The 144,179-nt window shown below is 41.3% G+C and overlaps 3 protein-coding genes across 3 annotated transcripts in view; all 3 read left to right on the top strand.

Moving 5' to 3' along the window:
* LOC129089992 (short transient receptor potential channel 7-like) overlaps nt 1-32,264 on the top strand; it is a 48,460-nt gene extending 16,196 nt beyond the window's left edge. Inside the window, exons 4-12 of the mRNA XM_054597447.1 lie at nt 609-773; nt 8,465-8,681; nt 11,264-11,497; nt 13,190-13,454; nt 25,707-25,902; nt 27,055-27,276; nt 29,911-29,991; nt 30,931-31,006; nt 31,250-32,264. Coding sequence (XP_054453422.1) covers nt 609-773; nt 8,465-8,681; nt 11,264-11,497; nt 13,190-13,454; nt 25,707-25,902; nt 27,055-27,276; nt 29,911-29,991; nt 30,931-31,006; nt 31,250-31,389 — 1,596 coding nt within the window. The 3' untranslated portion in view covers nt 31,390-32,264. The remainder of the gene's footprint in view (nt 1-608; nt 774-8,464; nt 8,682-11,263; nt 11,498-13,189; nt 13,455-25,706; nt 25,903-27,054; nt 27,277-29,910; nt 29,992-30,930; nt 31,007-31,249) is intronic.
* Nucleotides 32,265-45,426: 13,162 nt separating this feature from the next.
* On the top strand, nt 45,427-46,718 carry LOC129090510 (small integral membrane protein 32-like). Its single transcript, XM_054598159.1, has 2 exons — nt 45,427-45,471; nt 45,605-46,718. Exon 2 carries the CDS (start codon nt 45,721-45,723, stop codon nt 46,060-46,062), a length of 342 nt encoding a protein of 113 aa, XP_054454134.1. The 5' UTR covers nt 45,427-45,471; nt 45,605-45,720; the 3' UTR covers nt 46,063-46,718.
* A 2,969-nt stretch (nt 46,719-49,687) lies between these two features.
* LOC129090571 (protein diaphanous homolog 1-like) lies at nt 49,688-141,154 on the top strand. The gene is made up of 28 exons (XM_054598214.1): nt 49,688-50,534; nt 69,768-69,794; nt 70,498-70,659; nt 71,390-71,491; nt 72,216-72,346; nt 73,310-73,393; nt 73,487-73,547; nt 73,928-74,067; nt 74,429-74,534; nt 74,754-74,864; nt 75,100-75,218; nt 76,564-76,680; nt 78,832-78,947; nt 81,785-81,849; nt 83,486-83,665; nt 85,676-86,176; nt 87,711-87,825; nt 88,009-88,047; nt 122,359-122,457; nt 122,629-122,723; nt 122,932-123,033; nt 123,401-123,640; nt 124,209-124,338; nt 124,489-124,614; nt 124,725-124,888; nt 125,409-125,541; nt 129,957-130,046; nt 138,922-141,154. Exons 1-28 carry the CDS (start codon nt 50,427-50,429, stop codon nt 139,107-139,109), a joined length of 3,651 nt encoding a protein of 1,216 aa, XP_054454189.1. The 5' UTR covers nt 49,688-50,426; the 3' UTR covers nt 139,110-141,154.
* Nucleotides 141,155-144,179: the final 3,025 nt, after the last annotated feature.

Genomic DNA, 144,179 nt, shown 5'->3' with positions numbered 1-144,179 from the left:
AGTAGAAACACTCAGTGCCTCTTATTCGCTGCCTGCTTTTTTTTAGCATACAATATTGTAAATTGATTTCACAACCTGCTTGTTGACATTTTCATTCCAAATGAAGCAAAGTGGCATCCATGAAATCAAACATGTGGTGAGTAATATATTTGATTGTAATGAATACACAAAAGGTGTGCCCCTAATTGAAAAGCAGCACGCTCAGCTACTTTGGAATAACTTGACCACCAGAACACCTCTTCATGAGTAAAGCATATTTTACACCTTATTCATTTTATAAAGCTTGTTAAATTAGATAAATTCATCCTTTTTGTGACTACTGGGCCATATCAGTGTAGTGTTGGCCTGCCATGGTGTTTTCTCAATGTGCTGCTGCTTTATAGACTTTACAGGCCGCTGAAGCAATCTGTTAAAAAAATTCAAAATGTTTTATGAAGATGAGAAAAGCAAATTAGTATTGCTTCTCTGAAAAGGGTTGTTTGCTAATTACTCTCCTTTTCCTCTCTCTTTCTTTCTTCTCTCTCACTTTCCTCGCCCTGAGTACTCATCTCCTCTCCCTTTATTCTCCGTTGATTTTAAATTCCTTGTCTCTGTCTCTCTCTCTTTAGTTCGTTGCCCATCCCAACTGTCAGCAGCAGCTGCTGACTATCTGGTACGAGAACCTGCCCGGTCTGAGGCAGCAGTCTGTGTGGGTGAAGTTCTGGACAGTGCTGGGGGTCGCCGCAGGTCTGCCCTTCCTGGCTGTTGCCTACTGGATAATGCCGTGTAGCAAGGTATGAACGCAAATGATGTTGAGCGATGTAGACACACAAAAAGTATATTTTTGCCGTTTATACATTTTTTACAAGCTCCTATTTTTCCTAACACTCTGTATTATAGTGCATGGCTGTGGCAACAACACTGAAAGTATATAGCCCACAAGCAGACATAGACAGTTTGAAGGCTCATGAAACACAAGAAAACAAAATAGTTTGATGGATGATTTTTTTTTAAGTAAAGTTTGGCCTGTGGGTGACACAAGGCCTGGTTGTTAACCTAATTAGGATTATACTCTGTATCTCACTTAGGCTGAGTTGTGCTTTGAGTTCAATGCAAAATGCATATGCACAGTCCTGTTAAAATGCATACACGCTAACATTAGCATTGCTATAATGACAACAACGATGTGCTAAAAGGATACTCCATCTAAAATTGACTGTATCTTTGAGTCAAAGACGTTTTACTGCAGATGTAAAAGGTGGCTTCTAGATTGTAGACCGCTCTTTCATGGGACCGTTTGAGTGAGCTTGGATTCACCTCAATTACTAAAGTTATATTTCTAAAGGTTTATGATGAAATGATGCAAGACTCCAAAGATAATTCTCCAAACACTGCTGCTCCGTACTGTATTCCACTGGTTCACTGTGAACTTGTTTGCTTTGACGTTTAGAACACTTTAAAGTCATTAGGAATATTTATCTGTGAACCACAAGCATGTGGCCAAATTAATTCCAATCCATCCAATAATTATCTCCAGACCAAAATGTTGGACGGACCGACAAAGTGACTAGCGTGGCTAAAAACATACTGATTTAGGATTTAAAAAGCACTGTATCACCATTTGATTTAATGGCCCTGAGGCACTTTATCACATTTTGTTAATACTCCATCAAGTAAATTATAATCTGTAAAGTGACAGACACACACAGACATGCACACAGGAGCTGCATGAGTGGTTATGCAAATCTGCTCATTAACCTGGATAAACCTTTACCTCATCAAGTGTGTGTGTGTGTGTGTGTGTGTGTGTGTGTGTGTGTGTGTGTGTGTGTGTGTGTGTGTGTGTGTGTGTGTGTGTGTGTGTGTGTGTGTGTGTGTGTGTGTGTGTGTGTGCTAAGGTAGATTCAGAAACAGTATTGAGGACCTTTGAATGGTTCTTGCCAAGTAAGATTTATGAATAAGTCATGTTGTAGACTAATAGATGGAGAGAGCAGCTGATATCGGGTGTGAGTGAGGATGATAGCAGTTGCTCCGAGAGCGTATCCACCAGCGAGACATGGATTCAATCATGAGACACTAGCTGCTCCTGATCACTGTGTCATGAAATCTCCTGTCTCTGTTATTGTGTGTGCATGTAAGTACATTTGATTATAAATCAACCAAACAACCGAGCATACGGTCACAGTCTGCTATTTTGTGACGCAGCAGAGAGAGCAGTAAGAAGATAGATACGTGGATGAATAACAAATTCATATATGGTACATTCACCTTGTAACTTTATATTCATGTTTTTATTTTTAGTAGTATATTTCTAATAGCAGTAGTAGTAGTAGTAGTATTAAATACCTGATTTAAAAGTGCAGCTTAATATTTAAAAAGAATATCTGAGTTGTGGAGAAAGCAGAATTTACAGACGGTGGGGTAATAAAAAAAACAATTGAATGAAATGAACAACTGATAGAAAAAAATGAATGTTTATGCGAGCTTATTAACAATGTGACAGCAGCTAAACAGAGACATAAAGCTATAATAAACGACTGTGATAATGACATAGATAAAAAGAGTTGCAGGTTGCAAAGAGAGAGCTTTGATATGTTTTGGTTGATTATGTGTAGTGTGCCCTCCACTAATCATGTAATTTTGCTCTGCTCGTCTTACAGCTCATAATGTTCTCTATTATTACGGCACCACAACACCATTACCCCAAACCATATTACATTTCATATCAACGGGGGAGATGAAGAAGATATTAATATTTTAGTTGTTTAAAAAATAAGCAGTAAATCACTGAAGGTAGACAGGGAAGACATATGTAATTGCTTTCGAAATCTCTTTTTAAGTGAAACATATGAGATATTCTTTGAAGGAAATGGAAAGCAGATACGTATTTTGATATAGAATGTTTCTTGTTGATTGAAAAGTGTGAAAAATGGGGAATGGGACAGCTATTGAAAGATGCGCATGACAACTCTTCAGCCCTCACTGAGTGACAGAAAAGAGATTAAACATAAAATAAGCGTGAGAACAAGCGCCTGATAAAAAATTGCCTGGAAACGACTTTCAGGCTCCCCTCCTCCTAGAACAAGCGTCATGCGTTTGTCACGTTACACATCTATACTTCTTCCCTTGAAGAGTAAACTAGGAGCATTGTATTATTGGTTAGGTAAGTGGTGGTACGTTACTATATATTAACCCAAGCACAGTACTTAAGTGCAAGTTTGAGATACTTGGACTAGTACTTTGCAGATTAAATGCCCTGCACACCCACACAGGTGTTTTTCATTTCCTCTGGCTGGGTAAACCTGAGTACTCTGGTTGAGAATGGGTGAAGCTGTGCTGGGAAATACAGTATGTGATTTAAACAAACTCTATGCGCCAAGAATGATGATTGGAAAGTTGCCCCGCCCCAACAGGTCAACATATCCTCTTACAAAAGGTTCATATGATAACTTCAGCTCGTTCATTTTTGTAGGTAGAGCTACAAACGCTATATTAGAACAGCCTGAACAGCTACAACAAAATCCACAGAGGACTGAGGGAGATGTCAATCAAGCACGGCACTAATTAAGCAACATATATTTAAAAAAACTTTTGTGGTTGTGTGGGTTTACTTACAAGTCATGATACCTATGGTATTACATATAAAATGTAACACATTACCGTTGATTAAGCATCTGCTCCATCTTCTCCAGCTGCAACACTATAACGCTGCTTATACTTAAATGTATGAGTGTAACAAACCAATAACCTATCATAATATAACACTTACAGGGTAGACTCTGCATGGTGAGTAATTTTACTTTTGATTGCACATTTTTCCAATAATACTTAGAAACCTTAACATTTTGAATGAAGGACATCATAGGTGCCATATAAGTGATGTTAATCATCTGAGGGCTGGGGAAGATTAATTTGAGGTGCAGTTTAGCAGTACAATAAGTTGTTTACATGAATCTGAAAGAAAATATGATGAATTAAGTAATTGATTTAAATAAATTGTGAAAGTGTAAAAGGGCTTAGAACATTAGTATGGACATATATGATGGCAACCCCAATGCTCACCTATGTCTCATTAGATGTCAATTTTCGGGTTGATAGCATTTGTTATACAGATTAAGTGCTCAACTAACATTATTTAGCCATTCGAGAATTGACAAATTGATCAAAAATCTCTCTAAAACACCACTTGAAGACACCAAGACCTTGAGGAACTCTGCTGAAAAAGCAAGTTGTGATTCAGCATCAAAAACTTTTGACGTTTGGAGATTTCTGCAAGAATTGCTTTTTTCAGCGATTAGATCCCAAGCACCTCTGTTCTAGATACTGCTCTGAAATGCCCTTATTTTTAATATACAAAGGAAATCCATGTATCCTCTGACTACAGACCACAAACTACGTCTGTAGTTTGTGGTTGTAAAGTGTAATGAGGCTGTAACAGGTAATTTTATATAGTGACTTTAAGTTTAAAAAAAATGGTCTGACTATATACCTTAGCTATGTCGACTAACATTATCACACATGAGTACAATTGGGCTCATTGGATCCACTCAGCTTTCCAGCCATCCATCCATCCAACCATTGTCCTTAACCGTCTATCCTGTTCAGGGTCCCAGGGAGCTGGAGCAGATCCCTGCTGACATAGGACGAAGACTTTTTAGGGCCCACAGTATGCAGAAATATTCAAAGCCACCATTAGAAGTAGTAGTTCTTGCCCAAATTTGCATGGGATTATCATAAAGTAGGAATGTCTGTAAAGGGGACACTCGTTAGTACCATAGAACCCATTTTTATGCACATATCTTGAGATTAGAGGCCAAGGGATCCCTCTCAAAAATTGCAATGCAAGTTTCCCCTCGCCAAAATTTGGCCTAACTTTGGAGCATTATTCAGCCCCCTTTGACAAGGTTAGTACCAATTAATTCATTGGGTTGTCTAGTGTATATATATATATTAGTATCTTCACTCTAGCTTTAAGACTAAGCCAGCTATAACCTCTTAAAAACAGAAATGTCTCTGAGGGTTAACATACAGAGACATTTGTACTTTACTAAATATTCTAGTTGTCACACCAGCCCTACTAATGTACTTCAATTATTTTAGTGTTGTCACTGACAATAAGGAAATATTTGAGGTTAAGGTCATCAACATACATGTGTGACAAATATAATACTAGCTGTTTATTCTTCAATACAAATACAGAGTGAGATATTGCAGACAATGTGTGAGGCAACTCTACCAAATACTAATAAATATTGAACTCGTAATACAGAAATGATAGGGAATGTCCCAATTTTGAGACACATCAGCTCTAGTTATGATAATTACACCAGCTATTGCAATCAATTTGACAATGATAAGCTGACGTTTGTAATAGGCCACATGTGTCTCTGAAACTCCCATATTAGCCAATCGGTTGTGTTAATAATCGTCTTGCAGTCTGTTATCCATTTAATTTGCTCTCAAGAGGAAATACGAAAAGATAGAAAGGAATGAAGTAAGCAAATAAGAGGGAAGGAAATGAGAAAAGAAAAAAAAACAGGACAAAAGACTAAGAAGGAAACAAGAAAGAAAAGAGGGAGCAAAGAAAGGAAAAAAATAAAGAATGTTTGATGGAAAGGAAATTAACAACAAAACAAGGAAATAAAAGAAGGAAAGGAAATTAAGAAATAAGGGAAAGAAAGAACAAAACAAGGACAGAAAAAAGAAGGAAGGTAACAAGGAAACAAGAAAGAAAAGAAGGACACAGGGAAAGGAAACAAACAAAGCAATGACAGAAGCAAGAAAAGACAACAAATTAAAATAAAATTGTAATTGTTTAGATTATTTATCATTTAATTGCCCATACCCTGCCCTGGATATTTGGCCCTTTCTTGCTCTTCTTTGTTCTTCCCTCTGTAGCCCAATCGATACACACAGGACAGGTTCACAAGCCATTTATCATTGATGCAATGACTGGATATCATTGAATTGTCCAGCAGTATCTTGACCCTTGTCAATAAGGATGCAAAAATGTTTCTTCATACAAAATATAAGACTAAGTATAAAAGCAAAGATTTTTCAGTGGGAAAGTTGTTGCCCTAATTATATACAGTTAAAAGGTGTTGGCTGACCAATGAAATAACCTCTATTCGTCAATGGGTATATTTGTGAGGTACAGAGAGAAAGACAGTAGGGGTCTTCTGACGAGAGGTACTTTTTCATAGTTCTAATAACATAGTTCTAAGAACCCCTATTTTTATTGTATCCACACTGCAAGAACTAGGAACGATGGAAGTTCTTTGAACGCTGTTTTAAGGGTATTTTTTTTACCTCCTATTACAGAGTAGTTACTCTCCCAGCACAAAGGAACCATGAGTGATGTAAGTGTACTGTGATTGGTGGAACACATGAGTTAATGCAGCACATTTATTAATACATTACAAATATAGCCAAGAGAGCTTGTAGCAAACTTGCGGCATTCGTCTACAGTACAAACAGAAAAACAAATCTTGAAGGTATGTAGTTCTCTTGGGAGCTCCCCAGTGGCCAGTTATCAGGGAGTCCCCAGAACTAATGGTGGTTGGCTTGTCATAAAACGCCAAATGAGAACACTTACTCTGTCATGTATGAGAATGCCCCCCATAATCACAGAGTGCACATACAGTATATGTACAGCATAGCAGACGGTCCTTGCTCATCGTTAGGTAATATTTATTCAGAGTAGATGCCTGTCTACACACGTCAGGCTTGCTTCTCCCAGTGGAAAAGATGTTAGGGAATAATAAAGGACACAGAAGCTCCATTCTGGTCCTGAGAGATTTCCATTTCTCACCAAACGTCATTCTTTTAGTCTGCGTGTCTGCTGCTAGTGGCCACCATTTCTTTGGAGGAGAGAAGACCAGCTCTTGTCATAATCACACTGATCAAAAAAAAACAAAAAAACATTGGGTTTGTAGTCCTACCACAGCACTAGGTCTGATCGAGGATGCCCATCTCATTTAAGCTGAGGGGCGAAATGCTACAGCCTTATCAGCACAGAGGCAGAGCCATCCCAGTGGCAGGAGGAGGCTTAGAGTAGATTTGGCAGGGTTAAGATTCCCCAGACAACCTCTCCCCACTCGATTTAGTAGAGTGTGTGCCATGGGGACAGCTATTGAATTTGATATGTCACTGTGCATGCAGAGAGTAGAGAGTAGCCTGTGGGTAGTTAATATTAAACACAGCAGGTTAAGTGAGTGGCAAATGTTACCATCTCAAATGTGTGTCTGTGTGTGTGTTTGTGTTTTGTGCATTTGTGTGCCTTGGCATATTTTCGTGGTGGCATGTTTAATGCTCCTTGTGCAGGCCCACCTTGCATTACGTTCTCCCCATATGGTGCACTTTCACAGTCTCTGCTGATTGTTTGGCATCGAGTTACTCTGGCATGATGTTCCACAGTCATGAATTATAACAGCTGTCGTTTGCCTGCTACGATGGTTGTTTAGTGATGCTGTTCAGATTTTGATCTCTGAGGGCCAAAATCCGAGGAACTCTGCATAAAACGTGAACACTTATTATCTCAGTAAATAGAAACAGATGTTTCATTTGGCTGCAATTTTCAACTGTTCAAAGAAAATTAAAACTCAAACATGTATCATTAGTTTCATTTCCTGACAAAAAACTAATTTTGCCAGTTGTTTTGGCAAACGCAAATTAACAAAATGATCTTACTAATATGACAAGCAAAAACTTTAATGTTTGTTGTCATTGTACTCTTGTGACTTTGCAGTGACACGCTTGGCTTTGACATCACCTTACAGATACCATGTGTAGTTCTTGACCCCTTGTAGTGCTATGCATAGTTTATTCTTGTTTTCGATTTTTTTATAATTGGCTCCCCACACATGCTGCCAACGGTTTCACATTATTGCACTGTTCTACAGGTGGTTGTAATACCCAGGACACACAGCAATGAGCTAACAATGGCAGGAAAGAAGAAGACTCCTAGCCAGGGAAACAGGATTCAAAATGTTTTTTTTAAATCAGCTTTAAAAATGATTTATGAGAAAGGAAATGCATTCAACCGTTTGTTAAAGATCAATTATTCATCAAATGTGATTGAAAAACAATGTGTGTTTCCAAAAGACAGACAGACAAAGTGAGTAATTTTCTGGTTGCCATGGTTGAAGCTCTTTATTGGGAGTTGGTTGAGACCAAAACAGAGTCAAAAGCAGAATGAAAATTGTACATAGTTCAGATTGTACACTTTGGAATGCAAATGTGGCTCCACGTCCTTGAATCTTTTACATAGGAAAGTGTTCACCAAATAAACTGGGTGATAATATGTCAGTACTGTGTTTACAGCTTGTTGCTCTAGCCCCAAATGTGCACAATCTTTAAATGGCCAACAAACATTACTAATCTCTCTTTAACCTTCATTCATCATTTTGTCCTTAGTAGTATTTGGAAACCACAGATACACAATGGAACATATATCTTATTGTATCCTCAATCTTCTCACTTCCAGCTTGGTCAGATCCTGCGAAGCCCCTTCATGAAGTTCGTGGCTCACGCTGTCTCCTTCACCATCTTCTTGGGTCTGCTTGTTGTCAACGCCTCTGACCGCTTTGAGGGAGTCAAGAACCTTCCCAATGAGACCATCACAGACCACCCCCGACAGGTGTTTAGGGTCAAGACCACCCAGTTCTCCTGGACAGAGATGCTGATCATGAAGTGGGTGTTGGGTGAGTCTTCTTCTCACACACATGGTGCACACACACTGTGCTAGCGTTTGAAATTCTGCACAGTTGTAGCCAATTAAAATGCAAAAAGATTGTCACTGTCGAGGCAGATTCTTCATCATGATAAGAAATAACCTCGATACAGCACATAAAAGAGTCAGGCAAAATGTGTTCTGATGGATTTCTTAAAATATTTAGCTTTTACTGATATGGATGTAATTTATCAACATGCAAGCAAGAAGAAATTGTGGTGATGTTTCTACCAAGATTTTAAAAGTTTTTGATGCTAATCCAAAGTAATCCAATGTAGTGAAGCTACAACACAGTGACGTCTAAAACACAACTCCTTCCCCATACATCAGTGGAAAGACTCTTTCAACCTTCATGCCCAACTTTGATATGAGGCAGAATTCAAGATTAATGCAAGACCATACCAACCAAGTGGATGAAAGCCAATGACTATACAACAATTCATTCTATTTTATCTTCCAAAGATCAAATAGAAGTTTCCTGGTTGGATGCAGCACAGGCCAGACTTGTTGAAGCATTGGCCATGCTGAGTCCTAACGATAAGCTGGAGGGAAATTTAAAGGTTGACCTGAGAGGTGGTGCTGAGAAAATATTAGAGCGGGGGATATAGGGAAAGAAAGACTGTTGGGGGAGATGGATGAACGTTAAGGGAGGGATGGAGTGTACGGTGTATGACAAGACAGGCATGAGGAAACAGATAGACGGCTGTGAATACAAAGACATACTCCACAGATAAATAGCCCATGGCAATATCCGTCAGACCTCAGTTGCTTCCCATCTGTTGATGTGCTTCCTTTCATCTACAAACACACAAACATATAATAACATTATGTGAGTGGTCTGTATATATGTCGGAGCACACACAGGAGCGTTTCTGTTTGTTTACGTGTGTGTGTGTGTGTGTGTGTGTGTGTGTGTGTGTGTGTGTGTGTGTGTGTGTGTGTGTGTGTGTGTGTGTGTGTGTGTGTGGTGTGGTGTGGTGTGGTGTGGTGTGGTGTGGTGTGTGTGTGGTGGCGGCTCAGCTAGAGCTGGGTAATTCTAATTCCAGCAGCATGCTTTGAAGGCCCGGTAATTGTTACAGAGATTATACCGATCGGGGCACTTTTTCAGTAAGCAATTTTCCCCTTGTTTTGGCTCCAAATAGAGAATGGCAGTGTGGTGGAATGAATGTGTGGGTGTGTGTGTGTGTGTGTGTGTGTGTGTGTGTTTGTTTGTCTGCACCTGAGCTATAAGTGGGGATGTCGGAATGGTTGAGTATAAATTATTAGCTTTGTTGTCAATATCTTTATATGTGCATTTTTCTTTTTGAGTGTTAAATTGGTATATGAGTGCCTGTGAGAGCCTCCTTGTATATTTGTATCTTTCCACGATGTATCCATGCACAGCGTAAACTTAAATCTAAGTAAAATGAAATGTCTTAAATCAGGGCAAATTATACTTATTTATTAAGATATTTGGTAGAAATTATGTTAGAGCATTTCACTTGTTTCTAGCTTTTTTGCCCTTAATTATCTTAATACAATATTATAACTCATTACTGAGATTGAATTACTAGTTCTGAATTACTTAATGCATAAACCTAGGATTACCAGAATTATGAAGCTGTAAGATCAAGTATAAAAGTGCTTTGTGGAAGTCTGATTTTTTTTTATCAGAAACATCTTGTCCTTTTCATTGCTTCACACTGATTATGACTAAATTGAATTTACTGTTTTATTGTTATCGTACACCACAGAACAGCAATCATGTATTCCTGTAGACAAAATACAGTACAGAACAAAGACAGTACACTTTTCATTTCTGGGGAACCCACTATGAGCCCTTTGAACTATTGTACAATTCTTTTACTTCATACATGACATTGACTGATACCCGCCATAGCAGGGCTTCCGCGTGTTTGGGCACTCCGTGTTTGGGCACTTACTTTCTCCTGCACACACCATGTCTCAAAACCCACAGATATCTTAAAACCAGTGAAAGAACAAATGTCAAGATTTAATAATTTTTTGCTCAATATGTAGAAAAATGTTCTAAGATATATGTTTAGCCACGATAAGTCCTAACATCAAACATGACTAATTTGTGGCTCTGCAATTGGAATAAATACACTGTAAACCATTCAATGGGGATCAATTGGAGGGCCAGTCTGGTGCTAGTAGCCTTGTCAATTCTATTTCTAATAGCATATCTCAATTTGTTAGTTGCTGCAGTTAAAAGCTATTGTTAGAAACGCTTGCGTCTCAGTGAATGGGACAATCACAGGTAATGGTTCCCTTTGTCCCTTGAAATTCAGAATATGGAGTTATCGCTTCAGTGTGCAGACCTTTCAGCCCGTCTTCCTCACAATTTCGAACAGAGAATCTGTAGCAGAGTGGATAGCCTTTCTTGTGGGAGACAGAAGATTATGAGTGAGACCTCAATGACTGGTGACAATAGCAGTTCTCCCCCAATTTTCCTTTTCTATTGGCAGATCATTTTGCTTATTTCAAGAAATATTTCCCTCATTTTACTTACTTTTTGCAGGATGCATTTATTTGTATTTTCTCCTTCCTCAGGTATGATTTGGTCAGAATGTAAGGAGATCTGGAGCGACGGGCCCCGAGAGTACATCATGCACCTGTGGAATGTTCTGGACTTTGGCATGTTGTCCATATTTGTGGCTTCCTTTACGGCACGCTTCATGGCGTTCCTCAAGGCCACCAAAGCCCAGCAGTATGTGGACTTGCATGTACCAGACGAAGACATTAGCAGCGCCTCCCTGCCTGAAGAAGTCGCGTACTTCACTTACGGTAAGCAGTTACTCCAAAAAATATGATGAAAGGCTTCGAAGATGTTTCCTGATTTCTCTGGTGTTTACCAGAGTTTGCTTGTTCGGAGTCTGCGTTCCTGTATGTAGCGCTTGTTTCCTTGTTTTCTCTGCCATTGTGACAACCATTATTAATGATAGCTTAACATCTCTATTTATGTTTAATCTGAAAAAAAGATATCTCTTGTTCGGCTCCACAAAATGTCAAACTGCCTCCCTTCTTATTTACCAAAAACATTTTTGGGGAAAGGCCAGTTGTTCACAATAAGATAAAATGTAAAAGCTCTTCATGAGGGTCTTAAATCATTGTTCTGCACAATCAGTCACTGATAAGCAAATCAGATAAGTATTTGTGTAAAAATGTCATGAATAACTAAAAACCTGAGCTGGGATACTAGAAGATGAGGGTGTATTTATCATTTAGATAAAAATGTCATTGTTGCATACTTACCTCAACAAATATTTGTGCACATATTCTCATACATACATATTGATTGACAAACTCTGCAGACAAGCGAACACAGTGAACAGTGGGGCCTTGGTTTCAAAAACCTTCCCAGATAAATATTAATAACTACATCTTTATTCTGTCTTTATTTCTTTGAAATATACACCTGCCTGCGCTTCGGTCTAAATATCGACTTGATAGAGTTCAGAGAATAAAACAGATCAGGATAACTTTTAGATCACTTCCACAACCAAAACTCCTCTACAACATAATAAAACCTGCTTCAGGCTGCAGGCTGTTGGACTGTACTCTTCTTAGAGGCTTCTAAGGGAACCTTCATCAGTGCTGTCATCTGGTGGTCTGACTCTGTCATGACATAACAGCAAATAGATGAAAATGCAAATGACTGGAGTGTCATGTTTTATCATGAGCCGTTCTCCATACGTTTCCATATCGGCACTGAAAAGTGAACACACTGTGTTGGATATATTCACTCCTTGTCCAAGATAGTCACAGTTTAACGGCAAAATAGTCTTTTGGTCTTCCCTTAACTCATCTCTTTTAAATCTCATTTTTCCATCCAGCTCAATTATCCTCTACATGCCTGACTGAGCCTCTTCTGCTGCCCCTCCTTCTTGTCCTCTCTCTCTGTCCTTACTTCGCCTTGGACACACTGTCCCTTCTCTTTTTGCTTTCCACCTGTCTCATACTCTTTGCCTTCCCCCCTCCCCCTTCCCTCATCCCCATCCATCATCACTGAATCCATCTTCTTACTGTACCTTTGCCAAGATTATACTCCTTAAGAACATCTCTTCCAAACCAATTATGTGCAGGTGACAAGAGGAGGAAAGCAGGGTTTTCACAATAGGATTTAATGCACTGTTAAAAAAAATACTGTGATAGTATAGATATTAGAAAATGTTTTAAATTCTAAATCCACAAATGCAGCTGTGGACGATTATTAGAAATGTCATTTCAACATTAGTTTGGAACTATACTTTTTTTTACATATATATACCTAATACATCAGGTTTTACTCAGTGTGAAAATTATAAAAATTGGTCAATTCTGAGATGGGGACCTATTTTTTTGTTCAAATTGGGAGACCAGTTCCCCTCGAAATCAGACAATTAAAGAAAGATCTCCGGTTTGACTCTGAAGTAGCTCAATCAGATGAAACATGAACAGCTTACTCAGCCGCTCATCTTTTTCTTTTTTCTTCTCCAGCCAGGAACAAGTGGCGCCCCTCAGACCCCCAGATCATCTCAGAAGGACTGTACGCCATCGCCGTGGTGCTGAGCTTCTCACGCATCGCCTACATCCTGCCAGCAAACGAGAGCTTCGGCCCGTTGCAGATCTCACTGGGGCGCACGGTCAAAGATATCTTCAAGTTCATGGTCATCTTCATCATGGTGTTCGTGGCCTTCATGATCGGCATGTTCAACCTGTACTCGTACTACCTGGGAGCCAAGTACAATCCTGCCTTCACCACGTGAGTAATGCATGAGAGAGAGTGACTGTGAGGATTTGGTGGTTATGTTTAGACATAAGCATTTACATTTTCCTGTCTGCATCTTTTTTAACTTATACAAACATCAGCAAATGCTTTCAAGCACAGTGTAGTTACATGAAAGCCTTACTATGATTGTATTCTATCAGAATCGATTCCAAAAAAGAAAAAGGTCTCTCAAAAGTGTCTGATTTGGTTCCAATGTAAATGTGAGACAAAGCCACAGAACAATAAAATCCCCAGGATAATTTAAATGCACACGTGTCCTCCTTGATAAGACTGTTTGCTGGGTTCATCAAATCCACAGTCCTTTATCAGTGGACAGATCGAACTTTAATCTTCCCTCAGGCTTAATTCAGACAATCAGGCTATTTGGTTAAATAAGGAACATGATGAATGGGAAGACGCACTCACTAAAATCTTTAAACACTGGTGAATTGTGGTTTTATCTCACAGCTTTAACAAAGTTATGGGAGGGAAATTAGTATTTTCCCAACACTGTTTCGTATTTACCGTACAGTAGAAAAAAAAATCTACTCACACAAATCAGTATGACATTCAGTTAATGATGGGGCAAAACATCTTGCCCTATTGGTTTTTAGGTCAATATGGATGTGGGAGTTAAAAAGAGAGCAAGAGGAGCTTGTTGACAGTGTCTCAAAAGTTTTTGATTCGAGTCCAAACTATTTAGGCACAAGAACTTTCCCATCGTCCAATAACAAGCCAGGCTACAGGCAGTGATTTCTATCGACCAACTCTGATCTGTGAAGCAGGATTTAACACACCACCAAAGTGGTTGACAGTAATATGATGGAGCTCATTGTACCACATGACAAAAATAAACGTTGACAATTTCCAAGGCGACCATTAAGCCCTGTAAAAACAGTGTGTCTCAGGCTTGGGCTCACAGCGTTTAAAGCAGTCCTGTGTGGGGGAAAAGCTAAAACACATCCTATAAAGCTCAGCATCATCCAGCATATTTTCACATGCAGACTTCATCCAGGATTGAATTGAACCCTTCAAGAATATTTATGCATTTGGTTCAAGTCTATCTTTATACAATAGCCACTTTCCATGTGTACATTATCTTCCTCTCCTTACTGGTTAGGAAGCAATCTCTTCCAAGCACAGCTACTCTATTAAGGGGGCGACGGAATCCAAAGTACTTGTTTTGGCTTCAGCAGTCTTAGAGTTAGACAAACCAAGTGGTACAGACTATTGTTGTGTTTGATAACTGAAACTCATCCAACCGAAAAGTGGATGGTAACAACCCCAACTACTCTAAGTGCACTTAACCTGCTAAAGTGCTTCATTTAACTTCATAATCAGGGACCATCCATTTCAAATGGCCAATTGCACAATTTGACCGAGGAGTCAATTTGCACTTAAAGGCTGCAGTGCATAGAACCAGCCATACATTGCCTTGAATCTGTTCTTTCACTTTAACATCAGCAACAAGAAATTCAAAGATTATTCTATCAATTTAACTGTCGAATTTTTACACACAAGTTATTTATCAACCTGCTTATAAAGCAATCAACCCCTCCAACAAGTCTCCCAACACATCAATCTGAATATAAATGCATCTGCCACCTTCCTTCATTTTAGCATATCAGCGTGTCTGCATGCTCATTCTTTCACATCAGCTGCAGACAGAGTGATGGTGGATCTTTCACTGTCATTACCTAATATGTGTTGAAAGCTATCCAGCAAGTCTGTTTATCATCATTCATCTCAAAATGAAAACTCTCTCTGAGGTCTCTCGCTGTAACTTATCATTATTCATTTTCTCAGAGGAAGACATCTGCAGATTTAAACAGGTGACATTACACCCCCTTCTGCTCAATCCAATAGAGCATTGCATTACAAGTTGCTCTGTTATTACATTATCATTTACTGTTCTCTTTTTTTATTATTCAGAGAGGAAAAGTCTATGTAATTGCAGTTTATCATCTGGTATTTTAAGGTTCACTCTTCCATTTGGCAAGAAAGCTTGGACTCAAGAAGTAATACATAGCTTTGCCTTTGTGTAAGTTGGGTGCTAAGTCATCCTACCCGGTTGGAGCAATAGACAGGTTCAGAATCAATCTGTACATTTAGTGGAGCGTGGTGTTTATGCTCTTCTGTATAATTTACCTAACAGGTTTTTCATATCAGTGAAGAACACACAGTGTGACTTGAATACTTGCCCTCAGTTAATGTTTCATTAACAGGATTTTGCACCATGACAAACTGCTTCCAGCTGTCAACATCTGTCTGCTTATTTAGCATAAACCTTGTGCTGTTTGCTTGTTTGCTGCTGCTGGTTTGGAGTACTCCCAGTACACTACACGGTAGTTTGATGCACCACAGTTTGATTGCATGAGGACGAAGACCTTCCTTTTCAGATTTGTTGGTCCAGTTATTTGTCTTGGATCTAAGTTGCCTCTCCACAATAAAACCAGACTCTGTAAGATAGTCAGATTGACCTTGGAGCATTGCCACCGCTTTGTTGTTGAGTTGATTGTGATTCAGTTTTCCTTTCAGACTTCGCTCTCAGACTGCTTGCCTATCCATCTTTCTGTTCCTCTTATCTGGTTATACACCTGTCTGTCCATCTGCACCTGCTTGTGTTTGTATGTGCACTTGATACAGATGCATTTCTCTTTAGTATGTGTGTAACTAGGCTTAGTATAAACACTGTACATTTACACACATTTGGATTGCATCATCGGGTCAGAGAGTTCAGAAATTGCAACCAGACAGTGTAGTACATCATACACCTACAGCTCATATACGCAACATAAAAGTAGATGGAGTCAAATATCAGGTGCAATAACACCAAATACCCTTCAATGTTATATTTGTGCAGCCTCAGCTGTTAATCTAAATGCACCAGATGTTTGACTGCCATCATCCTCACGTATCATAATCATCTGTGAGGTATGTGAAGCACGGGAGCAAATTCCAAGTTTATGACTTGCTGATCATTCAACTTAGATCGAATCACTGATCATGAAAGGTGTGTGATCGTATTTATAATGTGAGTGTTCTACTTCCCCATGCCGACTTGCCCTGCAACTCTGTGCTGTGCATATACAGTACAACTCCTCTGCTGAGCCGCAGCACAGAGGTCTTAGAGGCTATGAGTTCTGCTTGGCTGCCCACATGGAGCCAAAGATCCAGGCAACGTGATGAGCCGACAGACAGAGCGGCGGCGTGAGACAGAGTTCCTTGACAGGAAGGTAGATAGACAGATAGAAGCGGAGACTAATGGAGTTCAAATGGACAGTCGGAAAGATTTTGGTCACAACGCGGGAGTCAGACATAAAGAAGACTTCTCAAAAAGCAAAGGACAAGTACAGAAAAGACCCCGCGCCCTGCAAAAACGGGGAAAGGCCAACACATTCACACATTGAACTTCACTCTCACTGTTTGTTTTTGCATATGCTATAACAGACGCTTAGGTGGGCATACAAACATTTATGTACAGATCAATTCACACACACGCTTATCAGGACTCTGGTTTGGACAGCAGTGGTGGAGCAGTGGACCTGTCTCTATGTTCTAGTCAATCATGCATGACAACACTGCAAAGAAAGACCGACAGAGAGGGAGAGGACAGGGGAGGTAAAGGGGGAAAAGGAGAGACGAATGAAATGGCAAAGTGTTTTGAAATAGATGGAAGCTGTTTAGAGTAAAAGAAAAAGACACAACGCGGTATCAAGGACCGTGAAAAGAATCTAAATAATGATTATTCTGATGAAAAAGCAGAAATAGTACTGAATGAACGCAGCACAATCATAGGGACAGCTAACAGCACTGTAACAAAAATAAAGATTAAGTCCATTGGGGTGAAAAGGGGATATGGAGTGAATGAGGGATGAAAAGAGAACCGCAGGGAGAGATGTACATGTAGAGGATGGTGTTTTTGGCTCGGCTGTTTGTTCAGCAACTCTGTGCTGTGCATATACAGTACAACTCCTTCTCAAAAAGCAAAAGACAAGTACAGAAAAGACCCCGCGCCCTGCAGATAAAAAGGCATTATCATCTCCAATACACGGTCATTTCCATCATGATTGTACATTCCATCTCTGAACATTGTCCGCTTATCACTTCCCTCTCGGCTTTAGAGATCAACATAAAGGCTGATTTTAAAAAAACACAGCCATGATGAAAAATTTTAACTATTTATTCTCATCCTAAAACTTCTGCCTGCATTTCTCGTCAGAGTAGGATTTTTTGGCAAGAAAATGTCCTTGCTTTTTCAGTTGCCTACTCTGGCAACATGAGCTGTATAGAGATGGTGTTAGCATTACAGAAACCCCATTAAATCTGTTGTTATTGTTGTTGTTGTTGTTGTTGTTGTTGTTGTTGTTGTTGTTGTTGGCAGTCTTGCCACCAGGGGTCAGTCTGGCTCTAAATCTCAACCTGCCTAGATGAAAATTTGCAAAGAGACAGTGCTGAATTCATATTTTGAATGTCGAATTTTTTTGTTGGTTAAATCTAATCATCCCTTTTCACCAATATTTTGTCTATAAGTGTCCTAAAGAATGTGCAGTCGCTGCATTGTGATGCATTTTTGTGTCTCTTGTGTCTGATCATGTTTATTTTCCCGTATTACTCATTTTAATTACAAAGTATGACTGCAACCTGTTTGCTATGACTGTTAATAATAGTCTTGTGTGCAAATTGAGAATTCACAAAAGAAACAGCGTCTCGTCCGTCTCTTTTCTCTCCGTCAAAGCAGAGAACGTATTCCTGTGTGGATGTAGGTGTGTGCGCTTCTGCTCAGCTCTGTGTGTGTTGTGTGACTTTAGCTATCAGACAGGGCTTGTTTGTTGGAGGGCAAAAGAAAGGGCTGGTCTGATAGCTCTGATGCAGGAAGATGAGGAGGGAGCCAGGTGTAGGTAGTAATGATACCCCAGGAGGGGCCACTCGGTCTGTGCTACGGAGGGAGGGATGAGTGAGGCAGAGGATTTCATTCTCTCTCTCTCTCACACATAGACTCACCCACACAAGCTGAAACTCACACACATAAATACATGCACAGCTGGATAGGGCTTGATGACGACTGAGCGGTAATAGCCACACGTACCCAATCCCCATGGGTGCGAAGACTCAGACAGCTATCTGACTCTCGCTCTTGAAAATAGGAAAACACACATGCCTTTTGTTGGCCACACATTAATGTGCAAATACACTTAGTAGTGACGGGGAAAGGCAAACACATTCACACATTGAACTTCACTCTCACTGTTTGTTTTTGCATATGCTATAACAGACGCTTAGGTGGGCATACAAACATTTATGTACAGATCAATTCACACACACGCTTATCAGGACTCTGGTTTGGACAGCAGTGGTGGAGCAGTGGACCTGTCTCTATGTTCTAGTCAACCATGCATGACAACACTGCAAAGAAAGACCGACAGAGAGGGAGAGGACAGGGGAGGTAAAGGGGGAAAAGGAGAGACGAATGAAATGGCAAAGTGTTTTGAAATAGATGGAAGCTGTTTAGAGTAAAAGAAAAAGACACAACGCGGTATCAAGGACCGTGGAAAAGAATCTAAATAATGATTATTCTGATGAAAAAGCAGAAATAGTACTGAATGAAAGCAGCACAATCATAGGGACAGCTAACAGCACTGTAACAAAAATAAAGATTAAGTCCATTGGGGTGAAAAGGGGATATGGAGTGAATGAGGGATGAAAAGAGAACCGCAGGGAGAGATGTACATGTAGAGGATGGTGTTTTTGGCTCGGCTGTTTGTTCAGGCAAAATGTGGGAGAGCAGCCAGGACGCATAGACAAAAGAGGAAAAACAAGGGAGAGAGGATGAGAGAAGGTCAAGCAGACTGAGCAACAGACAGAAGCTCAGCCACACAGGCTCAGCAGAGATTCAGATGGGACACATTTGTATCAGTAACCATTTGAAAAGCTGGATATGAAATAATAAAAAAATCATATTGTATCTTCAGTGTGCATATTTTGTCAGCTGTTGTTTTTTATCCCCAGCAGTTAGTTAGTCATCAGTATTGTTCACATAACTGCTATTTATATATAGGCTTTTGAGTTTTATGGCAACATGAACCTTCTTTTTCTTTTCTTCTTTGTCTTTTTTCAGTTCTGGTAAGACAGGAGGCATGTCTTAAAGCCAAGGACACAAACATGTAATGCGCTGTAAATAGAGAAAGACAGAGAGAGAGGGTAGGGGGGGGGGCAGATAGTTGAGACAGAGTCGGGGTGAGCAAAAGAGAGAATTTATTAGCTCTGAAGGCGAGGCAGGTACCGTGTTCAATCTTTCCCAGTCAAGCACATCGAATGTCAGAATGAGGAGAGGAGACACAATTACAATTAGGGCGAGACGGACAGAGAAGAGACAGAAAAATAATGCATCCATGTAGTGTGACCAAAATGGGCTCCTAAATGTCAATGCTCGAACCAGTAGCTTTAAAGTTTGTGTCAAAATTCTAAAATTTTCAACAAATTCCTTCCATTACTATGCCAAATGATGTCAAATATTCAATTTCCCTCTTGGTGATACGTAATCCCTCTGACATAGCACTGAGACCATCATTTGACACTAAATCTTTGATTGAAATGCATTCCTTTAGTTGAGATCAGGGAGATCACCCCATATATGGTCATGGAAACTCTTCAATAATTATCATAAGGCCATCACATGAAGAATTAATGAACTATAAAGACACTGATTATTCATAATAGCTTTTGAAACAAAGGGTCCCTCAAACAGGCTTCTCATTGTCTTATAACCAATGTTAGCTCCATGAGTTGGTTGAAGACCCCTGTCCCTGGCTAAAGGTTTCCAGCTAACTGAATCTTAAATATACAAACGTTGGCTACATACTGTACGTGATAATTTGCTAAATGACTGATGTCCAAGACAAAAAGTCAGCCTTCTCACCAGCCGAGAAACCATCTAAAATACATGAAAATAAAATATTAGTATTTTAAACTCCAAGTGTCATAAGTATGAGAACAAAAAATGTAAGATCAGAATATTTCTTTCTAAATTTACCATAGACAAATTTCAAAAGTATGCTTAATTACCAGCTGCGACAGCAACGCTGGTATTGTTTTCACCATTTGAGTGCGTTGCAACTGTGCAAGATGCTGTCACAAGTGAAGTTTGAGATTAAAATGAAGTTTGAAGATGGGTGTGGTCCAAGCAGGGACGCTGTCTTGCACCTCGGTGCACTTTGCACACTGCTTCGGTATGTGGAGAAACATGCCTAGTTATAATTTCGACATTGGCTGTTCTAGAGAGGAGCTTGACTGGCTGATATCACTTATAATAGTAGCCATAATCTATTTTAACACAATGGTTTGTGCTGCTTTTAAAAAAAAAAGATCAAATCAATTTCAGAATAATATTATTATAAAAATGATTGACTTGACAAGAGGAAGACACCACAGACTAACAGAGAGACAGAAAACAGACAGCGAGGGAGCAGGCAAATTAAAAAAAAGTTGATGCTGTGTTTGATTCGGTATCAAAACACTTTCTAATTGCTCTTCTTGTGGTGTTGTACTCCCCGCATAATAAAAACTCTCTTACAAGTTGCCTGAAGACACACACAAAAACAGCATCCTCTTGCGATGCTCTCTATCTGCCTAATTTTGTATCCCACTGCTTGTCACACAAATATGCACACACTCATGAGACACACACATCAGTTTTGTTCTCATCAGTCAGTTATTTTTCCCACTCTCTCTTTTTGTCTTTCTATCAACAAAACACGCAGGGAGGCAAATATCTCTCGGGAGCAGCATTCATTCATTAAAACCTGAGGTGGGCAAGGCCCAGCCCCTGCTGTCGCCATGGTGACAGCTCCTTTTGGTGCGACAGATAGAAAGTTAAACTAAAATAAATATTTAAAGCTGTTTCGTCTATAGTTGCCTGTCTGTCTGTCTGACGGACTACTTGTCCGTCTGCCGGAGAGGAGAGGGAGTGGAGGAAAAAAAGAAGCAAGTTGAGAAGGAGAAATGTAATATCTTGCTAATGACTGTGGGGCAGAAGGACAGAGTGCTGGATGCAGCGGTTCACAAAGTCTACATGTTCATTCGTCCAATGAGAGAATGTTGCTGCAGATTAAACAAAGATGAGAAAAATATGATATGATGAAAAAACAAAAGTATAAATCATACGAATAGATTGAGTGGCAGAAATGACTAAAAGCTGTTGGGATGAAAGACGGAAAGAGAGTCAGAGGGAGGGTGATGCTTAGAAAGATATAAAAGCAATGGCAATAGGAATATAATGAGAAAATGGGTGAGAGAGATAAAGAAAACTAACGTGAGGCAGAGATGATAGGGAGAGAGAGAGAGAGAGAGAGAGGAACTAAGACAAACTTGAAGCGTAGAGCAAGAGAGACAGAGAGGCTGTCTCTGGAGGGAAGAGGTTGATTTGGGTCTGTCTGTGATTTGGTTTGGACGGTTCCTGCAGAGCCGAGGTGACTCACTAGGCCCACGCACACGCAGACGCACACCATGCTGGTAACGTGAGTGTATATATGTGTGTGGTAGAGAGAGAGAGAGAGGTAGTAACAGTAAGTTCTTCACTGTCAGGTGTGTGTGTGTGTGTGTGTGTGTGTGTGTGTGTGTGTGTGTGTGTGTGTGTGTGTGTGTGTGTGTGTGTGTGTGTGTGTGTGTGTGTGTGTGTGTGTGTGTGTGTGTGTGTGTGTGTTTTTAGTGCGTATGAAGCCGTCATGCTGCGTGCAGCCTATTGTGAGCTGTCACTCTTAATTACAGATAATAACACACTGTCCATCTCTGTCTCCAGACGCCCATTGTCCCTGCTGATTCACTGTCTGCTGTACAATGATGTAATAAGACCAACACACAGGAGTTTCAAATCAAATAATCTCATTCTCTTATGTTGAAAAAAACCTCCCATTATCCAGAGCATGGAGCGGCTCATATATCTCAGTCACAGGTCATTGCATAATACACGCAGGACCAGTGTCTGAGCTGACATTAGCAACAGACAAATTCAATTTGATCAATGTTGTTGATCTCCAAAGTTACACTTTAGACTTTTTCATAATTGCACTTCCTCCCAGAGAGGCATCTTACGCAGATTTCAGTGAATCAAATAAGCAGAAATCAAGCAAAGAAATGACTCGCCGGCTGTTTGTGCAACAGTTTTACCCAGCAGGGAAGAAGACCCTCTAACCTCATATTTACTTGAATGATTCATTTGCAAACACGGATATCTTCGTTTGTATTTATTTTTATGTAGTCATGTACACATCGTTATACACACGGTGACTTGTGTGCTGCCGTTAGGAGGGGTTCACTTTTAGTAACACATAAAATGTCATACACAGTTTTAGAACTTCATATTAAACCACCAGTCTGCCCAGGCGAAACAGATGAACAGTGTGTTTTAATAGCCACTATGTGGTGGGTGTGTGTACTTTTAATTGTGTGTGTGCGTTTGTGCCAGTGTCTGGTTTAATGGCACATTAATGTTGCCTGGAACAAAAAGCCCTTCATCATTATCTACCCTCACATTTTTCGGGGGGAAACATAAAATTATAAATCGAGTGAGTATTTCACCTGCAGGAAGGAGAGCTGGGAGACAGAATTATTTGATTAAAAAGATAATTGGGATATAACGTTAGAGAGACCAGATAATTGTCGCCGTTTTAGTTCTGTTTCATTTTTCAAAGCCACAGGAAGGCATTTTTTATCTTGTAAGAGAGGCTCCAGATAGGCATTTTTTATCTTGTAAGAGAGGCTCCAGATAAGTGACGAGGCATTATTTAAAGAGGGAAGTCTCAAAATAACAGGTTTTCAAGGCAAGGCGACCAAAATTACCTTCCTCAGCTCTCCTGATTGCACGATAGGCTGGTGGATGTATGTGATGTGAATAGTGAGTGAGAGGATGGTTTTGTTGATATCATCCTTCGGTCGCTGATCGTCTTGCAGGAATGGTCTGTCTGATGCCACCCGTTACAGAAACACAAAGAACAATTACTATTAATGCTTGTGAATATGTTTCTGTTTACTAATGCCTGCTGTGCCCGATGTCACTGTAATGCATATGCCTCTGCATCTGGGTTTTTTTCAGATTCATGTTACTATTTTTCTTGTTAGTAGTATAAAACACCTATGTTGGAGCAGTTTAGTAAATTGGCGCCTTGTTGCACTTATTGATACAAGAATTGATTTACCTATTATTTATGTGAGCAATTCATGTCTTAGGAAGTTGCCTCGTGTCCTAACCCTCAGAAAAGACAGGTTCTGTTCTGTTGCCTCAGTATATGCGTACATAAATGTAGAACCTCATCCACCGAAAAAGGTGTTGCCTATGAAAATAATACAGGCAGCGATTAAGTTTATCTACACAACATAAATGGCAAAAATGTTATTTAAGTGAAGGAATTTCAGGGAGACAGGGTTGGTGGGTGTAGTTTTATCAGATATAACAGTGGCCACCAACTGATAACTCAAAGTAAGACACTGGCAAAGCCTTTAAATCTATGAGGATTCAGTCTTTTGTGGTTTTGAAATAGTGAGTCATAGATTTATGGTAGCAAGTGCGGTGTCATACAGACATGCAGGTTAGCGGCGATCAGAATGCCAATTTAAGTAAACATGGAGAAATCAATGAAAATGAAATGACATTCATAGGAAAAATCATGTTTTTAGAGGTTAAAGGCTATAAATATATGTACCGACCATTAATCATGCCATTCTGCCAAAGTTCAGAGATGTACAGAGAATAGTGACAGTATGCAGGCACTCCAAGGCGAGGCTGATACAGGGAGTCATTTGACGGGAAGTGTTTTTAATGAGCAACAACAATGAACACGGCTGTTCTATGCTAAACTTGATGCAAGATGGGGCTTTTGATATCGAGATAATTACAGAGTTTCAATTGTCTGTTTCTAACTGGTTGAAGCACCGAAGTGTCTTATAATGTTTTTCCTAGAAAACCAAGGTGTTTTTCTAGTAAATGTACAAGATAAAGGCACATTATATTCTTAGATGATTTGCAGCTGAGTTAGAGAGATAGAACACACAGATCAGGTTTTGGAGGTTGAAGTGAGGTTTACTTTCTGCCTGAAAGGTCAAAGCTGAAGTACCCAGAGGAGTCTCTGTTTTCATGTGTGAGTGAACACAGAGGGGAGAGTCTCTGACTGTGTGTGTGTGTGTGTGTGTGTGTGTGTGTGTGTGTGTGTGTGTGTGTGTGTGTGTGTGTGTGTGTGTGTGTGTGTGTGTGTGTGTGTGTGTGTGTGTGTGTTTGTGTCTCTCTGTGTCTTTATGCATGCGAGGTTGTGTTTTTTTTCTCTGTGCCTTCACCTAGCTCTCTGCTCACCAATACAACTGTGTCTTTCTGAGAGAGTTTTGAAGACGCCCACAGCCTCAGACCAGGAGCCTCTAGATCTCTCACTACCCGCAGCCTCCTTCCACCTCCAGCCCCTCCAGCAATCCCACCAGGCAGCCCCCCACCCCCCTCTGTCATCTCAATCCCATGCTTGCCACTCATGGAATATTTAACAACAAGACATGTACCTGAATGTCAATGCTGACAGGTCTTGCAGCTTTATGCTGTTTTACCTTCGGTGACTGTCGGAGAATGATCCCTCAGGCTAAACGGAGATTTGGCAGTGGACCTCAGGAAAAAGCACACTATATATTTAAAAAAAAATGTATTTTGAATGAGTTTAATTAATACTGTGATCAAATGTTATCTTCATTTATCTTTTCAGATACAGCCTTGAAAAAAAGACCACATTCATTTGAAGTTATGGCATGAAAAAAATACTTTTATTGTTTCCCCATTACCGGCAGTGATGTTTCAGTATCTCTTTTATGTAAAGGTCAACATAAGACAAAGCTACAGGCTGGGCTGAATTTTATAAACCAAATGATCTCTCAAATGCTGAAGTCCATTTTTCCCATTCCCTGCTTTTTGGGTTTTGCCAAAGTCAGACATGTTTTCATGTACGTGCAGTGCATGTGCGTGTGTGTGTGTGTGTTTGTATGTGTGTGAGTGAGATAATGGGATAATGTGTTCAAATTGGACATGACTCATCAGTTATTTCATCAGTGCCACCTCATAAACCCCACGGCATTAAAATGCATTTTGTGTTTGTACGTGCGTGTGTGCATGCGTTTGCGTGAGACAGCAATTAGGTGCTAACACGATGTGCTTTAGGTGTGTGTTCACTGTCAGGTACTGTTTTCTTACTGCCACATCTTCTCTCTCCTTCCTTGCAGGGTGGAGGAGAGTTTTAAGACTCTGTTCTGGTCGATCTTTGGGCTGTCTGAAGTGATCTCAGTGGTGCTGAAGTACGACCATAAGTTCATAGAGAACATCGGCTACGTGCTGTACGGAGTCTACAATGTCACCATGGTGGTCGTCCTTCTCAACATGCTCATTGCAATGATCAACAGCTCGTACCAGGAGATAGAGGTAGATTAATAAAATGTCAATATTGAAGGTCATAATACTGTCAACAAGTCAATAGGAATCATTGTCTGATCACATCTGAGCCTGCAGGAGAATTAGAGAGTAAGTTCAAAATGCCATGCGGCTTAAAATATCAATGCTATGGTAGAAAGGTGGACTTAGCAGAGTTCGGATCTGTTGCAAGTTTTGTCTGCAATGACCACTGCTGTATTGTTTAATTGAATGAACACAAACCAAAATTGTCTAACCCCCGTTCTAGACCTAAAGCGTATCTCGCACCCGAGGTCTACTCACACATCTCATGCAGCAGATACGCTCTCATTTTAATCTATGCAGCTGTCTGCACTGGCTCTGTGCAGCTAAACTGCAGTTTGCTGTGGAAACCCTCATGTTGATTCATGAGAGTCGACACTGAAGATGAAAGTAACTGAGCCAGCTGCACTGGTTAATTCCAGTGGTGGAAGAAGTACTAAGATATTCTGCTGAAGTAAAAGTACGATTACCACAATTAAAAAAAACAAGTTAAGTCCTGCATTCAAAATCTTGCTTAGTTAAACGTATGCAAGTATATAATCAAAGAGGGGGAAATTAGATATTTGAAATTAGATGCGTTTTAATGTTGTAGATGCCTGCAATAGAGCGTGTTTTATTTATTGTTATTCTGTTCGGTGGTTTCATTTTCTTCAAAACATTGCATTGTATTTCATTTACTCATTTTAAATAAATGTAGTGGAAATAAAGTACAATATTTCCCTCTGAAATGTAGTGGAGTAGAAAGTATCATCAAAATTATAATAAGTACAGTACTTTGGTAAATGTACTTGACAACACTAATTAATACCAAGCTGTACGAAAGAAAATTGGTAAACCTTGAGCATACAATCATAAATGAGCACAACAAATGGTCGGCTGATGGGTCCAGAAGTATGCAAGATTAGCCATGGACAGACAGACACATATGCACATACGCACACACTCAAGCACACGACCGAATGCATAATCTCCTAGTGGAGTTTAACAAACAAAAACACAGAGAAGTACGTAAAGAAGTAGTTAGTTTTCTTTCAAAGGTTTCCACAATCTAAAGGGTTTGGTAAGACTTCACAAGCCCTGCTTATTTCAATGCACACTGTCTCTGTCTGTCCGTCTCTGCAGGAGGATGCCGACGTTGAGTGGAAGTTTGCCCGAGCCAAGTTGTGGCTCTCCTACTTTGACGAGGGCCGCACCCTGCCGGCCCCCTACAACCTGGTTCCCAGCCCAAAGTCCTTCTACTACCTGGTTCTCCGAATCAAGTCCTGTCTGATACACCTCTGCAAGGCCAACAGCCGTCGCCGTAACAACGAGCTGGAGCTGGGCATGCTCAACTCACGGGCCAAGGTCAGGGTCAGGAACCCCGTTGATTATCTATCTGATGGATGCAGACAAAAACTAAAACTAAATACATTTGACTAATTTAACATACATTGTTCTCTGTGACAGGGAACAACAAAAGGGCTTAGATAATTTCTTTCATTGTGAAGAATCGATTATTATGATTTTCGAAACCATGTTGCAGTAGCCACTAAATAATAGAATGTTTCTCTTCATGTCAGTATTATTATCCATTCTCAATGCTTTGATTAAACTCTTCCCACATTTTACAGAAACTCTGGTGGGAGCCAATAATTACAAGTTAATTACTGACACAAGGTAACTTCTCTTTCTTGTATAAAGGGACAGTTTGAACAAAAAAAGTAATCAGCTATTTCTAATAGAGTTTGGTTCGGTTCAACTCAACTTTAGTCTCTTTGCTTTTTTGAAATTTTGTCTTTTATTTAAAGAGCATTTTGCCATACTGATTAGAATGAGTACCTCCCATCCAGACCTTTGAGGGCTCCTTCCCAGCTAAATCATGCTACGATTTGTTTCCTGTGTCATTAGTTCAAGAACCGCTGAAATTGGAAAAGTGACAAAGTACAAGCTCCCTACTTGCACCCAAAACATTCTGCAGTGTATATATATATATATATATATATATATATATATATATATATGGATATATATATTTAGCCATATATATATATATGGCTAAAGTTGCCTGCAATTCAACTTTAGTATCTTTCATTTTTACACGTTTTTCCTCTCAAGGATGGTCCGTCTAAATAAAATCACTGTAATGAAAAGAAACTATTGCATGAAGAAAATAGCATAGGCCATTTAACACAGAATCAATCCGCAGGCATTTCCCTTGTCTGATTCTTCGGCTCAAAGGGCTCACACCAGCCCCTAAGCTAAGCTATTAGTCAAGCCTGCCTCTACTCAAATGCCTGGGCAGGTTTCAGATTGGGACACATGGGTTACACCCCACTGCCTCTGTGAGCTCCCAAAGTTCTCTGAAGCTATGACAGTTTAACTGCAGAGCCAAGCAGGTTCAGTAAGGGATCGATACATAATCTCACATTTAACCACAGTACAGCGTCGAGAATGTCAAGTGAGATTTGGAGAAGACAGTGTGATCTTTCTGAATCATCAATTTTTTCCTCAGTCTTTTGGTCCATGTTTCTCATGTTGGATATCCATTTGAGAAAGGTGATATACTAGATTGTTGAAGAAAAAGAGAGATGCTGACTGAGCCGCTGGTACTATATTTATTTTTACTGAATATTTGTATGTGAGTACAATTTTAGTACTAAGTTCACATGTTTGTACGTATTTGCAGTCAGTGTGCGTGTGCGTGTGTGTGTGTGTGTGTGTGTGTGTGTGTGTGTGTGTGTGTGTGTGTGTGTGTGTGTGTCGTGTGTGTGTGTGTGTGTGTCGGAGGGGTCCTTAAGTAAATATGTCTTTCATATATTCACAATAGTTGGGATGATTATTAGCTTGCCAAAAGCAAAAAAAATGGAATTTAAGTTAGCTTGAGGCAGCAGAGGCCTTCACAGCATGTTATGGACAGGGACTACACAACAAAGAGATTTCAGCTTTGTCAGTTGGGCTTTGGTTAACCTCTGCATTAAATATGTATTCCTCACATTCACACGAAGCTGAAGCAGCACTTCCCATCTGGTTGTGAGGTTCGATAAAGAAGATCAAAAATATTTCATTTGCATCTCTATTGCAAATAATTAGTGTTTTCAGCAGGTGTTCTGTGTTCTACAATGTCATAAAAAATGGCTGTACATTATGTTCTTTCATTGATCACAAGATGAGTTTCCCTTCAAAATGAAAAAAAAATAAAACTATATAAAGTCAGTGAGAGCCAAAATGAATGTATCCCTGAATGGTCCCTAGTTTAGGTGATAATTGATTCTCTGTTAGTAGGCCACGTACTGTGTGGTGGTTGAGGTGTTGTATCATGAACTTCACTAATATTTTTTCTGATGTGATTTTACTTTAGTTTGAACTTTTGAGCTTTAGAAGTTATTCTTCAGAAAAAGCAAAAATGTACATCCATCTATCCATTATCTTCCCGAGACGTTCCAAGGCCAGAAGAAGAAGCGGCTCTTCTACGAGCTCTTTCAGGGTGTTTGAGCTCTTCACCCAATCTCTAAGGCTGCAGCCCATACACCCTATAAAGGAAGGGTACATGTAGAATGTACATGTTTATTTATTATTATTCATTAAACTTTTATATCATCCGGCTATTATGTTGAGAAAGTGCAAGGCCTCTTTAGCCTTAGTTCATATAGAGCAGCAGCTAGCTGCGTGTGTCCACACTTAAGTTAGATCTCATTTTGTCACTGCAGCGCTAAAATGACACACAAGCTATACAGCAACGTCTTGGACGTGGAGGGAATTTGGAATTGAGTTGATAGATAGTTACTCTGGTCAAGTGAAGATGCTGATTCTCTTTCCCTTCTCTTTGAAGACATCTGTGAGCACCAGATACAAACACTAATCCCTTCCTTTCATTGTTGTTTTGTTTTGCCCCTCTTGCCTCTTCTAACACCCTCAAATGCTTTCATTATAGAAGATCAGTCAACCCTAAATTTGTGACGTTAACACTGGGCTGTTGTCTGTATCTCGCTGTTCCAACAGGATGAACGCCTCAGGACTTATCCACACCCGGGAGAAGAGTTTATCCCCAAAAAATCTAGAAAACACCCGACCAGATACGAGGTAAGACAGGAAGCAAAAAAGGATATGTGGAGCGAAGTTAAGATCAAGCAGAACCGGATAATCACAGAACAGATTGAGTTGAAGGGAAAAGAAAGAATTAAGTGAAAAGGAGAAATATTAAGGCTGAGGAATACAGAACAAAACAAAAGTGGGGGGCAGCTGCAGGGTGATAAAGGATGACAGGAAGAGAGATGGAGAGAGAAAATGAGAGGGTTCCAAGAGGTAAAGAGAGAATGCTATGAAAGACAGAGGTAAGGAGGAGCGAGGTAGGGAGATGAGCTGGAGACAACAGAGGAGGAAAGACTTCTCCAAGAGATTGCATGAAAGGGCATCGCCCGAAAAAAAAAAAGGCAGGATTGGACAAGTGATTGCGAGTGAAAGAGGGAGAAGAGGAACGGCAGAGGCTGAAAATGCCTCTAATGAGCTGTTTGAGGGAGATGGGAGACAGGCTCTCAGTAAATGAGCTCAAAGTATCACGCTGAGAAAGGGAAGAGATGCTCTCCTCCTCAGTCTGCCCTTCACCTTTTTCCCCCTGAGGGAAATCTAGCTTCCTTCACTGGTCGATCGCGCTTTTGTCTCCACCCGCGCCGATTGTGAGGGTTTTCACGCACACGCCAGGCATGGAGATGTCACTTAATAAGACATTTGTATCTGTGGTGACAGGTATAGACTCATTCAGAGTGCCTACATGCAGAGATTGACTGCGTGAGGCTTGGCGAGAGCTGCAGGACTTCCCTGTTGGCTACGGATCAATACTCAATATTTCACACACAGTCTCCGAGACACAGCGCTGCTATACCGCTGTCTGCATAATATTGTGTTTGTTTGTGTGTCTACATAGGCACGTACACAAGAGTGGGGTTGAATGCACTTTGCTTCCATGTCACAACACCTCGTCACCTTCTCTCTATTTAATCTCTTTTCTTCTCTTCTGCTTAGAATATCATGAAGCGCCTGATTAAGCGGTACGTGCTAAAGGCTCAAGTGGACAGAGAGAGCGATGAAGTCAACGAAGGTAAAAATTCCCTTTTCATTAAGGCCCACTCTCATTGTGTCATTATTTGCTCAGTGCATGTGAGATAAAGTCCATGAAATGAGGTCATTCTGTCTATCATAGTACTGAATGGGTGCATGTACTCACACGTGTCAACTATATCACAGTTTTGTGGCTTTGCAGACAAGTGCTTACTCTAATACGTCTGTGTTTGCTCAGGTTCACGTGTCCTGATCGTTGTGTTTGTGTGTGACTGCGTTGTAGGTGAGCTGAAGGAGATCAAGCAAGACATTTCCAGCCTCCGTTATGAGCTCCTGGAGGAGAAGTCCGATGCCGCCGGAGAGCTGGGTCTGCTCATCCAACAACTTGGCGACAAGTTTGGCAAGAACACCATGAGACACTGACAGGACTCGCAGGAAGGAGAGAGAAGGAAGGAGGGAGGAAGATGTGAAAGGCGGTGAAATCAGGAGGAGCCGGAGGCAGAGAGCAGGGCCAGGGAAGGTATTTTTAAGACCTTTACAGTGGAAGAGTGAGAAAAAAAAGGGAGATAGGAAGCAGGATGTTTATGAGAAAGAAAGAGAAGAAAATGGAGGAAGAGTGTGAGAGAAACAGACTGGGCAGAGAGTGACAATTTGATAACTTAATGCAAATGGCAAGGGTTTTGTATTATGCAATGACCAATTAGGGAGGAATGTGAAAAGAAAATAGCTGCGACTGCACGAAAGCAAGAGGTCGAAGGGTTAGAGGTGAAGTAAACTCAGTTGAAGGGGCTTTGTGTTGACAGTTGAATTCTAATAAAAGGCGACGTCTTCAGGGAGTCAGATGAATATTTAAAAATAAAAAAATGTCCACTGTTTTTCACACCAGAAAGGCTGGCTTTGCTTCTATGTCTTCACTTTGTCAAGACAAGCATAGTGGAGACCTGTGGAGATACTGTACTCTCCTTTATACACCAGGCTATCTAATTAATGCATTCCCATCCACAATGCACAACTTGATCAGGAGTCAGATGAATCAGGTAAAAGCGAGGAAACAGTGTAGGATTTATGCATTCATTTGAAGTCATTAAATCGCTTTCCAAAAATGCAGACAGTGACCTTTGTATGTCCACATAACACACAGTGTGCTGATAAGGCATTTAGTATTGAAGCTTCTTTCTCCAAGAGATCTTATGTATGTAGAAATTTACTTTGTAGAGTTCCAAATGGGCAAATGTACCGTTAATGTTACATTATGTATTTTACCTCACTCAGAATTAATTAAATACAATGTAGTAAATAAGCACATGCTGCCAGAAAGCAAGCACGTAAGGGTAATACATGAGTAGCAAAAATAGGATAAAAAAAAAAAAAAAGAGGAACATTTTCACAGGATACCTCTCCCACTTTGTTTAAAGTCGAGGTCACATGCATATTTGACCACATTAAAATCATAAAAGAAAAATGGTAAATAGGACTTAGAAAACTGTTGTGGGTGTTCTCCTTTTCATTATGCCTTTACAGTACAAAGTGTTTTCTAAAATAGCAGCCAAAAAGCAACATGACCTGGAGAAGTTGTGTTTACAGCTGTAAAATGCAGGAGGTCAGAGCTTATCATGAGCACAAGAAGGCAGAGACACTCCGTCTGATCGCTTTAGGGCATCCAGACGTTTGTGAGATGAGAAAATGTGGGAGATAAAGAGAAATTGAGTTCTGGAACAACAGTGCAAACATTTGGTTATAAAACACTGGGATTGTGCTGCAGAGGCAGTGTGGAGTCATTTTATGGTCTTGTTTTTAAACGACATAGCACTGCACTAGCTCACCGTTAGACTTCACCAGTGATTTAACTGACATGTAGGAAAAGGTTGAACTGTTGTTTTACCTAATATAAGTTAATTCTGCCCACTGAAATTGATATGAAATTGATATAACCCATTTTGTAAAGTGTAGAATTGTATCTACAACAACCAATACACAGATGTAGAGGGTGCTAAAGATTATGTTGACCTTTGGGATCAGCCATAGTATCTGTCCTTCATGTAACAGCCGCCTACTTTGGATTTTGACAGAAAATAACCACTGGCCCATTATTTAGACTGTGTCCAGTCCCTAAACCTGAACACAGTCAGGATCCAGCAACTTGGAGAGGTCTCACATTATTATGTTTCTAGTGACAATGGCCTGCCATTTCTTTTTTCCACTGCATCTGGCAAGCAGCAACATCCAACGTTTACACAGCACAGTTCTGCATATTTTGTTTTGATTTAAAAACTTCATAAATGAGACAGTTTTGGCATTTTACATGTAATCAAGAGATTGAATGGGTTCCTCTGATGATTTGGCTGAGGATTCACATAATTACAATAAATCAATCCTTTTCATCCCTTTTAAAACCCATTGGATGATATAAAAAAGAAAATATTATTGAGCTAAAACACAGCTTTCTTTTGTTTTTCTCATATTTACACATTAGAGGGCTGTCATTACATATGATTTGTGTTGGTGGGAAAAACAAATCAGACCTTTTTTCATCTTAAAATCATTAACCAGTACAGCAAAACTGTGAGATATCTATATTTTAATGCTTACATGTTGCTTTTAACATTAAAAGCCTAAGCTCACTAGTAGGTACAGTAACCCCCAGAACAACAAATTGAGTGATCATTTTTAATCAAAGGACTTTTAAAACACAATTGAAACAGTTGACTTTTTAGAGATATGAGGTTTTCAACCTATAGTGACAGTGATTTGATTCAGGTACACAAATGTTGTTCAGAGTCAAATTTTAATTTAAGTAAGTAGTGTGACTTGGGTCTTTATTTATTTTTAACTGTTTATGTCAGAGAGTGAAAGAGCAGCTAACTATTTTCAGTGTGCAGAACCAGGCTAGAAACGAACAGACTCAGAACATTTTATGATTCCCACCACTTTAAACACAAAAATACCTGAAATACTGTATTTTTCACTTGTACGCAAGAAATATTGATTAAAGCAAAATCTTGTACTGTATATTGTCATATTTTTGATCCTTGAATTAAAGAAAGAATGCTCTAAACTGGTTGTTTAATTATTGGATCATTCTGTATGTTTGTGCTCATGGGTGGAGTTTAATGACATTCAAAGAGTCTAAATATTCAGTGTTTGTCCCCATCAGTAGCCCTCAGCTGATGACAGGTTCCAAACGAGTGGTTGCAGCATTACTCTGCGACGGTATGCACACACACACACACACACACACACACAAACACGTATGCACATACACGTTCAGAACTAATGCTCTTGAAACAAATATTTGAGCAGTTGGGAGGACCCAAACTGCACCCAATGTACACTTAACACACATTCATCGTACACAGCACGGCACTCATACACTAACATACAAAGAGGACATCAAATTATATATATATAGTATCGCTGTTTTTAGAGTTGTCTTTTAAAAGCTGTTACAGGCATTTCTCAGTCCTCAATGTTTTCAGCCATTCATACCCAACACACACATCTCAACCTTAACAGTAACAGTTACATACCCAAAATGTACTTAAATGGATAAAACACCTAATATTGTTCATGCCAAAAAGTCTCATGCAAAGGTTTCCTACAAGGACACTGTCCCGGATAATGCAATGATCTAGAAACTTTAACAACAGGAAGCCTTACAAGATTTGTGTTAAAGTGTCACAATTTTTTTTTTTTACACAAACCAGCCTGTCTTAGTCAAGCATATTTGTATCAACCAATTTTACATATATTGTGGGATCTACGGGTCCAAAACAGCAACTGTACTTGTTGCAACGCTCTGCAACAAAATCCAAAGTTACAAAACAACTATGCAAAAAAATATAGAATGTTTAATCAAGGATGTGGAAAAGTGCAAACTCCACTTACTGGTGCCAAGAAATAACCGATTAGAAGCTATGGATCAGTAACCAAAACTAAAACTAGGTTAATGGGTTTTTACAAAAACTTAAAATAGGGCACTTAAATATAAACTTTATTTTGCACTCAACGCAACACATTTCTGGATCAGTCAGTGCTTGGCAGATAGACTAGGCTTTCAGGAACTCTGGTAAAACATAACAAAGACTGAAGTGCAGCCCCGTTCATCTGATGAGGAACTACTTCAGTTGTAATTCCTTAAACACAGTACATTCACTCAAGCAATACATGAGGTTGCTGCGTCCAGACTCAACAGTGGCATTAACTAAAGAGCCCTAAAAGCCAAAGAACCCCTCTGTGAATGGGAAATTGGTTTGCCTGTAAGTGTGTGTATGTGTGCAGCTGAGACGTTCACCCGTGTGTGTGTGTGTGTGTGTGTGTGTGTGTGTGTGTGTGTGTGTGTGTGTGTGTGTGTGTGTGTGTGTGTGTTAACCTGGACAACACACTTGTTGACCTGGCCAACACACTTGGCATGTCAGAGACATCCTGAGAGCTGCCCTCTGAAGCAGCACTGTAAACACTGCCTTCCAACATATGTCCAGATGTTTATCAGACCTCACTTACTCCACTCCCTCTGCATTGTTTCAGGCTGTCACTGAAAGACGTCCTTTTATTGTCTTTTCTGACATTCGGCATAAGACCAATGAACTCTGTAAAGTTCTCCATTTAAATTTACCTTACATGGTCATCTTTTAAGGTCTAGTTTTGGGGCATTTAGCGGTGAGGTTACAGGTTCCAACCAACTGAACCTTCTCCCGGGTGTCAGTGTGTAGGAGAACTACGGTGGCTGACGCGAAAGCATGAAAACCTGAAAATGCAAATGGTTCTGTCTAGAGTGAGTGTTACTGTTGTTCTTGATGGGCTCCTGTAGAAACATGGCGGCCAGCTCTGTGAAGAGGACCCGTTTTATATGAAGATATAAACAGTTTTTTTTCTTATTTTCAGGAGATTATACACGAAAGATAACAAACTTAGTAATATTACATTCCATTTTTTCCAATAGACCCCCATTAATGCTACGCACTGGCCTTTAAGACTATATATCACAAGGTTAGACTGGAATTTGAATTTCTTGACAAAGATATTTTTATTAAAACTGTTTTTTTTATTTGTGTCGCCTTTTTTAGTGTTAAACCCACAATTAACATATTCATACATTGATGGCCCCTCAGACAGTTGCAGGTAGGTATTAGGTTTGTAGATCTAATATGAATCTTTAAAGCTTGGACTTTTCTTCTCCTTTGTGAGTTTTGATGATGTAGTGATGGAAATCTTTTTTACCATCAGGTTAAGCGAGTCCTGCTTTCTCTTGATGCAGTGCTCGCTAATGAATGGCTGCTGTTCAAAACAAAGTTTTGGGTTTTGCGCTTAAGTTCCAATACTTTTTCAACAGCGACCAAGCACTTCATCAGAATTTCATGAGTCTCTAAACTTTTCCTTTGTATTCTCACGTACTGATTCAGGTTGTAAGGTTTGCTGTAAGGTATATTTTTTGTTTAAAAAGTTTCCAGGCACAGCTTTAAGGGAACACTCTATAATAACCACAATTACAAGCTTGGGTACACCTAGAAGAGCATCCCTTCTTTCCTCATCACATTATTGAGTCTGGTTTATAATCTTTGTCACATCCTCGCCTTCCGGTTCCTCCACTCTTCTCATAATTCCCGGCTGCACCATGTATGCAGGCCAGTAAAGCAGAAATGCCAAAACAGCATCGCAAAAGAAAGAAGGCTTAATTCAACCCGTGAAATGCTGTACGGCACATGTAAACAGCAGCCAAGACCCTCCATCTCCATAGCAACAAAGTCGGTCCGAGCGATGTGTTCACAGGAAATTTTATTATCTGATTTCCTTCAGTGCTCTCCTGCAGACTTCTGATATGAGTTTTGGCCTTAAGGGCATTACTCAATAAGAAGTGTGTGTGTGTGTGTGTGTGTGTGTGTGTGTGTGTGTGTGTGTGTGTGTGTGTGTGTGTGTGTGTGTGTGTGTGTGTGTGTGTGTGTGTGTGTGTGTGTGTGTGTGTGTGTGTGTGTGTGCGCGCGCGCGTGCACGTGTGTTGTACATGTGTTCGTGTTTTAAAATTTTATGGAAGTGTATCCGTTCCTTCTCGTTTGTGTATAACATGTGAGCAGCCTGTGTGTTTGTATAGAAAACACTGAAGTGTGTGTGTGTGTGTGTGTGTGTGTGTGTGTGTGTGTGTGTGTGTGTGTGTGTCTCTTAGACAAACACAGTATAACTGACATCAGTACTACGCAGTAATTTGTCCCAGAGGCCCAAGGCAAGGAGGTGTTAGCAGGCCTCCCTCCCTCTCTCCTCCTCTTCATCCTCCTCTTCATCCTCCCTCTCTCTCTCTCTCTCCTTCCCTCTCGTCTGCCCCATCTGTCTTTTTCTGTTTCTCCTGGGGGAGTAGTGAGCGATGTGACCTCCTGCCTCTGAGAGACAGGGATTCCAGGGATTTGGAGGAGAGATTAAACTCCAACTCTCCAACGCGCCTCCCGCCTACAGCCTGGGGGCCCCCCCTCAGGAGACAAATTTAACAGCAGGCACACATATAAAAAAATGTGCTTTGTTACTTGTATAAACATAAATAGCTGCTTACCCTTCCTTATATATTATTAGAAGCTTGAACACGTAGGCTCAAACACCCTCTGTGCCAGAAATCTGAACACATTACGCACTCACCGAGGCGATAATCCTCACATATGCAGCCACGCTCACACACCAGACTATCAATCATAAACACACACATTTAAACAGTGAATGCTAACTTGTTTGTACAGAAACAAATAAAAACTCTCAATCACATATTAATGGATGCATTAACACAAAAGCAGGATTAAACTCAAAAAGTATTTCTGTGGCACTTAACTCTCACAGAAGAGTATGTGTCACTTGTCTCTTTTGCACACACACACACACCCACACACACACACACACCCACACAGATATAGCTCCTATCCAAGGCATCAATCACGCCCTTGAGCCATCTCAGTCTCTCAACACAGTATATCATTAGAAGGAAGCTCTCTGGAGAGGACCTAATCAGGACAAACCTCTTAAACAAACTAAAGGACAATTGTAGAGCATACAGTTGCCACCATCTTAAAATCATAGCCATTCATCCATGAGAATACACCCTTTATCAAAGTCATACGAATATCATCCAACCTGCTCCAAACCATCTTTTACCTCGCTGACATAACAGCCTGTAAAGAAATCACAAATCCACAGTGCTGAGACATTGTTGAGCCCCTAACAATATCTAATTTCTGTAGCAGTCAGAGGGCTGATGGAGTAGAGAAGGAAGGGGCTATCGGGTGGGCTTTCAGAAGAAAAGACTCCTTGAGTGCTTGCTAATTTATCAAAGCCACAGCACACTGGTTCAAGATGGATGGAGGGATTGATATGACAACTCCCCGACAAGCCTTCCAGGTGGCTCAACTGGGCCTCGAGGCAGCGCTGAGGAATGAGAGAGGACGCAGCCATGAGTGAACTCATAATTGCAAGTGGAGCACATGAAACCACACGTACGCACAAGTTAAATGTATCGGGCGTGCATCTATCTCCAACCTAGGATGGTTTGATCGAAACCATCGCCGTCATCATCACTTTAATCACGATGAAAAAAAACCTCACCGTTTTCTGATTTGTAACTGTTTTGTACACGCCGTGTTTGAGGCTCAGAGCTTGAGAACTAAATGTTATGCATTTATGGGTTGTGGTGCTTTGCAGATTATTTCATAGAGCCTGATTATTAGGAAGCTGGATGGTTATTGTTGTACAAGGTAGTTTGATTCAGCATACAGTCTTTGACCTTCTGTTTAACCTTATCTAAGCACCAATTCTAATTATTTGAATTCCTTTGTGAATACGCTTCTCTGGTTTGGGCTAAATCTGTGGGTGAGGATGTATTTCCTTACTGGCATTCAGTTTTATTCTGCTTCTCAATTCTTCTACAAAGTATGAACCTTTTCAGAGGCAATCCAGTTCTTTTCCAATTTGCCACAACTGAGTTAGAGTCAAAAGGAAGCATGCGTCTGACACAAGGTAAATCTTCAGAGAACAATCTATTTTTAAACTTAAGCAAAAAATAAAAAAAGACAGGTCAGCAGGAGCCACAGTTTCTGTCTCAATCAGTCCGAAAAGTCAGCAGACTAAATAACTCAAACTAAGATAAATTGATATGGACATCATTAGTAGTGACGGTGCAGCATATCAAAACCTCACACAATGACCTTCACATAAGAGTACAACATTTCAAAATGTCTTACATCACAGCTTCATCATGTAAAAACGAAGAGGATTTCACAACGGAAGACAGTTGGATAAAGTGGGCATAAAAAATATCCATCTAAACTGTACATAATTCAAAGAATCTGACAGCATATACTTTTTCAGGGTATTTCTCACTATAACATCATCAGATTCTGCACCATAACAACCTTGTGTCACAGCATTCATCATCTTCATCATCCTTAGCATCATCTTCCATTAAGCAGCGTTTGGCTAAATGCAATCCTACGAACATCATTGTCATCCTCAGTGTTCCTATCACATCCGCCTTGGAATTTGTATAATGGTATCACTGACAGCAGTGAATAACGGATATGATATGCTGTACAGGAACTGCTCCAACATTTACTGGATCGCAAACACTCTCCCATTCACTCTCTGTAAGAGCCTCGTGTGAGCATGAAAGGAGAATGAGTGAGACATAGAGAGGAAGTTATGTTTATAACAACCCCTGCACTGCTGCTCGTCATATACAGCAACATTTCCCCTCAGTGTATTTATGTACCTACAACATAGTTTCCCTTTTATGGGCTAACCATAGCTGTTGCACCACCATTCATCTTCTGACTCACTTTGTCGTTCTATTCTTTGTTCTGCTCTGTGTTCTGTTGGCTTCATCTTCACCCCCTCTCACTCACCCACCCTCCCTCCCGCTCTCTGTTTGTTTCTCCGTCTTTTTTTAATCTGCTATTTGTTTCTGTCCTTCTCAGCAACTATTTTCTGCTCTGCCACTTTCTATTTGTCTCTGTCCTGTTGCTGTTTCCATCCATTTCCATTTCACATTTTATGTGTTTGTTTGGCTGTTCTTTGTTCTCACCCTAGTTTTGCCTGAATGACAGGTGGCCATGACCTTGTTGACCCTGGAGATCAGATGCTACAGAGTAATAAATTTCTTACTGTCTGATTTTTTTCCCCCTCCTCTTCTCATCCATGCTCAGGCGACAGACAGCAGAACTACGAGCAGGGAACACTGGTTTTGTAATTTCCCACTTGATCTTTTTAATGTTTCTCCTTACTCCCCCTCTCCTCCACTACACACCTCCTCCTGTCCTCCTGGGGCTTCTGGGGTGAGTCTCTGCTCTAATAAATGACTACTAGACCAGAAACCCTCCCCATACTCAAACAAGCTCCAATTTACCTGGGGCCCCCCTTCCCTTTCCTGCAAAGACCTCCTTCACTGATCCTGAACACAACATCCCTGAAATGATTAACATTTGAAATGCAGAGGGGAAAAAAAGGAAACAGAGAAGCTAGCTGAGGCACGGCTGCTCTCCTCCTCTCTTGTTGTTTGTTTACTGTCCTGAAGATCACACTCCGGTGGCCCGTACTGGCTGAGTCTGCTTTGTTTGCTATCGAGCTGAGAGGCAGTTGACCTGCATTTAGATCTGAGCCTACGCCACACAGTAAAATAAAAACGAGCATTTATTTATAGATGATGTTAATTAGACTTTGGAAGAAATCTTCTTTGTGACAACCTACTGTTTTTCTGCAGGTTTAGATCAACTCTGGCGTCAAAAAATATGATTAGAATGAATGTTAATGCCAAATTTACTGTATGTATAATTTAAAATGTGTAGGTTCTCTGTATGTGTGAGTTTGTGTGTGTGTGTGTGTGTGTGTGTGTGTGTGTGTGTGTGTGTGTGTGTGTGTGTGTGTGTGTGTGTGTGTGTGTGTGTGTGTGTGTGTGTGTGTGTGTGTTTCAGTGGTTGCATGACAGCTCCTGCTCATTTCGACTATCCATTTGTCATTTTTACTTCGAGAGAAAGCAAATGCCTCTCCTTTAATTCCTCCCTGAGATGATGAGCAACATTTGGTGTTCTGGCGAGATAATCAAGTGACTAATTGTAGAGCATCTGATTTTTGCCAAAGGGGGCGTTTGATGCACTGGCAGGGAGAAATCCTATTTTGCCTGTTGATTTTTCCTTTGGAGGGTTAAAGAGGAGATGGTTAGAAGAAAAATGAACACAATAACTGAGAAATGAGAGAGGGAGACATTTGTGTGCAACAATTTGTTGACGATTCATGTTAGAAGTCGGTGAGACAGAAAATGGAATTGTATTGACAAGAGAGATAAAGGAGTCCTAGCTGCTTGTTTAGCCATTAGTGATCATATTGTCTGCGTTGTGTGTGATGTGCGTGTGTGTGCTTTGAACCGATTGGGGCATGTGTTAGCTTTTGTAGGAGTGTATTGTGTCTGTTTAAGTGTTACTGCATATGTTCTCTCCCTTTCACTGTCTGTTTATGCTTATGTAAGTATGTGGCTGTGTGCTGTGTGTGTGTGTGTGTGTGTGTGTGTGTGTGTGTGTGTGTGTGTGTGTGTGTGTGTGTGTGTGTGTGTGTGTGTGTGTGTGTGTGTGTGTGTGAGATTGCTTGTGGTTTATGCATGTCAAATGTCTCCTGTGAGGCTGTTTGTGTGCGCACAAGCAGAAGTTTGCACATCAGTGGTCTCATAATCTGTCTCTCACTGGCTTTTGTGTGTTTTTGTCTAGAGAGTCTGTCTAGGAGTATCACTGTTATCAGATGCTACTGTGTGTGTTGGTGTGGGGTCTTTTTGCATGCGTCTCTCTTTGTAAGCAAGAGGTGATCTTGTTATAATTTATAAATATTCATCATTAATGATTATGGAGCTTTGGTAGCGTTGGTTTTTATGTGCCAGTCTGCCACTGAAGCCGTGAAAAGCAGAGATGGATAGACTCTATGGAGAGTATTTCTGGGTGGCAGTTGGACTCCTGCCAGTGCGGTGACTCCAGTGCACTGTGGAGCTCATGGTGAGGAAAGCATCGAAACAATATTACTCTTCCATGAAGCAAAGATCAAATAAACTCGGTATTTTCAAGAAATTTGGTCTCAATGGGATTAGCAACAATGGCTGAGGAACGCACTGCTGTGAGTGGAGAGCACCGTAGCTTTTGTTTGTGCTCTTTGCTTCAACCTCACTTGTCATGGTATATATGAGGTGACTGAAACTTTAATGTGTAAAACTGTGGCAGAAGGCTTTTAGGGAAGATTTTCAACACATTGATCCTTTTCCCTCCTAGAAATATTGAAGAATAAGAGTAATAAATGAACAACCATAAAGCAGATCCAAGCTTCAAAGTTGGCTCACAGTGGAGAGGAGTGTGTATCATTGTGTGTTTTATCAGTGTGTGCGTGTAAATGGGGGGAAAAAAGTGTCTGGTGTGTGTAGGCTACACATACATAATCCCTGTTGATTCGCAGGCCTGCCATTTGCTTTGGTTATGTCTCATCAGCGGGAACATTAAGCCTCGTTTAAGCTCTTCACGGTCTCTTTTTATTTTCATCCTGTAAAATTAATATTATCAATCTCAGAAAAATAAATCCACAACTTTTAGTTTTTCTACATTTTGAGCTCACAGTGCTTCATGGATGAGTTGTCTTTTTTCCTCCTTTCTTTATGGATTAAAAGGATTAAGTAACGGCAAGAGAAGGAAAAGGGGTGTAGAGAGGGAAGGAGGGAAGACTTGAAGAGAAGTGAGAGAAACGGACCACACAACAGAGACATGAGGGAATTAGAGAGTGAAAGATATCCAGTGGTGAGCAGAGTCTGTTGTGTTCCCATCTGTGTGCATGTACGACACAAACACGTAGAAGTTGAGAGGTCATTGTTTTGCGTGACATGATGCCTGACATTCGGTGGAGGCCCTTATTGACGTATAAAGTGATGGATAATTACAATTCACCATTCCTAATAAAAAATCCATTGTCATCGGGAACAGCTAATGAGCAAAGACTGAAAACTATCACAGTTAGTCACAGAGCAACGCATCAATTGACATATACTTCACGGTATATCTTAACCCTTTTCTATCCCTTTCATCCTTTTCCTTTTAACTAAACCACATCACATGATTGTGCAAACTGAGTTGGTTCTGTTAGCAACATCGCAGTGGAGTTTTTGCAAATCAAACACCACTCGAAGGCGCTCACACACATTTTGGCAAATGGGCCAGATTGCCTCTCTTCGTCTTTAGATTTGCCTTTGTGTGTGTGTGTGTGTGTGTGTGTGTGTGTGTGTGTGTGTGTGTGTGTGTGTGTGTGTGTGTGTGTGTGTGTGTGTGATGTAGATGATGATAGCAGCAAGCCCGTAGCAAAAAAACCCGAACGAGTGCGACTTCCAAAAAGCAATAATAAACAGAAATCTCCTTAGCCATCCCAATCGCTACCGTCCCTCCACATATGTAAACTAGGCTTCAGGCTGTATTTAGATTTCCCATGTGACATGCACATTCCACTGAACCCTGGTCCACTGTAATCCTCTTTAATGTTGAAACAAGCTGATGTGGGACCCCAGCACACCGCCAGCTTTTTTGTCTGTTATTTGTAGACTAGTGTCAAACTTTTTATTGTCTGTCTGTGTATTTGTGCATGTTGCATTAAAGTTTTAAAAGTTGGGGATGGTCTAACGTATGTTTAGCTGCAGTGTGTGTGTGTTTGTGTGTGTGTGTCCCTCTGCCCTTGCTCTCTATGCCTGCCAGCCATTCTATTGTGAGGGACCAGGTGCAGATGAATATGAAACAGGTCGGCAGAGCTTTTAGGATCAGGCCCTTTGTATGCATGCTCATGTCCCAAGAATCGTATGAGAGCAAACTAGCTTCCCATCTCCACCCTAAGCACCTTCTTTTTAGTGTCACCGATGTCAAATCAGTTTCACAGAGAGCACACACACACATCTGTTCTAAACAAACAGACAAGGTCATGTGAGATGCAGATGCAGAGCAGTTTTGATGCTCTTTAAATCTTTCCGAAAGGAAGTGGACTGCGGATGAGTCAGGACCTAAGACTCAGACAAAAGACCTCCTGGTAGATCTGTCCTCTGTAATGTAATCACCCCCTATGAGTTTTTACACACACTCACCAATCTCACACCCTTTCCTGATCTCACCCCAGTGTGAGACATTCCCCACACTGACCCAGAAATGGACTGTCTCAACTTTCTCTCATCACTTTGAAAATAATCTGAGGGGCACTGTGGACAGACAGACAGACAGACAGACAGACAGACAGACAGACAGATAGATAGATAGATAGATAGATAGATAGATAGATAGATAGATAGATAGATAGATAGATAGATAGATAGATAGATAGATAGATAGATAGGTATTGTGTTGTGTGACTACCTTAACACACCCCTGTCTGGTGACGTGCCTCCTTCCCTTCTCCTTATCTGCAATTGTCTCTCTCTTTACCTCTCTCTCTGCCCCCCCCCTCTTTCTCTCTCTATCTCTCTTCCCCTCTTTCTCTCGCTTTGTCATACTGCCATACAATAGGGGAGGAAGATGGGAAGCTGTTCCCGACCAAGTGAGCTGCTGCGTTTTGGGTTCCAGTAATCCCTCCTTCCGTTAAATCTTAGTCATTCTGGATCGATTATCCCATAAGGGCAGACCGTCGGCAGCATCAGTCCGACACGTATCGACCTTTAGCTGGATAAAAGAACGAGCGAAGGGGTTGGAAACGTGGGGGGTCCGGCGTGTCCTTTCCTCTGCGCCCTGAACGCACAAGCGAAGGAGATCGTGTCAAACTGCGCACCCAGACGCGCAAGATGCGCACCGGAGATCGGCCGCTGAACTTTAGCACCCCTGGCAGTCCCTAGTCATTTGGATATCGGTCCGGCAGTCGTGGCAGGCAGGATAGGTTTGGATTTAAACGCCAACAAGTGGAATTGGTAACGTGCTCCTTTCACCGGGACCCTGATCTGCGCTGACTCCTGGAGTTCTGTTTCAAAGGGGAGACGCTCAGTTATTATCCCACTCTGTCTGTCTGTCTGTCTGTCTGTCTGTCTGTGGGTCTGTCTGTCTGTCTGTCTGTCTGTGGGCGCAGATTGCATTTGAGGCTATAAACCCACCGCACCTCCACAGCGCCGGGGACGCTGAGGAATGCGCAGCCGGGGTTTAGTTTCTTCCAGCTCACCTGCGGAACTCTTCGCAGCGCAAACCAAAGTAAGTTATTCCCCTTACGAGGTCTTATGCTATTTTGTAGAATATATTGTTTATGGGCTGTATACTTTATATACCGAGACTCCAGCCTACTTTATGGCGTTTCCAAAAAAAAAAACCACCTTATAGTATCGCTATGACCTGATTTATACATACAGATAAGATAAAGATAAAGAGGTTTTTATTGTCATTGTAGTGATACAAGGAAATTCCGTTTGGTAGCCCTCAGCAAGCCAGCAGCAGCGAACAGCAAACACAATAACAACAATATACAGATAAGAGTACACAAAAGGAATGGAAACGTTACTATGTACAGCAGGTGAGTATTTCAAATTTCAAATTTGTGCAAAACAGATGATCAAATCAGTGTCACTGGGTGTTTAACAGTGACCTTGTCTTACATTAAGGTGTTCTGGGTACAATGGGATGACTGGATTTTTTTCATCCCACAGGAATCACCAATGAATCTTGTTGATCTGTGCATCAGAGACAGGACACACATCCAGGCTGAACAGAAGCGGGGTCAGCAGGCTACATAACCTTCTCCGTGTCTTTCTCATACTCCACCATGCTGAGGCAGATCCTCCTAAACTCCACCGACGCCCCAGACTTCCACCTGGTGCTCATGGCCCAGTCCTCCACGCACCCCCCCTCCTCCCTGAACGCCTCCCACGGCGGTTCGGTGAGCGTGGCCGCCCTTCTGAGACCCACCACGGGGCGAGGGGGAGGTGGGCTCCGGGAGGGCGAGCTCCACAAACCGGACCTGATCACCTACATAGTCATGTGCCTACTGCTCTTCCTGTTGGTGCTGCTTATTGTGTTCTTCATCAACTGCCAGCTCCGAAACTCTTTCTTCGCCTCCATGCCATACGACAGGTCGCTGAGAGAGGCCCGCACCTCCTACAAGTAGACAAGACCCCCCCCCCCCCCCCACCAGGACAAGTCTCCGTGACTGGGTCTTTGGTGGGACTGCTGTGGGGGGTTGAAGGAATGACTGGTCACCCCTGAACTGAAGCTGCACCTACTTGACCCCTGAAGTTGTTGCCTTTTGTAGTTCGTCTATGACACATTGGAAGGCTGAAATAAAACCTGATCAGTGAGGTCCTTAGAGTTACTTAGAGCAAATGTTGCCCAAATGTTCCACTTCAGGGCCCACAGCAGATGATTGGTGTATGGGCCTCTGCAGGTGGAACGATAACAGCAGACTATAACTCCTGGTGAAATTAGTGGCTCATATAGCCTATTTTCTGGTGATAAATGAATAAAATCTGAAACAATCCATCATCCCCTGCAACCAACTCGTGATCCCCGTAGTGCACTTTGGAAAGAAATTATGTATTCCTTTACAGTGTACTCTCAAGCTTGTGCTCATTTATCTGCTTACAAATGTGACCTAGTGCCTGCAATTGGGGTCCCAATTCGCAGTATTGCTCACTGGCCCAGACCAGATTCATCTTTTTTTTCTTCTTGGAAACGTGACATATGGTAACAGAAATAGTATACAGTAGATTGTATATACAATATTTTGTATGGCTGTAAATTAACTGTATTGTCTTGTGAAATGAACCAATCAACACACACGTCCACCCTTCTGTCTATGTAAAATGCTGATTCAATTACAGACTGTTTCTAAATCGTCACATAAAATATATTCAAATGTACTTTGAGTTGCAGCCTCTTTGTCTATCCACTTGCTTATTGTTATTATTGCCGATGCTGAAGAAGAAGATGCTGTAGCTGCTGATGTGAAGGGGCCAACTGTTAATCATTTAATACGTCCGCAGAGGCGTTCTCGCAAGTGTCGTAGCTGCTAGCCTTACCGTGCACTTTCACTTTTAATTAACCTCTCCCCCACAATTCATAGCGCCAATACACCAGAGAATGAAGACCTGAGGGTGAAGTTTATGACAGGACCTGTGCGATAAACTAAACTGTTGTCGGTTTAAGTGCCACCGGTGATGAGCAAATCCTCTCCAATCTTGTTGTTGGTAACATTTCTCCCATACCAAGACAGATAGATGAGCCTATCTCTGTAATCCTGTGCATGTGTGTGTGTGTGTGGTGGTTTGTGCGCACAGATTTGAGTACGTCTGAGAGGTAAGAGACATTGCATTTTAGGTGTTGGACATATAAACACAGTGCCTATTGTTGTCTCTGGTGCGTATTCACAATCTTTTTTCTGAATCAGAGGATCATTGCAGGCGAGGGACAGAAGACTACATCTGCCTGGAGTGTTGAATTCATAATCACCGACCAACTACTTTTTTTTGGAAGACATTCCGCTTAGAATTGTGTGGATTTAGTCAGCAGATTCACAACAATACGTCCCTTTTTGATTAAATCAGCTGCCTTGTATGTTATAATCTTCTTCCTGCACAACTCCACCTGCCATCCAGTGCAGATCGCATCTGTTAATGTGAAGAAATCATTTTAGGGAACAAAAACATCACAATTGCTTCCTATTGGTACATTAACTTTGCCTGACATGCTGTATGAACTGGTGGCACCCTAAGTCTGATCATTTGTTTGGACAGTGTGAGGACAGTATGCAATGGAAAAGTGCCCATGTCACACATTTTGAAACTTCACATTTACAATATATATAGAAAAAACCTGCTGAAAAAACGAACCGAAAAGAAGCAGCACCAATATAAGTTCCACAAGGAAAGGGGGTATTTTTAATAACCTAGATAATAATCATTGTAACGCTTGCACAAGTAAGATCTCGCTTAGCTACATTAACCGACTCCCTTTCCAAATATGTGAGATAAGATTAATTGCCTGAGTAATATTCTTCAAGCTGCACTCTTGAGTCTCACCTGGAGTGATTTAGTGCTGAACTGTAAAACTAATTTGCCATTTCCAGAATTAACTATAGGTTAAACTTCAGTGCATACAGATGGGATTCAGAGGTTACTGTTGAACTCGAACATCTGGGATATAAGTTGTTAACTTGATAACTACCTGTAGTACCTACCTGCAGTTGTACTTGCGGTATTGTTTCAGATAAACTGGCCTTTGCTGTCTCCTGGTGGAGGGTTATTCTACTACACTACTCGTTTGACTTATGACTTGACCATCTGTGTTTTTTTTCCTTTGAGGATTGTTGATTCAACATTATGACACAATCATGACACAGAACATTGTGACATCAGAATCAGCTTTAAAGAGGAACTACGCCAATTTTCAAAATTCATACATGCCATTAAAAAAATAAAAAATAAATAGAATGTTAAATCTCAAAAAAATATTAAGTATGTTACTACTACATAGACAATGAAAGGGAAATATATTAAAGATGACAATGAGAGCACCCAGGGTAGTGTTCTGAGTTTATATGTAAATGTTCTGTTTCAGTACAGAGAACGCTACAATAGAATAAAGTTAATTTGGGAATACAATATTCAGTCAAAATCAGTCTTCCATTCATAGAGCAGCGACAGGCTTCCTACTTGATGGCATCACAAGTTTGAGACAATATTCTCTGATTTCTGGCTGTGAGAGAGAGCGAGTAGCTCATGTTCACAAAAATAAAAGGCCATGGAAATAACATATTAGCAAAAAACATGACTACATTTTTGGAAGGAATTTGACTCTAGAATTTTGTTACATATGGCCCAAAAAATATATATTACATTACATTACAGTCATTTAGCAGACGCTTTTATCCAAAGCGACTTACAATAAGTGTATTCAACATAGGTATTCAAGAGAACTACTAGTCACCAGAAGTCATAAGTGCATCTCCTTTCTTAAACAAGCAGCTAAGAGCATAAACCAGAGCAAAAGTACAGTGCAGAAACAAACTAATAGGAATACAATAAGTGCTAAGTGGAAGGCTCAGGGTAGTACTTCTTGAATATATATATATATATATATATATATATATATATATATATATATATACAGTACCTGTCAAAAGTTTGGACACACCTTCTCATTCAACTAGTTTGAAGAATGTTTAAAATGTAATAACATATCTGGTTTGTTGAAAAAAATTGTTTAAAAATAAAGAAAAACCATTGAATGAGAAGGTGTGTCCAAACTTTTGACTGCTACTGTAGATTAATATTGAAGACATCCAAACTATGAAGGAACACATATGGAATTATGTGGTAAACAAACAAATGCTCAACAAACCAGGATATGTTTTATATTTTAAGATTCTTCAAAGTAGTTGAATGAGAAGGTGTGTCCAAACTTTTGACTGCTACTTTATATATATATATATATATATATATATATATATATATATATATATGCATATACATATACACATTCATACAGTAAGAAGGAGGTTTTGTTTATTCATTTTGAATGGGCCATGGTGCAGTCTCAACAGAGGGTTTTTTAACTTTGATGTCAATGGGGATCACCATTGAGCCATGACAGCAGGTCTGAGAGAGCCGTCCTCATTACACCGGGGATCCCTGCTCGTTAACTCGTTTGTGGAGAAACTTTTAATCCCTGGACCCACAGCTCAGCTCAGTCTTGGCAGACCTGTCAGTCAAACCCTCCCAGGTGTAGCTGCAGCTCTCTCAGGCTCCTCCCCCCCCGCTGATCCGCTCTGTCAGAAGAACAGGAAGACTCCTCCGCAGCTAGACACGGTCGCTTCCCCCTGTCACCCAGGGGTTCAAAACAAAAGTTAACTAAACTTATAGCAGTCATGGAAACTAATTTAGGAGACGCAGTCGGGCTAAATCAACCTTAATACCAACTACGCCGCCCGTGTTGTAGCCGCCGAAACAACTCGTGGAAGTGGAGAGAGCGGAGAGTTTCTTTTTTTCCTCCTCCCCTCCCCTTTCCTTTACCTAGCCTAGCTAATGCTAACAGCTAGCTCAGAGAGTGCCGCACATTAACACACATGGTTTAAAGGCGTCGGGTTTGTGTTCCACGTGGATGACGTCACTGCGGGATTAGAATCCTCGTCTGTGTTCCATGCGCGCAACAGTTCTTTGTTTTTTTTTGTTGCGCTTTACGTTCCGAGTTGTCGGGGTCGCGCTTTGAATTTCCCTCCTCTTCAGGGACACGGGACGGGTTAGCCCGGGCTGGCTCTCCACCAACTCATTAGCAACGCTGTGCTAATTTTGGGCTAAGTTAGCTAAGGGTACTAGCTTAGGCCCAAGGGAATTAAAAGAGTGAGGTCTTTGTGGAAAAAGTTTTTTTAAAAAACCCCACAACATTCGTGGGAGGAAGCGTTTGAGTGCGTGGAGGTTACAGCCGCGCGGGTTTATTCTAACAACTCATTCAAAGGAAGAGGATTAAGTTGTAAATATGGATCCAAACACGGGGAACTCTGCCTCAGCTGCTGGAGCTGCTGGTCCCAAGAAGGACAAGAAATCAAAGAAGAGCTATGAGGATGGAGATGGGAAAAAGAAATTTGTGAGTATCCCACAGCTTCAACTTGTTGCACCTTTTATGTTCTCCTAAGTGTTGCCCCTAACTCATTTTCTTCCTCCAGTGTTTCAAGTGAAGCTACAAAGCAAGAGACTTCTACCTAACCTGTGATTACTTTCACCCCTAAAGCTGTTTACCAGCTGTCCATATAACCTGAAATGGCCAGGAGTTATGATTTATGATGCAGGTCAAAGTAAGAGACAAGATATGAGGAAGTAGCTGCCCTTAAACCTTTGAAGACTTGTAACAAGGCTGCAGGATTGCGACACGTAAACGAATACCTTGCAGGTTTTATAATCATTTTTTAACATAAAAAAATATTAAGACATCCATTCATACAATCATATACAGTAGCAGTCAAAAGTTTGGACACACCTTCTCATTCAATGGCTTTTCTTTATTTGTATTTTTATTTTTTTCTACATTGTAGATTAATATTGAAGACATCCAAACTATGAAGGAACACATATGGAATTATGTGGTAAACAAACAAATGCTCAACAAACCAGAATATGTTTTATATTTTAGATTCTTCAAAGTAGTTGAATGAGAAGGTGTGTCCAAACTTTGCCTAGTACTGTATATATATATATATATATATATATATATATATATATATATATATATATATATATATATATATATATATATATATATATATATGAGGTGTGGCATTGGTACATTTTATTTTCTCAAGGTGACTTAACTATGATGACATCATGTGGGCTCAGTCTAACCCGGCCGCGTCAGCATGTGTGATTCAGTCTGGTGCCTTGATGGGGGATCAGAGCAGTAAGAGTCACCGGTAATGTGTGTGTGTCATCAGCCAGCGCAAACTGTTGTGTAACATAACCCCTTGGTCATGTCTAGCAACAGGTGAAAACTGATATTGTACCTGCTGACAAACGGTAACCATAGAGGATGCACAGAAGACACATCTGGTTGCCGAGTAAACAATTACTGCACACACACTCTCTCTCATGCACACGTACATTCAGAGAGTTTTCAAGTAGAAACCCTCTCATTTAAAATACAAGGTGTTTCATGTCCTGTTTACGGGAATGAACAGAAACGTTTGACACACATTTATATTGACATACAGAACACGTTGTTCAGGCTTTCGTGCCGAGCAGTATTAGTGGGAGGTTGTGCAGTCGGTGGTCTTTGTCACAGGCGTGGTTTTGATTACAAGACACAGTCAGTGGTGTTGGGGAAAAGCTGTCCAGGCTGTACTGTAAATGTACTCTCGACAGAAATAGATGAAAACAAAGAGAGAATTTGGTGAATGGCACACTATTACAGCAGTGCTAGTGTCCACACAGCTTTAGGTAGAACCCTAAGTAAATATGAGTCACAGACTGAAATCAATTGTGCAATGTGTCCTGAGATTAGACTGCATACATGAGTTTCTTTGAGCGTCATTCTGCCTGATAGTGTGGGTGCTTGTCCGCCCCCTCACAAAGAGCTTTGTCCTTGACCTTAGGCCACCACTAACTCTTAAAATGTAACCCATTCTGGCAGATTTTGAGATAACACTACAGTCAGAGTTCATTAAGAGGTTGAGCAGTGTAGAATGATGTACGGTATGTACCCGATCCACAGTGTGATATTTTGTCTGTGGCATGAAGTGATCTATGACTTCATCACTCTCCGCTTTCACTGCTTCTCAGACATACCAGTGATAATAACATGATGAGATATGTACCACTGAACTACGTGTGCATTGTCTACAGGCCAGCTTGGTATTTGGTATACCAACCTAAAATTATCCTGGTGTGATGTCTCTCTGTTTTGCTGTCTGGGACTGAATGAAGCTGCGTGGTTGGGTTATTCAGATTTAGTCCTCATCTCTTTTTCTAGACACGGTCACAGATGATTTTTTTTATTTTTTTTATTTTTTTATAAATACATGTGTTGTTGGAAATATCAACTAGGTTTGACATTTAGACAAATGCTATGGCTGTCTGCAGCATGACACATTTTTGACAAATGGACATTCTTGTACTTTTGTTTTAAATCACCAAAATAAGCATCTTTATTTTCTGCCCAATCACTATTTAGTGTATTAAATGTTGCTTAACCCCAAAATCACCTCCTGTAATGTTTACTACAGCTTAACTCCACAAAAACAGAAACATTTCACCAAAACGTAAACTGTATTGGTGTATCGTGCCTCTGCTGTATGTTTGCATGCCTGTAAGCGTACACATAATCTTTTTTGACACGTTACCTTCACAGCAATGCTTAACAGGATTTGCTGTGCCGACGGATACCTCTGTAACTGAGCATGATCCATGTATTTAGTTTAGCCAAAAGCAGGTCCTTTTAGCTGTGTATTCCTCCCTGCAGCGCTATCTGTGTTCTTCAGGCCCAGAGAGAAAGGATCAGCATCCATAGATGCTGTTGACATAAACAGGTTGGCTCAACCCAGCAGGCAGACACAGTGAGGATTAGCCAGGGATCACTGCCTTGGACAGTTGTTTGGGATACAAGGTCAATCGTAGATCACAGTCTCTCTCTGGGACATCTTGTTGAGTTTGGCAGGTTATCTGTTTTTTAGGTGAAAGGTTGGCTGAAAAGTGGATTTTTTTCCCCCGGCCCTGATAGTGAAAATGAGTTAACAAGGAGACCAATAAACAATATTTGGAGTGAGTTGAAGAACTTGAGCATGTTCTTCTGGGGCTTCTGTGACATTTGCTTCAGAGCTTCATAGTTATTTAATAGTTATTGTCATTTCATATTGTCATTTCAATCAACGTAATTATACGTGGTTGTGTTGGATTTTAAGCCAGAATTCTACAACATTCATTTCAGACATTTCAAGCTGTGTCACAGGAGGGCTTGAATTAAATAAAATTGCACTACAATTGGAAAGAATATTGCCCATTCTGACAATTGGAAAATTATAATTATCTTCATGATTTGCCAGTTTTGAGTCTAACTGTGTCAAACAAGTGTTTAAGCAGCACATGTCGTTCTCTCCAGTTAAATATTCACAGAGTTGGAAAATATGCTGGCTTGCTCATGCATGCAGCCTCAACCTACCAGGTGGATTACTTGTTGTGTTACATACGATAATGGAGGTGATGTCACCTGACCACTCTATGACAGTGATGATGATATTGTAAATGTGGATTAACAAAAAAAAATGATATGTAAATAAACATTAAGATGTATAAAGAATTGTCTTTGGAATATAGCACCCTGAATGAAAATCCGATTTGTAGGTAAACAGCATTTCAGAGTTTAAGTGTTTTGATATAGAACATATTACAATATACTATCATCTTGATTATTGATCCCAACCTTCTACGGAAGTAATGCATTTGTGTTTTTAGCTTCAGAGTAGAACCAACACAGAACCAATACAAGAACCGTATCTATACATTATCAGCAGTTGTTGCCCTCTGTGTTTGTCCGACTTGTATGCAGTGTTGTATTTGGGATGCTGTCAAAGTTGTTGCCTGTGGGCGCAGGTTTAAGCGTCGCATTTATGATTATCAGCAAAGATAAGTGCACCTTCCTTCAAGCATGAACTCTTGTGCCTGCATGTGCCTCTGTGCAGCTGTGCACCTACTTCCTTGGGGAACCACCTCAGCAAATGCTTAATATAAAGTCAGGCCATGAATTAAGGCAGTCAGGTCACGGCTCTTTAGTTACAGAGTCTGACTCAAATAAGAGTCAAGCAGAGTAGTTAACAAATGTGCTTTGTTGCAGAATGGGTCCCTTTTGCCCTCCTCTCGATTTATGTATGTCTGTTCTGGTTCCCCAACACACACACACACAGACACACACCTAGGCAGACGCAGACATACAGTTTCCTGTACTCTACACCTCAGGGGAAGAAGAGCAAACTGTGAGCTGAAGAATAGGATGACTGGGTGCCAGCGTGAAACTGGAGTGGTTAATGGACTGCTTGTGGCAGAGGCCTCTTGGCTCAGAGTGAACGGGAATATTTTAGAGAGCCAGGCTGAGCAAGGGACAGCAAGTGAGCCAACAGAGAGCAGGGACTGGGGGGGGAGAGAGAGAGAGAGAGAGAGAGAGAGTCAGGGGGAGTCAGAGAGGGAGAGAGGATAAGAGTGTGTGACAGAAAGCACAAGTGAGTTGGAAAGAAGCTGGAAAATATAAAGATAAGGAGACTAAAGAAGGTAGAAAATGTGCAGGAGTGGGTGTGCAAACAACGATAATAACAAGTTACAGGTGGTGTGATGGGAATGGAAAACTTAAATTACTGAGTTGATTCTAAAAACACAGGTAAAGGTTAATTCTCTGTCTGAAATGTGCAAGCATGTTGCTCATGTGGTCACACCCTAGTCAGTGATTTAATGGTGGTGCTTTGTTTATTGGCTGTCAAAGATAACATTCCTGCTCTGTTGCATAATAATTGATGAGATGTGGATGGAAGTGCAAAATGAACACATAAGGAGCATTGTTAATCATTGTCGTCCGATAAATTGTTAATTAAATGATACTTATGGAACCTATCGAACCTTATTCTTCGATACTTTGGAATTTATTTATTATTTCAATTATAGATACTTAGCTCTCGGCGGTTGTCATTCACTCTCAAACTAGACTATCATCCTATTCAGACATATGTGATAAAATGGATTATAGAAACGCTTTGGAATCATCTGACATGGATGAGCATCATGTTTAACACAGTGGTCTCAGTTAATTCAGTCCTTACTGTACTTTACAGATCAGAAACAATCAGCTGAGGCCTGGGTTTGGTTTGCCTTGAAGCCTGTTCTGACTGGATGTAAGGGCTGAGTTGTGTAATGCTAGTGCTGGTGCATGCACACGCAGGAATGCAGTCACTTCACCACTGCAATACTATACTTATGTGGCATCTCGCCTTTACCTGTTTTTTTTTTTTGTTTCGAAGACTTCACAATTGACTTCTTTAGCCTTTGTCTCCTGATTACAATACTTCCTGATGGCTGTGTAGTTTTTGAGACATCTCACAGATGTGTAGTCACTAGATCCATTTAATGATGGTGGTCCTAGCATGTTGCGTCAATCAACAAAGTCTCCACACTTCCAGTGAGTAATCCCTCCACCACTACAAACACAAGCAGGGAATTTCCTTGTAACAAGACTGACAAAATACCCACCTTGATGGACTTACTCAGACTGCTGAAGAGTCACATTAACGCTGCTGAATGTTGTAATTCATTTTTATGGGGATTGTGAATTTTGTCCCTCATTTCTTACATTGATCTGACACCTAGGAGCTCAATAGGAGCTCAAATGGCTTAACTGCGACAAAGATCCTCTCTATTTATGCATATAAACACTGTCGGGTATTTCATTCTGCTAAAAAGAGACATTCCCATGTGTTTAAATGTTTACATTTTTTATTTAACAAACTTTTTGAAATGGAAATTCCAGAAAAAAATGTTACAATATACTATATATCTATATCGCAATGTAAAATGTAGTACTGAACCATGAAAGTAGTAGATTTAAATTCCGTATTTTGTGATAGAAGACTAAAGGAGCAGCCGTGCAGTTACTTTTCTTTTTCATGTCACCATGACCAATTCTTAGGAAGCTATTTCCTATAACTGCTTCTGTCATACTGTCACGTAATAAGATGACTGATCAGATATGTTATTTTTAGGCTGCTCTGCAAAATGAAGTCCGACAGTGGAGAAGCATGACATTGAATAGAGCTAAATGATTCTCTCTGTATGACAACAGTCAGTGTCGCAACTCTCCCTTGTCCTTTTCAGATGGTGCAGTTGAGTTGTTTTTGTGTTGTTTGAGCATAAAATCATGTCTTGTAGTGCATCACATTCCGCCATGTATGTGTTTAGTGTGATACAGAGAGGCTGTTCACGAACGTCATCCTGTTTCTCTGCAAGCCATTCTCTGTCGTGCTTATTTCCCCTTAGGTCTACTCAGAAACAACTTTCAACAAATGATTGTGTGCAGATGTTGCCTGGAGCTGTTGAATATTTACCACAGTCAGTTTCACTTGTTCAGATGTTTGTCTAAAGCCTTCACAAGGTATAAAGTCCGTTCAGTCAAAATGAAAAAAACAAGCTAGTCCAGACAGTGTTCTGTTACTTGTTTTGTTGCCACCTTTTTTTCTCTTTGCATTTCTGGCATCTTATGGCGGAGTAAGATAATCGTGGCTGCCCTCTTCAGAAGGAGTGTGTCTGTTCTTCAGCAGAAAGAGATGAAGATGTGGAGCAACCTGTTCATTTTGTGCTCAACCTACTCAGACCTCCTGGGTGTTCAACTTTTGTTCTCATGCTCACTTTGTCAGCGGTTCAATCTAAGTTCTCCTTCTTACTTTTTGTAGTTGCGTTTGTGTACATGCATGCACACACATACACTCTCATGCAGATATGTCAGCGCTTCCACCCTGGTATTATTTCTCAAGTTCTGAGGGCTGTGACAGGAAGTTGTGCAAAAATAACGAACAGTATGCTTCCTCATTCGCCCCCAGTATTGCTTACCCTTATCTCTTTCCTTCCCTCCTTTCTATCCATTGTGCAAGACGGTACCAGAGGTCTACTAAGCATGTTTACGCACAACCAGCTCCCAAATCTCTGGAGGTCTGGATGCTTTCGAGGCCTGGATGATGTTAAAACATAGAGCAGGTTCTTATCACAGGAGCCTAATGGACCGGTGTGAAACATTCCAGACTGGAGATGGATAACGCAGATTAACTGTGTTATCGTTATTATATCAGGACAGTGTTTCTGCTCTTAAGTTTTGCAAACCAAATTTTTTTAACCCTCTGAGCACTGCAAATGATATTGGGCTCACCTCTATAGTACTTGGGTAATGGCATACATTTAGACGGAAGAAGTTGTAGTGTCATGACCTCTGCCCTGAGTTGGACTTCCAACAAAACATAACCGCATAACCAGCCATTGTTGTCATACCCTTCCGTATCTTCCCCGTTTCCTGTCAACAGTCCAATCAATGCAAAAATGCAAAGAAAGAAATAAAAAAAGAAGAAAAAGTTACATGCTAATCATCTAGTCCAAACACTCCTTTATCAACAGATATGTAAGCCATTGACTGGACACACTGTTTTGAGTTCCCCATCTATAAAGGTGAAGCATGCAACAGAATTTGCTTTGTGCTTGTTACTACCTGCATCATCTCTGATTAGCTTTCTACTCTGGTGCTTGTGAAAGACAGAACTGCTGAAGCAAAAAAATGAGAGGATTTAGAGTTTCTACTTAACGGGTATGACATCATCATGTCATATTGCTTTTTGTCCTTCTTAGTATTCCAGGGTGATCCAGGGTATTTTGCTGATTTCATGTAAAAAAAACAATTATTAAAACACTTATTATTTTCACATGGTCAACTTCCTTCAAGCTTCTTGCATTTCTGTTTCTAGTTTTATGATTACTAGACCAGTCAGTCAGCAATTTGTGTGTGTGTGTGTGTTGTGTGTGTGTGTGTGTGTGTGTGTGTGTGTGTGTGTGTGTGTGTGTGTGTGTGTGTGTGTGTGTGTGTGTGTGTGTGTGTGTGTGTGTGTGTGTGTGTGTGTGTGTGTGTGTGTGTGCTGACTGTGCCAGCTAAGACATGTTGCTTCTTAAGCTGCCAGTATGCTTCTTCAGTGCTTGTCGGATGGTCTGAACCCCTCCCCCACACCTTTCAGATGCTGGATTGAGGGGGGGGGGGGGGGGGTGTATAACTCTGCTACTTTATGATACTGCCCGCTGTATTCAAGCAGAGATGAGAATCCCTGTGAATTTTCATTCAGGAATTTAATTCTGTCTATATTAAAAGAGAGATTTGCACCAAAAAACATCTTTCATTTATTCTCACCCCTATAAAGAAACATCGCTTATCTCCAATTTCAATGAACTTTGTAATACATTTACTACATCACCATGATTATTCTTTGTAAAAACAAATGTTTACAATTGTGCTAAGATAAGTATTATAGACTCCCCGATGGCTGGTTTTAACGAAGTGGCTCACATTATTGCATGTACAGATCTCATCTTGTGTCAGGCCGACTTACTTCCACAATGGCACGTTGTATTGTGTCCTTTCCTGTGAGTTAAGTTGTTTCAACAGAAAGTGACAGAGAGTAGGAGATACTTTTACTTTTGCATAATAATAATAAATGAATACTAATAATAGTAATAATACTACTAATAATAACAATAATAATAGTAATAACAATAAAAAGTTATTACTCTTAAAGTGGTAAGGAGAACAAATGTATCACCATGTGACAGATGATGGTAAGACGTTCAGATGTCTCCATCACAATGTGTCTGCTGGTCTTTTAGTCATAAATGGATAAACTCATGCACGCTATCATTTTGTCTTTCTCAGTCAGTTAGTCAGGGACGGGCAGTGTTGTGGAGGGAGTTTCCCTGTTTCTATGCACTAAGTAATCTCTGTCACTAGTAAGCAGAGATGTGGATAGACAGACCTCTAGACTGATCCTCACAGATATGATCGCTCTTGACTGTGTTATCTGTGTTGTGTATGGGGGGGGGGTTTAGTTGGGATTACAGTGTCAATCCTCCTCTGCGACTCTCCTCAGGCTGCTCTGTATCTCAACACCATGACTGTAAACAGCATGGGCCCTTTGTGCTGCTCTCACAAGCGAATGTCTGGAGGACAGCAGTTTATTCCTGTGGGAACGGAGGAAGACGTTAAGACCGTGAAGGCTGAGTAAAGAAATGACGCTGCTGGACACACATGCACAAACGTGGAGTTTAACCTGAAATATGTCAGTACTTCACCTTATAATCACTATGTGAGCTGATGTATAGCAGAGCTTCAGTGCCCATATTCCAGTCACGAGTAAATGGAACTGTATCAGACCCCAGGCAATAGCAGTAATGTTAAACATGGATAAATCCCAAGAAAAGCTTAGCGATATTTGAGGTTGTCTCTCAGCAAAACTCAGCTGTTTACTTGTGTACATCTTTAAAATCTACTGACAACAGCCAAAGGTAAATGTCCAAATTCTATTCAAAATACAAGTAGAAAATTAAACTTACCAACACTAATTTGTGGGTATCTTTGCTGGAAATGTAAAAAGGAAATGCACTTCCAATGACTCAGAATAACATTTGGTTATGGATATCCGTTTTGAGTCTCAATGTGTCCTGTTTGGATATTTGCCTTGTCATATCCAAGAAAATAATCTGTACAGATGAAGCAACAGATTTGTGTTTAAAAATAGAAACTCCAAATTGGCATAAAGTCCTCATATAAGCTAATGTATGAAGGTACACATAGTTATGTTTTTTACCTAGGTTGTCTGTGTTCCGTTCACATCCCCGGTTGCTTTTGGGCACTGGCTTATATATGATAATGATCATTTGCAATAAACTCGCACATCTTAATCAGCCACACTCACAATCCTGTGATTTATGGTGTTCAGCCTCTGCATGAGACACACCAAACCCATAAAGTGAGACAAAGAAACCTTCCTGTGCTCTCCCTCCTTTTGCTTTTTCTGTCTCTGTTTTACGCAGTTCTCATTGTTTTGCAGTGAACGCCTTTCTTAAGTCACAAGTATGTAATGAGCTAGTCCTTGTTGGGCCTCTGAGCACCCATAGGAACAAACCCTGTCTCTGTTGATTTAAGAAGGCTGCAGTCATCTGTAGGAGAAGTCAATGATGCAAACATATGAGCCAAGTCTCTGTGTGCTGTTACAGTGGACTGAGTATGTGAGGGTACGAGGGAGGCAGAGAGAATGTGTGTGTGTGTGTGTGTGGAGACGCTTACCATTTTCCTGTGGTAATGTGGAGGTGAAGGTCTGAGATTTGTACGCGGTATGGAGGTTTGTATGTGAGGGATGCTACTGCGAACTACACTGATGGATGCTCCACGCTGCTTGGGAGCAGACAATGGGAGCAGGTGGAAGAGTTGAAGTGTGCTGTGTGGCAGCCTCATCACCTCTAAAACTGTCCTCAGGATACAGATGCTATTTAAATGACATTGAAGGCCTAACACCTCATCACCAAAGTGTTTCACGGTTTACCTATAAACCAGAAAAGTATAGCAATACCCTACAGTTAATAACGGTACAGTACAATATAATGTCATAAGGGCTGTGTGTTTTTAATAAGAGCAGTATTGATGAGTTGCGGGGCTGGGTGGGAGCAGTGGGAGCCGTGGATCTCTGCTTCCACTCTCTGCAGGCGTAGCGGCTGTGTTTTTCTCTCACGCATGCTGTCAATACAAGGGCTCTTGCCGACTGTCAACAAAGCAGACGCACAGAGCGAAATATGGCCTAAAGTACCCTAGCTGAGAGTCATGAGCTGCGCCTATACTATAAACAATAAAAACACAGACGGTCCGTTGTCTGAACCACGATGTCCATGGCGGCTGTGGAGCTTCACTCTTTCCGTTCTTACCTTTCACAATATACGTTCTCTACATACGTTTGCATTGCAGCTCCTGCTAGGGCGCTTTAAATTCAGTTGGAGCATTTCAGTACTCTTCATACTTATCTAAGGATTAAACTAAATTCAGTTGGAGCATTTCAGTACTCTTCATACTTATCTAAGGATTAAACTCTTGATAGGCAGCAGAGTGATGTGAAGATGGAGAGATGTGAGGGTGTAGCTGATCGTCAGAACTGATCTGAAGATTTGACCTGTTTGGATATTTAAATATACACACTATGGTACAATAATTCACTCCTGTTGTTTTATGTTTTCTTTTGTCAAAATATGGTCTAAAATGTGAAAATGTAGAGCACATTTGAAGTTCCATTCTCTCATTTCTTATTCCATTACGTTTCCTGATGTTTTAGGATACTTGGTGTGGTATCATTTCAGTACCAACAATCTCTTTTTGGGTTGGTCATATTATTTTAGTGCTCCTTTTTGTTTTTTCCTGACCCATGTGAACATAGACACCCTCTCTCTCTCTCTCTCTCTCTCTCTCTCTCTCTCTCTCTCTCTCTCTCTCTCTCTCTCTCTCTCTCTCTCTCTCTCTCTCTCTCTCTCTCTCTCTCTCTCTCTCGCCTTTGATGGGTGTAATTGAATTGTGTGCTAATTGCGTAGCTGATTCAGATCTGCTTCCGATAAATATCTTTGTTCTGTGAAACCCATTTATAAAATCCTGCTTTTCTACAAATTATAGGTCTAGCCTTACGCTTGTGTTGTTAAATCTCCCATCTGCTTTTATTTCCTACACACTGCGTGTACGGTTGGTGGTGGATGACGTTTGCTCTCTTTGTTGTTAGGTTTGTTTTTCTGTCTCCTTGGTTTTTCACTCCCACAAGCATTACATCTAGGGTGGTGTAACCTGAAAGTCTTGGTTTAGGTTTTTTATTATTATATTATATATTATAAAACAATATATGACAATATTCCCCCCCTAATAATTTAAGCAGTTTGATTGAAATGCAGTGCATTGATAACTGATGCAAGAACAGGTTGAATCCATAAGTTAATACAACCTTCAGTGTACACACAAAACTGGTAACTGAGTTCCAAGTTCAACCTTCTGGTAGAGTTGGCAGCCATGATGTTGCGTGCATCGCTGTGGACAGTTGAGCCACTTTCCCAGTAAGCCTCCACAGCATGAGAGAGAGTGTGTGTGGCAATATGTATGAAACAGCAACGTCATATATGTGAACGTAGCAGTGCAGTGAGTGGACAGTTTATTTTTCAGGGAATAACTAACCACACTCGCCACAGCACCGCTGCATGCAAGGCACCAATCCTATCAGTTAACAGTTAACGATTGCTTAACAAGGGTGGGCTATTGGTCAGAAAGAATCATCCATACTTAGTAGGTTGTTCTAATACCAACCAAATATTTCAGTGCATTTCTCTGTTAATTTTAAGTAAGACTAGTAATACCATATCGTTGCCTCCTCCCTGAAAGCACTAAAACGAATTGCTTTAGAACTCTTTATTGACGAGTGAATTTATTAATTTTTCATTTATTATTAATTACTGATTTTAATAACAATAAATGAATTGAACGGGGCCGTATAACCATTTGCCAGACCCCTGAAGTCCTTTTATAGGGCTCACTAGAAATGCATTTAAATGGATCCTGCAACACCACACCATGGATATTGCTTGTTGTATAGCGCCGGTGGAGAAAGGGTATAGTGAAGAGGACTGCTGTCAAAGTATCAGAGAATCCGTCTGTGGAACCCGTTCAGTCAGCTTTTTTCTAAAGGGAAAATTGCTAGTTTATTGTGAACACAACAACCAATTTAGGACTGATGTAAATTAAATTAATGTTATTCATTTGTCCCTTTGTGAAAGGTGAGTATTATTTTACTCCATCAGTTTCAGAGGACAGACAGAGAGGGATGCAAACAGAGAGACGTGGCAACAGTGGCCTCCCTTGTTTTAAGTTGAGGTGGGTGTGGGGTGCTTCGCTTTTGTGTCTCCATTAACAACAGTAGACCAAGGACGAGGAGCAGTCATGCAGCAGACATGCCCCACTTGCACCGACATACAATCATACCGTCTCTCAAACAAAGACAGGCAGTGCACTCAAATGCACCTCCAGTCAGTAGGTCAGCGAGGCGTGTGGTAGGAGCATTAAAAAGTGCAGCACGGAAAAGATTGGATGTGAACGAATCGGATGACGACACATTCAGTGTGCTCCTCCTCACGGCCTCGGTGAAATAATGGTTCGCTGTTTGGGGGGCTTCTTCATCTTTTCTGTTTTCTTTGCTCTCTGTGTTTCTTCTTGTCACAGTTGGTTGCTTGGAAGTTGTAACTAATCTGGCATGTGTCACCAGGCAGGGTTACGACAACATTATCACACCCTGCCCTTTTAGTACTATGTGTGTTAGATCAGCTGAGGGCAAAGCAAAGTCTTTTTTTTTTTTTTTTTTTAATCTAAGAACCCTGTTAACCAAATACTTTTGTGTGTGTGCAATACATCAGGGTAGTTGGTAATTTCCTGCTTAGGCGTTATTCATAAGAAACCTCTCAGCCCCGCCTGGGTGTGTGCCTGCTCAAGTGCTGCTTCCCCCTTTGCGATATCTAACACTCTGTGTATGTCTGTATCCGTGGCAACATGGTAAGCAATATAATGACACACGCACACTGCTCTGTAACGCCACAGCTCTTGATGTTCAGCGGTCAGAGGTTTTCATACAATCAAGATACTACGCCCATCTTTCCTCAAAGCATTAACAGGAGGAATCATTTGCATGGCCCACTTCCACACTGCACACACTCAGGGCCTCACCTGTCACCAACCTGTCATACTCCCCTCTCCCGCCCAGCTCTGTCTCCCAGACCATTTCACACAATATTAATATCTAGAAATGTTACAGCCCCAATACCACGCTACCCGGCATTATAAATAACATAACACAAACAGAAATATGAGTGCAATAACCCCACATCCATCTTAACGGACAGGCCATTCGTTTCCTCTGTATTTCTGTGAATAATCTGTGAATCTTGTGTATATATATATATATATATATATATATATATATATATACACAATAATGTCATTGTATTGCATTCCCATATTTGTTTAATTTCTGTCATATTCATATTGTAATAGATTTTATTATTTTGACACTTTGCCATTCTAACAAAGGCCTCTGGCCAGCCCCTGGCTGCTACACGTAATTTCTTTTTTTAGTACTGGACAATGGTTGATTGTGTTTAAAGCTACATATTAAGACCAAGGGAAACTGCGAGCAAGGCTCAGTCAGAATCAAAACAATAACAATGTAGTACACTAATAGGCAGAGCTTGACACAATTTCTTGAGATCACTTGTAAGTAAATCAGGCTGACAAAAAAAATGTAAATCCAGCTTAACTTTGACTTCAAACTTCCAATCCATTCATTTGAACACCGTTGATTACAAAGTCCTTTTCCCAGTGCTTCACTACTTCCAGGATAACAGACGATCCAGTGTCTATACTCCTACTTTGATAAGAGAATGTGAACGCTCCCACTCTACTGGTGCCTCAGAGACCTTAATTGGTCAGCATCATGACCCATCTCAGTTCTACCTGTGCTGGCGTGGCAAAACATTTTAGTTTGTTCATGCCATTTATGTATAAGCGTGTATGGTCGGTCTTGGTTTAATACTGATGCCTTTTATACGCCCTATGTAAGCAAACGAGCATCAGCGAACATTCGTAATGCCTTCCATGGTCCTTTTGTTCCAATCCGGTGATAACAGATAACGCAGGTTCACCAGAAACTCCCTCAACTAAAGCAGGGACCAGCGTGCTGCGGACAAACCCATATCAGGCATCGCTGCCGCTGTCGACCTGCAGTGGTAGCTAACACAGGAGGTGCAGAGCTCCGTGTCCGGCAGCAGCGGCTCCTCCTCCGTCCAGGAGTAGAGCTTAGCCTTGCTGCTCCGCTGGTCCTACTGCTTTTGTCCACAGGGGCCACCAAAGTCAACACAAAATACAGGTTGGCCGCCCTCTGGATATATTCAGAACTAGCACTAACTTGCCTTGCATTATTTTATAACATAAAACATTAATGCTTCGGTTTTGTGATGAAGACTTTTTAAATACACAATTATTTTTAGAAACACCGGTGTTAGTGTTTCTCAGGAATGTAGATAATATAGGATACAAGATTGACATTAATACAGTCATGATGGGATGTTATTGCTTAACTAGCAAATCTAGCCCTAAGACAACTACAAAATATGTCACATCCATCTCAAATTTGCAGTAACTGTCAAAAAAAATATGTTTTTTCCCTATTGTGCAGCCTAACCAATAACCAGGTGTGCATCAATCAAATGATCCTCTGGCAGAACTGTCGGTGCTGCACTCATTTGCCTGTAAAAGTGGCCACTCTGCTTTCTGCCTGTCTGCAATTTATCTTGGTTTCACTCTTACTCTAATTTACATTATCTCTCTCGCCACTCTCCGGACCTGCTACTTCAGTATGTGCCAACAGATCGTTGCAGGTGAGCGCACACACAGAGAAATGTGTGACTGTCTCATTATTCCGCTGTCACAAGACAAATGCATCTGCTGGTATGCGTTCTCCTCAGCTGTCTGGTCGTAGAGACCTACGGAGCCCATTCCCTGTCCTCCTTATTTCTGCTGCTTCTTTCAAGTCTGTGTAATAACGCTCCCGTTGGAACGCCTGCATGGTGTGTCTGTGTGGCTGTGTATGTGTGTGTGTAGTTTGTAAGGGGTTTCGTGTCGGGCCACTGGAGGGGGGGGCTGTGCTGCATAGAAAATATCAAAGCAGCAATCAGTGCAGCACTCTTGATTTCTTACTTTTGTAAAAATCTCCTCACTTGTAATTGAGGGATTTCAATTTTTGTTTACACCTGTCCCAAGACTCATAGACGAAACATTTTTTTAGTTTCACGATTCTCTGACCTAGCCCCTATTGTATTGATCATGCATATATCATAACGTAATAAACCAAATGCTTTGGAAACTTTCCTGCAACCTTTTGTTTACATTAGGTAATTGTTTAGACTTTCAGTAACCAATTTCCTTGGGGAAACCCAAACCAAACCCACTTAAGTAAATTATGTTTAAGTTATTTAACCTGGTGAAGTGTTGGTGGATCGATGTTTTCCCAAAATGTAGTAAAAGGGGGCATGTCACATGCACTACTTCATCTAATCTATTCATTGTGGCTGATCAGATGAATCTGCTCATTCAGCTGGCAGCTGAATTATAAGTGTATATTTATAGTTGAGATTCAATGCTAAACATAATTTAGATGATGTACTTTTTCTCTACTTGTATGACTGCTCAGTTCTTACACTCAGTTGACACACACGTAAGTGTAGATTTTAATGTTGGTATTAGGGGTCTCCCAATATAATGGAATTGATTATAACTGTGGAATTTAATATTGAAATATTGTTAATAACACACATTAGATAATATTGTGTAAATAGTCCAGCACCTCTTGAAGCTCACATTTGCTCAATCTTTCTCTATTTATTTATTATAAGCTTTCAATGTCGACCTTTTAAAGAAAAAGTCAAAAGCAGGATCAGGGATTCTTCCCGTATTTTTCAAAAACACTTGTCGTTTAGAGACTGCTGCAACCAGTGGAGCACACCTAGCTTTTCAGCCGACGCTGCACTTTCTCCACTTAAAGAATCGATTGCTTGTCTACATCGCTTTGTACGGTAAAGCATATGGGCCCAGACAGGGACTTCATGCTGCATTCAGGTGTACCTCGTTAATATCTCTGACAGATTTGAGAGCTCTACATGTTGTTGTAAATGAATCTCCTGCCATCTACTCTAGTGGATCTACTTTAACAAGCTGTTCCCAATTGACTGGTAAAATATATTTTAAATCAAAACTTGACAACTTTGAAATGGTTCCCCTCAGACAGACAGACGGAGATAATCCGGGCTCAAACACCGTTGTTGGATTTGTACATGAAGAATATATTGTCAACTGTACATGTGGGGTTGAAAAGAGGAACTTCACTCTTTCACTTAGTTGAATACACAAAAATGTTTTTTTTTCTCTTTCTCCCCATCTATCTCTATTGCTGCTCTGACGCATCGTATTCAGTTTCCTGTGCGATTACCCACAATCCAGTGTGCCTGCTGTCAACTGTATGTTTCCGCTCTGTGGGCTGAATACCACCACAGCATTTGTGTGAGTGTCTGTGTGCATGGGTTAAAGGGCTGTTATTTAATGGCAGCTGTGTAAGCGGAAACATCCTTCTCTTCAATGCTCTCCCCGTAATCACAGCTCCTTTTTGGGTTTTTTTTATCCCTCGTCTTTACCTATTCTCCTGCCACAGAAAAAAAGCCAATTAGCTTCTCCATCTGTGGCAGTTGTAAGGACAGCCCAGCCTGTTGCAGGTGTGCAGACGCCCCAGGAAGTCTTAATAACTACTAATGTTGTTACCAAATCTGTGTTTCATAAAGAGACTCCATATCTATTTCTATAGGTATTTGGTCAGTGAGGCTGTAGTTCTGCAAGGCCAACTATTAATATTGTAGATCTGGAGACAGCTGTGGGAAAATAAAACAACTGTCACAATATCATATGTTCACTATTATAGTGGCTAAAATAATTCAGGATAACGCTATTATTGCAGTATTTATAGACATTTTTGAAAAAAGAAATCTTTGCAACTTTGAATATTGTGCATTTTGTCACTTTTTTTGCAAATTAATTTCCCTCAGTGTAGGAAGGACGAGAGAGAGAGTTTGTTACCATAACTGTACAAAAGTCTGATTTAAGATGTGAAATTTACACAATATTATCATATGTGTATCGTAACATGATATATTATATGATGTATTAGATATTATTATTTCGTTTTTTTAAATACTACGGTGATCTGCATTACCAGAACTTCGCGGCATACATAGAAACAACAAACCAAATTTTACTTCATGTTCCCCTAATTGAATGCTATGTAAATGTAGTGGGTGATTAAAAGAGGAAACTAAATGTAATATAACACAAACAGCCTCATTCATTTGATCTGAGTTATTTGGATGTGAAGGCTGTCTTTAATATGTAAGGCACTGTGTAGGTGTAGTGTTTGTGGCATTGTGTAACATGCATTTCATTTTAAAGCATTTGGGTAAATATTTTTAGAATTTAACCTTTCAAAGGTCTTTACTTTGTCTGGTCAGACTTAGTAACGACATGGGAAACATGTGTTAGCTACTGTTTGGCCTTTTTCTTTATTTGATCCTCAGAATGTGAATTGTAATACTGAGTCAGACTTTTTGAAGTTGCAGTATTTGTTCTCTGTAGAACTTTTGGGGCATGTGTGAAGGTTTTTAGAACAGTTGTAAGCGTCTCAGCTGAGTTTCCAATGAGGACATTATTGGACGTAGCCTGACACCTAGCAGGCAAGACATGCATTCACATCAGAGCAGTCAACAAGAGACGAAGAAAAAGTACCACAATGTTTTGCAATAGACCTATAATGTCCCACTGGTATTTTATTTTTTAGTATTTCACCTGAACAGTGAATCTCACTATTACAGCTAAGAGGCAATGAGCAACATCTGGAGGTCAAAGATGAACTGAAAAATAAGACAGGTTTCACTAGAACTACAAATAAAACAAACGCAAAGTCAAGGTACAAAGGATGTACTGTGGTCAGTGGACATGTTGATGAGTAGATGGTGTCACTTTATGCCTTTTAAAAAGCAGTTTTCACAATCTTGGTCCATACAGTTTTCCAGTAATATGAACATTAAATAAGATCAGATTTTTTTTTTTTTTTGAGAAGATTATGACCAGCACTTGTCATTGCGTCTAAAAAATGGCCTAGTTTAGATGAAGAATCAGCAATGCAGGAAAAAAATAAACTGTTCATGTGTTGTGAATTGTGAATAAGCTTTTCCTACCTTAACCCCACAACACCATAACTAAAATTGTTAAATTTGCAAATATTTTTTAAATTTAGACTCCTGAATGTCCTGAGACTTGTCAATTGTGTGAGTGTAGACTTGAAGAAGACGCTGTTCTCAGTGTGATTTTGTTCCCCTCAGAACCCTGCAAGACACCCTGCTGTTTTGTGTTTTATAGGTTTTTGACATGGTGTAGCACATGGATGTTCTATATGATGTTTGCGTTCCTCTTTCAAAATACAAGGGAATCAGCTTGCCTCTGAATTTGACCTACTTTAACTTTGATAAAATTCATGAAAGCAGAATTTTTTAACCATGTGATAATAATAGTAGCTTTGAATATTCTAATAAGAGATATTTGGATGTTATTGCTTTACATGGACTTTGTCAGGGAATGTACTTGACAGGTTTGAAAGTGATGCTGCCAACGATGGGTTTCCTATTGGGACATTAATGGACATAGCCTGACATCTAGTGGCCAAGACATGCAAATGTGTTTAATATTCATTGGGCCCTCTTTCCCTGTTTAAAAATGTATAGATGTCCCTCTGCCTTTCACTGTTTGACTGCTGATCTCCTCGGTCTCTCATGTAATTATTACCGACCAGCTGTCTTGATTACTTTAACGTAGACTCTAATTTACACGTGTTAGTTCTCCAGAGATGTGTATCAATAACAAATGCATTAAATTACATCAGTAATTTATTAACAGTTTTTCCCCTCTATCCTGCTGTGAATCACTCATGAGCTCTGTAGACATTTCCCTGGATCCGTTTCCTGTCGTAAATGATTTCTGTTTAATTGATTCTTTTTCTGTCTCTCCCTCCGTCTGTCTCCCCCACTTGTCACTTCTTTTCCCATCTGTCTGTCGGATTTTTCCTACCCTTCCGTTCCATTTTGCTCCTTTTCATCCATTCATCCTTTACAGAAACTCAAACGCCTGATTCCTGATGAGGTAGGTTTATAAATGCTTTCAACCATCACGTGTGTGCTTAACTCATCCATATGTCACTGTGATGTTTGATGAAACAACTCACCAGTATCCAATTTAATATCATGTCACACAAACCTAATCCACCATAACACAAATGTTGTGAAGTATCTGTGTTTTGTCCTGTGCTGTGCTCACGTTGGATGTGCATGCTTTGAAGAAGATGCACACTGACAGCATGAAATGCTTGGCACATAGACTTGTGATGTCCTCATACATACATACATAGACAGATTATTATTCATGATTCTTTATGGAGGGGTCACTATGTCAACGTGTGCCAAGATTACATACATCTAAAAGTTGATGTCCTTAAGTGTTTTTCATTTGGCAGTCAATTATAAATACACGTTTTGGCATGTTAACTAAACTCAAACAATGTTTGTTGGCAAAAACCTAATCCCTAATTATGTCACATTGTTGAAAGGTTTCTACTGTTAAAACATGATATCCCAAAACTAAGCGAGAAATAGCCCTTTGGTATTTTATTACTTTTAAATTATTTAACATTGGTGATAAGAGAGTAGGCCTATCTTCAAACTGTGACTTGATTAGGGATTGTTACATGTTCTGGCTTACAGTGATTGTTACACCTTGCAGTTTTTTTTCTTTCTTTCTTTCTCTGACCTCTTCCCTCTAACATGTGTCATGTTGTCTGCTAATCCAGTTGGAACGTTTTACCAGCATGAGGATGAAAAAGGACAAGGAGAAGCCCAGCCAGCCGAGTCAGCGCCACTCTTCGGCAGCCATCTATGAGATCAGCGGTCAGACCGCTATGCTGCATGATCATTCCGATGAATACGTGCTGGAACTCTTTGAACAGATGCTGGTGAGAAAGACAGTAAAAGTTTGTTTCTGTTGTTTGTTTGTGTGTGTGTGTGTGTGTGTGTGTGTGTGTGTGTGTGTGTGTGTGTGTGTGTGTGTGTGTGCGTGTGTGTGAAAGAGTCATCTGTTGCAGAATCACCTATTGATTGTCTTTTCATGAACAGCCATGAAAACTTGTACTTGATATATTCCACTCACAAATAGTTAATCACTCCCTGATGAAGGACCCTTCATGTAGAATTACCACCACTGTTAAAAGATAGAAAAGAAAAACTCTTAATTGTGAAAGAGTTAACTTTTTCCTCTGTGTTTGCTCTAAATATGTATGCTTAGACAAAAATGTGAAGGTCTGCCTTCCAGCACAAGTCTCCTATCTCTTGAGACTGCTGTGTGAAATTCATAATTTAAAGTGTTTTGAATTAATGAAGTACCAATTCTGCTCAGAATCTTAAAACATCAAAACCACCCCTGCTCCCACTTTTATACTGCGTATCTCATACATCTCACTGGGGGCTTTATTTTCCTTGCTTCCAATCTAGTAGAGACTAGTTGATGTCATTTTTCATGTATTTTGAGACAATATGATTCTGTATTAGTATGTATTTTCTGTTTGTTAATTGCTTCAGTCTACAGAATTGCATCATGCTATCTGATTGTCTTAAAATACTTTGTTTCTCCCTCCATCCTATCTCTTCCTTTTTTCTCCTCACCTCCTTCCTCCTGTCTTTTTTCAGGTGGATATGAACCTGAATGGGGAGAAGCAGCAGCCTCTCAGGCAAAAGGACATTATGATCAAACGAGAGATGGTCTCCCAGTACCTCCACACGTCTAAAGCTGTCAGTACCAACATAAATGTTGCTAATACAGTGTGCTGCAGGGACTCTGCCAACAGCTTCATGAAAGTTACAAAGTGTCAGGTCCTTTACATGCCATATTGGAAACACATAGTGCTGTTTATAGTGTGGGGTTTTTATCTTATTCATTTTTAAAACTAATTAAATTGACGCCAGAATAAAGTGTTTTTAAGACCAAATAAATAAAGTGATGGGATCATGAAGTGACACCAATATGTAGGATTAATTGTTCAGACAAATGTGCAGTCAAAGGCCTTTCCTGGACTGTTTAGGTAATGCCTTTGGTTATGAAGTCGGGGTGTTTCCTTTTCTCAAGCCAAGACTCGATTGTTAGAGACATTATACAAATCTAGTAAAATGTAGATGAAATTATAAATCACAAGCATCATTTGAAGGATCAGCTACCATTCTAGCAGTTGTGTAAATAAAAGCAGCAGGTGTAATAAAATCGAATATGGTGAGAGTGTGTGGTTCAAAGGATCTACATAACAAGCACAGATGGTTGCTCACACCGTTCATGTAAATGTGAAATAAGACAATGAAGAGAAATTCCTACACACAGTGCGCTTTTATTCTGCACATTAAAATATCAGATCAGGCTCGATTGTTGCCCACGGTGCCATGCCATTTGTGCTTTCTTGTGGAAATAAAACCAATTACAACCTGTGAGAAGACGAATATGAATGCAAACCTCTTTGTTGATTAGGGTCAAAGCCAGAAGGAGAGCTCCAAATCAGCCCTGATGTACATCCAGGAGTTAAAGTCAGACTACCGAGACTCACAGCTGCTGAGCTGTCTGGAATCTCTGAGAGTCTCACTCAATAACAACCCTGTCAGGTAATACACACATATACACATATATATCTATATAGATATATATACACATACACAAATACAGTTACATACTGTGCATCCTGTTGTGGAGGCCAGACCTCAAACCAAATTAGACTTGACTGATGTTTCATGATCACCATGTAACTTGGCAGAGCTTAAGCCATTTTGCAAAGAAAAATCTAAAAAATTGCTGTACCCTGATGTTCATAGGTGATACAGAGCTTTTTACATATGATTTAAATTGCTTCTAAATACGCTTCTATTGAATACTGATGTTAAGGAAGCAAATTGTTCAGCTCCTCACTCGTCTTTATTTTCTCTATTCAGTTTACTGTATTGTGTTTAGTCATCTGGTGATAAATCTACTTCTCAAAATACCTGTAATTCCATTTGGGGATAATGATATTCATTTTTTTGGGACAAACTCTCACACAACTAGTGCAGTATAATCCAAGTCTCAATTATATGTTTATATGTAGTCATAATGCTCAGTGCTTTCCCAAGCAAATGCATTTTCCCTAAAACCTTACTATTTAAAACACTTTTGCATAAACAGTACGAGCACTGAGAGGGTGAGCAATTGATATACAAATGATTATTTTGGGTGCAAATGATTCCTTTAAAGCAAAATGCTTAACAAAACATTAAGCGTCATAGAAGAAATTAAACCGATTTTTCGGCATTATGAAATTAACTTTCAGACCAGAAATACACGTAGCAGGATGCTAATCATTTCAAAATACAACACGGCTAAACATGCCTGCCTTGAAAGTTAGGCTGTATGCAGTATATCCTTATTCATTGAGTTAAATGAAGTACCAAAAAAACCAGTTATATCTTAAAAGGGTAAAACTACTTTGTAAACAATGTATATTCCAAGAGTGTGGCAACGGGAATAAGGCGTGCAATAAAATGTGAAAATGTGGAAAGCACAGTGTACTAATCGTATGGTCTTGTCACTTCCAGTTGGGTGCAGAACTTTGGAGACGAGGGGCTCGTCTTGCTGCTGAATCTGCTCAAAAGGTTACAGGAGGACAAAGACGAGTACCCGTAAGACACTTAAACCACACAATAGGCAATTGTATTCAATGTGTTAGTAATGTCTAACTGTATCTGTCTTCTCTCTCATCCGCCAACTAAAAGGATGGGAGTGAAATGTCAACATGAGATCATTCGCTGTCTAAAAGCCTTCATGAACAACAAGGTAAGGTTTCTTCAGTTACACCAAAATACCTAATCCTGTCTTTGGTTGATTGGATGTAGTTGTTGCATAACTATGCCTCTAGAGGGCAGTATTCAATCAGTGTGGACAACTTTGGTCCGTTCATAACAATGAATGCAGTCACTGATCATCTTTTGAGAGTTTTTAGTGTGCTGATGGGTCTAACTTTAGATAATTCCAATCTAAATCTTTTTACATTTATTTATCACACACTGGTTGTTGAGTATCTTGATTCTGGTTCCTCTGATGCATTCACTATAATTTGAACCATGAAAGCCTGGTCTTTGCTGCAGTAAATACATCTTAAAGGACTTTTCCTCACTCTGCTGTCTCTCGTTCTTCTTCCTTTCTCTCCCCTTTAGTACGGTCTTAAATCCATGCTCGAGTCAGTGGATGGAATTCCTCTGCTGGTCAAAGCCATCAACCCTCGGGTGCCTCTTATGATGGTGGATGCTGTCAAGCTGCTTTCTGCCATCTCAATATTGGAACATCCTGAGGACCTGTAAGCAATAGAGAAATGTTGGGACCATGTTTTTGAATAAGTTGAACAGAAATAATGGGCCTGAACAACCAATTCTCCCACACAGTTCATTTCTGGAGCATAAGTCTAATATGCAGTGTTAAATGAAGTTACAGCTTTAATCTGCTCTATTGGCAATGACTAGCAACTTAGCATTGACATTAATGATAACATAGTTCTTTTCTCTCCATCAACTGTATATCAGGTACCAATAAAAGCTGTCAAATAAGCCAATAGAGTTCTTTCTAATTATGCTTACATGTTTTTCATGGTAAACTCATTATTTATGTATTGTTATTTGATTTAACAAGATTATGATGTGCTTGTCTGTCTGTTTTTGCAGTAATGATCGTGTTTTGGAGGCTATTACTGAGGAGGCTGAGAGACTGGACATTGAGAGGTTCCAGCCGCTCCTTGCTGGCATGAAAATTCACAACATTGCTCTTAAGGTGCACATGCACAAACACTTCAACAATTATGAATCCCTGTGTGTGTTTTTTTGTTGACAAATGACACCCACCCAGTTGCATTTGATAGACAGCACAACTGGATGCAATCTGCGGTGTAAAATAATTACTCAGCTGACAAATATTGTGTTTTGTATTATAGTTATAATCTATCCAGTTGCTCTAAATTGTGAAATTGACCGTCCAATGTGTTTTTTGCAGGGTGGCTGCATGCAGCTAATCAATGCCTTGATAAGCCGGGGAGAAGAGTTGGACTTCAGGATCCATATTCGCTCTGAACTGCAAAGATTAGGACTCAAAGACCTGCTGACGGTACAGAAAGCATTCTCTTTTGATGTTCTCTCAAAGCCACTCTCGAACAACACACATTTGCAAATCCTTCCGCTTCATGTTTCTCTTACTCTTGATGCCTCTGTCTGGCTGACACACTCATATGCTGTGCATGATGTCTCTCAACTGTCCAAACTCAATGTTTGTCTCACACTCCCTATTATTTCCCCCCTTGCCTTTTCATCCCACCGCCGACATCCCATCGCTCTCCCTGCAGGAGGTGCGGATGATAGAAAACGATGAGCTGAGGGTGCAACTCACAGTGTTTGATGAGCAGGCTGAAGATGACTCTGAGGACCTCAAAGCACGTCTTGATGACATCCGCATTGAGATGGAATATCCTTCCACTGGGCAAAATGGTCCCTCTGTAGACATTTTCAGGGTCCTCTTTTTGACCTTGGAAATCTATATACGGGGTTACAACATAACTTAGCTTGCTCGTGGTTTTCTGTTGCTTTGCTAGTTTCATGAGCAAAAGGAACAACATTCATACTGTTTTTATAATGAAAGAAAATATATGATTCACACGGTAAGGATACAGAATTAGATGCATGCATGCCCTTCATTATAAAAATAAGTCTACGAGGAGCAATCTACACAAAATCAGATTGTTCCCTTCCTTCCCAGTTATTAGCCAGACCACTTACTTTCTTCCAAGACGGATGCATAATCTTTCAGGCTCTAGGGACATTGTAACCCTGTGGACTTTATTACATTCGAAATCTATCTTTGCCAATTAGCATTTCACAAACATTTACTACTCATCTGCTGTGCAGTAAAGAACAGCAAAACATCCAGTCACTGGGGGAGTTTGACATTGCTTTATTGAATCTCTGAATTATCTGTTTTTGTAATACAGATAGAAGCCCGTCCAATTAGGTACACAACAACAACCAAACCCACTTTGTTAGTTGTTAATTTATATTGTTGTATATGGACTTTATGGTTCATTATACTACAAGTTGGTATCATTGTGAGCACATGCACATCTTACCACAACTGAACTTGAAGAGTACCTTAATGGCTTTATTCTATGCAAATATGGTCTATCCCTATAAAACCAAAACAAATTGACAAAGACATATATTCACAGGAAAGATGCAAATTATGCTGTTATCTTTATCACACAACACAGTGTTTTTGGCTGTTTGACTTAGTGATGCATTCAGGATGCACAGATTTTTAATCAAATTAAATCAGTTCTTTTGAAAAATGACTTTCACCAACTGCTGTAATTCTTCTTGCTGCTTTTGACATGCAGTTATTAGTTTCACCACCAGATGTCTCACATGCGTAATGATACAGTGTAAACAAACTGCACAACAACACTCAATGAACGCTAAAGTCAGATGAATTTCTGAAAACACATTTGTGTAATAGAACTGATTGTGGTAGTTGTACAAGACATAAACACTCTCCATTAACAACAAACGTTATTAGATGGTCCACAAGTTTGGTCTCTATTTCACTTTTATGTAACTGTAATTCTGAAATGCACAAATGACCGTGTTCAGTTGTGTTGCTCCGAGCCTCGTACGTGTAATATATGCAGCAGAAGTTGGGGTGAGACTGTTCAGACTTGTCACTGATTGTTGAAGATGTTGTGCATCGAGTTGTTTGTATTTTGTGTTGAACTCTCTTATTGTTTGTGTTGGTTAAGCCTTAACTTCTTTTGCTTCACTGATGTGAGGGAAGTGTTTGATATCCTAGTCAACACTGTGAAGGACTCCAAAGGCGAAACCCACTTCCTGTCCCTGATGCAGCACCTGCTGCTTATCCGGAATGACTACTTGGCCAGGTAGCACATGAACACATACACACTCATACATGTCAATGCTCTCTCACACATTCGCTTAATAGAGCTTATATGCTGTTGTTTTGGGACACAAGTCTACCTACATACTGCTGTTCCATTATTGTCATGTTCTGTACACTAATGTCATTTATGTATAAGAAAACTAGGATAAGGCAATTTTTTGTTGATATATTTATATATATGGATATATATCTTTATTTTTTTATTCATATATATTTCCCACTCTTCATCCTGCTCACCCTCCACTCAGCCCTGTCCTCTATTTGCTGTTTGTTTTCTCGAGCACCGCTCAAAGGCTGAGAAATTAATACATGCAAAGAAGTCCAATTCCATTTTAATAGAAATGAACGCCATCACCTCTTATCACCAGCAATATGCTAATGTCTCTCCCTGTGTCTTCCAAAGCCCTTGGGGGTTTAGCTAAGGAAACAGAGGAGAAAGGAAGAGTGAATAATTGAATGACAAGACAGGGTTTAGAATAATAACGAGTCAAGAGGTGCATGGTATAGTGCATGCACATATACACATGCACGTTCTCTTTCACACTCAGCAACACAAAAGGTAGGAGCGATGGTTTGCTTTACTCAATATCACAGAACACACAGGCAAAGCACACAACAACATGTGTAAGCAAGCACACATTTTAGTGAGTTGTTGGTCGGTGTTGCCTTGATGGCATCAGACAGGCAGGAAATGGTGATTTATTTTTAACACAGTTTAGGTAATAAGTTGAGAGGATGGTTGGCCCCCACAAGCGGTCCCAGCTGTGGTCTTTTTTTGTCTTCCACTCTCTCCCATCCATCCTTCATTTCAGTCCGGCTTTCTCCATCCAGGTGATCCAGTGGAACACAATAGAGGTGCTCTGGAATGGTCTCCACAGAGAGACAGCAGGTGTGGGAGGGAGGAGAGCTGCAGAGTGGCAGAAAATACAGCTTGATAATTACAGAGATGAAGAGAGAAGGGAGGTGGAAGGCGGGACAATAATGAGGAAGAAATTGAGAGTTGAGGTAAATTGCTAGGTAGATGTAGAGAGAATGAGGAGGGACGTACAGGGAATAGAAGGGTTAGCATTTGTGTGGGAATAAATGAAAGAGTGCCTGCTGCTTCGCTCTTTTTACATTCTTGGTCTCACTGTGTTCCAATCTCAAGTGCAAATTGAGGCCTGAAGAATTTATTCGAATACATAAGTGCTCTTATATGAAAGGTTAGTCACATGCTGTGCATGTACAGGAATTGATAGATGTAGTTTAAAAAGGCAATGACTTCTGTATATTTGATATATGATTTACCAATATGTGTATATAGCTGGAGGCCTACCAGTCACACTTTTCTTAATATACCTAATGTCTAAATTAATTCAGGCTAGTGAAAAACGCCACAATTAGAATCTAGCAAATGGAAATCTATTGGACTTAAACTTTTCCTGAATGACACTAGATGTCTCTCTCGCTCCACGGATAAATCTAAGCTTTTGGAGAAAAAAAACAAAAAACCTTGAAGTATATTGAAGGAGTGGAATAAGTGTTGGACAAAGGCAGAGTGACTAAGAGAGACAGGGGAGGGAGGGAGACAGAATAAATAAAGTATTGAGTTTGTGACTCTGGCAGCATCTAATGGGGTCAGGGAATAAGACACCTCCAAAATTGAGTGTCTGTGTGAAGCTGGCTTGATCAGACACGGGGCGCTGGACATACACCAACACACAGTTGCACACAATCAATCTTGGTGACAAGAAACTCAAACTGTCATGCTCACACAGACAGCCAATCCCAGTTTCAGACAAAGACAAAGTGATAAAGCATGTGTGTTCACACATTTGTCTGAACAAATGAACTGTCTTGATCTTTTTTTTCAGTCCTATCCTCTGCTCACATAATGTTCCTGATTTCTTATTAATGCAGACTAAACTGGTATTTTGCAACACATATATTTGCTATAATTGTCATTGGGGAAACGACATACAAAGTATATTGTCTCTTTTTTTTTTTACCCTGCACCACATATTACCTCTCCTTCTCCATTGTTACCCTCCTTCCATCCTTCTCATCTTATCTCCCGCCGTCTCTCACCACTTCTTTCTCTCTGTTTTCTAATCCACCTATCTATAAATCTGTCACTCCCTCCCTCCTGCAGGCCTCAGTACTACAAGTTGATAGACGAGTGTGTTGCTCAGATCGTGCTTCACAAGAATGGAGCGGACCCTGACTTCAAGTGCCGTAACCTCAGTCTCAACATTGAAGGCTTGATTGGTGAGTTGTTAGACCAGAATAGACATATGATCAAGTATTTCCTTTTCCCTCTCCAAGTGAACCCTGAGAGGCCCTTTGCCCATCAAGCAACACCCTTAAAATGTATATCATTTCTGAAGACCAAATCAACACAAAATGCACGTAGACCAAAAACATCAAACATTGTGGCGCAGTGCTTTGCAGGTCAAAACTTTCAACCATATTTCACTTTGGCGTACCTCATTCCAATCCCTGACACAAAAGCTGTGTTGCTGTTAATGTTATTATACCTGCACTATGAAATTTGACCTGAATATACTCATAATACAATTATTAAAACAATTTGGAACTATGGTTCAATGTGTAGTGGCTCCAGAACACCACAAGGTGGAGCCACAGAGGGGGGGTGTTTCACAGTTGTAGGTACGGGGTATTAAATTAACTTTTTCAAGAAAGAAAAAGCTTTATCTCAAACTAAGAAATCCCAGAGTCTGATTCACAGTATATAGTAGGTGAGATATCTTTGTCCTCCTCGCATGTTTGATCCCACAATGATAGATTGGTTAGATGGTAACTCTCGTGCACTGGTGGTGTATGTATTAGTAGAATAAAAGGGCCCAGGTACATGTGTCTGCAGGCATCTCCTTTGTTTAAAGGATAGGTTCACAATTTTTCACGTCTGTCTTAAAAACAATAGTCAGGTGCCCGTATGATCATAAAATCTGGATTTGCCAGCTTTGATCATTCCTCTCTTTCATGTCGTTTATTTAAAGATCCGCTCCTAATGCGCTTCCAAACTCGCTCTGTGCCAAAATGTTTATTTGAAGCCAATGTGAGGCTTACGCAGTTTGAGTTAATGAAATCAAGTTGAGTACCTTCCAAAGTTACTGTCTATTCAGTAGAAAGTTCCCTCTTTGTGTCACTATGCCTCCACTGCAGCTCAGCAAAACTGTGTCGGGGAAACAGAAAAAAGGGAATTCTGAAAAGACTTTGACTTTGGGAGATACTCAATTCATTTGATTAACTCCGACTGCTGGAGCCTCATATTGGCTTCAGATTAACTTTGGAATACATTTTTGCACAGAACGAGAACTGTCGAGGACTGAGAGGGTCTTTTTAATGGCCTGTACCAAAAGAGGAATGATTACAGCTTGCTAAAACAGTTTCGACTTACACATGGGCACCTGAAGATATTTTAGACAGACAGAAATTGTGAACCTGTCATCTTAGTGCCCATGGGCAAGACACAGAATCCCTACCAGTTTACCAGGGTAACACAGACTTTTCTAGCAGGATCAAGAAAGTATTATGATTGCCTCTGATCCATTTCATTTCCTGTCACCCTCTTTTATACACACACATGAAATGCTGAATTTTAGTGAAACGTGGTGCCCACTGGTTCATGTGTATGTGTACTTGATTGACAGCACTAAATGTTGACAAGGAAACACCTGCTAACTAAACCAGAGCATAATGGAGGTGCAGGCCACGTCTCAAGAGTTCAATACTCCTTTATGGCAGGTCTCCGTTGCTCACCGCAGGAGGCTCTAATTGCACTGCTTCTAAATGCGTCTACACACACACACACACACACACACACACACACACACACACACACACACACACACACACACACACACACACACAGGCTGGCTGGCTGGCCTCCTTTAAGGCTGCCAGAGTTATTATCGGTGGAAAGCAGCCCAATTCTGCCCTGCATGCATTATTTAGTGTTTTTCTTTGAACTCTGAAATTCAGCACAGTTTTTCCCTACATTCTGGCTCCCTTAGTGCTCTCTATTCGAAGTTTGTCCCATTTAGCCTAGCCACCATGACAGAAGTAACACCCCCCCCCACTCCCCTGCTCCAGTACACATCCAATATCCATGTTAACTCAAACACAAATGCACACTCTGAAATTGTATGTGGGTTGGCATATTATTGTGAAGTTCTTTCATCTGGCAAAATCTCCTCTTTCGCAAAATAGATTTCTCATTTTGCCCTGTCTTGCTTACTAGCTCATCTAGATATAAGTAATCTTGCATAGTTTTCAACTTCTTTTTCCACAAGCCATATTTTCAATGCAACTGAAGACTCCTATTCTCTTCACAATATGTAATATCGTTTTCTAGTTTTGCTTTTTTGCAGCTCTTCTATCTCTGCTATCTATCTGTTTGATCCCTCTCCTGGGCATCATGATTAGCTGTCTTTGATCCAGTGACTTTGTGGCATTCATCTTCATGCTAATTAGTTATTTTACTGCACATGCTTGGTGAGCCCCAGGGCACTGAACCACCTGTAGACCCGGCAATTATTCTGTAAAAGTACCTTGTTGGTCAGCCTGTGTCCTTCTAACCTTGTCCTCTGCCAAGCAGAACCTCAGATAATGGATTTCTTCCAGACTGTTCTATGGTCTTTCTTTTCTGAATTTAACAATTTTATAGAAATTGGTGTGAGATGTATTTCGCATAGAGGGAAATAAGTGTGCTCCCACCTCTCTCACACATGCACACAGCCAGACAAAGGTGTATGTAGTGTAGGCTTAAAAGGTAATGATGTGTAGACGCAGCATGCAACAGATGGCATCCTGTTGTAATGAGATGCCTCCACAATCTTCTCACGGATCTTGACTTTGAGTAGTGTGATAAGGAAAAAAATAGGGAGGCTGATAGGATGCTTGCTCTGTGTGTATGCATCTGTTTGTGAGTGTATGTGGGTTCCCAGCATGTGCCAGACTGAAGGGTGCGATCTCTTCACGCCCAGACGCGTGCAGGTGTGCTGTCTGAAACCCTTATCTTATCCACCACCTTTTTTTCATTTCTCTCCTTTTCCTGTCTTCTGTCCTCTGTGTGTCTGCAGACAACATGGTGGACCAGACCAAGGTAGAAACCAGCAGGGCCAAGGCTGCTGAGCTGGAAAAGAAGGTGAAATACACACATCGATTCACATTGGAAATGCACACACACACACACACACACACACACACACACACACACACACACACACACACACACACACACACACACACACACACATAACAACAGCAAGCCATACCCACAGACATATTTAGATGTCATCCCAGAAGGACACAAGCTATTACAATCATGTGGACACAAAAAGAAAATCATACACTGTAAAAGCTAACATTCCCCCCTCAAACATAGACACACTGGGATTGTAATTAAATTCTACACGAGCAGTGTTTTTCTGACATGGGATGACAAATGAGAAATAGGGAGGGACAGAGGATGACTATGAGAATGAGCATACACGTCTGACAGACAAATACTCTTACAGGCAGCACACGTGCATTCACACAAGGGTATAAATGCCTTGATTGCGGTGCGCTGCTGCCCTGATGTTTCTGTCCCAGTGACAGGATAATTGCAAAAAGGGAGCACAGACTAGCGTTCATCTGGGCACGCATAAAGACACACACTCACATGGGATCATATCCAAGGAACACCAGTACATCCACACAAGCACACATTAAATAAACACACTTGGATTCTTTTCCGTTGACCACACATGGACACCATAGTGCTAGTTGTCTATGACGAGGTAATTGCAGGCAGTCTCTTTGGCAGGAATTAGGGATGAGGCTGTCAGGACGCTGACAGTGAGAGTAACGGATCTGCTGTCAGCAAATTAAACAGCCTTGTGTGTGTGTGTGTGTGTGTGTGTGTGTGTGTGTGTGTGTGTGTGTGTGTGTGTGTGTGTGTGTGTGTGTGTGTGTGTGTGTGTGTGTGTGTGTGTGTGTGTGTGTGTGTGTGTTGTGTTCATGTAGTCATCTGTTGGAACGCTCTTATCCTCTTTGTCAAGTGTCCTAGGAGGAAAATCCTTGAAAGTGTATGAAAGTGAGAACATTAGGTTTGGGGTAAAATGTTTCTCTTTCTGTTTTTAATGCAGGTGAAGGTTTTAAAATGGAAGTGAGAAGTGAGCTCATACAAGTGCACTGAAGCATCCTAACTCAATAATTGACACTAATTTGCAGTGTAAATTATACGATAAAACTGAAAGCACTAGACTGTAGGAAAGTGCTTCTACCGGTCTTTGAGATACGAAAACTGCTGTAGTTTCAAGAGGGAGACTAAAAGCTTGTGCATACAAACACGCTCTGTTCCCATAATTCATTGGAGTACCTTGGTGTTTTGATAGCTTCAGGGTTGGTATTTATGCAGAGTATTTCTTTTTTTACTGCTCTTCAATCATCCTTCAAATAACGCATTATTTTTGTGAAATGATTAAGCCTCTGCTCGCTCAACCTTAATCCTGTAGTAGTGCCCCTTCTGAATTGCAACAACACTGTATCCATTCTTTGTTTATTTTCTACAGCCTTTATTTTATAACGAGTATCTTTGCAGTCCTGGTGCCAATGGGGACCTTTTGTTAGTGCCTGAGTTAAATCTGAGAAAAGATTGTTCACAGCCCTCAATACAATGCTTCTTAAAGTTGACCACTACACACAAAAATTGTAAATCCCCTAAAAAGTCTACCTATTCCACTACGGGAACCCTAACTGAGTCTGTCTCCCTCTATGACCCTTCACATGTGCATTAGCTGGATGCCGAGTTGACAGCACGCCACGAGTTGCAGGTGGAGCTGAAGAAACTGGAGGGCGACTATGAGCAGAAGCTGCAGGACTTGAGCCAAGAGAAGGAACAGCTGTCCACTTCTAAGCTGGATCAAGAAAAGGAGAACCAGGGACTACAACAAGAGCTCACCACTCTGCAACAGCAGGTACACACAAACACATACACCCACCAACCTGTCCATGTGGGGCTCAATGCCTTTTTAATTCAACTAACTCAAAATCTAAATAGAAGCTGTTTTATATTATTTTGGTCTGGGGTTTTAAGTCAATATGCTAAATGTGACAACTTCACTCGATACGTTTAACTCAGTGAATTAATCTTAAAGGGATGGGTAGTTCGGATCTATTAAGGATGGTAGAGTAGGTTATACACAGACTATGGATAAGTACCTCATCCCCCATGAAATAAAATAAAAAGTTGAACCCAGTATGACACTTCCAGGAATCTTTGTGGCAAATTTACCAGCTCAAACTGATTTCATACAGAACCTCCATCATTGCTTGATGCCGACGTCAATAGAAAAGAACCAGAACGTTAGGACAGAATCAATAAAGCTTGAGTCAGATAATTTAATCAGTCTTGTCTTGTCTTGTCTTGTTTAATTTCCCGGAAACACATACAGACAAAAAAAAACCCAGAAACTTCTGCTAAAGCTGCAAGAAGTAAAATATATTTTGAGGCTTAGATATATACAATATTGCAGAAGTCTACGCACCAAAATGTTGTCCAACATGCACCATGCACACCCACACAAACACAGAAGCCCCATGGCCTTAAATGATTTAGCCAACTGCTTGAAAAAAGGAGAAAAAAACAACCCTAAAAGGATATTGTGGGTGTGTGAGTATGTACGTGTGTGTTTGTGCCTGTGTTTGTACACTCATACAGTAGGGTGGCAAAGATGAGGATTGTTTAGCTGTCAGTGTCCTGCTGCCACACCAGCTGGACTTTGCCTCACAGTGACACCCAAACTAACAAACACACCAAGTGACCCAGAACAGTCTGCCTCTGTGAATGTGTGCTCATAACCACATGAAGATGTTCCTCTGTGGGTGTTTGTTTGTTTGTGTGTGTGTGTGTGTCTGTCTGTCTGTCAGTAAGAGAACTACATAGCTTCCAAAATGAGCTTCATCCAAAATGGCTGATGCCAGCAGAGTCATCGTCCCACCACGCGAAAGCCCAAACACACGCATATGCACACACACAGTTGTCCAACGCGTCAACAGCATCGCCATCCAGGCATCAGACAAGCTTCCATACTAAGATGGCTCACTTTCTCATTGTTTGAGGCACTGCCCATCGAAGATTTCTTCACATGTAGAGATCCCTCGCTGTTCTTCCGTGTGTTGCTGTGCCCAACTCTTCATCTGCTGCCTCACTAAGAAAGCTTGCCTCAGAGGCCCCTTCATGTCCATTACTCTCTCCTTTTCAAAGTCCGAGGAAACGTCACAAACAATTTGTTACGCGGCACACAGACACTCTCTCACATGCACACCGTTTGACTTTTTACACACCTTAGAAGAACACATACAGTTAATCAATTTCTAAACGTTTTAAATCTCGTATAGTATAATCCCATTCAAAGCGCAGTCCTCTTTCATAGACCAGTATCAGCAGGCTGACTTAAATGACTTGGACACTTCTTTTAAAGAATTGGCGCCTCACTGATATAAATACTGAGATTAGTATTGCAGTGTTGAATAGAATAAAAAAATTGATTTCACCCTCACGTCTAATTTAGAAGTTTGTCCTCATCTTTAAAAGTTTTTTCTTTTGAATTCCTCTGTGGACTTAATTCCCCCCTGTTATGTTTTTCTCTCTGGGCCTTGTCTTCTATTCTCTCCCCGTCTCTCCCAAACTCAATCCTGCCCCGGCTTTAATCCACTTCTTTGTTGCTCTTTTCTCTCTTTTGTTCTGCTTTTTTATTCCCTTAAATCTAATCACTCAGTTGGCATGGCTATTTATTGTAAATGGTCGAAATTGCTAAAGCTATATAAAAGGAATGCCAATTCAAGGAACAAAAGATAAACTGTATAGAGTCAAGTCGTGCTAATATGATAAATTACTGTCTGCGTGGTGAAGATTTACAGTAGTAGGTGGAGGAGTATTTTAATCAATATTTATGATGACATACTTCATCCTTATTTCCCTGCAGATCGAGAAGCTGTCTAAAGATCTGGAAGAGGCCAAGACCAAAGTCATCACAGTGACTGTTCCTGTGCCTCCACCTGCCCCACCTCTCCCTGGCCAAAATGCGGGAATACCCCCTCCACCTCCTCTCCCACCTACCCCAGGCCATGCATGCATTTTTAGTCCTCCACCTCCTCCTCCTTTACCGGGTCAAGCCGGTATTCCTCCTCCGCCTCCCCCACCTCCTTTACCAGGCATGCCGGGACCTCCACCACCCCCGCCCCTCCCTGGCATGTCAGGACCGCCACCCCCACCACCCTTACCTGGGATGGGACCTCCACCGCCACCACCAATGCCTGGGTTTCCCGGTTGCCCTCCGCCACCACCGGGCCCAGGCGTGCCTCCACCTCCAGGATTTGGCATGGGGGGCTGGGGTCCCCCTGCACCACCCTCACTGCCTTATGGGCTCCAGCCTAAGAAGGACTACAAGCCTGAAGTCCAGCTGAAGAGAGCCAACTGGAGCAAGGTTGGTCCTGAGATAGATGGTTCAATGTATAATCAGTTATCAATCACTTATCTGGAGATGTAAAAATATTGTGGAAAAAACGAAATGTGCAATTTGCCGATTCACATCCATGTTCTACATTCTTTGATTCAAACATCCAGCGTTGATGATGCGCCTGTCAGCTCGTATGTATCATTCTGTATTTCAGCTCCTCTTAAAACAGGAAGGGATTTCTTATTTTAAATAATTCTAATGAAATTTAAAGCTTGTATGTATTTTACTGTGCTAAGTTTTACAGTACAATTTGAAATGGCTCAGGGAGTTCTTTATTGTGCGCAACAGTGTGAGAGCAATGGAGCTTTAATAGGGAGATTCTGACCTAAAGTGACTTTCATGCATACGTGTGTCTCATGACTATGTGCTTCATGTTCTTCTCCACCCTCTCATCTGGGATGGTTAAAACATCAAAACGGCCCTCTGTCTTTCTTTAGCCTAAAGCTACTGTTTAATGGCTTCAGCAGACTTCATCAGCATTTAGCCTCTCTCTCTCTCTCTCTCTCTCTCTCTCTCTCTCTCTCTCTCTCTCTCTCTCTCTCTCTCTCTCTCTCTCTCTCTCTCCCGGGCTGGTGAGAGTGTTTGACGAGGATGTCACAGAAATTGCTTTTTAATAAGCCTTCTTCTTTTAACTGCGCCACTGAAAGATAATTAAATTGCTGCTAGAAAGGACAGTATTCTTTTGTAATTTAAATTAACTTTTTCTTTTTTTCCTGGCTTGGTCTCATCCTCTTTTTTTTTTGAGTACTCTCTGGCTAGTCTTTCTTGCTCCTTCAGCTCATCCCCATATCACATTTCCTTTCCCTACTCTCCTTCTTTTCCATCCTCCGCCCCCATCCCTGAGGCTTTGTCCGTAATGAAAGGACTGATATCTGTAAATTTACTACCACTGCTTTCTCTCTCGCTCTCTGTGTTTCACTTTCTCTCTTTCTCTTTCTCTTTAATGAGAGCATTCAGAAAGTGGAGGGAAATCATACCAAGTAAATTTTTGACTTGTGACCATTAGAGACAAAGAGAGAGCGAGCAACACCAAGACAAAGGCAGGGATACAGAGAGAGCACCCCGAGTGAGGGTGAAGAAATGATGGGGCTAGAAAAAAGCCGAATCGTCTGTATGTCTTTTGCTTTTCTGTGTGTGAAGCTCTGGATCCTTTGTTGTAGAGACCGTGTGCAAAGATTAGAGAAAATAGCTACCCGTTTCCTTCTCTTTCTTTCCTCTTTGTGCTTTCCTTCTTTCCTTCCCCCCCCCCTTACTATCATACTTCTGCCTTTTCCTTTTACAGCCAGGCTGTTTCGTTTGTTCTGCCGACTTCTTTATCTGCTCATTTCATTGTTTGCCAGGTGCACCGATGACCATTTGGGGAAAATTGAGTCAATTTGATGATATGGTCCTCTAACAGATACAATACATCTCTATCTCTCTCTCTCTCTCTCTCCTTCATTTTTTATCTCCCTGTCTCCCTCTTTCTCTCTCTGCACATACTGCCGTTTCTCTCCCTTAGATCGGACCCGAGGAGCTCTGTGAGAAAAGTTTCTGGACGCTGGCAAAAGAGGAGAAATTTGAAAACAATGAGCTCTTTGCCAAACTCACCTTGGCCTTCTCCTCACAGACAAAGAGTGAGTGTGTGGCTTGTGTGTTTTTTTTTTTTTTTTTTTTTTTTTTTTTTTTACTACAACTACCATCATGTTGTGTTTCACAATAATGAGCCATGTCTTTCTCTGTTTCTCACCTCTCCCACACCCCCCCCACCCGTTTTCTCCCCAATTCCATGTCTATTTCAATCTTCCTACTTCCATCAGCCACTAAAGGTAAGAATATCACGCATCCACATCCATTAAGTTTTTTTTTTTTCACACATCCTCTTCAGCCTTTCTCAACCTTCCCTTCCTCTACTTGGAGGACACGCTGCACATTTACATTATTCAGTAGCACTGTGTCAAAACAGCTTCTCAGACAAGTTTATGAATAAACCAGCCACACCTGTGTTTGTGTATGTGTTCATCTTCTCAACGTGCCCGGGACTTGTTGTGCGGAGACAGAGCACCGGGTGAGATGAATTGGGACTTGGGGACAGAGGGAGAGATGGACAAAGAGAGAAGGGTGGAGGGAGGGATAAGGAGAAGGTCACTGATGTCCTTTGACTAGCCACCTGCTGTCCTGGCACAAAGCGCTGACACATGGGCGTACGCTCGCACACGCACACCTGTCCACTCCTATCACCTTGTCCCGGTGTCACTGAGCCTTCTGCTCTAACTCCTCCATATTCATATCATAACCAGGACACCAGGAAACACAGACTGTGTGTGTGTGTGTGTGTGTGTGTGTGTGTGTGTGTGTGTGTGTGTGTGTGTGTGTGTGTGTGTGTGTGTGTGTGTGTGTGTGTGTGTGTGTGTGTGTGTGTGTGTGTGTGTGTGTGTGTGTGTGTGTGTGTGATTCTATCTGACCTTCAGATTCAGTCTCGGTACACATATACACACCGACTCTTGCTCATGTCATACACATAAACAGAAGTGCACATGCACACACGGCTGAAGCTAGCTGTTGATGTCAGTTAAATGTCAGTGTTGGCAGCTGTCCCATCTACATTCACCTGCATGGCAAGTCCTAACGTCCGCCTGTCACTCTTTGATTTGACCCCTCCACCCCTTGGCTCGTGCACCCACCGCTCCACTTTTTATTGGCTGAGACAGCCGCTCATTCCGGTTGATGTCTAATAACCTTTTCTGAGAGCTGACTATAAAGACACCGTGGCCTTTTCATAGCCCCACACCTGTCTGTATCTCTGCCTGTGTAGAAGTTCTCTCTCTCTCTCTCTCTCTCTCTCTCTCTCTGTGTGTCTGTGTGTGTGTGTGTGTGTGTGTGTGTGTGTGTGTGTGTGTGTGTGTGTGTGTGTGTGTGTGTGTGTGTGTGTGTGTGAGAAAGTGTGACCTGGTCCAGTGTGTTTATTAACCTTGAAGTGTTGTTGATTTCCTTCGTGTTTCTTGAATCTGTTGAAGTTTGGATGAATAAGATATTTTTTCAAAACAGGATTGGGTTTTCATTGAGCTGTTGTGTAAGCATCTTATTTATTTTGTGAGTGTGCATGTGAGGTTTAATCCTCACCGTGTCCGTGTTGTGTGTCAGTGGCTGTGCATGCATGCGTGCCCAATAAGCATCCAGCTCTGGTTATGCAGATTGACCCTTCACCTCTTGTCCTTCCCTCTCTTGCTTAACCACACCGCTCAAGGCGTATTTCATTCCTACTGACCTCCTCATCCTTCACCTAATCCCTCATTTCTGGAAGCCCGGCTTCACTCTTCCTCATCTTCCCTTTTCCTCCTCCTCCTCCTCTTGCGTCTCCTATTCCTCGTTACCCAGTGTACAGACAACACATCGAGCCACCGCTGACCCTTCCTGACCTTTCTTCCTCCTCTCTATCAGCTGCCTAGCAGTGCTGCTGGGGTTGCGCGCGCGCAACACACACACACACACACACACACACACACACACACACACACACACACACACACACACACACACACACACAATAGAGATGTGTCGGTGGGGGGAGTGTGCTCAGGGCAAGGTCAGGGGTGTTGACCTCTGAGGCTCGGTAGAAGAGAATAGAGCTGATGGTGGGAGACACGCCCTCTGGCTTCACAGGGCTCTCATGAACACGAATTCCACACTTTGACACACTAACAACAGTCTTCATATATTTCATAGTTTGCTGTTTATATTTGAAGTTATTTCCATTTTCAGTGTTTATTTCTCCAGCTATGTATCTCGATCTGTTCTCTCTCATTGAAAACAGGTTCAATTGATGTAACATCATTTTCCTTCCGTGTGTTTATGCATGTGTAAATAATCTGTAAGCATCTGCAACAAATATATCATAGATCATTTTTTTTGATTTTTTTTCCTAAACTCTGTGTTGTTTGGTTAGTTTCTTGTTTGATTTTTTTTAAATGTAGTAGCTTCGCATATACTCACAGACATCTTTCTGCCCATTAAAATCATATTTCAGCATTGGGCCTACTTGACAACATGTTTTCAACAATGGTTCTGAGGTCAGGCAAGAGTACATGTCCAGACTACCATTTGAGAAAAGCTTCGCCTAACTTGGATCTTTTCAAGTCGAGCCTTCTTCACTTCAAGGTTTTTCTTGCCACTGTTAGTAGTGCTGTACTGCTTAACATCCTATTCTCCTGGATCGGAATGGAAAAAAAATGAGCAGTCAACTTGGGGAATGAGAGGTTTTTATATATATTGTCAGTCATACATTTAGTTGGTTTTGGCTTATTGAGGATGCAAACTACCAGCGTTTCCCCAAAGTGCACCACCTCCGGGGGCTATTCGGGCATATTCTTTTAGATTTTTACACTATAGATCTGTACAGCCTAATGTCGATGATACAGCTTGGTATTCACAATCATTTTTATTGACGTAACCAGCCAAATTCCAGAGCAACATTCTACTGGAGAGTTCTAAGTAGACGTGTGGAAAAGACTGCTATGATTTTTTTGCCCCATTGTTGGGCTTTGCGAGTTAAGGGCTTATAATCAGAGACCTGATATGACTATTTGCAATTGTAAACAGCCCAGTTGTTTGGATGAGCGAGCATGTGCGGCTGTAAAGCGGTTAGTGTAGTATGTGAGGTTTCAGACGGCAAGCTTATCCCCACATTCTCCCCTAAGCTACTGGTTCTCCATTCCTCACTTTGAAGTGCTTGTGTCTGTTTTTCTGCTTTTTTAGTATTTGTTTTTCTTCTCTCTTTCTTTTAATATTAGTAATAATAGTAATAATAACGGGTGAACAGGCTCAAAACACGGATCGTTTTCATGGCGATACCCATTGGAAAGTATAAGACAGTGACAGGGCTAGAATTCATACTGTTCATCTAATATATGTAGATATCCTGAACGGTCCTTTCCTCACTTTTTTTCAGACTTGGTTTGATAGCAGGTGCCGTTTGAAGTCGGCACCTCAGATAGCCCAATTAGCAAAAGAATGAGAGAGGGAGATAGGGAGAGAGCCGGAGGAGGAGGTGGTGGTGGGTGAAAAAGAAAAAAGAAGAGTGAGCAGAGGGAAAGGCTGGGCTAGGGGGAACGTTAGTGATTAATTTGATTCGGGAGAGAAAAGAAGAGAAAAGGGCCAGGAGCATATATTATTATTAATCCTCATAATGTGAGGATCATTTTCATATCCCAATGCTCAAGCCTTTACGCCCTTCCCTCGTCTGTGTCTCAGTCTCTCTGGCGCTGTTGTAATACGCCAACCTCATTTTTATTTTCCAGTGGAGATCCCCCCCACTCCCACCCAAAGGAGTCACTTTGGGATGCCATCAATTGTATATCGCTGCATAACCCACCTACACATGCAACAGCACCTTCCTGTATCACATTCGCTTTCTACGAAATACAGATTTATTTACAGACGAACGCGTCTTTGTCAGTGCAAAGGGTGGCTGTGTGTGTGTGTGTGTGTGTGTGTGTGTGTGTGTGTGTGTGTGTGTGTGTGTGTGTGTGTGTGTGTGTGTGTGTGTGTGTGTGTGTGTGTGTGTGTGTGTGTGTGTGTGTGTGTGTGTGTGTGTGTGTGTGTGTGTGTGTGTGTGAGAGTGTGGGTGGGTGAGCGAGCTCAACCACATTTACAAACCAATTATAATAAGCCTTTTGATCTGCCTGTGTTCTGAAGAAATCAATTTCCTTCTCCGTAGGTATATATGTGTGTGTGTGTGTGTGTTGCTGAGTTTGCTCTTAGGTCTGCTCTGTTCACTTTTCACCTTTAATGAGCCACCAATCAGCAAGAAAGTATGTGTGCTTGCTCATGCTTGCCTGGGGCCTCTCTCAGGTTGTAGACCAATCAGTTAAAGGGATGAGATATATGTCATATATGTATATATTAGCCGTTAACACCAAGAGGCGTGGAGAAATATGGCGCAGTGTAGTTGATTAGGCCATTACATCTTCTGCTGAACAAAGTTCACGACACTTGTTGACTTGTTTTTCTTACAGTGCACTGGCTCAAGGTCATTGTCAGCCCAAAGGAAAATTTCCATGCTACCGAAATAACTTATGCAAACATAAAAAAGTCGCTGTTTTAATTTTTACATTACAGCAGACTGATTGCAGGGCTGTTACAAAAAAAAATGTCATCTGTGTAATATATTGATTTACCTTTAGTCTTCTATAAGTCATAGTTCATAGACAATACATCTTGTGGAAAAAAATAATGCAGTCTAGTGTCTCTTCTGTTTTTATACCTGATGGCCGTGCTGTCACTGCTCCACATCTGACAGGTCTGATAAATTACTTGCAAGTTTTCGATGAAAATGACCACAGGTGAGAAAGGGGGAGACTCTCCTTTTTACTTCAATGCTCTCCTTTCTTGCCTCCCTCCATCTCCTCCTCCTCCTCCTCCATCACAGCTTCATAATCCCCACACAGCCTACATCCAGAAGATGTTTGTTTTCCACTGTTGGATCCCCTCTAGGTCACAGCCAAGAAGTGTGTGTGTGTGTGTGTGTGTGTGTGTGTGTGTGTGTGTGTGTGTGTGTGTGTGTGTGTGTGTGTGTGTGTGTGTGTGTGTGTGTGTGTGTGTGTGTGTGTGTGTGTGTGTGTGTGTGTGTGTGTGTGTGTGTGTGTGTGTGTGTGTAATTAGGGAGAGTTCTTAGATAACAGTTTATGGGATGTGTAGACTCGGAGCTGCAGTCTCCTGAGACTGTTTAGAATATGTACTAATAAAGCACTTAGATGACTAAATGAGGAATGGGCACACTTTATTAAGCCATGAGAGTGTTTGTTTGTGCCTGCTTGTGCGGTTGTGCTAAATTAGTATTGGCTTTGAAAAGCTTGTGCGTAATGTGTTTTAAGTTCCTCTGTGAGTGTGTGTGTGTATTTCTCTGTATATGTTTGTACTTGTGTAGCGCACAGAAGCAGGCATTGTTAATAAATCATGCAGTGGTCAGGCCGGGTCTGTAGAAAGAGAAGCAGGTTAATGCAAGGGTCACTAATGCTGTAGAACGAGCTGGGGAAAATACCATAGTATTCTTTCCTTCTGTTCTCTCTTATTTATTCCAATTCTGGATGCAGCCATTTCTACGCCCCCCCCAAACACGCACACCTTTCTGCCAACAAATGACCAGACAATTGTATAACTACTGGTCTGTGCTCAGTGGTTTCCGTGAGAGACTTAAATGGAAACAGCCCGTATATAGACGAGCGTTTCAATATGCAGGTAAAACCTGTAAATGAATGATTTGATGTTTCCAGGTTGTGTTGTGTGCACGTTTATGTGTACCAGCGCTTAAGTTGAAATCCCAACTATACCTCTTAAGCCCTTAACGGCAGCGTTGCATTAGGTTGGCTCTGCTCGCCCTCTAAGCCTCGCTGTGTATTATCGGTGCGGCAATAGCAAGCGTTCCCTCATTCACCATCTCTTTATGGTTGAGGAACAGCCGCAAAACGCCGCTCATTCATCAGGCCTTATCAGGTTCAAACACATCTGTGTGTGCTCAAATTGGCTCTCATTGCCAAATGCAACAGCTCTCTCACACGCACAAGCAGAATCATACACATGTAAGCGCACTCACACACGCACACACACACACACTCGTACATGCTTTTGTCCCACTCATTCTCTTCATTCCATCCCTCACTCTATCCCTCCCTCGTTATATCTCTCTCCTCTGTTTTACATGCAAATGAGCTAAGTGTACTTATACCGGAGCATTACCGCTGTGTGTGCCTAATCTCCTTGCTGCCTTTTCTCTTTCCTGGAGATTATCCTGTTTTTAAACGGAATAGGCTTTCTTCGCTTCACTCGGCTCCTCTCCCAACCAACCAACCAGCCAGCCAGTCGGTCAGCCAGCCAGCCAGCCAGCGTTCCAATGTCTCATCCTAACACCATTACCATTTCAATGTTCCCAGTGATATGACAGCTGTGCAGTGACTGAGAGAGCCTCCGTGTGTGTTTGTGTGTATGTGTGTGTGTATGTGCTTGTGTGTATTTTTGTCATCTTTGTGAGTGTGTTTCTTTAATTGAGGGATTGGCTAAAAAAACTCAAAAGCTTGTTACAGATGCTAAGTATCCCCAGTGTTTGTGATTCTGTCTCTTTTCACCGAGGCCAAGAAGGAAAAAAAAAAAATCTGAACAGAGAGATATGTATGCACACCTACACTCTTCCACCCACTCTTCCTTCCTGCTTTGCTCCTCTTGGTAACAGCTGCATACACTTTTTCCTCCCCCGTCCTGTATTTCCTATATATGTATGCTTTTTGTGTGTGTGTGTGTGCGTGTGCGTGTGCGCGTGTGTGTGTGTGTGCGGACTTGCATGTGTGCAAACCTGCATCTCTTTGGTGTCAAACTGTTTGTGAAGGTAGAGGTGCTTTAATTTTCATATTGCTGGGTCGGGGAAGAGAAGTCATACGGGGGCTGAGTCTATGATTAGAAAGCATGTTAATCACGAGAAAGATAGATAAAGAGATGAGAAGAGGGAGTCAAAGTGCGGTGCAGCTAAAAGTGCAGATTGACTGTGGATGGCGGCGCTTCCCCGCCTCAGCGACTCCCTCTGTTTATTTTTTGCAATATTAGCTACCTTTCCCCGAGGGCAGTGACACACACAACGACACACGCAAGAGGCTTAGCCCACTTTGATGTCACTGATAGCATATATTAAAAACTGGAGCGGTAAAGAGCAACAACTTCAAAGATGGAGTTGACAAGATAGAAGCATTAACCCCCATCCTCTTTCCTCCTCTTCTTTTTCTTCTTCTTCTCTCTCCCGATTTCCTCATCTCTCTTCTCTTATCTCTGCCCGATAAAGGGGTTCTTACGAAAAGAGACAATAAACGAGGGATGGAACCAGAAAAATGACGCAAGACTGGTGGGGGGTGAAGATAAAGCGAGCTGTAAAATGAGAAAAGGCAAGATAGATGGCAGCAACAGAGGCATTTGAAAGTGTCCTTTAAAGTCCAAAGCCCCTATCTCAGTAGAATTGTTTAACAGTAGCCTTGAGCTGCTGCTGATGCCGTGTTAGCTAGCTTGTGAGTTATTAGGCTGCTATTAGACTATCTTCCCCATTAAGCTGATGGCTCAGACCATGTCTTCAGGGTTCTCACAGAATCACACATATTAAAACTATCAATTTCACCCAAACTTTGCACACACTTGTTCCAACTTTGTTAATATACGCATAATCTTGTTTATCTTGGTGTGTGTGTGCACACACTTTGTGCTTGGCTTGTGTGTGTGTGTGTGTGTGTGTGTGTGTGTGTGTGTGTGTGTGTGTGTGTGTGTGTGTGTGTGTGTGTGTGTGTGTGTGTGTGTGTGTGTGTGTGTGTGTGTGTGTGTGTGTGTGTGTGTGTGTGTGGTAACCTGCACAGCTTTTATTGCCGCTGGTTTGAAATGTGCCCCTGGCTGTGGAGGATGTGTGTTATGTGTATAACCCAGTGGCATTTACACCGACACCGGTGGTATTTACAAGGCTTGGTGGACCGGGCCATGCTCCACTTTCTGACCTTAATTTGCGAACAGTAACCGTGTGACAGAGTGTGTGGACTAAAATGTATGTGTTGATGTGTCATGGATGTGTAGGCACAATAACTTTAGACTCCTATGCATAGTTTATGTGAGTACAACAATGCCGTGTGGGTGTGTATGTTGCTTGGTCAATTACAGTTGGTTTTCTCCTATGTCTTCGTGCTCATAGCTACCTGTTTGTGTGTGTGTGTGTGTGTGTGTGTGTGTGTGTGTGTTTGTTTGCATGTCGTAGCCCTTGGTCTATTACTCAGTATCTGCATGGGTCGTGTTCTGTGAGACGTGAGTTCTGCTTCGCCCTGCAGGCACCTTCATTTTTCACCATGCTGTGTACTGCACTGCATGAAAGTGTACTCTCTCTCTCTCTCTCTCTCCCTCTACGACCCCCCCCCCCCCTCCCTCACCACACATACACACACGCGCCTAATCAAAGCAAGGAGCTCTCTAGATTAGCACTTGAGAAACTCCCTAAAGACATTCCTTCATTTTGACCATTTTCAGGTACTCTCTTTCCTCCCCGCACCTCCTCCCTCCAAGCTTTGAATTTTTAACCTCCCCACTGAATAAGAGATGTGGCGATCCTCGTGGGGAAAGGAAAGTTGGAGGGAGGGAGGGCAAGAAATGAAGGGAGGGAGAAGGCTGGGGGAGGCAGAAGGGAAAAGGTTGTCCCTAAACATGCTTTCACATTTATCCCCTAAAAACTCCACTCTGTATGTTCAATAATGCATGCCCATCACTCACTCCCCCCCCATCTCATCCCCCCCCCCCTTCATCTCCTTCATCTTCCTCTCGTTGGTTCCCCAAGCGCTCATCACTCCACCCAGCAGATTAACTGCAGGGTGAAACTGAGACTAGCAAAGCAGGGTGATGGTAGCGGGGCATCAGGGACTAACAGTAGAAGAAAGCGAGGGAGAAAGCAGATGAGTAATTTGTCATCGTGTGAATGGAGGAACTGCTTTAAGTATTGATCTGAGTGAGGGGGCTTTGAAGTTGTACCATCTCAGATGGGCCGTGGAGCTTGACTGGGCCTGGAAATTGGAGTCAGACTTCACCCCAACAACATTCTATCGTAGCTTGAACAAAGCCTGTGTCAGATTTTTCTTAATAATTATCCTGCTTGTTTTTGAGCACTTTCAAAGACAAAGCTCTCCCTGCCCCACCCCGAACCTGCCTGCTCCTGTTTTATTGGGGCAAGATTATGAAATATCAGTGTAGACCCAGTGTAACCTTGATGTGCAGTGATGGCAGAAAGTGCGAAGAAGGAGGACTTGGAGCTGTGCCATTTCAACTGAGATTAAATCACATTCATAACACGCTGTACGCCAGATATACGGTTCCTATTACTGATGTGGGTCACAGGTTTTGGATGTGTACTGTCTGTCTTTTTTCTTCCATGTATTGTACTTAGAAATGCTTTGTCTGCTGGAACCGTTACTATGGATGTGCAGCCAGCAGAGTGAACCTTTCAGGACTTGTTGTGCATGCACATGGCATCCGCAGCTACTCCTGTCTGTTTGGGTGAATGGAGTGCTACGCCAGAGACTTCTAAAGATCTCTCCAAGAATGTATTTTTTATTTTATTTTTTTTTGCTCTGTTCTGGAAAGTTTTTGAAGAAGCCAGAGAGTTTTTTTGCTTTCAAAGTTTCATGTTGATTTTTGCTCTCAAGCGTTACCTTCTCTCTGGTTTCTTTGTTTCTAGCCTCAAAGAATACAGCAGCAGGAGCAGCAGACTACAACAGCATTGCAAATGAGACCCCTAATAAAAGAATAACCATATTTCAAGTACTGGAAGATCTTGAAAACAAATCTCAAATCACTGAAGTGATTGATTCTCTATACAAAGACTTTTCTAGCTAATTCCATTTAAATGTAAATCTAAAATTACACCGTGTTATTGGCAGTTAACTTTAAGGACATTCAGATCTGTAATCTCTCTGCGTAGGACCTCAAACGAGCTGCTTTCCCTTTCTTCCAGACTGAAAAATGTGGGTAGCACTTGATGCAGTACTGCAGCTTTTATGGGAGAAAGTTACTAAAAATGTTGTTGTTTGTTGGCTCACGAGGTAGTTGGCTAACCCAAGAAAGATAAAAGCTTTTCTGCCACTATGAGAAAGTGCAAATTTCTGGGAGGTGGATTGATGATAACAGGTATGCTGCTTGATTGAAGCCAGTTGAAGGAAACAAACATGAAGGCCCCTGCATTGTTTGCCAAAAAAAATACAGTGGCGGAGGAGAGAAGCAGGTATAAGCATTCTGAGACTCAAGACTGCAATTAATATTATAAATCAGTGTTAATACTGTTATAAATCAGTGTTTGTAAATAGTGTCAGCGGTTGTCATGTCAGCCGTTTCTGTCTTTTCTTTAGTTCACTCTTTTAGTTTATTCTACATAACCTTAACATGGCATTACTACTTTAAAAACCTGCAAGTATGATTTAGAATAAAAGTGGGATAGATTACTGTCAGAGATGCAGATGGATGGAGACTAATCTTGGTGCAGTAGACTAGGAGACGGATGGCGTTATTGAGGTAGAGCGAAAGGAGGGAGGCGCAGAATGAATGAGGCTAGGAGAAGGACGAACCGAGGCAGGAGTGATCTGTGTACGACTGAAGGGAGCGCTGAGGGAGGGAATGAAGGAATGACAAATGATCAAAAAGGTGGAGAGACAAGAAGCGACCAGAGTGATTGAGGAGATGGTGATTGAGGTGGGGTAAAATGTGGAAACGGAGTTAAGCTAGCTGTGAGAGAGTACGAGTGAGGAGAGGTGGAATGAGAGAGCAGGCCAGAGAGTTAAGGTGTTCACTTTGGTCTGAGTGTCGTGCTGCACTGCTGTGATAGCTGCAGGAGACGACCCTGCTGCTCTGAACTATAGGTGACTTAATCAACATGTGTGTCCTGCATGGCCTTTTTTCTCACAGCATACACTATGTGAGAGACCTTTCTCTTCTCCATTGTCCATTGTCCTTTTCTCTCTGCGTTTCCTTTGCAGAGGAGTGGAACACATTTTAATGCCTCTCGCTCCTCTGACAATGCTTGGCTCTCCCCTGAATCCTTCCACTTCCCTTTCCTCTTTCTGTTCTCCAAATAGGTTATTTAGGGCTTAGTACTTAACTGTACACACTTAGCGGTCAGTCGACACTCACACACACATGCACATACATCCTTCGAGATTGTCTGCTTAATACTTCATAGCACTTAGAGGCTTCAACAAGCCCCCATGGTGCTCCACTGAGGTGTAGAACGCATGACAGCATGCTAATTCCCCCCCCCCCACGCACTCCATCTATCCCTTTGTGACCATCACACTACTCTCCCCCCCCAATCTTCTCCGCAGCCAGCATGGTTTAATGAGCACAGAGAACACAACGCTGTACATGCAGGACAATATGTTACACATTATTAATTCACACTGCGGGCCAAACGTAGACTTCTTGAGACTTCTGGCCAAATTCAACTTGCAATTTCCGTAGGCTTTTATGTCTACTGTGCTCAAGTTCCCTTTTTAATCCTATTTTTTTTTTTATCATTTTTTTTTAGCATGATGACATTTTATCAGTGACCACACGAAGATAAATGTAGTTACCTGTGGAGTGCAAATTATTTTCCACTTGAGTTAAAAGCACTAGCAGCTTGGTCGTTCTGTGCATTTTACAGCTGTCAGTCCAGCCTCTTCATGGTTACCGCTGCTAATGGGAAAGTCATTAAAAAGTGCCCTGCACTGCCTAAACAGCTGACTCATTCGGTATGAATAACATAAGTTTTCTTACCACTCTCCCCGAGGTTCAGAAAGCAGAAATATTCTTTATTCTGTTCTTTTTAGTTTTTATTTAGTTTTTTTTTTTACCAAAAGTGATAGTCATAGTCAAAAGTTGGATGTGTTGAGCAGTGGAGATAGATAGATAGATAGATAGATAGATAGATAGATAGATAGATAGGTAGGTAGATAGATAGATAGATAGATAGATAGATAGATAGGTAGGTAGATAGATAGGTAGATAGATCAGACAAAGGTCCCAGGCCAGATTCAAACTCCACAATAAAAATAAATAAATAGCAAAACCTATGTTCATTCCCTATTTTCCTTTTACTTATGACAGTAACCACATATAATTTACTCTTTGGGGATACTAGCTCAAGTCCCCCCCCCCTCCCCCCCCCCCCAAAAACAGGAGTGAACAGATATATAAGCTATTTTGCTATAAAACACAATACTCAACTCATCTTCAAAGTAAAAACAGAACATAAACTTCATTAGTATTGGCATCTGTAAAGCCCTCTGGTTTTATTTCATACTGCATAGTAATGCAGAATGCATCACATGGGACAGTTTGTGTGGCAGCTTTCAAAAGAGGACAAGTGTGTGTGTCAGGGGACCCGTGTCTGATATGTGAGTAAGCACATATCCCCCATGAGTCCTCCCTTAAAATGTGGTAAGTTATGCTGCGAGTCCTTGCCACTCACCACAATAATTCATAAGCGTTTCAAGACCTGTTGTCTGGGGACTCCGTGCTCGCTTGTGTATGTGTGTACACTTGTGTGTGTGTGTATGAGGAGCATTGTATGTGTGTGAGAGACCAAATGAATGAGTGAATGTGTTTGTGTGCGTTTGTGTCATCGGGGACCACAGACACTGTCGGCTTCATTTCCCAACATCATGTAACTGAGGACAGGCTGGCCTTCTGAGACCTCAAGCTGAAAAACAGTAAAGTGACATTATGAGCACACACACACAGACATCAGGGCGAAGGGTGGAATCCTGGGCTTGTCATGCTCTGCGCCATAATCCAGTTTAGAAGGATTAATTAGGAATTAAGGAGTGTAATGTTATCGGTGCGTGATCCGTTCACATGTGTGCACGCCCGTGCACATTCACATATCTCACTCTGTTTGAGTGTGTATTTAGGCCATGGATCATTCAGAAATCATTCTGATTTTCTGACTTTATTACATTTTCCTTCAGTTCTTTTTTTCAGATTTTCACATTCTACCCTCGCTCCCTCCTCCGACTGCCTTACTTATCATCCTCTTTTATTTTAACCATCTTCTACCCTTCAAACATCCTCACACTTTTCCCTTCAACTTCCTTTCCCATCTTCTAGGAACATCCATAAAATGACTTTTTCAGTCTTCGCTACGGCCTTGTTTTCTGCTACTCCTTTCTGCTTTCAGTGGCAGCATTATCCTGTTTCTTAAGGTCCTGTGTGGGCTTTCATTCAGTGCTTTCATCCTTCCAGGCTAGCTTTGTCAGAGAAAAAGACTGTGGGAGAGATTTCTATAGCTCTGCCACTCTTTCAAGGAGGCTACGGCATTCAGGTGTGCCTCTCTGAATGTCCATTTTGTGTCTAGCTCCTCATTTTTCATAGTTTGTCTTTATTTCGGTTTGTGAATACTGCGACTGGGCAGCTGCGTTACTTACAATTGCTTGACTCAAGTCTCAGCCCTCTTTCTGTATGAAGCAGCCCGGCTTTCAGACGAGAGTTGAGTGGCTTACCTTTGTCCTTTTTAAGACGATGCTTTCAGTCTTCCTGCTTCTTTTTTTTCCCCCAGCTCCTCCACCCATCGAGATGCTCATTTGTGGATGTGTGTGCTCTTGTGTACCCAATACTCTGTTTGTGCTTTATCTTACACAATGATTGTAAAGATGGATTGAGAGATGAAGGGCAATAAAAAGGCAATAAAAAAGCGGCAGGATGAATAGGAGGGGAATGGAAACGGAGTGGGAACAGGAAAAAACACCGTGAGCGATGAGGTTGTTTATGTCTGCATGTTTCCTGGACTGTAATTTTGCGCGTTTGCCTGCCTGCCAGATTCAGTGAGGTGTGTGTTGATACTTCCTCAGGCAGACAGTAATGATATTGTTTTTATTAATGCCTGATTAAAGTTTTAGCGTGTGGCTGCTGGAGCTCATAGTGCTTTTATAACACTGTGCCTCTAACAGCCGTCAGCCCTCTTAACACCCAAACACAAAACGCTGCCTCTCCAACTCTCTTTTCCTGCCAGTTTTTCCACACAATGAGCAACAAGCATTCAAATGAAAACAAGCAATACTCATCCTCTGACCACCGTGCTCACCTTTATCCATCCATCTGGATTTCCATGCCTATGCTTTATGCTCGCTCTCTCTCTCTCTCTCTCTTTGTCTCCTTTCTTTAGCTCTCCTCTGCTCCCTCCTTCCTCTTTTCTCTCTCACTGCCTGCCGCCCTCCGTCTCTCTTGTTCCCTCCGGCACTATTGGCAGCATTCTGTCTCTGTCAGGTGTGTGTGAGATAGCCTTCACGCCATTGACTTGGAGGAGATAGGCTTTTGGATGCCTCAGCCTCCATTCGACTGGTTCCTTAACTCTTCCCTTACCAACCGATAAGAAGAAATCACTTGCACCTGTCACTCTGTGTAGATTTGATTGAAGGTTATTAGACATTTAATAGATCCTACTGGGTGCACGGTATGTTTCAGCCCACTGCAAACCATGTACAATAAATTGCCACCATCCATTTCCAAGGTTTTTTTTTTCTTTTTAATATTTGATTGCTTTTTTCTTACCCTCTAGGCATCCATTTGTTTCTGCTTATTTCAGCTTAGTGTAGAAATTCAGCTTCAAGCCAAGTTCAAGTAAATTTCTTGAACTTTTTATTGAAGTTGTTTTTGTGTTGTAATGTCAGTTAAAGATGGTTTGAGAGTTGGCTGCTACACAGCAATATATTCATGACAGAGGTTGTCAGAAAATCAAAACTTGGAGACAACAATAGGATGAGCTTTATGTAAGGATTATTTGAGTTAATTTGAGTTAGATAGCTTATCTTGCTGTCTTACGGCAGCTTCACTGATGACAATAACAAACTTTGTGAAGGAGGGAAAAAAGCAGGAGTAGAGTTAGCTGTGATGGATTATGTACCTAAAGCAAGTTTAAAGTTTTACCAAGTTGCCGTTCATCCTGTACTGAATCGAAAAAGTTTCTAAAACAAACAGCACCCCATGGTCAGTTTGCAAACAGTTTCATATTTGCACATGCAGCAAACACAGAAAAACATGGGCATTTTAAGGCACGTTTCTAGCCACCTGATGTGCTTAAGAACAAACTTTGCTTACCTTTGGTTACAGGACCGCTCACTCTGTAAAGAGATATTGTCTTTTTCTGCTTGTCAGATGTTTGATTCTGTCCAGCCACACATTTACTTTACAAAGGTACAACCCTGTGAACCCTAAAAATGACTAAATGTACACGCAAAAAATATTCCGTTTTTTTGCCCTTATTCTAAAAAGTCTATGTTCCTACTAAGCTGTTGACATGGCTAATAAAATAGGCATTCTGCTAATATTCCTGTTTACATGCAGCTGTGCATCATTTGATAATGTTAAACGTACCTATGACGAATGTGTATTATATGATATATTTATGCATGTCCTAAAACCTGTTGTCTTTCATAATGTTTACAGCCTGAAATGTGAATGGGGCATTAGTTCTCAGTTGGATCAGCAGTGCTGAAAAATATTTTACATTATAGGGATCACATGGTTACAAAATGAATGTGAAGAATAACATGCATCAGAATTTTGACAGGCTAAAACACACAAAGTCAGGTTTCTGGGACAGTAAATGTTTTTGGGATGCCAAGATTTATTTAACTTAAATGCATTTGCACGCGTTAGCCATATCATTCTAATCTGAGGTCCGATGTTCAAAATGCTCGGCTTGTAGCTGTGTTACATTTCAGCTTGTTTGTTTGTGTGAAAGAGAGAAAAAAAAAAGAGAGAGAGAGAGAGTAACAAGGCCAGCTCTGCCTCCAGGCTGTTTGGCCCCAAACTCTCATCAGCCTGCTGGTGCTGAAACAGAGAACCTTCTGCCCCTTGCCACTGTGCAACCACACACACACACACACACACACACACACACACACACACACACACACACACACACACACACACACACACACACACACACACACACACACACACACACACACACACACACACACAACATAGAGCAATACAAACACATGCACACATAAAGAAACTCATGCATTCATAACACACACAATGAAAGTTTGTGACTAAATCATATTCCCCATCTCTCGCCGTCATCCTCACTTGTTTTATCAGTGCATCCCATCTCCTTTTATCCACCTCCCTAATCTGTCTGTGCCTCTATCAGACACTTTCTATTCCCATATCTTGCCTCTGAGACGAGCTCTCTTTCCTTACTCCTCCACTCCCTTCATCCTTATCTTGTTTCCTCGCACCCCCATACATCCACCAGCTTTAGATTACTTTGAGCATGTTTCTTGTCCCCTCTCTCCTCTTTTTCATTTCTCTCTCTCTCTTCCTCTCTGTGTGTCTCCATCCCTCTCTACCCCCCTCCTCATCCCTCTCCTCTCCTTTCCATGTCTCCCTCTCTTCTCAGCGGTGGTTTTAATGCATTATGAAAATGGACTGGGGCTATGAAAGCGAAACAGGACAAGTTTGGCTGTTTAATGTGACTCCTTTCACTCCTCATCTGCCTCATTGGCACCCCGCGTTTGTGTGTGTGTGTGTGTGTGTGTGTGTGTGTGTGTGCATGCTGCTGTGTGAAGTTGTGCTTTTTGTGTGCCTATTGGTATGCGTGTGCAATCTCTCACACACACACACACACACACACACACACACACACACACACACACACACACACACACACACACACACACAAAGCATTTCTTTGGCTGTTTTTTTTTTTTTTTTTTATTGTATTGCCGTTAACACTGAAAGCTCAATGTGACCAACACATGAGCTGGTCTTCAGACATGTAGTGACACGTTTCCTGCTCTTCAATGTGAACCTCCAGCACTCTTAGCGCACACGTGCACACCCTTTGGGCAAGCATTAAACGGCATGAATAATAGAATAGACGGGCAGACAGCGTGGAACACATGTTTCTCTGAGATGCGCTAATGGAAAAGAGTGTTAGGGCATGAATAGGAGGATGAAGGAAGCTGGGTGTTTATGAGGCAGAGGATACGTTCTACCCTACAGGATGGTTCGACCTGGATGCAAGTCTGCCCATTTCCACCTCTCTCACTGTTCCTCTCTGACATTTGTACCAACCTCTACTTCAATCCCGCCACTGTTCCGGCTGTGTTAATTTGTGTGAAGTCAAAGCTCTTCATCTCTGGAGAGAGGGGGGGATCATCTTGGGAAGAGATGGGGCCAGATGAACTGATTAACTGATGGTAGATTCAGAGTGGGAGGAACACAACTGATAAAGAGAGGGGAGAGTTGATATAAGAGTATTGAAATTGAGGCCAGCTGGTGACAAAACAGCAACTGTTGGTTAGATGGTGTGCTGTATTTGACTGAGAGAATGGAAGGTAGAGACGGGGGGGGGGCGTTGTTTAGAGGTCACTGACCCACCTCATGCCTAAATGTCAACTTGCAGTATTCAAATAGATTTGATGAAACTCGATGTGTTTGAGCTAGAAGTTAAGTGAACTTTTTTTACTGTGCTACTTGAGAGAGAGCCGCAGCATGGATTTAAAATAGCCTCAGTCTTTTCTTGTCATTTCTTTTCTTTTCCTTTTGCAGACTCCCCCTTTCTGCCTCTCCGCCACCTCCTCTCATGCTCACTCTTTCTCTCTGATGTTGCAGAGCGTGCGTGCTTGTGTGCGTGTGCGTGTGTGTGTGTGTGTGGCTGGCTGGCGATGGGTATTCTGAGCGCGGGCGGCGTATGTGTGTGCATCAGGGTTTAATTGCGGTGTGCATAGAAACGAGTGTAATTAGCCAGCACTCGCTTCCCCGCCGCCCGGCTAACAACCAGCATCCCCTCTGCGCTTGCTCTTTCTCTCTCTGCCTTTCTTCTTTGTCTCCCTCCCTCTCTCTCTTGTCTCATGCCTGTTGCCACAACGACAAGCCCCACTCCGCCATTGTTCCCCGCTGTTCTCCAAGAACAAAGGAGGAGGCTATTAGATCCCTGAGAGAGGAGTGGTGGAAATGGAGGAGAGAGATAGAGAAGGAGAGAAGGGATTGCTGTAAGGGTGATGAGATGAGAGTGTGAGAGCGTATTGGCGAATCAGCGAGTGAAAGAAAGAGAGAGAGAGAGAGAGAGAATCGGGCATGGAATAAGTGAACAACGAGACAAAGAGATGGAGTTAGAGAATGAGAGTTTGGGAGATTTACTCTGAGGAGTAGAAAAGGGGGGAAAGGGAAAGTGGGAGAAAGGACATGAGAACAAGACTTTTTGAGAATTAGAGGAGGACAGACAGATTAGAGGAGGAGAGAGGCTTGTAGGTTAGCAGAGATAGCTCTGGTTTTCCTCCTTCAGGAGCAAAAAGTGAGCATAAGAAAGTTATTTAATTTAATTCAGAGAAACATACTTAGCTTCTCTACACAGAGTTTCATCCCATCTACCTTTTCTCTTCATAATCCCTCTCTCTTCCCGTTTCCCTCCCCCTTTTGCCCTTTCTCAGTCCATTAGAAACAAGATTTTGAGTCTTTGTACGTATACACTTTGCACTCTATGCACTCATAGCTCGTGTGGCCTTGCTCTCCGTGCTCATGAGTATGTTTGTACTCTGTGTGAGGGTCATTAGTAGCGAGTGTAGGCGGTAATGCGCTGTCTGCAATGCCGGCCATCTGAATGTTAACAGATTGTAACGCACGACAGAGAGTGAATTTGGTTTCCCAAGGAAAATGGAGCAAATTACACTTTTATAGCTCTCTGCCACTATCCTTTGCTCCCGCCATTACTCACTGGGTGTAGCCAGAGAGAGACGAGGGGAGGGAGAGGATGGGAGAACAAGTGATTGGGAAGATGTCCTTACTGAGGAGGACAGTTTAGGTGTGATGGTGAAACTGTGGTTTATGGGGGGATGCAGGGACAGCTTTTTAAGTAGTTGATAACCTCTATCTCTGTTTGACCTTCTCATACAGTGGAGTCATACCTCAGGGATGAATGGCTGCTATTATCCCGGGGGAGGTTTAGATAATTGTCAAGATTACCACCCCTAGTTGAAATTTGCAATACCCGTACACATTTAATCCTTAAAATATTATCAAAAAGGGAACCTGACCTGTACAGTTATTATATTTGGATTGAGATATGTCGGATATTTACAGTTCTTAATGTTAAATACAGTTACAAGGTAAATGTCAGTGCTATGGTTCTTCCAGCTACAGTTTACTTGATAAACTCAACATTAACACACACACACACGTGTTTTCGGAGTATTTGTATGCAAAGCCTAATAAAGCATCTATAACCTATCCTCAAATATCAATTTGTTTCCGGATTCTCCAACAGTACTAACAACAAAACACAAAATATTTACCATTACCTGTGTCATTATCGATTTCTGGTGTAAAAAGCTCCAAAATGAGTTTGTTTATTTGTAACAACAAAATTAACCATGAAATAAACCAACTTTATTGAGATGATTTGGTCCACTGGAATACATTGTTTATTATGGAGACAATCCAACAGGGGCCAGCTTTCAGGGTTCTCACATCAAAACCGTAAACACTACAGAAGATAACAAGTAATCGCGCCAGTGTAAGCCTGTTGTATAATTGAACTTCTCCTTCAAAGTAAAACTATCATGACATTCAAAAAGTTTATTTGCAACACCTACATATGTTCTCCCTGATAGTGACAAGTCACCGGTACGTCATTGCTAATGATGACTGACAGGCGGTACAATAAATGGACAGATCTAAACTGTAGCAGACTGAGATAATGTTAGCTTCATAGTCTGACAGCACAAGCTGCTACACAGCTCTCAATCCTGCTGATCTAATATGCTTAAGTTAAACTGCCACCTGTTGCTCATTTGCACCTGCCTGTAACCTATAGCTGCTATCTGCCAATCTAAAAGTATCTATACAATACTTGGCACAAGACATTGATAATACATTGCTAGTTCTCCTCTATGGGAATGAAAACAACAGATACAACACATCTTTGACCGATGCGACTGCTTTGCTAAAACTTTGTGTTGTGCAACATCTGCATCTTTTGTGATACAGTAGGAGACTGGACTCTGTAGTGGAGTCTGTGTTTTTTGCTTTTGAATAATCCTGGATCTACCCCAGTTGACCTTTTGATTAATTTAAGAGAACTCATTAAAGTTAGATTTTTCCTTTTAAGATTCACATTGCTCATGCTCAGCCTAACATAATGCATACATTATCTAATTCACTGCTGACTTTTGCCTGGCTTTCTGACACTGTTGAGTGTTTAAATTCTTAAAGACTGTGGCCAAAGTTCAATAATCTAATAATAGAACTGTAGATTAGACATATTATAGATGTCTTTTTAAGCTTTAATGCTTAGTTAATATCCTGGTATTCTTCAGTATATTATCACATTTCCATTGGTGCCCTGTGTGTACTCCTGGCATTAACTGTTGTCTAAAGTAAAATAAACAGAAATATGGAATTAGTGTTCCTTCTGTTTGCTTTGTCAGATTAATCAAACTGTCTATGATGATTTGGAGGAGGCAGAGAGGAAATGTTCCCTTTTGATTGGAGATATTAGAAACATGAATGGATTTGCTCTGCATCTGTTTGGGAAAAGGACTGAAGTCCTCGTACTGAACAACTAAAGAGGAAATCTCCAAGAGCGTTGTAGAAGACCGTGAGGATCCTGTCTCACCTTCAAGTCGTAATGAAGTAACACGGCAGAGAGAAAAAGATGGCTTTTGATTTGGGAATTAAAGCAAAGCTTAGCTAGAGTGAAACAGCAGTCAAGGTTGACTCAAGGGTGACATTTCCCAGCCAGGCAGTGAATGTGTTAGTGTACAAGCACACACATTTACACACACTCACACACACACACACTCACACACACACGTATACAGCATCATATGAGGATTCACCCGCCTGACCTGGCGGCTCTGTTTCCCTCCAGTGGGAGATGGGGAATATCTTTCCTGGCGATGTGTTGCTTCTTAGCATCACAAAGATTGTATTCCTTCCTCCTGGAGGGAGCAATGATGGGGAAGTGTCTCCATCACTCCAACCCCACCTGTCTGCTCCTGAATGTTTCGTCCCCTCCACCCTCTTCCCTTCCTCCTGTATCTCCCTCTGTCTTGCTCTCTCTCTCTCTCTCTCTCTCTCTCTCCCCTCTCCCCCCCTCCATCTGCTACCCTCCCTGAGCTGACATTTGCTGTCAGGCAGCCTTATTATTTTGTTCTTCAGGTTTCTGATTAGGATTCTCTTGTTCCCTCTCTTTCTCTCTCTGTCTCGGTCCCTCTCCCTCTCCTGTCGTCTCTCTTCTTCCTCCGGCCCTCCCCCACAAACAACTCAGTCCAATAATGTTTCCTTTCCTGCCTCGTTCTCTCACTTTTTTCTGTCTTTCTTTGCCGCATTCAATTCGGCATAATCTAATTCAGTCCATCTCCCACTTCCCCATCTTCTCTTACACCTCTCTCATCTCTCTCCGTCTCACTGTGTTTTTAAAGGTCAGTTTTTTTTTTTCTTTTTTTCTTTTTTTCTGTTTCACCCTCCCTCTTTTTTCCCTTCTCCCCATAAAGTTCTTGGTGCAGTCTCTCCCAAGGACTCTGTGTCTCTGGCTTTTAATTATACTCTGTGGGCCCTCTACCCCGTCCCTGTAGAAACACGCACACATGCAGGTTTATGCACCCTCCCACGTGCACGGACGTGGAGCAGACGTGCCCAGAGTAAACAAAGTATGCTCAGCCATGATTGTCCAGCTGTTGATGTTGTTCCTACATACACACCTAGTTTGAATTTATCTTTAAGTATGTTGGAGCTGACTACTTAACCACAGGTTGATTATCTGCCAGAGATAGTGAGTGTGTGTTTCGTCCGTGCTGAGTTCCACGAAAGTAGCAGGAGTTCATCATGCAACTGGACAGCAAAGGAGACAGGAGATGGTTGTCATGGTGATAAGAATCCCTTGAGGGTGTATTTTCTCCCAATCATTCTCTGCCTCCTGTCCACTAGCTGTATTTTTCTTTGTCTCTCTTTCTCTCTCTCATTTAATCTTTCTCTCTTTGTCTTTCTATCCCTCATCTCTCCCTGCCTGTCACACGCTGCTCTCTTTCTCTTCACGTCTCGCTCCGTCTTTTTTTCCCCCTCTTTCTCTTAATGTCTTCTTTTGTTCTCATCTTTCTTCCTGTTTCTCTTTCCCTCTCCTTTCTTCCGTCCCTGTGGTCCTCACCTCTTGTCCAGCCATCGAGGGAGGGAGAAGCAGAGGAGGGAAAGGAATGCTAATTTTATCACCACAGCGACGGAGTGCAGAAGGAGAGATGGAAAAAGGGAGAGAGAGAAAATGTCACTCGTCTGAGCGGAAATTAGATGGCCATTGCTGTGTGTGTGTGTGTGTGTGTGTGTGTGTGTGTGTGTGTGTGTGTGTGTGTGTGTGTGTGTGTGTGTGTGTGTGTGTGTGTGTGTGTGTGTGTGTGTGTGTGTGTGTGTGTGTGTGTGTCAACAGAAAAGATCAGGATGACAGTCTGAGTGACATTTGGTGTATTTTTCCTCAGCTTTGCCTTGTTCCCTTGCCCAGTAAATGATATATAGGTATGAGTTTCTGTGTGCAGGGGGCAAATGCTAATGTATGGACGTGTGTCAATGCATTTTTTTTTTTTTTTTGTGTATATTTCCATCCAGTGTGAGAGCTGTTTTCTACCCTCTCTTTGCTTTTCCAAGTCAATCATCAGTCTCTCTCACTTTTTCTTCATTCCACTGCTCTCTCTCTCTCCTCACCCCTCACTCATGTCGGAAATGTAATCACGTTCGGGGCTGCGGCGAGGGAAAGAGAGGGATCATGGTGGGGGGGGGAAGAGAGACTTTGAAGCGAACGTGGGGAAGAGAAAGAAAAAGGCATTTGTATGTGTACCCAATTACCACTCCAGCCAGCCCAAAGTCACCTTCGCAGAGAACGGACGCACACACTCTCAAAATAGCTGCTTCCATCCCGCCTCCTCTGTGTGTGTGTGTGTGTGTGTGTGTGTGTGTGTGTGTGTTGGTTCCAGTGGTGATGAGGTAGACTGAATAATGTAATGGCCTTCCTCTCGTCCGTCAGCTCGGGGCTTATTATGTGTGTGTCGTAGCTGTGTGTGTAATTGTAGCTGTGTTTGCGCGCCCTGTGTCTGATTGCTATAGCTGATTGAGTCCTTGTCCCGCAGATTTCAACCCAGGTCCTCAGCCTTTGATTAGGTGTTGTGATGTGTGAAAGCGGAAATCGTGTGTGTGTGTGTGTGTGTGTGTGTGTGTGTGTGTGTGTGTGTGTGTGTGTGTGTGTGTGTGTGTGTGTGTGACCTGAGCACAGTGGTCTTTACTAGTGTCTGTTGTTCTTCTTTTTGTGCATGTACTGAGTGCTTGTTTACGTGTGTGTCTATTCCTGTGATTCCATCTTTGTGAGACAGACATTTTCTCCATTTCTCAGTTTCAAGCACAAATTAAGGGTTAGGACTTGGATTTGAATCAGGTCTAGATCAGTGTTGGCACCACATGCCTGAACTGAGCCTCTACTCTCTGATGCTGGGGCCTGTAGACAATGTGGGTCCTTACAAGTAAAGCAATGTAAACTGTCTCTGTGTGTGTGTGTGTGTGTGTGTGTGTGTGTGTGTGTCTGTGTCCTTGTTAACTGTGGCCTCGTTCTGCCTTGCTTCTTAATTAAAAGACCGTAGGCCTCCCAGCACTGCCTGCGATCCCACACTCCACTGGGGCAGAAAAGCGCAGGAACAGAATGAGAAAGAGAGAGCGGTACAAAACCTGGATACGGAGAGAGTAGACAGAAATATGAAAAAGCAATGTGTCAAAATATATTGAAGAGAAAGAGTGATAGATTTCCAAAGGACAGGGAGGTAAAAAATACAAAAAAGGATTTACTACGAGGGAGGGAGAAAGTAATAGAAAGTTTGGAAATGTGGATTAAGAGAGCAGGTTAGTGTAGACTGATGGGAAGCAGGGCCCATACACATTCTCAATTGTCCCTGCTGAATTGATGTCACTCATTTCCACATCCGTTTATACATCCCATGTGTGTGGTTTTCAAGCGGTAATCTGCTCCATCTTATTCTTTACTTTCCATCTGTATAGGATCTTTCGCTCCGTCGCTCCCCATCTCCTGCTATCACATGTCACACACTCCTTGGTGTGTGTGTGTGTGTGTGTGTGTGCAAATCTGTGGTTAGATACATGCCTGTAAACCCTTGTATGCCTGCCTGGCTATCTCTGCCATTCTCTCCCCCTCGCTTGTCAGTGTGTGGTGAGTGGTGAGATAGTGGGTTAAATTTTAATGGTGCTGCCATCTCTCAGTAGTTTCTGAAAGAGGGCCAATGCAGTCTGACATACTCACTGAGCCGTGAGAAAAGACAAGACCGAGAGAGGAGCAATAGCTCGCTAGACATACACACGCATGCGAGCTAACAAGTCCACAGCACAAACAACAGGTAGAATAAAGAAAACACTACATAGTCTTGTGTTACAGTATTTTGAAGACGCATTTCTGTCAAAACTTAAATTGAAGAGATCGTGGCTGCTCTACTGTCCTTTTGTTTAGAGGTTCTCTGTATGATATCCAGAGGAATAAAACAACAGCTAACAACTGTTTGCAATGTAAAGATGAAGTGAGGTAATGTCGACCTGAGCAGGGACTGAAGCCGCAATCCGTCTGTGGGAGGTTTTCTGTGCTTTGTTGACATAGCCGGGCAGGAAAAACGCCTGCCTTTAAGTGCGTGTTAGTGCGTGTGAGCGTGTCCCCACTCTGGCTAGCTCATGGTCACCGCTCTGCACTGCGCTTATGCTGCGGTTACAGCCAATAACACTGTTACCATAGTTGAAGACGCTTAGTGCCCACCCTCTGTTTCAACACTGTAAGGAGCGCTGTAAGCTCTTTCTGCACTGTAACAGTTGTTGGCGCCGTTAACTGCGAGTCGTCCGGCACAGCTGTTGCCATGGTGAGAGCCTTTTGGCAGCATTGGATATGCTCTGAAGTTCATATGGAAAACCTTTTTAATGGAAACAAATCACATCCAGGTCAGCCTGCAAGTTGAACATGGACGTAGCTCTACAGTTCATCGTTTTGCAGATGCTTTTGTCCGAAGAAGTGCACAGCTGCAGCGATTCCCAAATTGATTATTTTCCTCAATATTCCACTCTTACCATGTTATCATTTTTAGTTACAGGAGAACCAGAAAATAACTCCACACACAGTACCTCTGGGAATGCACTGGGTGAGCTCATAGGCTGGTCTTTGGTTGGCATTATGTGTGTTTAAATCTGTGAACTCAATCACACAAACACAAACACTCTGTCACTCGCAAAAACATGTGCCAGTCTCTCAGCCATATTGTGTGTTGTTCCTTGATTGTTTTCATTTGCCCAACCTCACATAGCAGTCTGATTGGCAACACGTCCCCTGATGGCTCACTAAGCACATGGTGGGATTAGGTGTGTACTTTTGTGTGTGTGTGTGTGTGTTTTTTGTCTGTGTGCGTGCATGTGTGTCTTTTTGTCTAGCCTCAACTACAGCCAATTCCTGAGAGGCCAGCAGACAGATGTTCTAGGAAAGGATTTGCCCGTCTTTCTCTCTGTTTAAATATCTGTTTTTCTACTTTAGTTTATTTGGGGGATTGTTTTTTTGTTTTTTTTTCTCTTTTGGGGATGGGGCAAAACTGATTTAACAAACTGTAAAACCGGCTGCACCCCAATGGGTCTTTGATGAGAGAGACTTTCCCCAGGATCCCACGCAGAGTTGGAGGTTGCCAGATCGTGGTTGTCATCCCCCTCCGGCTACTTAGTTTGACTATGATCCAGGGTTATTGATGTATTTCAAACACCTGCAGTATTTTTCCCAAAGCTTTGCAACAAAGAGAAAACATCAGGTGTACCAATGCAAAGAAGTTCTCACAATGATTTCGGCAGTTTGGATTGAAGGACCGGTTTACTTTCTGGTTTTGCAATGATTCAAAGCTTTAAATGAAATACACTATATTTCAGTTCAAAGGGGAGCTCTATGGTTGCATGTGTATGGAGATATCTAATAGTAGTGCATTAATAATCATAACTGAGGCAAACTCTCTCTGAAACTGTACTCTCAGACCCTCTTTCTTCTTACCTTGTTGTCCAAATCTCATTGTCTTACTCCACATTCTTATCTCATCCTTTTTGCTCCATGGCTTCTCCCTCACGATACCGCCTCCCTTTGCAATTTCTCCACTTTGCTATTCATCCCCTTCGTCTCTCCTCCAGCATTACTCTCCACATGTCTTTCCCCTTTTTCCTTTCCTTTTTTTCTCCCCCCCTCTCATCTAGTCACTAGTTTCCTTGGCTTGGTCATATTAACATGCTGGCTGAAAGACACCATAGTGACAAGCACCAGACGACAGCCCAATCTTTTGCCTCCAGTCAGATACACTTTCTCGAGTGCCTTTGAGTGTGTATGTCCTGCGAGCGATGGCTGACATTAGAAAAGGCAAAACTCCCTCCCCAGCCCCCTTTACTGTCTCCAGGCATGGCTCAGGGGGTAATTAGACCTAGCAGAACTGGCCCTTGTCCTCCTCTTTGCCACATATGTGTGTATGCGTGTACATATGTGTGTGTGTGTGTGTGTGTGTGTGTACATGCTCCTGTGTGTGTTTGTGCATGTGTGCCAATCTTTCCACCATGCGGTCAAGTCACAATTGCTAATCAGGCCTGCGAGCCTTGCCTGAAGAGACCAAGAGAAGGAGAAGGGAGGGGGGGAGAACTGGGGAGGGATGGAGAAAATGAGTGAGTGCTTTCCTTTGTCCTCATCACTGAAGCAGAGATAAAGACGAGTGAAGGGATGGATGGTTGGAGACGAGAGGACAGAAACTGAGGGATTAACAGGATGAGTGTGTGCTCCAGTCCTGCAACGAGCTTTTAACTGTCCTCCATGGCATGACACCGTGTAGACCTCCGGTTTCTTTTCCCGGTCCCCCTTTCATCTAGTTTGCTTTGCATAAGTCAGAACTGCTTGTATTCATAAAGTGCCTCTCTATCACTTACTCATGCTCTTTTCTGCACTCTCCCGTTTTCTAGCTCCTTCCTGCTCCCACTCGCTCTCTGCCTGCTATCTTTCCATAAGGTAATAATGAATATTTGAGGGCTGACAGGAGCGCAGCACCTAATCCTTTCTGCCCGGGGCAAAATGGGCCTCATGGGGTGCATGTGTGTTACAGTTCATCTAACTTTTTAATTGAGATAGAAACCCAATTTCTAAGTTTTCGTTTCCACCTCTGTGCTCATGTAAATGAGACTTTCTGCATGGTTGTGCATATGTCATAGAAGGTCAGGATGGACAGTGCACTTGGCAAGCAGGGAAATGTCGGTACATTTTGGCGAGCAGCTGGCACTGACTGGATGAAGTGTACATGAGCAAGAGTTGTGACCCACCCCCCCCACCCCCCTTTCCCTGTTGAGTGAAGGTAAGGTTGGAGAGGCAAACTCATCTCTCCCCAATAGGAATGATGAAGTACCAAGTTATTAGCAGTTTTTAATTGCTTCTCTTCAAGCCTACGTTCAAATTTGAGAGATTGTCAGACCTTCACACAATCCCGTCTGTCAGAACACTAATCTCATCAATCAGTCTACACATATACAGACACACATACACGCACACACACACACACACACACACACACACACACATACGTAAAGTATATAAGTGTCTGTAAATGTCACTGCATGTCATCCAGAGCCCTGGGAACAAGGATCAGGTTTGATTGATAACGGTTGGCGAGCCTGCCTAATGATGTAGTTCACTCTCCTCCCCGTAGAGGGAGCACTGTGCTGTGAAGGCCAGTGCAGCGTCAAGGACATCCACACTGTGAATAACAAACACCAAAGCGCCACACAGACTACCAGAGTACCACAGGAAAACTACTTACGTACTCAGCGAGTCACTCAGTTATTCATTCAGGCACAAACGCAGCTGATTTGTGACTTTGAAGTTTGAACACTGAACCTTTTGTGTGTGTTTTTTGTTGTTGTCTCCATGTACCCTATTCAAGGCTCAGGTATTGTGGCTGGCTCCAAGGTCACTCCCTCTTCGTCTTTGTCCTTTTTAAACAAACTTCCCTCTATCTCGCTCCCCTTTATTTGCTCTCTCATCGTCTCAGTTCTCACACCTTTATTTGCTCTCGCTCCTTTTGATTTGATTTCCTTCTCTCCTTTACACTCTGTAGCTCTCCCTCGCTCCCTCTTTCTCTCCTCCTTGTAATTAGCCAGTGTAATTGCTGTAGTAAATCTTTTCTGCCGTCCCAAGGAGACTGGCTGATATAGGACTGATTTAATAAGCACACCAGCAGCTCACCTCTACGTGTGTGTGTGTGTGTGTGTGTGTGTGTGTGTGTGTGTGTGTGTGTGTGTGTGTGTGTGTGTGTGTGTGTGTGTGTGTGTGTGTGTGTGTGTGTGTGTGTGTGTGTGTGTGTGTGTGTGTGTGTGGTGTGGGGTAGGGGTATGTCTGTGTCCTCTGTTATTTGCTATGGGGATTTATGGGCTGTTTGTGTGGTTTCAGCAAGTGTGAATTCGAGTTCAAGGTAGTGCTGTGTCGGTGTGTCGACTGTAATGCACTTTATCAGCAATGCAGGCAGCATACTCGGTGTGTGTGTGTGGGTGTGTGTCTCATCAGTGAAGCGGTTACGTGCCGAGTGTGCGTCATCGCCGAAGACCTTCATGGCCAGAAGAGCATAGAGAGGTCAGAATGGCCCTGAGAGAACAACATTCACACACACACACACACACACACACACACACACACACACACACACACACACACACACACACACATACCCACTGTTTCCCAACATCTGCCCCGTCTCCCACTTCAACAAACTCCTTCCACTTCAGTCTCTCCTATGTGTACACCTTAAACCATCACATGTATGCACACTCACAGTCAGTATGTTCTTTCTTTTAACTTTTGTCTCCGCTCTGTCTCACACACACACACACACACACACACACACACACACACACACACACACACACACACACACACACACACACACACACACTCACACACAAAACTTAGATGGTGAGTGAGATGGAGTGTGAAGGTAATAAACAGTGTATCCAGGTGTTGGAGTTTGCCAGCCTTCTGCCATCCAGCAGCAGTACACCACGTTCTCCAATGGAGGGCACTGCAGCTCCACACATAAACAGTAACCACACTGAAGGACCCTCACATTGTGCCTCCTGTAGTCCATACATTTAGATTCTGTCTGTATAACAGCATCATTCTATACAACACTACAGACCAATATGCACAATAAAAATGTCTACCTCAATTTTTTTAGTTCAAGGCTAAAAAATAACATGTAAATTAACATTGAAAATCTGTGGGAGATTATTTTAAATTCTTCCAGTTTAAAGTATATTTATGTTTTCTGTCATTCGAATGTAAACAAAATAATAAAAATCCAGACCTGCTGTCACCATAAGTTTAATTCAAATGCCATTAAATACACTGACCAACAATTTAACAATCAAAATCCGCAAATATACCTATAATTATATATGTTTAAACATTACTGATTGGACCTTAACGAGTGATACAAGATTCCATGTGGTGGACATTGACTGATAAAGACCCAAATCTATTTGATTTAATTTTGAATTGAATCAAATAGAATAAAATACCAGGTTGTTATACTTGGAATTGTACATTGTGTAGGACCACTAAATAAGAAAATTATGTTTTCTATATTCCTACAAACTTGTTTTTTATAGGCTGGAGATAAAACTTTTTTTTAATAATTCCTTTTGGAAACAAAGTTTCATAAGTGTTTTTTCCATTCAGTCTTGGTTGAAAGTGTGTTAGTTAAGACTGCAGGCCAAGTCTAATGAGCAGATGGTAAAGCAAAACTTATTTCTGTATTCCATATTCTTAGGATATTTTTTGCTATAAATATTGGCTGTTTTTTATGTTTCTAAACCAAATGTAGTGTAATAATATCCAACTTAGTTCAGTGCAGAAAATCTAAGCAGCAGTTACACTGTTCATGCACCAGGGGTGCGCAAGTGAGCACGGTCTTAGCCCCTCCCACAAGCCCTCCCACAAGCCCTCGCCCTGCACCCTGCCCCCTCTCTCTTTTTCCTTTGTCCCACTCCCTTTTAGTACTAATACTTTAGCATTCTTAAAGTTAACCTTCTAAAACCACAAACATGTTCTTGATAAGATTCCCTGAAACTTATTAGGTCTATGTTGATGTTTAAAGTTGGCAAAATATGTTTTTGAGTCTCTGTGTTGTTCTGTCGATTGGGCAACCTCTTCAACTTTTTCCAAATAACTGCTCAACTCCGGGAAGTTGATGTTGTAACTTTAAACCCTCTTCTCTGTTCCAGTTTAGACAATCTCCAGCCCTGGAATGCTGAATGGAGAAAAGTTAGCTGGAAGTTATATAAAGTTAATGTTCTGCATTTTTCCTATCTTGCCACCAGGGGGCTCATGATAAAAAAACATATTTATATACAATGGAGCCGATCATCTGAAAGCTTTTAGTGGGTTAAAAATAAACTGCAGCGCTCCACAAGCAGGGAGTGGTGATGAGAGGATGAATAGGCTGCATGAAAAAACAGAAGAAGGGATTGAAAGATTGAAAAGAGAGGAGACTATGCTTTCTGGGAGAGGACTGGAACTATTCTTTGAGTTGAGGCTGTAGTTCAGAGTGGCAAGGGATGAAAGTGTACCACACATTCTTTCCCCTCATGTGTTTCTCTCTCTCTCTCTTTATCCTTTTGTTTCTTATTATCTTTTCCTTTTTTTTTTGCTTCTGTCCATCTGTCTTTTTTATTTTTCTTCTCTTTCTCCAAGCCTGGCTACCCATAACCTCCTCCACCACACATTTTCTCCTTTTAAGGACTGAGGGGATGAGAGAGGAAGCGAATGGGAGGGAGGGGGGTTGAAGGACACACTCGGGCCTGCTGACTGATAAACAGACTCCTCTTTGTGCAGATAGAGACACACAGACACACACATGCACACGCACACACATAGTTATATATTGACAGAGACCTCTGCATGACTTGGCTCCTCATGATTCTGTGCCCCCCTCCTTTCACGTCTTCTCCCCCTCCATCCCTCTGCTTTTTTTCCTCTCTTTCCACTTAATTGAAAACAGAAGTCAGAAATGGAAAAATTTCATTTTTCTTTTGTGGCACACACATGCTTTCCTGCGTGTGAACTCCCACATACACACTGGCAGCCCCCCCCATCTCTCAGCGCCAAGCAGCTGTTGGGAAGACAAGGGGGGGAGTGTTCCAGGAAAGGGGTGTGTGTGTGTGTGTGTGTGTGTGTGTGTGTGTGTGTGTGTGTGTGTGTGTGTGTGTGTGTGTGTGTGTGTGTGTGTGTGTGTGTGTGTGTGTGTGTGTGTGTGTGTGTGTGTGTGTGTGTGTGTGAGTGTGTGAGTTAGTGAGTTAGTGATTTTTTGTTTTCCCACAAAAGGTGGTCTACTTTGTATGACGGTGTAACAAAAAGGCAGCTGGGACGATAAAACATGTGGATGTTTAGATGTCAGAACTCCACTAGTGTGTTCATCTGTTGCTTGTGCATGTTTTTTTGTGTGCATCTGTCTAGCCACACATGTGTTCTGCCTCTGACCATTTCCTCTCCTCCCCCACAATGACTAAGTGTAACCTGATGCAGTGCTCCATAGCCAACACTAGAGGTGCCCTTGGATCATAAATGAAATAAGACTGCACGTGGAGACCACAGAGCAGCCATTTTACAATCTGCACAACAGACCCCATTTTATGAATCAGCCATGATGTCAACATAGCTGTGCCTCATTTCATTGGCCAGAGCGTAGCCGGCACTGTAGCTATGATAGCAAGCATATACACACACACACACACTCACGCTCACACATGCTCCCTCACCGGCTCTACATCTCTCTGAGATACACACACACACACACACACACACACACACTCACAGGCACACACACACACTGACCTAGTGACATGATGCCGTCACTAGGTCACTAGTCTTGTCCCAGACTAACTGGGTTGCCAGTCCTTGAGATTATACACCATCCAGATTAGATTTATCTGCGCTGTAGCATGTGTACTTGTCTTGTTACAAGTCTGCATGTGCAGATTTATATGTGTGCACACGGTGTTATCAGGTTTAAGCTTTTTACTAATATTTGATGTATTTATATCTTTTAATATATCTTTAAATGTATTTTCCACTGTTTTTTTAGATGCTTCTGTCTCAAAGAAGTGAATTATTTTAGGCCATTATCAGTCTCCCTGTTTGTGTCTCCGTCCCGAGATGTTAATTTGTAGATGCTTGTCACTTCCTTTGAGTCTTTTCCTTTCCTTTCAGCTGTGACTTGCTCTGTTTATGTGTTTGTGCAAAGATATTTATGTTGTTTCCTCTCAGATGTCCTGATATTCCTACCCGGTGTCTGTGTGTAATGGTTGACTTCCTGCTGTGGTTTCCTGCTCTCAGCTGAGACAATGGCTGGAGTGTTGGACACATGGTAGTGATACACACAGCTGATTAAAGTGATATAACACAAATTAAATCAAAACGGTAGAAGAGCAGATCAGATTGGGAGCAGGTTTGAGTCAAACTTTTGATCCAAGTGATGTTTGATTCTGAGAGAGGAGGTTCACACAGCTGAAGCTGAATGAAACAATAGGACTTATTGAGGCCACAGTCCACTGACTGACTGTATTGTGTAAAAGTGTATGTTCTAAATGGAGAGATGAGAAGCTCATTAAGAGGCCAAGACTCTAACAGACTGTCCGACTGATTGGCCTCTCACATAGAGACAAAGCACTGTTTGACTGGACATATGGAAGGATGGACAGATGGATGGATGTGTTGTTACGCTGTAGTGGCTCTCTCTCTGTCTCCGTGGAGAATACATACAGTGTTGTTTGAATGAGACTATTCTTTACTAGCAAACTGCACTTGAATATTGAATGATTGTGTGGAAGTGAAGAAAAGAGGGCCACACATAGAGTACACAGACTCGGGGGTTAGGTAAACCTAAACTACAATGGACAATATTATCAGTAACACTGGTAGTTAAACAGCTGTAGGTAGGCCTGTCTCTACAACATCTGGCCATTATTTACAGTCGTTGAAGTCCAGATAGCCTCGTCTGCTGTAGTAAAAAACTTAATTTAGCTTCTGATGTTGTTACATGAGGTCATCGCCGGGAAGTGGAAACAGGTGGACTCAGCTCCTTTAGATTTGTATTGTTTGTCAGTGTGATTCAGACAGTAAGTGACAGAGACAGCATACTGGTACTATACATGCTTTACCAACTCTCTTGCTGACTGTTCTTTTCCAGACAGTAATTCTTGTTTCCTGTTACTGTCTGTCCTTAATAAAGATAAGACACTGATAAGACCACATACACAATTAGGCAAAACCTAAGGAGAGACTGGAAAAATGTGGGTGGTATTGATCCTCCATTGTTTATCAAAGTATTAGTAATAGTAGTAAGTCATACAGAAAGTATTAAAGGATAGGAAATGGTTGAGGCCATTGTTTCTTATAGGACTTCTTATTTTGGTACTGATGAATAGGAATAGTTGTGGAATTGAAACTTAGACATAGCTCAGCACAGCTAAGGCCCCCACTAACAATTGTTGTGATTATGAATCAATATTCAGATTGTATGAATAAAAAATGTCCAAAACATGTTTAGTGCCCATCTTAAGTTACCTCAGCAAAGAACAGTTTTTGAATTTTTTTTTTTGTTCCACAGTTAAGGCATTTCCTTTATAATAGAGATGAAATAAACTCCTCATTAATGTAAATCTGTAACAACATTCTTTATATACATACCTAAAAAACTTGATTGACTAAAGATTGACATCTTCACATGAATGTTAAATTGAGTTTGAGTGGTCAGATAATATTGACAGAATCAAGTGAACAACTGTGACTTCCAGCGCTCTGCTGACCTCAGGTCTGATGTGTCTCTGTGCAGCGGGCTATCAAGTGGTTAAACCCATGTGCTTGTTCATCTTTCACTCCTAATTCTCATCCAGTGCACATTCACCCCCACACACTGACACATCCGTACAGTCACAATCCTGACCTTGTCAGAACAGGTTAATGTGAAGCGCTTCTGTCGTGTGTGTGTGTGTGTGTGTGTGTGTGTGTGTGTGTGTGTGTGTGTGTGTGTGTGTGTGTGTGTGTGTGTGTGTGTGTGTGTGTGTGTGTGTGTGTGTGTGTGTGTGTGTGTGTGTGTGTGTGTGTACACACTGTATATACTTGTGTGTAGGCTGATTTGCAAACTTTGAATGCCTTACAGCTGACAAACGTCCGAGCGTATTTACCAGACCCACACACAAACGGGCTTACCCCCAGTGTTACAGCCTTTACATAGCAGTTCCATCGTAACCCCCGGACACTGATACAATAATCCTAACACCTCCATGACACCATACAGTTGGGAGGGAATTAAAAAGTGAAGGCCGTGCCAAGTCTGTCAGTTTTTATAGCATCACATAGGCCCTCGGTCCATCCCTTTTATCCACTTCTCTCTCTAATACAGTACCCACTGGATGTACCACTATGCTCCTTTCCAGCATTATATTTATTCATATCCAGCTGTACTAGTCATCACCAAAAAATTTGATTTCTAACAAAGTCTTCTCTTTCTTCTGTCCTTCTCTGAATGTTGCCACCACCCTCCCTCCTACATTTCCAGCCAAAAAGGAGCAGGATGGAGGAGACGAAAAGAAGCAGCTGCAGAAGAAGAAGGTTAAGGAGCTGAAGATTCTTGACTCCAAGTGCTCGCAGAACCTTTGTAAGTTCACAGATGCCCATCTGTTTGAACGCCTGATACCCCCACACCAATGACAATGCTCTTTAAAATGCGTTCAGCTAAAATATTCATTGAAATGACAACAATAAAGTGAGTTCAACTTAATCCTTATTGGATTTTAATAGGTGTTGTTAACTGTGTCTCCTCATACAGCCATTTTCCTGGGTTCATTCCGTGTCCCCTATGAGGAGATCAAGAACGCCGTCCTGGAGGTTAATGAGAAGGTCCTCACAGAGTCCATGGTTCAGGTATAGAGCTCTCAAGATTCTTCACATATTGAATCCTCGAGGCTAATGACCATCAGCTGAGCCTGCACACTGATTGGACCTCACAGTCGAATAACCTACCAGAGGAATTTCATTTCAAAAGTCAATTAATCTGTCTTTGTGTTTTGTGTAGACGTGTGTCCAGATCCTGATGTCATGTAAAGTCTATTTTGCCCTCATTGTCTCACAGAGTCTGATCAAACTACTGCCAGTGGCCGAGCAGCTGAGCGTCCTGGCAGAGATGAAGGATGAATATGATGACTTGGCTGAGTCCGAGCAGTTTGGAGTAGTGGTGAGAAAACTCACACACACACACAAATGAAATAAACACACAAAACAGACAATTTAGCTTTCATAATATCAGTATTGTTTGAATCCCCAGCTGACTTGTACATGACCAACCACAGACATGGCAGGAAAATCAGTGTAATGGCGAATGAGGCGTAGAAAATGTTGAAGTACTGAGATAGAATCATACCGTGCTCAATATATTAGAGCCAGAAAATCCCCATGCTGTTAAACACAGACTGCTTTGTTCAACTGTGAAGGATGTGAGTAATGAATGAAATCCCCTTCACTCACTCATAACCTCACACACACACACACAATGTATGTGGCAACAAACATACGAGGAATGGCTCCCTCTTTTCTCTCTCAAGATGTCCGGTGTGAAGAAGCTGATGCCACGGCTTCAGGCCATCCTGTTCAGGGTGCAGTTTGAGGAGCAGCTGAACAACATCAAGCCAGATGTGGTGTCTGTGACAGCAGCCTGCGAGGAGCTCAGAAAAAGCGAGACCTTCGCCAAGCTACTAGAGATCATCCTCCTTGTCGGGAACTATATGAATTCTGGCTCCCGCAATGGAAAGGCGTTCGGCTTCTCCATATCATACCTGTGCAAGGTAAAGTGAGGTGTACACACAGTATACAACACAGAATATAAACTGAATGAATGCACAAGAAAGGCCTTTAGTTCTACCTTTTGTGTACTTCATGGAGGTCGTGTGTGGAAATGCTGACGTAAAGTAAATGACATAAAACTGGGTCCTTTAAGAGTAAAAACTTTGACCTTGACAGTGTAATCACAGTAACAAATAACACAAAATAAATTACTATCTAGGTCTGAATCATTGTCTCATATTTAACAAAAACAAAATAATTTCCAGTGCAATAATTATCCGTTTCATACAGTTGAGTGACATAAAAGCACATTGACAATAACATGCAAAAAAAATTCCCATTTGCCTTGTCAATACTAGCTTTAGGAATGTAGTATATATAACACAGATATAAACATGTACATAAGCCCCCTTTTGCTGTAATGTTTAAAAACCCTTAGTCTTACTTTCACAGCCATTTAAACACATCAGAAAACAGAAAAGTGCGATGACAGCACATGCATACATTCAACACTTTTGATCGATTGCCTTTTCAGTGCGCCATTTTTAAATCATTCCTTCTCTCAATCAGCTGCGTGACACCAAAACAGCTGATCTGAAGCAGACGCTGCTCCATTTCTTAGCTGATGTGTGCCAGGAGCAGTATCCTGAGGTCATGGGCTTTGTAGACGAGCTCATCCACGTGGAAAAGGCCAGCAGAGGTACATGTGACATCTGATTGACGTGTATACATCTCCATCCCTACATAGAATCATTCATGACCACCCCTGGTGTGTTGCAGTTGTTCTAAGAGCATGAAAACACAACAGTCTATTATAAGCTATGTATTTATAATAATGTTTCTTCTGCAGTTCCTGCAGAGATACTTCAGAAGAATCTTGAGCTGATGGGGCGTCAGATCAAGAACTTGGAAAAAGATCTGGAAACCTTCCCTCCTCCACAAAATGACAAGGACCAGTTTGTGGAGAAGATGTCTATATCCTCTTGATTCAGTCAAACAATGGATCTTATGAACATAAATGATGATTGTCATGTCTTACATATACAGAGAGATGATTTCTATGTTCCTTAACAGCATGTTTCCACAGTTTTGTGGTTACCGCCCATGAGCAGTTTGAGAAGCTGGATATGCTGCATAAGAATATGGATAAGCAATATAACGACCTGGGAGAGTACTTTGTCTTTGACCCGAGAAAGATCTCCGTAGAGGAATTCTTTGGAGACCTCAACACCTTTAAGAACATGTTCCAGGTGTGTTTTTATGCGTATGAATGAACTGATGTAAAGTCTGATCAGCAGGTGTGGTTTTCAGTCTTTACTGACTACCCACAAATACACTCTTACTCATACAGGACAAAGACTTACACACAAGCAGAGTGAACAACAAATAAGTAGATGAAAGAGGGAAACATGAAAGACAAATGTCAAACTAGGAAGAGAAATAAAGGCTGCACACCTGTCTTTATTGACATAATAATGAATGAGTGGGACTCCATTATATTATCAGTTTACACATCAACTGTAAATGTGCCGTTTGGGAGGTTTCCCACAGGAGGTAACTTGTTTGACCAGTTACTGTGGATAACTGCCATCCACTGGCTTTGAAGTTATGTATACATACACAGACATCCATAATATATTTGTCTACTTGAATTTTGTTCCAAGAATCCCCTTTTATACTTTTTCACACTAACTTATCCGCACCAAACTCTCAAACTTATTTAGCATACGTACATGAACTGATATCCTTCTCTCTTTGTTCCCCGACCAGACAGCAGTGAAGGAGAATCAGAAAAGGAAGGAGGCTGAAGAGAAGATCAAGAGGGCCAAGCTGGCCAGGGAAAAGGCAGAGAAGGAGAAGGAGGAGAAACTCAAGAAGAACCAGCTGCTTGACATCAACACAGGTCACAATTGCTGGATCATATCTGTTTACCTTTGTGTGACTGAAAGCAAGAGAAACACTCCGTGTCTCTCAGTCTGTATTTCCCTCAGATTCCAGTTGGGGGCAGTCAGAGTCCACGCTATTGTGGATTATCTGTCTGTGTGTGTGTGTGTGTGTGTGTGTGTGTGTGTGTGTGTGTGTGTGTGTGTGTGTGTGTGTGTGTGTGTGTTTCTGTGTGTGTGTGTGTCTGTGTTTCTGTGTGAAAGAACAACCCATCAGTGTTTATAGACCAGAGTTAATCTAATGTTGATGACCTGTGTTTTTCAGTAAGCAAGTAACAATAATCTTCACAGAAAGTAGTGAGGACAAGGAGGATGTATATAAGGAACCGCCTGACCTCTTTTCATTCAACAGGGGGGATTTGTTTCCATAAAAGAGAACTGAAGGAACGGCTAAATCTCTTTATCACCAAAAACATATTTCCACTCTTCTATGAGATGCTGTTAGACTTCGAAAAATGCTAGCAGCATATTGTCCCATGTAACACACACACACACACACACACACACACACACACACACACACACACACACACACACACACACACACACACACACACACACATTCTTGCTCGCTCATCCTCGTATACACACAGTTAACACTAAAATCCTGCCTTGCAGACACACATTAATACACAGGCACTTTTTCCCCTTCTCTCAGACTGTGACCTAGTTTTCAGTACATTCCTCCTCTCTCTGGCTCCAGTCGTGTTCTCCTGGGACTCCACAGTCAAAATGTGCTACAGCCTCAGTGCGCCCTGTGTGTTTGTGTATGCGTGTGTGTGTTACAAAATGACTGTTTTTTTTCTTGTGATTGTTTCTGTTTTGCTTTGCCTGTGTGTTGGGGAAGTGTTTCTGCACTTTGTGTGCGTTTTAGAAAGTGTATTTCTGTCTCAGCTTTGTAAACCTCCCATACAAAAAGTCTTTCTAAGCTTTCTCCTCGTGCTCCATGTTCCAGCTGGCTTCTCCTCTCCTCTCTTTCTTGCTTTTGTTCCATCACTCCCTCTTCTTTTTTTCCCTTTCCCTCCCCGTCGTTCATTTAAAGGGCACTTAAAGACACAGCGAGCACCGAGGCTCCACTTGGAATATTTTGTGTCTGTGTTTAAAGTATGGAAAGGACATTTTGTGGTAGAAAGTAATGTAGTCAAATTTCATGTTCAGCCCTCAAGAGACATGCACGAATGGAACATAGTAGTGCTTCAAAGATGAGTGTGTGTGTGTGTGTGTGTGTGTGTGTGTGTGTGTGCGTGCTTTAGTGGGCTGCAGATTATTTACATACAGGTGGCATATTTGACTGCCCCTGTTGCCCAGAGTCATACAACACCCCCCTATTTACATTCAACCACACACAAATCTGGCATACACACACCTGGTCTTTGTTCTGCATTTGTTTATTACATTCATTCTGGATGGCTCCTACACAAAGGTTGTTTTCAGCAGCTATACTTTTGCGTGCTCACATCTTCCTTGTTCCCCTTCTTTCCATTCCCCACCCTTCAACTCCCATACACTCACTATCTCATGAATTCTCTGAATGTTCCTCTTTCTCACTGTCTGTCCCTTTGTGGACATATTACACCAGTTGTTGGTTAAACCCTGGAAGGTCAGTGTGTGTTTGCACTTTGTGGCTTTGTCATTCCTGTGTGAGTCAGACAGATGGGCTCTCATTCAGTGCAGCCTCAGTTTGAACATGTGCTAAGCATGTGATAGTAGTTATTGTGAATAATGGATCCCTCAGAAATCATAACTAATTTAATATTTTGATCATAGAGAACAGGAATTGCTTTTACTTGGCTTTTGTGAAAGATGGAAGTTCAGGATTCAGGTTATCAGACTGCCCCACCCAAAAGTCCAAATTCACCATCTTATGCTTTAAGTGTGACTTTTGCTTCAACTATTTACTACTAATAAAAGATCCCTCCCTGGCTGTTATACACTCATCTTTGGAAACATGCCAGACTACTTAGCAACCAACCTTTTCTCATTTCCACAGCTAGGTGTCAGTACTGTTTGTCAGTACAAAACAATGTGTGAGGCTGTGTGCCTTTTATGTACGTGGCAAAGATCACACGCCCACAAAGATGCTTGTATGGGAACCGCCACTAGGAGTGCTCGTGCTCTACACAAAGAGCAAGTGAGAGCGTGGTGTGGGGGATGGAAGGAGAGTAGTAGGAGAGCAGATGCTCTCTTGAGGATTAGACTGTGTTGTTGCCTTATAGAAAAGGAGGTGAGGAGAAAAGCACATGGTGACAGAGGGGGGATGAGATGGGATAAGCCTGAGTAGCTCGCCTCACTGCAGGCCACTGTGAAAGAGGGCCACGATCATGGCACATTAAGGATATCCAAATTCTGTCTCCAACCCACTTGAACACTTTTTTTCCTTCTCATACTATTTTCCCTTTTCTCTCTTTTTCCTTCTGTTTGTTGTAACTCCTCTCTTCTCTGTAAATGTTTCCATTCATGTCCTCGTCTGTTACTGTGTGAATGTCCATTAGGGGTGCTACAGCTCCACACAAGATGCTGTCCTCCCTCTTTGTGTGCGTGCGTGTGTGCGTGTGTGTGTGTGTTTGTGTGTGTGTGCCAAATAGAATCTGTCAGTGTGTGTGTTCATCCGATGTAGACCAGGTCCAAAGAGATGTATTCGAGAGCTCATGATCTAATGCTATTACACTAATTAATCCATCTTATGGTCTTACTTGGTTCAGGCAATACCTTGCTGTTTGTATCGGGCACTATAGTTGTGTGCGTGTGTTAGTGCTTGTGCTGTTTTTGAGTAACAGTTTTTAAAGGCCATTTCAATAGCGATTTTGTATTGATTCTCAATAATAACACCATTAACCTGATGCATGTTCCACATAAAAATCATGTGGATACAAGAGCACATGATTATCAACAAGTGATTGAACCCAACAAGTGTGTTTTTCCCCCATTATTCGTTCTATTTATAATCGCTAACAAACCAAACATTGTAAAGCTTCCCTGTGAAACTGAAGACTTGTAAATGGCTTTATGAAATAGTGTTGCCCAAGGCCACACTCAGACAAACGCACTAAAGAGCTGTATGTATAATGCTATACAGTGCACTGGCCATAGGGCATTCTAGTTTTAGTCGGGAGTTCACTCAGCCTCTTTTATACACAGCCCGGTCATTGTTTGGTCCCTCTATTGCCTCCAGATCAGTCACATATAGGTTTGTATGTCTCTGTGCTTCCACCACTAGTTTAAGCCAACCATGTGATTAGAGTGAGTGGAAATGGGCCAGATGTGTTTCCCCGGAAGCAGAAGAACATGGCCTACATCATTCTGCACTCTCTGTGTAGTTCCAGGATTTGGACATTGAGGGGTGTATGTGAGCTGTGGAAGTCCTGTGGAGTGTGTGAGGGAGACTTTCTCTGACGTGACAGGCGAGACCACAGGCCATCTGCTTCATAGCTTACTGCAGGATTAGATATTGTGTGTGTGTGTGTGTGTTTGTGTTTGTGCAGAAGACGTGTGTGTGTTTGGGGGTTGGGGAGGTGACGACATAAACCTTTAACCCCACCTCACTGGCCCCTTTTTAGACCCCTCTGTCTCTATTGAGGTTCAAATAGAAATAATTAAAACCATCTGCCTGAGTGCTGGGATGAGCCACTGAATCATGCCCACTAAACAAGCTTGACACACACACACACACACACACACACACACACACACACACACACACACACACACACACACACACACAGCAACCTTGCCATGGAGTACCCCCAACACCACCACCACCCCCCCCCCCCCCCCCATTTGGTGCCCCTCCTTTAAACTCTGATTTAAGACCACCACATAAACATTGTGCATGTAAACAAACACACCAACAGCCAAACCACACTTACAAACTGTACCTTTCCACATACACAGATACAAGGTTCATTTCCAGTCAGCACCCTTTTAACTGTAAACCACAATTTCACATTCATGTAGTATTTTAATGTTTATGAGATGCCTTCCAATAAGGCTGTGTTTGTGTGTTTATAGAGGTGACCTCCCAGAAATTGCAGCTTGTAGCCCCTAGCAGAGACATTAGCTGAACTAGGTCACTGCCTATCTGGGTTAATGTAGCTAATTTGCTAACGTGGCCACGTGGCTAGTAAAATAACCTCCCTGCCCACGTGTGGGTTGGCGTGTCTGTGAGAAACAAAGATAGGTAGAGGGTTTAGAAAAACCACCAATCCCTCCACTGTCGTTAGGAAAGAAGATTAGCGTATAAATGTCAGGGTTGTATTGATTTAAAATGACATGGTTTTGATAATAGAGTGGCTGAGTGTGACATAAATAAAAGTTAAATTGGTTTATTCCAGCGTTTGTTGATGCATTGCTGATGTTGTTGATGCTATGTTTACAGAGGGCGATGAAACTGGCATCATGGATGGTCTGCTGGAGGCGCTGCAGTCCGGTGCTGCTTTCAGGAGAAAGAGAGGACCACGGCAAGCAGGTACTGGCACACAAACCGAACAGTTAATCTTCACAAAACATGCAGGTGTTCCAAAGTGTCATGTTATAATTGATTTACAGATCTCTGTTTCCTCTCACACACATTTATGAATGCCATAGTGAAACACATGGAGCATATGAGACTCATTTGTTCCATCTCCCTCTTCCTCTCTGTCTCTTTGTTTCTGTCAACACACAACAACAGATTTGTTTGTGTTCTCCATGTCTCCGTTCCATCTGTTGCTTGGCTCAGAGACTTATGGCTGTCATAGTATTCTGTGGCCATGGTAACGGGGGGGCAAATGTAATTCCACCATTGGCTGGCACAACAACAAAAGCGGGAGGGTGCCATGGGTTGGGTGTGGGCAGGGAGATTCTTAAGAGAGGAGCAACTGGCAAGGGTGTGGCTGTGGAATAAGAAATGACGAGAGGAATATGAATGTAGAGCAGAGGAGGATGTGTTGGTCAACAGTTTAAAGAAATTGAATCAGTGATTTGGCAATAGGCAAAACATATTTGAACAACAAGCTAATGTATGAAGAAACTTCAATTTGTTAATGCCCCCTTCACTCAGAATGGGTTTTGCACAATGTTACTTTCTTGCCTTAGAATGATGCATGTGCAGAGTTAGACACAGGAAATGAATCTGCTGAAGAGGGAAAATGTCTTTGCTTACCATGAATCTGTGTTAAAGACATGTACATATGAGAACTAGTGGGGTAGCCAATCATCGTACAATATATGACCTCTTTTTCACATGTTTTTATGTTTGGTGTGAAACCTCAGCTCACTTTAAATGTACGTGAAATTATATCATAAATTTATAGTTGCAAAATCATTCAACTCCAAAAAAAAGTTTCCACTTTATCTTGGAACAAAAAAAAATTGGAACTATGTTTTTGTCATTACTGGGCCAGCTAGAAGTCCATGTCCTGTATATGAGGACATACTCCTAAGCACAAATCCAGACTGGATTGATTATCATTCAGGCCACGTTGTTCAGTCTGTAAGCGACACGCCAGTAATCTGGTTTGCTACTCATTCTGCTGGTTGTCCCACCGGCCAATCCAGTTCACTTGTTGAATGGATACTAGAGTATTTTTATCTCTCCATTTTTATTCATTGTACATGTGCATATTTTGTGGATGTCTTAGTAGGACCATGCAAGAGAACACGAGGCGGTGTGAGCTGTTAGGATAGTAACTTGTAAGATGATACCTTGTGTTGGGAAACTTGTGTGTAACCATGTGAGTGGGAAAGTGTCCAGTGCCCATTAACTAAGAGAGAGAGAGCCTGTGTGTGTGTGTGTGTGTGTGTGTGTGTGTGTGTGTGTGTGTGTGTGTGTGTGTGTGTGTGTGTGTGTGTGTGTGTGTGTGTGTGTGTGTGTGTGTGTGTGTGTGTGTGTGTGTGTGTCACATGCACTCATGTGTGGGTTGAATATTCACACATAACAGAGGCTGGGGAAGAGTGAGTGCAACCCAATACCTCCCTCAATAGAAGCCAGATGTGAAGCGGGGCTCCAGAGTGGAATAGCTCCGAGCCGGAGGGTAGACTGCACTCTTTCTTTTTTTTCTGTCTTTCATCTTTCTTTCTTTCTTTCTTTCTTTCTTTCTTTCATACACTTAATGCGTTTGTATAGCCTGTTATCCGTAGCTGTCCATAACAATTAAACAGGGGTTGTAACAAGTTGTCCTTAGTGGTCCACTAAGTGACACTGAGCATATCACTAAGTGCAGAAAACTTTCTTTAATCACAAGCTGCTCAGGCTCGTCTCCACTAAACTGACTGAGCAAACAGTTAAAAGAGGAAATGGTGGGAGAAGCGGGAGCCGGGGAAAGGAGCCCTGTATGAGAGAAAATGGGGCCCACTTGAGGGCTCACTCAGTCACCCATAATTCTGTTTGGCCACTTCACACTCCTAACAGGAAATACCTTAACGTGTGTTGGAGAGAGAGTAAGTGAGAGAGAGAGAGCCTTCCTCCCTCTGTAAGCTTATCTGAGGTAGAAAATAGAATGAAAATAAAGTGGCTGTATGTAACACATCTCTGCTCTGTTCCTCCTCCCTGTCTCCTTTTTTTTCCCCCTCTGTCTTTTCATTTTTGTTTTCTTTTTCCAAAGTTCAGGGTTTTCCATGGCTGATGTGGAGGGTGTGTAGCCCTGCTGTGGTTTTTGGGCAATTTCGGCTTTGTTAGGAGTTTAGATATTTTTTACATATGTTTAAAGGCCACTCCTTTTGCAGTTGCCCACTTTGCTTCGTACACCCCGGAAGTCCTTCACCCACACAATGAGAGTGTCTGTGACCAGTTGGTTGAGTCAGAGGTCTTAATTTAATAAGGCTGAAGTATGAGGAAGCACATCCTGACTCCGGCACCACAGGCAGCCTGTTTGAGCTGGCCAAAAACAATCCTCTATCCATGTATGCATGCATGCAAGTATTTTAGTGTTTACTCCATAATGTGTACTACATCTATACAATTTTCTGCATTAAGAGCAGAAAAGAAATGTCGATATGACAGAAAATCTGACTTATTTTTTTCTGTGCCTGTCATATAGTAACACAGCACAATATCAGAAGGAGCCACAGATGAGCTCTAGTAAAAAAGGGATGCATTTTCTTGTAATATTCAGGTCAAAAATGTAACTTAATGATGAAAAGTATGCTGCTTTGTCTAAATATAGATGTAGATACAGTTGAAGCTGTAATAGTTCATAAAAGTGGCATCATTTTTGGTGAGCCGTTTCCTCATCTCTCTCTTCCTCCCTCACTGATTGTGAGATATAATATGTCACTCGCGCTGAGGCTAGTTAAACCAGATGCTTATCTAATCTCACTCTAATTACTTTTCCATGCAGTTAAAATACAATAGATTTTTACTCTTGTGTTCATGGCATTACTGATCAGATATCACGTACTGAGTGTGCAAACACAAAGCTAAGGTTCGTCCGCTTGAATGATCTATAGTTAAGCAAAGCAGTGGAGGAGGGGTCATGGTTTCTCTTTGCAAGGAGATGCATCACAATGAATCAAACATTAAAGATAAATAAACAGGGGTTTCAGTTGCCTGATATCCCAACATCATCACCTTGATACAGTAAAAACTGTACTGTACTGTGCTTAGGTTAATTAGGTAGTGTCAAGATGCCTGTTTTCACGAAGACATACATCTGGGGTATTAATATTACATTTGATAAAGCATTACATAAGAGTCCCCCAAATGTGGAAAAGTATTTACTTATTATCATATCAGCCAATACACAGGTAAAATTTTACTATACATCCGTATGTATTTACCAAGGAGTTATTTCTCTCAGTCACCTGTCTAACACAATTTGAGTGGCAACAAGCATATTGTTCTTCTCTCCAGCAATGTACAAATACGCATAAACTCATTTCAATCAGAGCGCAATGCCCAGTTATCACACAGACTTTCTGCCCTAGTTTTGATAGGGTACAAGAATCTTGCTAGTTCTGTGATTATTTTTTTTATAGATTTTTTAATAAAAATAATACTTCAGGATGAAACTTCTAATCAGATCAGCTACTCCACATAGACCAGCGCCCAGACACTGTTTCATCAGAGGTCATCTCACATTACTGTCTATACCAACACACATGTTTGACAACAATCAGCATAGTCCAGATGAGGTCGGGGGCAAAAGAGGGCAATCGAATAACACAACAGTCCTCTGACTGCACTAAGGGCCTTATTAAAAAGTGTCCATGTTTTTCTTAATTTCGTTGTCAAACATTAGTTCAACAAAGCATAAGGCTACATTTACAGCGGACCAGAGGCAGAGCGAACTTAGTCGTGCTCATTAGGTTCCATAAAGAAATGGTCTTTCCAATGCTTTCAAACGCTTTGGAAGACCAATTTGTGAGGTGGCTTAATGTGGCAAACATGTTTATATTTACACAAAGCAACACAAGTAAAAATAGACTCTCATGAACATTTACAACTTTGGCACAGGAACATTATAGTGTGGTTATTATGCATTTATATGTTTTGTAGTTATGAGTATAAAGTCTGTTTAAAAGTTGAACATTGGTTTGTAACTTTAAAATATAATTTTAATCAAAGGATGTAAAAGATACATTATACTCTGTCTCATCCCCATACATCTGAACTGTTACCTACCGGTCACATTACAGTGATCCGTTGATAATCTTGCATCACAATACCAGTCACACACCGGGTACTGAACTAATTGAACGTTCACATCTTGTTACAAAGATATTTTACAAGTAATGTCCACCATTCACATAAGAGGGGGTAACCTGTGAATACAACTGGAAAAGTAACATATTTTTATGAAACCCAATTTTTTGCAATTGGACACTTCTGACAACTTTAACTGCTACCAACTTTATATGACCACTTTATTTACTGTACTAATGTAATGTTGTTTTCTCTCTCTCTGCCAAACACTTATAAACACTTACACTTAAATTAAATATGTTATAAATGTGTTTATAGTTTTAAAGTTTTAAACCATGGTTTTAGGATGCTGTGTGTCTGTATCCTTAACATATAGATAACATTTTTATATCTTTGTGCTGATACAAAATGTTACATACATTTGTTATTCAATTGTTTTTATGTTTTGTGTGACCACTATTGTGCGTGTAAGGGTCTTCATTACGGGAAGTGTGTCCGTCCCTTCCCCTCCTCTTTCTTCTCTCTCTTCACAGCGGTGGCGACCGTAGACGTCACCAACTCTGTGTTAAAGGGCCTATTGAGTGTGTAGTCATGCTTATTGTGTCACAGCATTGTGACTGAATGGAAAGCCACGAGTCTGCGGAGGCCATATACCTCCTCGCCTCTGACCTGTACCTCAGCTCACTGTGTGTGTGTCTTTTGTGCTGGTTGTGTTGAATGAGAAGACTGCATGGGGTTTCCTCAGCTGTCTACCCTCCGTCTGTCTACCCCCCCCTCCCTTTAAACGCATACAGACAAAACACACACACCAGATGCTTGCATACCAATACAGAGACTCATGGATGTTTGCGTACCAATACATGCACCCAAACAGACACGATACGTTCTAGAGGACAGACAGCCTTGCATAGTTTTTCAAACACTTTCACACTGTGGCTCGCCGCTTTAGATTGTAATTGTTGGTTTGTCTTTTTTATGAATAGAGACTTGTCATCTTGGCTACATCGACCTAATTTGTGTGTGTATGTGGTTAAAGCAATATAAGGGCACTCGTGTGTAGAGGAATGACGCGTCTAAACACTCACTATAGACCCATCTGCTGGGTCACGACCTTTGCCAGAACGACCAATTGCAGTAGCAACTAGTTGACAAAGCACCAATCGCAACAGAGAGACGGAGATAAAGGGGATGGCAACAAAAGAGGCACACGCTGGCTCTGCAGACGGTCTGCTCCTCCTGTGCTGTCACAGATGTTCACACAAACACACAGACACACACACACACACACACACACAGAGGAGGAGATCATTCAGACCAATAGGAGAGCACTCATCAATCAGGTCATTACTGAAGCAGTGGTGATGTCACATGCATACTAAACACCCACCCAGTGAGACAATACATGCCAGCGAGCCACACATATGCACCAGTTGAACCCATTCGGTGACATGAAAGGCACAAGCCAGCAGTGGTTTCTTGATGATGTCACTCTTACCCACAGTCCTCTAGTGCAGAGCAGCTGTGTGTTACGCAGCATGGCCAGAGGAGGGCGATATGAGTCCCTGCTTAGCTGGAGACACTGATGGAGGTCCAGCCTACATCTGCAAATACACCATCATGCTAGTAGTGGCACTGTTACCATCCTGTCATGTGACCGGGGCTTTGCTGCAGCTGCTGTTAAGAGAATAAAGATGGCTGTTTCCTTGTCATCACACCATGCAGACTTTATGTTCCATAAGTTGCAGTGTAGACATTTTCTTGTGTTAGAGACTTACTGTGTATACCTTGTATGCATTAACAAGGCCTCTGAGCTAGCTCTTCTAAGCTTCTCATCTCAAGCTGCTCTACACCTGCATGACTGTAAATCCTCTCCTCTCTTTTCCCCCCATAAGGTCAGCACACTCACATATTGTACAACAAAGGGCTCTTTCCCTCATCAGGCAGTCATTATTTAGTCTCCCGGAGTGTAATGTGTTACAGATGATCTTTTCACTTCACTCTTTATGCCGCTGATCGCCCCTCAATGTGCAAACTCATTCATTCACCAGTAAACAGTCTTTGTTGTTCGTTCCCGACGTCTCATTTCCTACTGCTGCAAAAAACCGGCTTCATGCCAAGGGCATGGATCATTTAGTCAACATCACAGCTAGTTTGTGGATACACATGCTGAGTATTTCCTGTGTTTGTGGTGCCACGTGTTAAAGGGTACTCCAGCGATTTTTGCCCTGCACTTTCACAAGGCTGAGAGGATAGAGGATTTAAAATGGATTTAAAAACAAAAAAGTGGTCGAAATCGAAGCAAAAATGTTTCATCATCACGTTTGTTTTCTCAGGCTTTAGACGGCTCCTTCTAGAGCCACATGTGTCTTCAGACAACTGAGTTCAATGTGACTGCTCATGACAAGAGATGACTTCTGAGTTGTGTTAGTCTCCTCCGAAAGCTAATTCATTTCCAATGAATGGTAACTTTACAATACAAAGGCTCTGATTTACTCCAAAGCAATTCCTTAAAGGTTTAGTCTGGTGATATTTTATAGCTATTTGTCCATAACAAAGCACTGTTAACAGCTATTTAAGTAACATAAACTACAAATTAAATTGCCAAGCTGTTTATGAAAACTAGTTTTAATGAAAGTTAATATAGTTTATACTTTTTTTTTGGGGGGGGGGATTTGTCATATATGTAATGTGATATTTTAAATGAACTTCATATACTCAGTGAAACCTGTCTGTCAGGTGATGTATTTGCTTCTGAGGATGTATTTGACTTCATGTGTTTAACTATATTTAAATACAGAGAAAAATTTGCACATGTTCTCTGAAAATGCTCCAGTCATTACTTTAATCTGCAGGATTCTGTCTAGATTCATCTTTTACCCAATGTATCCAAAGCAACAACCCTCTGATCCCGACTCTTACCCCCCCCCTCTCTCCTCCACTCTGTCTTCTCTCTCAAGAGGGAGTGGAGGAGGATGAGAGAGGAGAGGAGCTGGGTTTGACAGCCTTTGAAGAGCTTTTCTCTGCGGGTTGGATTTTTTTAGGACAAGCTTGGCACAGTTCACACACACGTTGAATAACACCCACACTGACGCACACTCTTCCTCTCCGTTTTTGGGTCATTTGCATAATATGTAATTAGTACGTTTATGAGTAAGGGAGAAGAGGTTTGGAAAGGCACGAAAATAGATATGGAGGACAGATTTAAGAGTTGACTGAGCGAGAGAGAATCTCCAAGGAAACGGTGTTTGTGTGTGTGTGTGTGAAATGTTGTCTGTTGTCTGCTGTCTGTGCTCATCAGTCCAGCTGAGTTTCACGTATGAAGAAGACAAGTAAACTGTGAACTTGACTCTAAGTCTCCAAATCCTTCTTTCTCCTCTTTCTCCCCAGACTCAATTGTGTCTTTGTCACAGCTAGTTCTGGAGACCTGTTCGGTAACTTCTGTTTTTGTGTGTTTTTATTTTATTTTTTTTACCCTCCATCAGAACCATGTGCCAAATATTGGTTTGTTGTTTGTGTTCCATGGTTCATTTGCATGTGTATTGCTGTTGGTTTGCATCTTGACCTTGTTGGATTGATCTTTCTTTTCTCATCAGTAGGAACAGGAACACATTACATCAATGTGTGTGTCCTGTACTTATGTCAACCCTTCAGTTATAGCCTCTGAGTTCTTCACATACACCAGACCAGGCAGAGCATAACAAACACACAAAAACACAATCTCCCACTGACCTATATAATTCAAAATGGCTGCCGCTGCACAGCACTCCTCCCACGCAGGAAAATTAAGCATGGTAAAGGGAATGAGAGATAAGGGCAAGACCTGTGTGTGTGTGTGTGTGTGTGTGTGTGTGTGTGTGTGTGTGTGTGTGTGTGTGTGTGTGTGTGTGTGTGTGTGTGTGTGTGTGTGTGTGTGTGTGTGTGTGTGTGTGTGTGTGTGTGTGTGTGTGTGTGTGTGTGTGAAATAACAGAGTAAGCAGGGAGAATAACGTTAGCATCCTTGGGGCACAGTCTGTCCCACTCACTGCAGCCACTATGTGTCTGCCATCTATTCTACTACTTCCTTCCGTCACTCTTTACAGCTCATCCCTCCTTTCTCTCAATCTCTCCATCCATGTTCTTCTAATTCTCATTCATCCCAACCTCCGTAATCTTCCCACGGAATGAATCATCCTGCTCTTCATTGTGTCTCACCCTTCGTCCTGCCCCTCCTTTACGTTTCAACATTCATTTCCATCAGTCCCTCTTCCTCTTCATCTAAAAGTCTCTCATGCATCCTTTTTCTTTTTCGTTTTTTTCCTCATTTTCACCGCTCTGTTGAGATCAAGTCGAGTCTAAGCTGACATTAGCAGTGAGTTTGCTCCAGATGTCGCTTTAATCCACACACATACACAGCCATACCATTAAGCCATTTCTCAGTCTGTGTGTCACGGTAATGCATGTATCTGTATGTTGGAAAGAAATGGAGCATACTTCTTGTGTTTTATCATTCAAAACACAAGTCTATGGTGTTCTCGGAGGCACATACTTGTGACTGTGTTCAGTCAGTGAAAATGTGAAGTACCTGTCTGCCGATGTGGTGTTGTTTGACTAACTGACATCAAATATGTCACTTCATCGCATGCGCTGACAATCTGTATGGATTTGATATATTATAAACATGACATCTGACATCTTAATGTCATTATTATTATCCCACTCACTCTGTATTTCTCTTTCTCAGCCAACCACCGACGAGCTGGTCATGCAGTGACCAGCATCCTGGCCAAAGAATTGATGCAGGAAGAGACGCCCGTATCCAGCAAACACCCCGCTAAGAAGAAAAAGTCAGAGGAGAAGGAGGAGCCTAAACTAGAAGGAGCAGAGTCATTAGAGGAGTTATTGGACGGTACTCGCTTTCGGTCCAATTAGGCACACAGGGCAGAAAGTTTTTTACTCACCGTCTGTGATATCCAAACACAGATATATTTCGTAGCCATTCCAGGGGCCAATATCAATCTGAGATTAGCTCACAGAAAACAGCCCTGTGTTTCTCAGAGTTCTTAACGGGACCATCTCTAAGGGTTGCATTGACTGAGGACGGAGGGGCAGAGGATGAGGGAGGGGCTCACACCTCAACCTTTAGATCTTTGCCATTGACATAAAGATTGAATTACTTTCTTCAGCATGTGCACATATCTGTTCGTGTACTTTTGTCTGTTTCTTTTTCATTTTATTCAACTGTCATGCAACAAAAGGCCAACTTCAGCGATTCCAAAGACTTACTCAGGAGGAATCCACCCTTCTTTGTGGTTATTTCCAAATCCCAAATTTAGACTGGGAACGTCTTAAATTTGGCATATCCTGCAGGTGCTTCATAAAGTTTTCTCTGGGTGTACCAGGACAGGACCACATTATGCTTTTTCACATTTTTCTTTTTTAATTTTAATCCTATGGAACATGTTGCTTTGTATTTGTCTGATATACTGTATGTTACTGTTTGTAAATGTTAATCACTTTTGCTGTGTTATTGAAAAACGTGCCAACCAATACAAATCCAGTCTTGTCATTTCACTCCCCAGTTTTGTCCAGTCACAGTTCACACTGGGCCGCTGTGTCCGACAGCCGTCATCACCTGGTGTTTCAGTGTGTTTTGTTTATTTTTACTGAGAAGGGATTTTGTTCACTGGTGTGCACATGTACAATAGATTTCACATAAAAATGGAGATATTTTACACAAACTTGTCTTAACTACCACATGTGCCCACAACAGTTGTATGAAGAAAACATGCCTTCATTCATTATCATTCCTATAAACCCAGAGGGAAGTAGAGATAGATTGGAGAAGAAAGCTCTTCCACAGTCAGTTAAACCAAAACAATTTGCTTTTCAAAAGGGTATTTCCATTTAATATGCCAACCTGTACATGCCTGTGTGCTTTTTTGCATCAGAATGAGTGTATGAAGTATGCCGCCTATATTTAGTTTCACGTGCACACTCGACCTACTACATGTGTGTTTGTGCTTTTAAGTCTGAGTGCATGCGTGTGTTTCCATCTGTAATTACTGTACGGAACCGACCATGCTGTCATAAATCCTAGGTTTCATAAACAGCTTTGTGGTCTTTCTGCTGAGGATATAGCACACTGGAAAACTGCCCAAAAACTGCTGAGACAAGTATGTGTGTTTGTCTTCTTCACACACTTTCCCTCCCACTGAACTGCAACAGTAGTTGCTGAATGTCTGGCCTTGCTCTTATTTGTATTCAGTAGCCATCAGCATACATGTTGCCATGATGTTGTGGTGTAATATCTGTCAGGAATCCGGAGAGGTGATGTCAGCTGCTCCATGCAATATTTATTACTATGCAAACACAATACTATTCTGCATGCACTCCAGCCCTGATACCCAGCCAGCATAATGATAGAAAATCTTCTGTGTTTATCAACCTGCTGATCAAGATCAGTGCTTCATTTTGCCTGCGATTGAGGAAAATCTTTATAAAACATTTATAAAAACAACGTAAAAAGAAACAAGTTTATTTAAGTACAGTGCATGTCCTTGACATGATCAAGTGCTGGTGTTACATTTTAATCCAGTTACACTGAGAATAATTAGCTCTTTACCACAAAATATCTTGAAGCTGTAGTTAAATGAGAGACACGTGTGCTGTTTCATTATTCTGCCCATCTCTCCGGGTGGACAATGCCAGGTGATTGTGTGTAACCGAAACGGAAAGTTGGCTGTTTTCAACATTGAGAGAATGATTTTAAGGATATCAGAACATCACTGGAATATTTGTGTTTTCTAATTCGAGTCATTCCTTTGGTTCATTAATTTTTTAAAGAGATTGTTTTCTATGTGAATTTTTACGGTTGATTATTTTATTGTATTTGAATGGAGATGATATTTTTTTTTGCTCTATGTATACAGAATAATGCACAGTCATTCTGTTTGCTACACAGAAATATTAAAAAATTCTTGAGTAATTTAATGATATGACTGACTCATTCTGAAAGTGTGTGTGTATCATCTGTTGATGTGTTAATGTGATCAAGTCACTTGTATTCCTGTATTTTTGCCAAAGTGAATTCCACCCACCTCCCTCCTCCTTCCCTCTCTCTCATGTAAACACATTGTGTAGTAACATACCAGTTTCTGCACTTTGAAGTGAAAGTGTTATTTTATTTGCCAAAAGACAGAAATAACTTAACCATTTAGTTCTTTTTACAGACACAATCCAGAATCTTCCATGGCTCCACAGGTTTCCAGAGACATTTTCCGACATTGATTGGCAGTGTTATACATGGGCTCTCACATACAACTGTGTGTGAGAGGGAGAGAGAAGAACAGTTGATGCTGTTTTCATCATTTGTATCCCCTCTCTTCTTCTGTTCGGACCCTTCTGTCACTGCCACAAATACTGTATAACCACACCTTCTTTGTTCCAGTACCTCTGTCTCTAGAGATACTGGAACAAAGGGACACCCAAACTACAGATTCACATAAAAAAGGTCTGGCCTCCTTTTGCCTTTTTATTTCTTTGGTTGATGCTTGTTTCATCTCACAAAACTTCAGCCTAAGAAATAAAATCTTTAACTGTGGCCAGAGTGATAGACTCCCATAACTACAGACTGCTGCTAGCCTACTGAAGGTAAGGTCTGTTGATTCTTTTCTTTGAACATTTTTTTCTTCCACATCTCCTAGATCATTCTGATACTCTCTCTGGCTGCAAATTAATCTCTAATGCTTTTTATTTAAATATTTAAATCGCATCAGAAAAGTATGTCATGTCCTCTATTCTCTGGTGGTAATGTTCTGTTAAATCCAACCTGAAAAGTGAAATCGCCAGTACAGGGCAGTCATTGTTAGTGAAGATGATAAACTTCACCCACAGTCAGAATCAAGAAAGCTGTTTATTAGGCAATGACACTGAAAGCTGAATCGGTGACTCAGTTTAAAATAATGCGGCATAAGCTTGGGTTGATTCCAAACATTTAAGCACTTTTACCTATTGTTCATTTCACTGTGTGTAGTAATACATAAACCTATACAATATTTCATAATATTAAATCTGGCTATTTTCTCATTTCAAGGCCAATCCACAGTTGTGTTTTCTTGCCATAAATAATTTAAATTAGTGGGCAAAATGTTCAAACATACTTTCAGTGCAAAACATTTGATTTGTTCTCATTTTCAATGGAACATTTACGAGTGTTATCTCTGAGGTCACAGAGAAAAATAATGAGTTATATTTTTGGAAGTATATTCATGTCAAACACCAGGAAAGAAGGAATCCATTTCCTACCAGTGTTCCTGTGCACTGTGAAAGAAGTCCCCGGTTTTAGAAATAACCTAAATTCCTGCTGCTGTGCTTTCACTTCAATAACTGTCATGTTAACTTAACCAGAAAGCCTTGACTTTCTTTTATCATTTACGGTTGTTAATAAGGCTCATGTGGATGTGGTGTTTCATGAATAGGACATGTATAGTATGTCATAAAAAGCTAAAGAATACAGTGTCCTGAAAAAAAGATCAAATAAAGTGTATCATGAAAAGCCATTGCATAGTATGTCGTTAAAAAAAAGACAAAGTATAGTATGTCATAAAAAAGTAATTGTATCGTATATCATCAAGTCTTAAAAAAATTCAGAAAATAATGTCGTATGAAAGTCAGTATAATAATGAAAATGAAATGTCATGAAAAGTTAAGTAGTGTATGTCATGAAATCTTTCTTTAAAAAGTCATAAAAGTAAAAAAAAATAAAAAAACAGAATGTCGAAGAAAGTGATAAAAAAGTCATAGAATAGTATGTCGTAAAATAATTGATAAAAAAAGTCACTATAGCATGTTGAAAATAGTCATAGTATAGTATGTCGGAAAAAAGTGATAAAAAAGTCAGAGTATAGTACGTTGAAAAAAGTCATAGTATAGTATGTTGAAAATAGTCATAGTATAGTATGTTGAAAATAGTCATGCTATAGTATGTCGTAAAAAAGTGATAAAATAATTATAGTATAGTATGTTGTAAAATAGTGACAAAAAAGTCATAGTATGTCATAAAAAAGTGATAAAATAGTCATATTATAGTATGCCATAAAAAAGTGATAAAATAGTCATAGTATAGTATGTTGAAAATAGTCATAGTATAGTATGTTGAAAATAGTCATGCTATAGTATGTCGTAAAAAAGTGATAAAATAATTATAGTATAGTATGTTGTAAAATAGTGACAAAAAAGTCATAGTATGTCATAAAAAAGTGATAAAAAAGTGATAAAATAGTCATATTATAGTATGCCATAAAAAAGTGATAAAATAGTCATAGTATTGTATATTGAAAATAGTCATAGTATAGTATGTTGAAAATAGTCATGCTATAGTATGTCGTAAAAAAGTGATAAAATAATTATAGTATAGTATGTTGTAAAATAGTGACAAAAAAGTCATAGTATGTCATAAAAAAGTGATAAAATAGTCATAGTATAGTATGCCATAAAAAAGTGATAAAATAGTCATAGTCAGTATCTCGTAAAAAAGTGATAAAAAAGTGATAGTATAGTATGTTGAAAATTGTCATAGTATAGTATGTTGAAATTAGTCATAGTATAGTATGTCATAAAATAGTGATAAAAAAGTGATAAAATAGTCATAGTATAGTATGCCATAAAAAAGTGATAAAATAGTCATAGTATAGTATATTGAAAATAGTCAATAGTCATAGTATATGTTGAAAATAGTATAGTATATAGTATGTATCGTAAAAAACATGATAAAATAATCATAGTATAGTATGTTGAAAATAGTTATAGTATAGCATGTCGTAAAAAACTGATAAAATAGTCATAGTATAGTACGTTGAAATTAGTCATAGTATAGTATGTCTATACTATAGTCATAGTATCGTATGTCCTAAAAAGGTGATAAAATAGTCATAGTCATAGTATGTCAAAAAGTAAAAATAGTCATACATTACATTACAGTCATTTAGCAGACACTTTTAT

The sequence above is a fragment of the Anoplopoma fimbria genome, chromosome 4 (assembly GCF_027596085.1).
Source record: "Anoplopoma fimbria isolate UVic2021 breed Golden Eagle Sablefish chromosome 4, Afim_UVic_2022, whole genome shotgun sequence".
NCBI classification, from domain to species: domain Eukaryota; kingdom Metazoa; phylum Chordata; class Actinopteri; order Perciformes; family Anoplopomatidae; genus Anoplopoma; species Anoplopoma fimbria.
The sequence above is the reverse complement of the archived record's forward strand: the minus strand, read 5'-3'. Positions and strand labels throughout refer to the sequence as shown.

Coding starts and splice junctions, on each gene's coding strand:
- LOC129090571 (XM_054598214.1), top strand. CDS start 50,427: ATGGATCCAAACACGGGGAACTCTGCCTCAGCTGCTGGAGCTGCTGGT. Junction 75,219..76,563: donor GACATCCGCATTGAGATGGA/ATATCCTTCCAC, acceptor CTTTTGCTTCAC/TGATGTGAGGGAAGTGTTTG. Junction 76,681..78,831: donor CGGAATGACTACTTGGCCAG/GTAGCACATGAA, acceptor TCCCTCCTGCAG/GCCTCAGTACTACAAGTTGA.
- LOC129090510 (XM_054598159.1), top strand. CDS start 45,721: ATGCTGAGGCAGATCCTCCTAAACTCCACCGACGCCCCAGACTTCCAC.